This window comes from Sebastes umbrosus, chromosome 15 (assembly GCF_015220745.1).
Source record: "Sebastes umbrosus isolate fSebUmb1 chromosome 15, fSebUmb1.pri, whole genome shotgun sequence".
Lineage (NCBI taxonomy): Eukaryota > Metazoa > Chordata > Actinopteri > Perciformes > Sebastidae > Sebastes > Sebastes umbrosus.
The window spans coordinates 32,052,836-32,164,462 of record NC_051283.1 but is presented as its reverse complement, the minus strand read 5'-3'; the positions used below and the strand labels follow the sequence as shown (position 1 = coordinate 32,164,462).

At 45.6% G+C, this 111,627-nt stretch overlaps 1 protein-coding gene across 5 annotated transcripts; it reads left to right on the top strand.

The window, feature by feature from the left end:
* Positions 1-9,987: 9,987 nt before the first annotated feature.
* Positions 9,988-92,808, top strand: phf14 (PHD finger protein 14). 5 transcript variants are annotated; one of them, XM_037794308.1, is made up of 18 exons: positions 9,988-10,320; positions 12,906-13,016; positions 13,990-14,798; positions 15,927-16,059; positions 25,384-25,543; positions 26,382-26,493; positions 28,754-28,891; positions 30,057-30,203; positions 30,439-30,709; positions 35,769-35,875; positions 38,049-38,144; positions 42,959-43,065; positions 43,352-43,483; positions 46,720-46,882; positions 56,079-56,141; positions 57,087-57,208; positions 75,387-75,504; positions 83,133-83,189. In XM_037794308.1, coding segments are annotated over exons 1-18 (2,814 nt in total). In that variant the 5' UTR covers positions 9,988-10,319; the 3' UTR covers positions 83,157-83,189. The 5 variants fall into 5 exon arrangements, with proteins under 5 accessions (XP_037650236.1, XP_037650238.1, XP_037650235.1 ...); XM_037794307.1 differs by lacking the exon at positions 83,133-83,189 and adding an exon at positions 91,847-92,808 and having other exon boundaries at positions 9,990-10,320; positions 46,720-46,870; XM_037794306.1 differs by lacking the exon at positions 83,133-83,189 and adding an exon at positions 91,847-92,808 and having other exon boundaries at positions 9,990-10,320.
* The last annotated feature ends 18,819 nt before the right edge of the window (positions 92,809-111,627 follow it).

Below are 111,627 nucleotides of genomic sequence, written 5' to 3'. Positions count from 1 at the left end.
ATCACCTCCACCTCCATCTCCATCACCTCCACCTCCACCTCCCCAACCACCTCCACCTCCATCACCTCCACCTCCCCAACCACCTCCCCAACCAGCTCCACCTCCACCTCCATCTCCATCACCTCCACCTCCCCAACCACCTCCACCTCACTCCCAACCACCTCCACCTCCACCTCCCCAACCACCTCCACCTCCCTAACCACCTCCACCTCCCCAACCACCTCCACCTCCACCTCCATCTCCACCTCCACCTCCCCAACCACCTCCACCTCCCCAACCACCTCCATCTCCACCTCCACCTCCAGCGCCTCAGAGCAGAATAAATTGCACCCATGCAGTTAATAAGAATAAAACCTATATTCTCACACAGCCATTAGAAACAGCACATAGAGCCGTAGCTGCTGGGGGGGGGAGTGTGTGTGTGTGTGTGTGTGTGTGTGTGTTTGCTGTTTGACAGGAAGTGGTTTGCATGGTGGATCAGTCGGGGGGGCTCGACCTGCTCCTCGTGATGAACGGTCCAGGTGTCTCCTCGCCGTCCTCCACAAAGCCAAACAAACATTTATTTCCTGTGCCGTTCCAGCGCCGGTGTCACGGGTGCATATTGAATTCCTGACAACAGCGTGACGACGTCTATGGAAGGTAATTACATATTGAATGTTCGTTTTCTTCATTCAGCGTCCTGCAGGGGGAAAATCCATCTGTTACGCCCAGAGATTGTATGGAGAAATCATGTTTCCTCAAGCCCTCAAACACACGCCATTTACATCGATATCAAAACAGGTAGAGCGGCGCGGCGTATCTCCACCGTGCGTGGTAAATTAACTCAACGCTGCACGTCATCCATTTCCTGTGAAATAAGGAGGATGTTCTATTATACGGCGCTGAGAAAGGAAACACTGACTTCTTCCTACAAATATGATTTAATAGAAATGTGTTGTGAACTGCCTAGCAACACTGAGCTCCTCTGTTACGGGCGTCCCACACCGCCGTGCAGAGAGGCACAATGAAAGCATACCGTAGGGACCCCTACAGGTGAACACGGTCTCTCTGCCACACCGGAACACTGAAGCACTTTTACTCTGGAACGTTTATTAAAGGAAGAGTTCAAATGGTTGAAAACATTACACTCATTTACTTTCTGTCCAGGAGTGAGATGTTCCAGCCCGGTATCTCACCAAAGAACCATAACGGTACAGGACGTGTCGCTTGATGGTCTGCCACTAGACCAGAGGTCAGAGGTCAGAGGTCAGCAACCTGCGTCTCTTCAGCTCCTCTCCAGTGGCTCCCTGTGGAGTTAGAAACATGGAAATGAATAACTGTTCTTTGTTTACATTTTCATTTTTATTTATTTTCATGTTTATTTATCATTGTTGTAGGTCTATGGTATGACGGTACGACGGTAAATAGTAGAATAGTAAAGTAGTAAATTTACGTGTTTTCTTTTTTTCTCGTAAAGTTGTGACTTTATTGTGTAAATCTCAGATGTGTTTTCCCTCAATGTGGTCCTAATACTCCGTAGTACATTGTCTCTTTGGCCCTCACTGCATTAGACTGATATACTATATACTTAGACTATAAACTGTGTTACCTTCATCACAATGATCACATGTTTTGCGGCTCCAGACAGATGTTTTCTTTGATAGTAAAGGTTGCTGACCTCTGCACTAGACACAACACATCGCCTCCTGATTGGACGAACTCTTTCCCTCCGTTGGCTGCTGCTCTCAGCTTTCAAACCAGAAACAACATGGAGGCTCGTTTGGAAACTTTCTTCTCTTAAATCATGATAATAGTTCACTGAGATGTTTCTGAAAACATCTGAGGAGAGAAATAATCCTGCAGCTGAATCTGTCTTTATTTTAGATCAACGTTTATTTTAAAAGATTCTCGGGAGTTTGGTGAGGCGGCGAGTCGCGTCGGACGCACGTGATTTACATAAAGTAGCCTAGACCTCATCTTTATGCAAATGAGGAACGGCCGTCGTGACGCTCCGTTTCTCAAATCGCACCGCCACGCTACCAGAATACATTGCTGCACGGCTGCTCACATAGACAATGAATGGGAAGCGTGGAAAAGAACGGATCCTGTGGACACGAACCATGAGAATGACACAGCATTTTATAGGTCATGTTGCGTGCTTTAACAACGCCGTTGTTGCTTTTGGGATGTGATTTCACGCCGTGCAGTTTGCACTGACTGTAGATGTATCTGTGTGAATATGCTACGCTCAGACATTCAATGTTAGGTTGTCTACGTAGGTGTTTTAGTTTACGTACTTATTTAAAGTCCGACCACGATGGGTTTCTTAAACCTGACTGCGGCTGTTACCGTAGTTTTGTTGCCTAGCAACAGGACGCTGATTTAACGACCACAGGTGTCGCTGTAAACAAGCAATTTCTGATTCTTACATAGAGTCCCTTTAATGTAATTTGCTTGCACTCAAACATGCAACATGCATATCCCTCCTGTGGAACTCTAAACATGGAAGTAGTCCTAATTAACATTCCTGATGAGGTAGTGAGTGATGATGATGATGACTTTACGTGGCGTATGAGCTCCATCAGCTGAGTTCAACCCTCCCAAAGTCATGATTATTCAGTTGCACTGCTTGTTTGTTTGTAGGAGGAGGTTGGGAAACGGCGCTGTAACGATAAGGAAGAAGAAGTACAGCTCACAGTGCACCGTCAGGAGCACAGAGACGTCCATAAAGTGGAAGAAGCACCGCACTGTCGGAATATGACAGCCGATCCATCAGAGAAATGGAGGCTGTGTCTAAAACGCCAAGGAGAGACTGCCTGGAAGTTTTATAAATAGTTGCAGCCTTTTAAAGGAAATTGGAAGTTGTCAGACACATGCCATCTGCATTTTTTTGAGAATCTGTGGAATAGAGGAAGTCTTTAAACGTGACTGAAGCATCATAACATATGAAGTGGCAGAGCTGAGAGCCTATCTGGGAGCGATTGGATCTCCTGCTGCACTGAGAGCAGTCTATTCATGGCTCAGTAACACAATGTCAAGGTGCCAGGGCTAATGAATAGAGTTTCCATGACATCTATTAACCTTGCTTATACTTATGCTGCGTGTGTGTGTGTGTGTGTGTGTGTGTGTGTGTTTGTGTGACTGAGTGTGTGTGTGTTAATGTGTTTTGTGACCATCTATCTTCATGAGGACAGCTGACGAAAATCCTCTAAAAGCTCTGATTCTGCAAAAGGGAGCCAGGAAATGGTCACTTGGTAATGTATATATATTTATTCAGGATATATATCTATATATATATAAAATCTGCATACGCACCCATGCAGTTGGAACGCATTACATACTCAAATGGTGCCTTCAAATGCGGTCGTGTTTACCGTGTTTACAAGTTGGGTCCATATGAACGCCCCCCCCACCCCTCATGTCGTATTCGACCTCGGAAGTGGAACGTTTCTGAAATCTCCGAGTTCACGACTTGAGACGTGTTTTTTTATGTTGACAGAATTGAAGAAGTTGTGGACGTTATTTTTCAGTGCATGATAAGTTAAAGGTAGGATGGACGATGTTGGAAAGCTAGCATAATTTGAAAGTAGCATCACCGAGCACCGCTGTATCGTAACTACTTCACCGCCACAGAGCGGAGAGACGACCTCAACTCAACGCTACCTGATGACCAGTAACCGCAGCAGTGCTGCTGCAGGGCTGAGTTCAGGCCGGTGCACGCCAAGGGTAGAGTACGAGCAGGGAGGCGTCTGATTGGTTCTTTCCGAGCGGACCGCGAGGCAGTGATTGGTAGATGTTTTTACAGGATTACAGCAGCTACAGATGACGGCTCTTTAACGCTCCTCTTTCAGAGGTCAAGGTCAAGAAAAGCGTTATTATCCCCTAGGGGCAATCTGTTGTCCAGTCAGCAGCACCACACAGACATCACACAAATATAGTAACACAATAAACAACCTATTAAAACAATAAATACAAAAAGACTTACCACATACAACATTACAGGGCATGCTTTAGGAAACCAACGGCAGTCGGAACAAAAGAGTTCCTGAGCCTACTGGTCCTACATCTAGGCCAGCTGGACCTGCAGCCTGATCAGTGATGGGTCTTTTACTGCATTATGTTACCCACTTGTTAGCTTGCCAGCTTGTTAGCATCTGTGGCTTCTAGACGCCAACAGTAACGTTATTATTGCCGTTGCTTAGCAGCGGTGTTCTCACCACTTAACAACTTGAACGCCATGCATATCGTGTACTGTACACGACTTCCCATGTTGTAAACACGAGCTCACCACTTTCATTTGAAGGCACCAAAATGTCCGTCTTACTTCTGATGAGCAGTCTGTTAGGATGTGACGTGTTTAAAGATGAACACAACCTCCTCTTATCCATGGAACTCACCAGTCCTCTCATCCTGACGGAGCTAATCTGAGTCTAACTTTAAGAACAGTTTACCGTCAATCACTTGAAATAATGCCGATTGTCCGATCCATTGAAACCCGAATGGAACCGTCGGAGTCCCTGATGGAGGAGTCCCTGGTGGAGGAGTCCCTGATGGAGGAGTCCCTGACGGAGGAGTCCCTGATGGAGGAGTCCCTGATGGAGGAGTCCCTGACGGAGGAGTCCCTGATGGAGGAGTCCCTGATGGAGGAGTCCCTGACGGAGGAGTCCCTGATGGAGGAGTCCCTGATGGAGGAGTCCCTGACGGAGGAGTTCCTCATGGAGGAGTCCCTGATGGAGGAGGAGTCCCTAATGGAGGAGTCCCTAATGGAGGAGTCCCTGATGGAGGAGTCCCTGGTGGAGGAGTCCCTGATGGAGGAGGAGTCCCTAATGGAGGAGTCCCTGATGGAGGAGTCCCTGATGGAGGAGTCCCTGATGGAGGAGGAGTCCCTGATGGAGGAGTCCCTGGTGGAGGAGTCCCTGATGGAGGAGGAGTCCCTGATGGAGGAGTCCCTGATGGAGGAGTCCCTGATGGAGGAGTCCCTGGTTGAGGAGTCCCTGGTGGAGGAGTCCCTGGTTGAGGAGTCCCTGGTTGAGGAGTCCCTGGTGGAGGAGTCCCTGATGGAGGAGTCCCTAATGGAGGAGTCCCTGATGGAGGAGTCCCTGATGGAGGAGTCCCTGGTTGAGGAGTCCCTGACGGAGGAGTCCCTGATGGAGTCCCTGTTTGACCACCACTGTATGAAACAGATCCTAATAAACCTTTTCTTGTATCTTCATCAGATGCATTATCAGCTGTATTTTAGTGCGAGCTGAAAGAAGACTGTTGTTTAAACAGAATGAGTCCAGCATGCTTCAGCAGTGATTGGTTACCAGTCAATGTTTTACTGCGTAGACCTCTGCAGGCAGCGCCAGCGGGGCGGTAATACGATTCACTTCCTCCAGACCCAGAACGGAATGTAAAGGCAGTCTCATGAAAGATAAATGAAGAATCTGGTGTCACATGATTTACACCATATGAATGGATAAAATATTCCAATTTAAATGCAGAATCTCTAGGTGGAGGGAGGCTGTGCACGTAGATCAACACCCACGTTCTGGTACATTTTACCTCCAGATTCATAAATAACATCCAATGCAATTACTCCTCTTCAAATGAGCTTTTAAACCTTCCTTGTCAGGGTGCGTCCTTATAGTAATGTTTTTATTTCCTAAACCCTGTGTTATTCTTGCTCTGGATGTAATTGCTTCTGTCCTCCGGCTCATCAAGCTGACTGATATCTGTGGTAGGACACTTTCTCAAGCCTGAGCCTGCACAGCCTCTCTCCTACCGCTCCTCTTAAATCAGACTTCATCTGGTTTTATCATCCGCCGCATCTCATCCTACCCCTCGGAGGAACGGGTGGAGGCTCATCTTCAATGTATACAGTATGTTTGGTCACCTCATCTGTCCCTTTGAAATGACTCAAACCTTCTCTGTTCCTCAGTGAACAGTTGAATCCATGTGGGATCATTCAGGATGGGATTCACAACACATGATCATTACTGTCTGTCTGCACATCTTCACCTCCGGACAACAACTCCACCAGTCTGTTAGTACCTTCTTTCAAGGCCTAGGAAGGAGGTTTTGTTTTCACTGGCGTTGGTCTGTCTGTCTGTCTGTCTGTCTGTCTGTCTGTCTGTCTGTCTGTCTGTCTGTCTGTCTGTCTGTCTGTCTGTGTGTCTGTCTGTCTGTCTGTCTGTCTGTCTGTTAGCAGGATTACTCCAAAAGTTCTTGATGGATTTCAGTGAAATGTTTTGGAGGTGTGTGGCACAATGAACAATCCATTAGATTTTGCTAGCGATCCGGATCATGATCCTGATTCAGGAATATTGTTAGGGATTCAGCGTTGGTAATGAAGTGATGTTTGTCACCGGTTGTCCACGTTTAAGGTAAAATGATCTTTATTAGGACGCCTGGGTTAGCTCAGTTGGTAGAGCGGGCGTCCATGTATCAAGGCTTGGTCCTGACCGTGGCGGCCCGGGTTCGAATCCGGCCTGTGGCCCTTTCTGCATCCACTCTCTCTCTCCCCCCTTTCAAGACTCTATCCACTGTCCTCAATAAAAATGGAAAAATGCCCCCAAAAAAATAACTTTAAAAAAAAAAAATGATCTTTATTATATGTTGATAGAGTGTTCCAGCAGCAGGAGGACCTGCGGTAACTCTCTTTCACTCTTTGACAGGTGAAGCAGTCTGTCACTAAAAAGACCTATTTAAAACGCACGGGGGGGAGCAGCACCTTTTGTAGTCCGTCTTCAGAACATTGTAGTTTCACCACGGCAGACTGACGTCACTAACATCCGCCGCCGTCGCATCATAATGACGGAGTCTAGTGGAAGAGCAGTCAGGTTCTCTGAACACCACAGTTGTCTTTTCCTGAGTCCTTCTGAAGTCTCCTTCTCATCTCTCCTTGACCTCATGACGTTTTCCATCCAGGTCAAGGAGAAGTGGTTAGGAAAAAACGTTAGGAGAAGTGGTTAGGAGAAGTGGTTAGGAGAAGATGATAGGACGTCATTTTTTGACTTTTCACACCCTCATGGGGACAAGCTCATCTGATTGGCTACAGATAACCCTGTTGTAGATCGGTGCAGGTCAGGAGAGTCTCATAAACCCACACAGATCAGTGCTTCAACAGTTTATATATTTAATGTAACAACATCCAAACATGTTTTTGATGGAATACTTCTAAATACACATATTTGTGGATTTCTATTACATTTATTTAAAACAGGAAATATTTGTGTGAGCATCAGAAATATATTTGTGTACATTATTTTTTTATGTGGATTCTTTTTTACATTTATATACATCAATAACTGTTTTTATGTTCAGTGAAAAATAATTCAGAGACACAGAATACATGTGTGAATCCTTCTGTGTGCATTCATTAATACTGAGACTGATCTGACTCCATGTTCTGATTGCACGTTAACGCCGTGTGCGTTGTCACGGCAGTCCTATTCCTTTCTCAGGCGAACGGGTCCACCCACTGGCGAGCAGGGTGAGATGGTTACATGATGGTGCAGATGATGTATGTGAATATAGGATCCTCCTGCGTCCTGACCCGGGAAACACAGTTGGTGGTTTAGCTAAATTTCAAGTTCAAATTGAGCTCCGTTTCCATGGTTACTAACGCTGCATGCAAAACCAACAAAGAGCAGCATTTTCAGCCTTATACATGTAAAACATAAAAATGAAACACGTCGTCACCGATCAACTGTGAAGATAAAGTCCTACAGGATTAACAAGTGCTGTACAGATACTGTACTCACTTTCTTCATTCTTTTATTAAGACTTATCAGTTAATTGGGAGGGTGCTGTTATTGACACTTATTTATAGAATAAAACTGAACTGCTCTGTTTGTCTAAACGAAGGCCTGGTGGAGGTCAGAAACACATTGTGTGGAGTTAAATGTGTCATCAGACCTGATGTGTAATAGTGTAGCGTTAACTCTACGGCTCTATATCCATCTGTAAACCTCTCATGAAGTGTATAAACTGGGATCTACTTGTTAAAACTTCTGTTAAATTTGCACTTGGCCTCACCAACATTATCACACTGACCGATGTAATTTCAGACCTTCATATTCCCTCCAACACTATCTGCATCAGCGGCTCTACGTTGATCAAATCAGTGCAGGAGAGAGAGAAGGATGAAAATGCTGATAGCGATGATGACAATGATGGCTACCGTGATATCCCAGAAGTGTTTTGATGCAAGCTGATAAAAAACTACCTCTTTGCAGCACAATGCAGTGGCCATCTGTCATCAAGCAAGGACAGTTGTAATCATCCCTTTTGCTTGCCTGCACCATCAGTCTTCCCTTTACCATGTATCAGGATCAATCTCAGCTCATTTATTTTAATCGTCTCTTATTTGCTAAACTGGCAAAGTCAGTGGAGGACAATAGAAACCCAGCTCATTTTGAAAATGAGCCAAAGTAAGTTTTTTTTATGCAGCTGCAGCTTTTTAAAGGAACTTTCCTATTTCTCCGTGCGTCCAAAAGAAAGTCTAAATACAATGGTTGAATAATTTCATGATTTCTCAAAAGAAAAAAGACGAACATTTGCAGCAAAATTACAAACAAAATTAATTGGAGTCATTTTCAGCACTCAAAATAATCTAATCTGAGACAAGTTCAGCAGTTTTAGTACCAAGCGGTTCCAAATATTTACCAGAATGAAAAAGGTCAGCTATATTCTCATAATACAGTCGCATCGTCTAAATGCTTGTTTGGACACAGTCAGAACATCAACCTGATGTTGGTCCACACTCTCGTCTCTCTGCTGTTTGTCCTGATTTTGGTCTTTAATCTTTCCCTCCATCATGTTGTATGACAGGAAACATCTGGTCTGACTCTAACTGAACAAGGATGTTATGTATTTCATATCAGGCTGGGATTTTAATGTGCTGACAGAAAATGTCATGTATGTAGGTTTTAGAATATAATAATAATAATAATAATAATAATAATAATAATAATAATGCATCTATTATACAGCCCTTTCCAAAACAAATGTTACAAAGTGATTCACAAGACAGTACAAGCAAAAGGGAAAATAATGAAATAACTAATAAAACAGAACATCACAAAACATATCAATAAACAGTTTAATAGTAAAATTGTGGTAAAACATGGTGATGAATACACATATATACATATATATTTACCATATACCACGTATTTCCTTTATTATTATTACTGTATATTATTTTTAAATACACTATTATTTTTATTTTACTTTATTTTATTTTTGCTACTGACTGTTTTCTTAATGGAGCTTCCCAGCAAAAAGTATTTCACACGATTGTACCTGTATAACCAGTGTAAAAATAAACATCTTAATCTTGACTATATACACACATACTGTATAAATGTATATAAATAAATACATGCATACATATATAAATATATGTATGCATGTATATATTTATATACATTATAAATATATATATTTACAACAACTCAAAACAAGAGTCAACACCAACAGGAGAATACACTGTTTACCATCGGCAGAGCATTTGGGGAAATTTTTCTTGGGCGCTACCCACATAATCAGCTGTGCTGCTCATCCCACAAATGCATGATCCTTACAAGTTGGACATCATTGTAAAGGTGAATAAACAGGCTTTCCAACGATGTAAAATACAATGACCATTAGCATTGATACAACAGAGAAATAATCCATCAAACACAAGTTTCTGAACTTTTTTCCCCAGTTTATATCATGCACTATCTGCAACCATCTTGGACTCTAACCACTGGCGCACTTTACACTCACTTTACACTATACATCCTATATACCACTTTATAGACTGCACACATGCACACATGCACATATTACATTTATTTATTGTACATACTACATTTATTTATTGACGGACTGTACACACGTTGTTCACCCATTCACTCTGTATCTTTTATATCTCTATTATTGTTTTTATAATTTTTGCATACCTTTACCTTTCCTGTGTTTCACTCTGTTGCTGATGTTGCTGCTTTGACACCTGAATCTCCCTCCGGGGATTAATAAAGGTTCATCTTATCTTATCTTATCTTATCTTATATAATATATATATATATATATATATTTAGATATATATTTAGCTTACCAATGCAGCAGTGAATTCCGAAGATAAAGTAAAGTCAATCATCATTTCTTTCTGTGTCCTGTAACTGTCCTGTATCATTGCTCCTCATCTGTCCCCATGGCAACATCATGTGTCCCCATGGCAACATCATCCTCCAGCCGTCTCTACGTCACAGCCGCCGTTCTCATTGTCTCCATTAGCATTAGCAGCATGCTAACAGAGAGCTGCTAACAGGAGAGAGCTGCTTTGGTCCTCTAAACCCGATCATCCACAGAGTGAGTCTCCTCTCCTCCTCTCTCCCTCTCCTCCTCTCCTCCTCTCCTCCTCTCTCCTCTCTCCTCTCCTCCTCTAGTTCAGCTGGGTGTACCAGCAATCACGTTATCTGCTGTCTGGAACTGCGAACTACCAGCTAGCCGGCTCAGCTGTGTGGCTAACACTTAGCACGGGCTAACGATGCTAACGATGCTAACGATGCTAACGATGTGTTTAGTGCAGCAGGTCTGTTGTTTTTGTCATCAGTCTGACCGGGAGGGACTGCTGATGCTAATGCTAAAGCTAAAGCTAATGCTAAAGCTAATGCTAATGCTAATGCTAATGCTGATGCTAAAGCTAATGCTAAAGCTAATGCTAAAGCTAATGCTAAAGCTAATGCTAAAGCTAATGCTAGCCACATGTAGCTAGTGGTCCAGTAGAGGAGGATGTGTCTCTACCTGCAGTACAGGTTACAGGTGTGATCAGGGTGCTTAACGGAGTCGCTCTGGTTCACCTGGCAGACAGGTGAGAGACAAGCTGCCAGGTGAACCAGAGAGACTGAGCAGCTCCATGCTAACGTTAGCAGCTAGCTGCTCTTTGTTTGCTAACAGGTTGCTAACGGCTAACGCAGCGTGCACGCGAGGAGCGTTCATGTCATATTCATCTGGATTCCAGCATCAGAACCAGAACCAGAACCAGAACCAGCTGATATTAAACCTGCAGATCATCCTGCTGCCTGCAGGGCCAGAGCTCTGAGGGGGGGGGGATCCAGATCCAGATCCAGAACCAGAACCATGATGATGTAACCAGGTCTGATCTGGGTTCTACTCAGAACAACAGCTGTCTCAGTGAAGCTGCTTCTCTAACGGGCTGAAGAGCTGAACCTGGTTTACCAGACAATCTGATACTGTAGGAAGAGTTTTCATCTGCAACACACAATTCAGAGGAGTTCTGCTCCAGATGCTCACTACTGGTTTACTTTACAGTCCAGATGCTCACTACTGGTTTACTTTACAGTCCAGATGCTCACTACTGGTTTACTTTACAGTCCAGATGCTCACTACTGGTTTACTTTACAATCCAGATGCTCACTACTGGTTTACTTTACAGTCCAGATGCTCACTACTGGTTTACTTTACAGTCCAGATGCTCACTACTGGTTTACTTTACAGTCCAGATGCTCACTACTGGTTTACTTTACAGTCCAGATGCTCACTACTGGTTTACTTTACAGTCCAGATGTTCACTACTGGTTTACTTTACAGTCCAGATGTTCACTACTGGTTTACTTTACAGTCCAGATGTTCACTACTGGTTTACTTTACAGTCCAGATGCTCACTACTGGTTTACTTTACAGTCCAGATGTTCACTACTGGTTTACTTTACAGTCCAGATGTTCTGGTAGCAGACTAACTCAGTTAGAACTAGACTGATGCCAACATCCAAATAATGGCATACACCGATCAGCCATAACATTCAGACCACACTGATATATAACATATATAATATATATACATATATACATATATACATGTATATATATTATATATACATGTATATATGTATATCAGTGTGGTCTGACGTGGTCAGCGTGACGTAGTCAGTGTGACGTACGTAGTCAGCGTGACGTGGTCAGCGTCACCCGTTGGTTTGTGGACTACGGTTTTGAAGCCTTGAGTTCAGCATTTTGGCCGTCACCATCTCGGTTATTTGCAACTAGAAGTGACAGGAGACGGTGGAGTTAAGCACAACCGAACTCTGAATAAGATATTTTTTGTTGCCAAAAAGGTCGCCTAAAAAGTGAGAAGTGATTTTCTCGTCGACTTCTATACAAGCAGAGCAGTCGCCCCCTGCTGGCTGGTAGAAAGAATGCAGGTTTAAGGCTCTTCAGCGTTGGCTTCACTTCTCAGACCCTGGAGTTGTCCGCTGTGCTTCACCTGGCAGGCTAAATGTCTGACCTGTCGGGGAGCTACAGCCAATCAGAGCGCGAGACGGGTTGAGGGGTCACCTGTTGGTCATTAAAAAACTTCTTCAGAAACACGGCTCCGTGCTGAAACGCGTTAGCGATGTGAGCCAGTACAAGTGAAATGATCGTATTTTGTCCTTGTGCTACGCTATCACATTTCTCTAGTCAACTGAATATCTTTGAGATGTGGACAGAACAAGACATTTGAAGACGTTATCTTTGGAAACACTGATTGACATTTTTCACCATTTCTGACATTTTATAGACCAAACAGCTGATCGATTAATCAAGAGAATTATCCACAGATCAATGGACAATGGAAGTAATGGTTAATTGCAGCCCTGATGCTCTTAGTCTAAATGTGGACAGCGTTGACAGCGTATTTTAAATGATCCTCATCCATCCGATCCCCATCTAATGTGTGGGAGTAATCATCTTTAGGCAACACTTATAACACTAATAATAAGTTCTTATAATAACAGGTTTGACATGGTAGAGTGTAACCACATGTCTCTGATTACCTGCGTTGTATGGCTGTTTTTAGTAGTTTAGTTTACTGCTTTTCGCTGCACTCCTAAAGCTGTACGGACATCACAGCATACTCAATCACTGTTTTCTCCTGTTTGCTTCTCCTCTTTTAGTGGACCGCAGTTTGAAGCGTCGGCAGGTGAAGCCCCTCGCTGCTTCTCTCTTAGATGCCTTGGATTATGACAGCTCAGATGACAGTGACTTTGAAGTGGGAGATGCCTCAGGTAAGCACATTCTTTATAATGTATAGCAGAAGCTTAATGTTACTTCTCCTGTAACCGTTGTTCTCTGGTAACAGTCTGAGGATAACACTGAGGAGGTGTTCCCCATAGAGAGACTGAAACAAGAGACCCATACAGTATATAGCACCAATCAAGTTCTGGTACCAACATCAGTTTTACCAACAGTTCACACCCACTGGGGAGCAGTAGTATAGGGGAGCAGTAGTATAGGGGAGCAGTAGTATAGGGAGCAGTAGTATAGGGGAGCAGTAGTATAGGGAGCAGTAGTATAGGGAGCAGTAGTATGGGGAGCAGTAGTATAGGGGAGCAGTAGTATAGCAGTAGTATAGGGAGCAGTAGTATGGGGAGCAGTAGTATAGGGAGCAGTAGTATAGGGAGCAGTAGTATAGGGGAGCAGTAGTATAGGGAGCAGTAGTATAGGGGAGCAGTAGTATAGGGAGCAGTAGTATAGGGAGCAGTAGTATAGGGAGCAGTAGTATAGCAGTAGTATAGGGAGCAGTAGTATAGGGGAGCAGTAGTATAGGGGAGCAGTAGTATAGGGAGCAGTAGTATAGGGAGCAGTAGTATGGGGAGCAGTAGTATAGGGGAGCAGTAGTATAGGGAGCAGTAGTATAGGGAGCAGTAGTATAGGGGAGCAGTAGTATAGGGGAGCAGTAGTATAGGGAGCAGTAGTATAGGGGAGCAGTAGTATAGGGAGCAGTAGTATAGGGAGCAGTAGTATAGGGGAGCAGTAGTATAGGGAGCAGTAGTATGGGGAGCAGTAGTATAGGGAGCAGTAGTATAGGGGAGCAGTAGTATAGGGAGCAGTAGTATAGGGGAGCACCATCACTACAGAAACATGAATTGTGGTTATTACAATTTTCAGCTAATTAGTGAATAGTTTCTGGAGTAGCAACCGGGCCTTTCAGAATGATCCCATTGTTCACTCTTTGGATTCTGTTCTGTGTTCTGGTAGGATCAGACGGCACAGGCAACGGCAGCGATGAGGAAGGGTCTAAAGCGAGCGCCGCGGGGTCAGAGAGCGACTCGGAGAACGCCGGTTCTGCAGACGACGCTATAGACGAAGAGGAGGCCAAAGACCTGGCTGCTGACGAGAACTTAACGGAAGATGAAGAGAAGTCCAAACAGCAGCCTTCCTCAGACAGCTCCACCAAAGACACCCCCGCCGTCACCCCGCCCAAAGGCCGACGCAAGAGCAAGAAGACGTCGGAGCTGGATCCTGAGCCTGCTGCAGGCGCCGGCACTGAATCTACCTCAACGTCAGGGCCTGGGTCCGGGTCTGGGTCCGGGTCTGGATCCGGGTCCGGGTCCGGCAGCGTCAACACAGAAGAGTCTCAGGCCGAGCCCAAGAAATGGAACTTCCGCAGGAACCGGCCCCTCCTGGACTTCACCACCATGGAGGAGCTGAACGAGATGGACGACTACGACAGTGAGGACGACAACGACTGGAGACCCACAGCGGGGAAGAAGAAAGGTAAAGCAGCTGCTCAGAAAGGAGGGACCGAGGAAGAGGACGGTGGCAGCGCTAGTGACGATGATGATGACGATGATGATGATAACGATGATGATGACGACGACGACGACGACGATGATGATGACGATGACAAGGAGGATGGTGATGACAACAACAACACCAACAACAACAACAACAGTAGCAGTGACAGTGACAAAGAGGTGAAGAAGCCCAAGAAGAAGACGAAGAGCACCAATGCTTTTGATGAAGAGCTGACCAACGACAGCATGTCCCAGGGGAAGGGCAACGAGGTGAGCGCCAGGCCTGACTTCAGGTCTCATACGTCAAGTCCAACTGAAATGAGATGATATGTTAGTGTGTTTGTTGCTGCAGCGTACAGATCTGCTGCGTGTCTTTTTACTATCTGCAACCAAAAGAGAGACGACGCCCCATCTGTGCATTAACCTTCGGCTCTCTGTCCACGTAAACACGTTTGTTGCATGTAGTAATCAAATCGCTTTCTTTTAAACTGATTTGTATGAAGCATTAATGTCACAGGTAGGGGTGGGGAAAAAAGATCCATTCACCTTTGTATCACAACTTTCCTTTTTTACAATTTCTAAACAGATGTTTTAACGCCAGAATCGATAGATTTGCTTCACCTGAGTCTGTGTGGAGGTAGAAGGAAGTTACCGCTTTTATTGTGGTAGTGTGAGTAACGGGACGTCATATCCGTTCCGTATCCGTCAACCAAAACAAACCAGCCGGCCGCCTCCAACCGAAACGAGAAAGCAGAAAACGTTGTAGGGTTGGCGTGGATACGACCTGCACCCTCACATTTAAACATGTTTTAGGGTGATGACGTCATAAAACATGACGACAGACATTCAAAGCTTCATTTTAAAACCCTCAATAGAAGCTTAGTATGTAATGCTAACATTGTGTACAGCCCTAATTTAGTGTAAAAGTGTAAATTGTAGTTGTCAGTGCTCTTAGGCTTGTTTACTTCTTCTCTGATATGATTGAAGTTTTAATTGTGTTCTTTATACTGCTGTTTTATTTGGACTAACTTCTTGTGGACTCTACTTTGTGCTGATAGAACTGCTTCACTACTGAGCTACTGAGCATTGAAGCATCGCAGTCTTCCACCTTCTACTGGTCATGTAAACCACTGCAGATGTTTGAGGTGTTTGGTCTGCACATGGACTACTTTCTTTGTCTGCTACTCCGTAATACCAAACAACAATACGAGGCACAAAGTCACCATATAATCCAATAAGAGGTTTAGATGCTATCTATCTGCCTTTGTTCTAATGGACAGTGTCGTGAGCTTTGTGCACGGGATTTACTGACTGTCCGTTACTGGATCTGTGGTCCGATCAGAGGGAGGGACGTAGATAAGTGGCTTTACTGTGTCTCTGTTTCCCCCGATCCCCCAGGATGCCTTGCTGGACCGGCCCCAAACCTGGAGCACTCAGCACATCCTCATCTGCTGCGTCTGTCTGGGAGACAACAGCGAGGACGCAGATGAGATCATCCAGTGTGACAACTGTGGGGTGACCGTACACGAAGGTAAGCTGCAGAGTTAGTCCTACAATCAGTCAGGCAACAGTCACGACTACTCAAATGACGGCTTAGAAACAACGATCAATGTGACACCACTGATTTTCAGTCACTCAGTTGCCTTTCTGGGCTTCCGTATAGTCAAAGCTAATGGATGCATATCTATCGAGTCATCATTATTGTTTTCCCATTCACGTTGACGCAGTTGTAGTGGGTTCAGTTTTAAAGCTAGAGTAAAGATCCTGGTATCATAGTAAACTAGTGAACCTGATGAATCCATCGGTACCAACCATGTCAGACCAGCTGGTCATGAAGGAGTTAAATAACGCTCCAAACCTACACTAAATGTTGGAGAGGAAAAACTGTCATGTCCATTTTCAAAGGGGTCCCTTGACCTCTGACCTCCAGATATGTGAAGTTGTGAGGGTTTTTGTCAGAAAAAATGTCAGAAAATTGTCTAAAAATTGTCTGAAAAAAAATCTGAAATATGGAAAAAAAAAAATATATATATATATATATATATATATATATATATATATATATATATATATATGTTCTGAAAAATGTAGAAAAAAATGGGTCCCAAAACAAATCGGAAAAGTGTCCGAAAAAAAATTAGAAAATGTAAAAAACAAATATATTGTCCGAAAAATGTAAAAAGAAAACAATTGTCCCAAAAAAAATCAGAAAAATGTAAAAAAAAAATTAAATAAAATATATTCTCCGAAAAATGTTAAAAAAAAAAAAAAGTCAGAGAGTTGTCTAACAAATTTCTGAAAAAAAGTCCCCAAAATGTCAAAAAACGGTAAATTGTCGAGGAGAAACCGGGGGGCAAGTCATAGTCAAGTCGACACACTGACAGCTGTTGTTGCCTGTTGGGCTGCAGTTTGCCATGTTATGATTGGAGCATATTGTTTTATGCTAAATGTAGTACCTGTGAGGGTTTCTGGATCAATATCTGTCATTGTTTGGTGTTGTTCATTGATTTATAATAATAAATATATACATACATATATACATACATTTACATAAAGCGGCATATTTATACACTCTCATGTTGATAAGAGGATTAAATACTGGACTGATCTCCTTTAAGGTTCATTTGGAACAGATAAAACATGGTAACAAGGGCGGGGTGGAAAAGGTTAAATGAGGTAAACTAAGGTAATTTATTTATAAAGCACATTTCACATTTCTTTTTTCCCAGTTTATATGCCTGTAATCTTACCACACATAACATAACATGTCACACACACACTCACAACGTGCACGGACACAGTCCACAGTCTCTGTGATTGGCTGAGCTCTATCAGGGTTTAGCCTTGAAGCAGCGAACACCTTTGAGGTGCCTATCTCAAACACTCTCTTATGACGTGCACACACACACACACACACACACACACACACACACACACACACACACACACACACACACACACACACACACACACACACACACACACACACACTGTGGGGTGGCAACTGTCCTAATCACCAACTCTCCATAGGCAGTCAGGAGATATTAGAAGCAGGTCTTAACTTTATCATGTTGGTTTGGTTGGTGTATATTTTCCTCCTCTGAGACGTGTTTAATCTCCCTGAGAAGACACAGGAGGGAGACTAAGTGGAGGCTTGAGAGAGAGAGAGGAGGCGGTGGCAGCACTTGAGGCCAGTTCATATCTTCCTCTCCGAGGATGTGACCGGTCCGGGGCAGTAAAATATGGAACTTAATTCAAGCAGTAGCAATAGATTTAGAGTTCCTGTGTACTCTGTGCTCCAAATGGATCGATTTATTGTGCTGTTGGAGGTTTAATTAATTCAGAAGCTGTTTCTATGATCTTATCCCTGAGATTTACAGCACAGAACTTTATCTCCCAGGATTTGTGTTCACATTCCTGAAACTTCAGTTCTACTTTCTGCATGGACACGAGCTGACGTGGAGTCAGGACGAGGAAACGTTTGGATCTTTTATACTCCGTAACAAACATCTCAAAGTTCTCCATGTTCTCCACCGATCCACGTCTGCGTAGTTGTATGGTTTGGAGTGCACGGACAGATGAAAACCTGCTGCACGGAACCCCCACGAAGGGCCGTGTCCGATGGTATGACGTTACTTTGGCTGCACGGACAATCGCGACCCTCTCGCAATGCGGCAAGCATAAATGAAGCTGTAATTTAGACATGTCTAGGGGTGTAACAATTCATCTATTACATCCATGTGTCCATTTATATTCCTGCGATCCAACAACATCGATAGGTACTTGGCTAGTTGTCCTTCACGGGAGACGTATATCAATATATAATGGATTGTATGGATACTGAGGATTTGTAACTTGTATTTAAGAACATCAAACTTTATATCAAAGTGTTTTTTAGCACTTTTATTAGTAAAGAAATGTTAAACGTTACTCCGGTTCACTCTCCAGACATGCACCAGCTTGCACAGCTCTGCCTTCTGCAGCACGAGCACGCATCCATGGCGTGCACGCAGAAAAACAGAGCACTGGACTCCTCGCTCTCTCACGGGAGAGGTAGCGGCATAGAGGGAGGCGGGCACTGGTCTGCATGCTGCCGCATGCCTGTAACACCGTGTAACGCTGTGTAACACAGTATAACACAGTATAACACAGTATAACACAGTATAACACATTATAACACATTATAACACATTATAACACATACACGTTATTGGTCAAGATTGGGTCTGGAGTACCTGAAGGGTAAATGAAGGGTAAATGTTGGGCCCTATTTTATTTTTCTCTATGCATGCTCCCACTGGGTAATAGTACTGTATTCACTGTGATGGCGTAGTCTGCAGATGAAGTGATGAATTCATATCTAATATTATCAACAGAACCATCATTGATAGAATAACCCTGCCCTTCATTAAAGACAGCTTTATTCTCTCATTGAGTACTAGTGAGCTGGATCAGTGACGGTCCTGATGCTGGAGATAATATCATGCACCGCTGCTCTAAAGGTGTTCTCGTAACATGTTAGCACTTTTTAGAGATCACAAAGTAGCTTGTTGAAGGTTAAGACAAGGTCAAACATGGAAGGACTTTGAGGCAGAGATGAGAGATGAGCTGTCAGTATATCTGCAGCTCGTACGAGTCAGACTTCACCACTTCTCTTTGTTCTGGCGCCGCGCCGCCGTCCGGACGCCTTCACTCCCTCTCAGACGAGAAGAGAGGCCGACATGAAAGGTAGGCACACCGGACCTGGGTGAGAGATCAAAAGCTGGAATGAGCAGAAGTCCACAAAGCGAGCATCTCCACAGAGCACATAGAGGAGTCCTGTTCTCACCAGCCTGCCTTTTGATTATCACTCTCTCTCTCTCTCTCTCCAGTCAGACAGACAGACATCATTACCATACCACAAGTTCTCCCTCTGCTCTCATCCTCCTTTCACTGTAAATACCAAAGAAGGCCTTTTGTCACATAGTCCTGTGTTTTCTTTTATTCAGTAGTCTGTACATCCAGGTCCCTTATCCTGTCATTACAGGGCAACACATTCCTCTCATCAATGATGGATGATATTCATAATACCTCCACATCCAGCTGTCACCCAGTGATGTTGAATTCTATACTCACATGTGAGTTCAATGGACTGTAAATAGAAGTATTGCCCAACATGTGCTCAACTCATTTATGCTGGCACCTTTAATACTAAGAAAAGGAAGATGATAGTTCATCTGTCAAAGCTCTCTGACTTCCCCAACCGGTCTGTGACTCTCAGCCGCTAAACATCTTTTTGTAACTCTTAAAACACTTTTACAAATCTGTAGTTTAATTTAGCACAGAGGATTAACATACCGTAGATGAGGCTTTGGATTCACACTATACTTGTTGGATCCATTCATTGTTGGTACGGCTCTGCAGATGGAAACATGTAGAATATCATGAGCCTCACGGAGACGCTAGAGATGAGACTATCCTGGGATGTATGTTTGCTGAACATGTGGCTGTGTGAGGGATTCAATACTCTTCCTTCCACTCTATCGGTTACTAAATGCCTTAAAAGAAAGCACATCTTAACTGAAGAGGATTTAATGTGTTTTGACTGTTTGAAAAAACAAACATGTTAGCATTTATATTAAACTGATTTATTACAAATATAATTTTTAATATATGCTATAATTATATTTTACTTTTACAAGGGTTGGTGAAAATTCATTTTGACAAATCAAAATAATGAGCCCATACTGAAATATCCCAGTAGCTGATGTCTACATAGTGTTGATGACATTTTGGTCTGAGCGCCCGACGAGTTGCATCGGAAAGCAATATAGTTTTCATTATTAATCAATTCATATTGATCATATTTAATGTTAATTATAATATAATGAATTGGGGGGGGGGGGGGTGCACAAAACACACCTATAATTAATTAAGAGACTAAATACAACCCCTTGCACATTACTTTGCGCCTAGATTATGCACCGTTTAACTATCAGAAGTGGAGTTGGACACGTCCTAAATGCACCGTAGAACATGAGCTATAGATGGTTTAAAGGTCCCAGATTGTACAAAGTGAGATTTTCATGTCTTTTATATTATAAAGCAGGTTTAAGTGCTTTATATAAATACTGTTAAACTATCAAAACACTCAACATACAGAAACACACACACAGCCCGTATTCAGAAACTGCGTTTGAAACAAGCCGTCAGGATTTCTGTCCATTTGTGATGTCACAAATATACAATATTTAGATCATTACACGGTTTTAAACGTAAACATTCTAAATGTGTCCCAGTTTATTTCCTGTTGCAGTGGATGTGAATAACATCAGCTGACAGGAAGTAAACATGGACCCAAACTGTTGCCTAGCAACGCAATTCTGTTGAAATTCCATTGAAATGCACTAAAACGGAGCGCTTCAGACACAGAGGGTGAATACAGGTATATTCAGACAGACAGACAGGTGAATACAGGTATATTCAGACAGACAGAGGGTGAATACAGGTATATTCAGACAGACAGACAGGTGAATACAGGTATATTCAGACAGACAGAGGGTGAATACAGGTATATTCAGACAGACAGACAGGTGAATACAGGTATATTCAGACAGACAGAGGGTGAATACAGGTATATTCAGACACAGAGGGTGAATACAGGTATATTCAGACGCAGAGGGTGAATACAGGTATATTCAGACAGACAGGTGAATACAGGTATATTCAGACACAGAGGGTGAATACAGGTATATTCAGACAGACAGGTGAATACAGGTATATTCAGACAGACAGGTGAATACAGGTATATTCAGACAGACAGGATGAGGAAAATAAAGTTATTTTGAACATTACAGCATGTAAACATGTTCTAGTAGAAACACTAAATACAAGTATGAACCTGAAGATGAGCCGATATGGGACCTTTAGATAGAGTCCTATGTCTTCATACACACATGGTTTAATATCATCACTGCTTGGACGCAGCCTCGCCTCGTTGGTTAGCTTCTGTTGAAGGCAAACCAACAGTTGATTTTATTAAATCTCATCCAGTTAACAGTGCTGCTCCTGGTTCAGTCAACTCCACCTCGCTCCTTTTTTTTTTCCTGCCAAGCTCGTCATTTCTGACAAGGATAATCTTTCCTTCGGGGATTATGAAGATATCCTGTAGTCATCACTTTTTGTCAGCTTAGCTCATATTAGCCAGCAACCCGTGGCTTAACGGTCTGAGCTTTGTATCTCAGTTCAAAAGGAACACCGAAGATTTGTGCCACGGTTCAGCCGTAAGTCGGTTAAACCAGCATGGTGGTCGTTCATAACCCCCAGTTCCACGGTTCAAAGCCCGATCAGTGATGATGAAGCGCCCAACTGTTGCCGGAGGTATCCCAGTAATACCTTTCTTTAAGAAAATAAACGTTGAGTGGAGCTATATTGGAGCTAACAGGACTTAGCCTCCTGCCCCCTGCCACAGACTGTGGAGGTAGAAATAGGCAGTAGTTCTATAGTATTTAGGGTACATCCTGGATAGTTAGATTCTAAGTAGTTCTTCCGTTCTGAAGGTCAGGACTAACTCCAGCTGTGACTTAATTGATTGGTGTATGGTGCCTTTGAGTTGATCTCAAGAAGAAACCAGTGGCCTGTAGAAAGTGAAGATATGCCCCCCCCCCCCAGCCTCTGAAGAGCAGAGTTCAACATTAGTGATTCACCGTGACACACAGCAAATGGTCTCGCAATCAGAAGAGGACATGCAGCCACCAAACAAAGTGTAGGGCTGAATAAACAAGCCCATCTGCCCCGGTGTTTGCTCTCGATGGCCGCCCGACTCCCCGGCGTGGCACACACAGTGACGGGCATGCAGAGCATTGAGCTTTTGATTTGTGAGTCTTTCCCATTGCTCAAAAAAGCCCGAAGGCTGGTTGACTGAATTAGGAGTTAGAGTGTTATCTCCCCAGCGGAGGCAGAGTACTGATTGCTGCCCTCATTGGTAGTGAAGAGCACGTCTGCCTGGTGTAATAGCTGCCATAGAAACCACATCAGCCAAGTAATTGTTTAGGCAACCTCAGAAAATTAAGAGGACAACATTAAAATTCTTTCGCTCGGCTTCTTGCTTCTCTGGGGCTACATTTTTGATCAAATGTTCAATTTGCGGTGCTCCAGTGTCAGCGGAGATTGACAGCCGTGGACCAGAGCAGGCCTGCTCTTCCTTTTTCACTGTTTGTATTCTACTTGGTTCCCACAGTGTTAGAATAGCAAACCACAGGATTACATATACATATATACAGATATACATATATATAGATATACAGATATACAGATATACATATATATATATATATATATATACAGATATACAGATATATATATATATATATATATACAGATATACATATATACAGATATACATATATATATATATATATATATACAGATATACATATATACAGATATTCATATATACATATATTCATATATACAGATACAATACAGGGAACAATATTGACACTTTTGCACAGTGTCCACTAATTTGAGTCCATTGAAGACAGGACATACAGTATAGCAATGCTAGTATGCAGGGTCTGAAATTAGCACCCGCCAAATGCTGGTAAATTGTTGTCAGTGGCGGTGAAATCATCAGGACATCCGCCACTTTGACAGACAGAGAAAACACTAGTGATGGAACAGAGAACTGTAGTTGTCCTCTTTCTTGTCATCTCGTGCCTCCGTGACTATCGATTCCTCTTATTGATGCTTTCCCACAGTTACGCTGCACACCGATGCAGACACGCGCTGCATCATGTTTCAGTTAGTTTGGGACCGGAGACACGATGAAGAGATAATAAAGCTCTCAGCAGCATGGAGCTACTAAACCTGAGGGGGTGCATCCTGTTTCTACCTGATAAAGAGACACTGAGAACAACAAACCTGTGTTGAAACAGCAGGAGGAGAGTTAGTAACATTAGCTGTTAGCAGCCGTTAGCAGCTCAGTCCTGACTGGATGAATACCGCAGATACCAACGTTAACAGGGGTGCCATTGAGTTGTTGTTATGAAGCGTTCAAAGTCGGCTCAGGAAAAATGACTATTGGGTGTAGGTAAATTACAACGTTATCATGATGTGTTCAAATGTAATCTGGTAAAATGTAGTTTTTGGTGAGAAACTTGAATAAATCCAGATGTTAGAAGGAGATGTTTTCACATCAATATAGAATAGGTATTAGAGAGAGAATTATGACCTGTTGAACTTCATAACACTAGCTCTAAGCAGCTTATAATAATACGTTATTATATAAAATAGATATTAGAGAAAGAATTATGACCTGTTGAACTTCATAACAATTTACCAAGATTTTTTTTAATCAAAGCAAATATTTAAATAATCATAATCATTTGAATCGTGTGTTTTTATGTGAATACTATAGATGACAATAACAAAGTACAGTACTGTGTACACTACCTTCCCTTCACGGTGTAATTCAAACACTGTAATTTACCGTGTATATAATGTTTTTAATGTTAAATATATCGAACATTTTCAGACCCTGCTAGTATGTCTTCAGATGCTGATTGGTTTTAGTTCAGCCCCTATATTTATATTATATAGAACAGCTCTCAGAGCAGCACATGACAACAGCATCTCTTATTTGTATTTTTGGTTTTAAACACAGAGGTGGAAGTCTATCCACAAAGGAACTAGACTATTTGTACCTTCTCGTTTCTTCGTGTTACTTCTGTTGGCAGTGAAGGACGAAACAAACAAAGCTGTGGCAGAGCAAAAGGCAGGTCCACGCAGTTATCTCCTCCCATTCAGGGCTGATGATTAATGGATGATGTCATCCAGTTGACGAATGACATCACTCAAGACTGCAGAATTCCAGAAAGAGGAAAAACCTGCAGTTGATTTAGTCGTAGTTTCTGTCTGGGGCAAATAATAATAATAAAATCACATGGGTTTTATCATTTCATTATTATTTCTTGCTGAAGCACTTTTATGTATATTATATGAATTCCAGTTTATTACAACCTAGTTCTTATTTTTTGTAGATTTCACATTATTTCTGGTCTCTTTAAGTCCCACAACTTTACAACAGTGGAATACTAAATCATTTAATTTCTGTAAGTTACATTTAAATAGCAGCCTAATTGGAATGATTACAGTATTATTTTTGTTTTAAACATTTTCGAAGAACTAAACATTACAGAATAAATAAGTATTTTTTGAGAGTGCCAAAATTAGATTATGAGGATTCAATGGTTCTTATCTGGAGGCACTGAACGGAACTGAACGGTATGACCAGTCAGCTCATTGGCCTTTATCTGCTCTGCTTCTTAGAGAGTAGATTCAAGATTCAAGATGTTTATTGTCTCACCGGTTTTACAGGTACAAATACTTTTTGCTGGGAAGCTCCATTAAGAAAACTGTAAGTTAAGTAGCAAAAAATAAAATAATAATAATAAATTACAAAATGATAACAAAATAAATTTACAGTAATAGAATTACTTTTTTTATGGATTTCATTCCATATTCTCAAATTTCATTCCATATTATATTCCATTCCATTCCATATTTATCTATATATATAGATATATAGATATATCTATATATCTATATATATATTTATCTATATATATATCTATATATATATATTTATATATATAGATATATATATGGGAGCAGTAGAGGTTGCATACTATAAAAATATTGCAGAGGCATTTTTTTAATTTATTTTTTATTGCACATATTGCATATTGTATTGTGACAAAGTATAGTATAGTGACGAACCCGGATGTTCACGCCACTGCCTACACTTACGAGAGGCATTGATCGGGACAATAAGGATGACTTAATTGATACCAGCGATCCTTTTCTGTGTTTCCAGGATGTTACGGCGTGGACGGCGAGAGCGACTCCATCATGAGCTCGGCGTCGGAGAACTCGACAGAGCCGTGGTTCTGTGACGCCTGTAAAAACGGAGTGACTCCCAGCTGTGAGCTGTGCCCCAACCAGGACGGCATCTTCAAGGAGACGGACGCCGGGAGGTGGGACACAGTCACACGTTGACCCCGCTGGACAGTTGCCATTTATGAGAGGCAGCGAGTGGAACATGTTCAGAAACACATAAAGCCCGATGACCTTAGCGGGACGAAATGCTGAAGGCAGTATACGTACAATCTAAACCGTACATACATTATACTCAGTAGTGGAGAGTAAAGGAAGTTGGATTAAGGAGGAGAGAGAGAGAGAGAGAGAGAACTGGCAGAGGAATAAGAGAAGAGGATGGAGGGAAGAGAAGAGATAGAGGAAGAAAAGGAGTGAGAGAAAAGAGTGTGTTATGTGAAGCGTGGAGACTTCAGCCACGTTATCGCTGATAGTGCTCCTCAGCCAGGCTGCACCCGAATTTACTACTTCACTAGAGCATGAAAAACACAGCAAATTAAACTGTGAAGCGGTTGCTTGCTAGAGATGGATATCTTTATATTGGACTTTGGATTCTCTTCCCTAAAGTCCGCATTTGAAATTGTGTCACACCAAAACCCATAGCTTTAGTCTGGGGCTACATAAATCTATGAATCCATTTCTTTTTGAAGTGTCGGAGCAACTCACTGCAGCCAATTTCATGATATGAAGTTTCTTATTGTCTGCAGTAATTCACTATACTAAATGCAAAAAATAACCACAGCCATAGATTCTAATCAGTTTGATGGCATTGCTTGAAATCAGTGACCGGAAATCAATATATTTTAAATGTCACCTTTTTCAAAACTACTTTACATTTTGGAACATTTTCAGGGCATGGTTCTCATACTAATGTGGTTTGTAGTTTATTCTGTTCCTCTTCTACAAACCAGTTGATTTTCTTCCTCTCTCTGTTGTCAGATGGGTGCACGTGGTCTGTGCACTTTACGTTCCCGGCGTAGCATTCGGAGACATCGATAAACTACGACCAGTGACGCTCACAGAGATGAATTATTCAAAATATGGGGCCAAGGCAAGTACACTTATTATAATTATAATGTTATAATTTCATGTTGATTTTAGGTTTGACTGACATGTTTAACATCAGCCTCTTTTTGATCAGCGTATCCTTAATGCATATCAACATATATTGACTGTTTCACCATTTTTTGACAAGTTTCTTGTTATTTTGAGATATAAAGTCATTATTTTGAGATACTAAGTCATTATTTTGAGATATTAAGTCATTATTTTGAGATACTAAGTCATTATTTTGAGATATTAAGTCATTATTTTGAGACACTAAGTCATTATTTTGAGATATTAAGTCATTATTTTGAGATACTAAGTCATTATTTTGAGATATTAAGTCATTATTTTGAGATATTAAGTCTTTATTTTAAGATACTATGTCATTATTTTAAGATATTAAGTCATTATTTTGAGATATTAAGTCTTTATTTTAAGATACTAAGTCATTATTCTGAGACACTAAGTCATTATTTTGAGACACTAAGTCATTATTTTGAGACACTAAGTCATTATTTTGAGATATTAAGTCATTATTTTGAGATACTAAGTCATTATTTTGAGACACTAAGACACTATTTTGAGATACCAAGTCATTATTTTGAGACACTAAGTCATTATTTTGAGATATTAAGTCATTATTTTGAGATATTAAGTCTTTATTTTAAGATATTAAGTCATTATTTTGAGATACTAAGTCATTATTTTGAGATATTAAGTCATTATTTTGAGATACTAAGTCATTATTCTGAGATACTAAGTCATTATTTTGAGACACTAAGTCATTATTTTGAGATACCAAGTCATTATTTTGAGATACTAAGTCATTATTTTGAGATATTAAGTCATTATTTTAAGATACTAAGTCATTATTTTTAGATACTAAGTCATTATTTTGAGATATTAAGTCATTATTTTGAGATATTAAGTCATTATTTTGAGATACTAAGTCTTTATTTTAAGATACTAAGTCATTATTTTGAGATATTAAGTCATTATTTTGAGATACTAAGTCATTATTTTGAGATATTAAGTCATTATTTTAAGATACTAAGTCATTATTTTGAGATACTAAGTCATTATTTTAAGATATTAAGTCTTTATTTTGAGATATTAAGTCATTATTTTAAGATACTAAGTCATTATTTTGAGATACTAAGTCATTATTTTAAGATATTAAGTCTTTATTTTAAGATACTAAGTCATTATTTTAAGATACTAAGTCATTATTTTGAGATACTAAGTCATTATTTTGAGATATTAAGTCTTTATTTTAAGATACTAAGTCATTATTTTAAGATACTAAGTCATTATTTTGAGATACTAAGTCATTATTTTGAGATACTAAGTCATTATTTTGAGATACTAAGTCATTATTTTGAGATATTAAGTCATTATTTTGAGATACTAAGTCATTATTTTTAGATATTAAGTCATTATTTTGAGATATTAAGTCATTATTTTGAGATATTAAGTCATTATTTTAAGATACTATGTCATTATTTTTAGATACTAAGTCATTTTTAGATACTAAGTCATATTATAATCACTTCTAGGAATCACAGGCAGAAATGGGTTTCTGTTCTCAGGTGAAGTGAAAGTGCTAAGAAATGAAATCATTAAATGCAGTTGAACTGTTGTTTGAAGAATGAGATTGAGTTGAAGTGAGAGGTGAAGAGTAGAAGATGAAAGCAGTTGAAATGTCAGTTCAAGTGTAAGCGATGAAAACAGTTGTCATTTTGCCCTTGAAATGTGGGTTGAAGTGGAAGCGCTGGAGATAGTTGTGTTTGTATTTCAAGTGTCACAAATACTTGGTATGTCAGTAAGTGTAATAGCAGTAGTAGTAGTATTCTGTTATATTCTGTTATACTCTGTTATATTCTGTTATATTCTGTTATACTCTGTTATACTCTGTTATACTCTGTTATACTCTGTTATATTCTGTTATACTCTGTTATATTCTGTTATACTCTGTTATATTCTGTTATACTGTGTTATACTCTGTTATACTCTGTTATATTCTGTTATACTCTGTTATATTCTGTTATACTCTGTTATATTCTGTTATACTCTGTTATACTCTGTTATATTCTGTTATACTCTGTTATACTCTGTTATATTCTGTTATACTCTGTTATATTCTGTTATACTCTGTTATACTCTGTTATATTCTGTTATACTCTGTTATATTCTGTTATACTCTGTTATACTCTGTTATATTCTGTAATATTCTGTTATATTCTGTTATATTCTGTTATATTCAGGAGTGCAGTTTCTGTGAGGACGCCCGCTTCGCCAGGACCGGTGTGTGCATCAGCTGTGATGCAGGAATGTGTCGCTCCTATTTCCATGTCACCTGTGCACAGAGGGAGGGGCTGCTGTCTGAGGCTGCAGCAGAGGAGGTGAGTACTTCACTTCTCTAAGGTGTTCCATGCTGCCAGGCAGCAGTTCAAATGACAAACCGAAGTCAAGCAATATTCAAAGGGTTTAGGTTTTATGACGTTAACGCTAGGAAGAAGCAGCCTCGGGAGCCTCGTCCTCCAGTTTATCAAGGACGGTCAAGGTGAAGTACTTCAATAACCACTCTGACTGGGATGTAAGGCTTCAACATCCCATCCTGAACTCATATCACTGGGAAAATAATCCTACTGTCCAGAAGAAGCGCCGTAACGACCACGACATGTCACTTCACCTGCACAAAACACACCCAGCCAGGAGACCTAACCTTATGCTTCGTCCACACTGGGAACGTCAGGAGTGCGTGGCGCCTGCGTGACTGAGGTGTCGGATGTTCACACCAGCTGCGTTTCTGCTGCTGTCAGCCCTTTCTTTCTACATAGAGTTCTCCTTTCATAATGACCGTTTCATTTCATTATAAATGTCATTTATATTTATTTTAGACAGAGAAAGGTTAAGAATCGTGTGGTAATTTGTAAATAATATTAATAATCCACCATTAAAACCCCGTACTATATTCATTCATGGAGCTCTGCAAGTCACTGCATGTTCTACAACACTGTCCAGCACATATTTCGGAATAAAAGCTTTGTGTTAACAAATGAAGGAAGGAAGCCGAGACGCGCGTCAGTGTGACTGCTCTAACCAGTTAACACAGACGGCGAAATTAAAAACAACAGGTAACGCAGCCGCCACGCGCTGCTGACGTTCCCAGTGTGGACGAGGCTTTAGCTCCGGTCCTCTTCCTGTCAACTTCAGACTCCACGTCCTGACAGACTGGACTATGGGCATCCTTAACAAATACAATAATTCACAAAACTACAACTGTTCAAACGTTCCCACTACAGCCTACTACTGCACATAGCGCTGCTGGGTAGAGACAGCGGATCCCTGAGCCTACGCAATATGACGCGCTTGACGTAGGCCGTTAAAAGAAAGCATTTTTAGAAGTATTGCTCAAAATGACGACTTCCCCCTCTGAATTTCTGCCCTCATGTCTTGTAAAAGATAAAGAATCCATTACCTTTTTGCAGGAAAAGTTATAGTCGTATACATTAAGTGAAACCTGCCAGATGCTCTTTAATGATGCATGTGTTTCTGTCTCTTCAGGATATCGCTGATCCATTTTTTGCGTATTGCAAACAGCACGCCGACCGCTTTGACAGGAAGTGGAAAAGGAAGAACTATCTGGCGTTGCAGTCATACTGTAAGGTCTCTCTGCAGGAGAGAGAGAAACAGCTCACTCCTGAAGCTCAGGTAACGTTCACTCATATCAGCTGTCCAGATGTGCTCATATGACTTCCTGTAACAAGGAGAAGATGATGATGATAATGTTTACTTTCTTCAGTGGAGTGATGAAGACGAGGTCTGGGATTACGGTTTAGGTTGAGGGCAGGAATAAGATGAGTTGTAGTTGTTATTCGTCATAAATAATGACATGTTTTCATGATTCTGTGGGCACTATGTGAACATGTGTGTGTCCCACCGGCAGGCCCGGATCACGACCCGCCTGCAGCAGTACCGGGCCAAAGCAGAGCTGTCCAGGAACACTCGGCCTCAGGCGTGGGTGCCCCGGGAGAAGCTGCCGCGACCTCTGACCTCTAGTGCCTCAGCAATCAGGAAGCTGATGAGGAAGGCGGAGCTGATGGGCATCAGCACTGACATCTTCCCCGTGGACACGTCTGATGCCAACGCAAGCTTGGACGGACGCAGGAAGCACAAGCAACCCGCCCTCACAGCGGACTTCGTCAACTACTACCTGGGTGAGGAAACGCATATTATATATTATATGTTCAGCTCCAGTTACTGCAGTCGTTGCGCTGTTTTTCCTTGTGTGAATGCAGTGTAGTTATTGTGTGAATGCTGTGTAGTTGTTGTGTGAATGCTGTGTAGTTATAGTGTGAACGCTGTGTAGTTGTGTGAACGCTGTGTAGTTATTGTGTAAATGCTGTGTAGTTATAGTGTGAATGTTGTGTAGTTAATGTGTGAATGCTGTGTAGTTATAATGTGAATGTTGTGTAGTTAATGTGTGAATGCTGTGTAGTTATTGTGTGAATGCTGTGTAGTTATAGTGTGAATGCTGTGTAGTTAATGTGTGAATGCTGTGTAGTTATAGTGTGAATGCTGTGTAGTTGTTGTGTGAATGCTGTGTAGTTATAGTGTGAATGCTGTGTAGTTGTTGTGTGAATGCTGTATAGTTATTGTGTGAATGCTGTGTAGTTATAGTTATTGTGTGAATGCTGTGTAGTTATAGTGTGAATGCTGTGTAGTTATAGTGTGAATGCTGTGTAGTTATAGTGTGAATGCTGTGTAGTTATAGTGTGAATGCTGTGTAGTTGTTGTGTGAATGCTGTGTAGTTATTGTGTGAATGCTGTGTAGTTATAGTGTGAATGCTGTGTAGTTGTTGTGTGAATGCTGTGTAGTTATTGTGTGAATGCTGTGTAGTTATAGTGTGAATGCTGTGTAGTTATAGTGTGAATGCTGTGTAGTTGTTGTGTGAATGCTGTATAGTTATTGTGTGAATGCTGTGTAGTTATAGTTATTGTGTGAATGCTGTGTAGTTATGGTGTGAATGCTGTATAGTTATTGTGTGAATGCTGTGTAGTTATAGTGTGAATGCTGTATAGTTATTGTGTGAATGCTGTGTAGTTATAGTGTGAATGCTGTGTAGTTATAGTGTGAATGCTGTGTATTTATTGTGTGAATGCTGTGTAGTTATAGTGTGAATGCTCTGTAGTTGTTGTGTGAATGCTGTGTAGTTGTTGTGTGAATGCTGTGTAGTTATAGTGTGAATGCTGTGTAGTTATTGTGTGAATGCTGTGTAGTTACAGTGTGAATGCTATGTAGTTATTGTGTGAATGCTGTGTAGTTATTGTGTGAATGCTGTGTAGTTATTGTGTGAATGCTGTGTAGTTATAGTGTGAATGCTGTGTAGTTATAGTGTGAATGCTGTGTAGTTGTTGTGTGAATGCTGTGTAGTTATTGTGTGAATGCTGTGTAGTTATAGTGTGAATGCTGTGTAGTTATTGTGTGAATGCTGTGTAGTTATAGTGTGAATGCTGTGTAGTTATAGTGTGAATGCTGTGTAGTTGTTGTGTGAATGCTGTATAGTTATTGTGTGAATGCTGTGTAGTTATAGTTATTGTGTGAATGCTGTGTAGTTATAGTGTGAATGATGTATAGTTATTGTGTGAATGCTGTGTAGTTATAGTGTGAATGCCGTGTAGTTATAGTGTGAATGCTGTGTAGTTATTGTGTGAATGCTGTGTAGTTATAGTGTGAATGCTCTGTAGTTGTTGTGTGAATGCTGTGTAGTTGTTGTGTGAATGCTGTGTAGTTATAGTGTGAATGCTGTGTAGTTATTGTGTGAATGCTGTGTAGTTACAGTGTGAATGCTATGTAGTTATTGTGTGAATGCTGTGTAGTTATAGTGTGAATTCTGTGTAGTTATTGTGTGAATGCTGTGTAGTTATTGTGTGAATGCTGTGTAGTTATAGTGTGAATGCTGTGTAGTTATAGTGTGAATGCTGTGTAGTTGTTGTGTGAATGCTGTGTAGTTGTTGTGTGAATGCTGTGTAGTTATGGTGTGAATGCTGTATAGTTATTGTGTGAATGCTGTGTAGTTATGGTGTGAATGCTGTATAGTTATTGTGTGAATGCTGTGTAGTTATAGTGTGAATGCTGTATAGTTATTGTGTGAATGCTGTGTAGTTATTGTGTGAATGCTGTGTAGTTACAGTGTGAATGCTATGTAGTTATTGTGTGAATGCTGTGTAGTTATTGTGTGAATGCTGTGTAGTTATAGTGTGAATACTGTGTAGTTGTTGTGTGAATGCTGTGTAGTTATTGTGTGAATGCTGTGTAGTTATAGTGTGAATGCTGTGTAGTTATTGTGTGAATGCTGTGTAGTTATAGTGTGAATGCTGTGTAGTTATAGTGTGAATGCTGTGTAGTTGTTGTGTGAATGCTGTGTAGTTATTGTGTGAATGCTGTGTAGTTATAGTTATTGTGTGAATGCTGTGTAGTTATGGTGTGAATGCTGTGTAGTTATAGTGTGAATGCTGTATAGTTATTGTGTGAATGCTGTGTGGTTATAGTGTGAATGCTGTGTAGTTATAGTGTGAATGCTGTGTAGTTATTGTGTGAATGCTGTGTAGTTATAGTGTGAATGCTCTGTAGTTGTTGTTTGAATGCTCTGTAGTTGTTGTGTGAATGCTGTGTAGTTATAGTGTGAATGCTGTGTAGTTATTGTGTGAATGCTGTGTAGTTATAGTGTGAATGCTGTGTAGTTATTGTGTGAATGCTGTGTAGTTATAGTGTGAATGCTGTATAGTTATTGTGTGAATGCTGTGTAGTTATAGTGTGAATGCTGTGTAGTTATAGTGTGAATGCTGTGTATTTATTGTGTGAATGCTGTGTAGTTATAGTGTGAATGCTCTGTAGTTGTTGTGTGAATGCTGTGTAGTTGTTGTGTGAATGCTGTGTAGTTATAGTGTGAATGCTGTGTAGTTATTGTGTGAATGCTGTGTAGTTACAGTGTGAATGCTATGTAGTTATTGTGTGAATGCTGTGTAGTTATTGTGTGAATGCTGTGTAGTTATTGTGTGAATGCTGTGTAGTTATAGTGTGAATGCTGTGTAGTTATAGTGTGAATGCTGTGTAGTTGTTGTGTGAATGCTGTGTAGTTATTGTGTGAATGCTGTGTAGTTATAGTGTGAATGCTGTGTAGTTATTGTGTGAATGCTGTGTAGTTATAGTGTGAATGCTGTGTAGTTATAGTGTGAATGCTGTGTAGTTGTTGTGTGAATGCTGTATAGTTATTGTGTGAATGCTGTGTAGTTATAGTTATTGTGTGAATGCTGTGTAGTTATAGTGTGAATGATGTATAGTTATTGTGTGAATGCTGTGTAGTTATAGTGTGAATGCCGTGTAGTTATAGTGTGAATGCTGTGTAGTTATTGTGTGAATGCTGTGTAGTTATAGTGTGAATGCTCTGTAGTTGTTGTGTGAATGCTGTGTAGTTGTTGTGTGAATGCTGTGTAGTTATAGTGTGAATGCTGTGTAGTTATTGTGTGAATGCTGTGTAGTTACAGTGTGAATGCTATGTAGTTATTGTGTGAATGCTGTGTAGTTATAGTGTGAATGCTGTGTAGTTATTGTGTGAATGCTGTGTAGTTATTGTGTGAATGCTGTGTAGTTATAGTGTGAATGCTGTGTAGTTATAGTGTGAATGCTGTGTAGTTGTTGTGTGAATGCTGTGTAGTTGTTGTGTGAATGCTGTGTAGTTATGGTGTGAATGCTGTATAGTTATTGTGTGAATGCTGTGTAGTTATGGTGTGAATGCTGTATAGTTATTGTGTGAATGCTGTGTAGTTATAGTGTGAATGCTGTATAGTTATTGTGTGAATGCTGTGTAGTTATTGTGTGAATGCTGTGTAGTTACAGTGTGAATGCTATGTAGTTATTGTGTGAATGCTGTGTAGTTATTGTGTGAATGCTGTGTAGTTATAGTGTGAATACTGTGTAGTTGTTGTGTGAATGCTGTGTAGTTATTGTGTGAATGCTGTGTAGTTATAGTGTGAATGCTGTGTAGTTATTGTGTGAATGCTGTGTAGTTATAGTGTGAATGCTGTGTAGTTATAGTGTGAATGCTGTGTAGTTGTTGTGTGAATGCTGTGTAGTTATTGTGTGAATGCTGTGTAGTTATAGTTATTGTGTGAATGCTGTGTAGTTATGGTGTGAATGCTGTGTAGTTATAGTGTGAATGCTGTATAGTTATTGTGTGAATGCTGTGTGGTTATAGTGTGAATGCTGTGTAGTTATAGTGTGAATGCTGTGTAGTTATTCTGTGAATGCTGTGTAGTTATAGTGTGAATGCTCTGTAGTTGTTGTGTGAATGCTCTGTAGTTGTTGTGTGAATGCTGTGTAGTTATAGTGTGAATGCTGTGTAGTTATTGTGTGAATGCTGTGTAGTTACAGTGTGAATGCTATGTAGTTATTGTGTGAATGCTGTGTAGTTATAGTGTGAATTCTGTGTAGTTATTGTGTGAATGCTGTGTAGTTATTGTGTGAATGCTGTGTAGTTATTGTGTGAATGCTGTGTAGTTGTTGTGTGAATGCTGTGTAGTTGTGTGAATGCTGTGTAGTTGTTGTGTGAATGCTGTGTAGTTATAGTGTGAATGCTGTGTAGTTATTGTGTGAATGCTGTGTAGTTATAGTGTGAATGCTGTGTAGTTATTGTGTGAATGCTGTGTAGTTGTTGTGTGAATGCTGTGTAGTTGTTGTGTGAATGCTGTGTAGTTGTTGTGTGAATGCTGTGTAGTTATAGTGTGAATGCTGTGTAGTTGTTGTGTGAATGCTGTGTAGTTGTTGTGTGAATGCTGTGTAGTTGTTGTGTGAATGCTGTGTAGTTGTTGTGTGAATGCTGTGTAGTTGTTGTGTGAATGCTGTGTAGTTGTTGTGTGAATGCTGTGTAGTTGTTGTGTGAATGCTGTGTAGTTATAGTGTGAATGCTGTGTAGTTGTTGTGTGAATGCTGTGTAGTTGTTGTGTGAATGCTGTGTAGTTGTTGTGTGAATGCTGTGTAGTTATAGTGTGAATGCTGTGTAGTTATTGTGTGAATGCTGTGTAAAGGCATTTTCTCCCCTAATAAGTGCTTGTGATGCCAGATGTGTGAGACGCCGTGCCGGTAACCTTGAGAGCATGCTCTTTATTAGCCTGCAGCAGAGGGCCTATCTGCCATCAGTACACTCTCTCATGTGCTTTTTTTCCTGTATATAGATTGTGATCGTGCTTATTGATTTTTGTCCCATTGATATTCAGAGCGGAACATGCGAATGATCCAGATCCAGGACAACATCTCCGAACAGAAGAACTTAAAAGACAAGCTGGAGAGCGAGCAAGAAAAACTGCATGTGGAGTACAACAAGGTGAGCGGTCCGACCCAAACCCCCCACAGGAGACGGGTCAGTGAGTGGAGCGCTCTAACTCATTAAAGTTATATATTACCTTCTCATAATGAGTGAGATCATTAGGCAGCAATTCATTCAATAATCAGGATAAAGAAAATGTGTCTCTTAGAGTAGATTCAAGATTCAAGACTCAAGATGTTTATTGTTATACAGGTACAATTGTGTGAAATACTTTTTGCTGGGAAGCTCCATTAAGAAAACAATAAGTTAAGTAGCAACAAAATAAATAAATGATGATAATAATAATAATAATAATAATAATAATAAATGACACAATGATAATAAAATAAATTTACAGCGATAGAATAAAAAAGAAAAATGTATTTACAAATAATATACAGTACAATAATAAAGGAAATACTTGGTATATGGTAAATATAGAAGCATATATATATATATATATATGTATATATATATATTTTAATTAAATGTTTTTATATTGCACATTTTGCATTGATTGAAATATTGCACTTGTTTATAGTACAAGTATAATTATACATAGTTATGAGAACTCTGGTAAATTATGTTTTAGGTGCATTTACTTCAGTTATTTATTTAATTTGAAGTGGTTTTAATATTATTCATCCAACATATTTAAAGTAAGAAAAATCTGATTTAAAAAAATTCAAAAATCAGGGTGTAAATGTAATTCTAGGAAGACAAAAAGACGTTTCTCAGCAATGCAATGCTAAAATGCACGTTGCCTGTTCCACTTTTGTCACACAAAAAAAACAATCCTTTATTATATATGATATATATTATATAAAGTGCCGTTTCCACTCCTCAAAGGAACAAAGGATTTCATTGGTCAAACATACAGTATATTTCCAGAGGCAGAAATCCACTGAAATAAAGGTCCGCTCTTTTCCCCACATGAATGTTCCTCATGGGGTGCAAACATTCATAAGAACCCACAAAATGAGTTTTTATAAATTCCTGTGCCAGTTTTTTTGGGCTGAAAATCCGTCTTCGGTGTGAGACAGCTTTCCGAGTCTATCCAGCGTCCGTGCTCGCAGCTCTCTGAGGCACAGCAGGGCTTTGAGCTCAATGCTAACATGTTGATGTTCAGCAGGTCTGTCACATCAGACATGGACTAACGGTGCTGCAGGATAACACCAGACTCCTGTGTGAGCCTTCCTCTCATCTCTCCTCAAACATGTGACCTGTGAAGAGGCTGCCGCTCCATCTGTCCACACCAGGAAGACAATATAGCAGCAGAGTAAAAGTCACCAGAGTTAATGTTGCGTTCAGTCGTCTGCCGTGCGTGTTAAGCGTTATTAATGGAGTGTGTGTTGTTAATTGCACTGCTTGAGTTGCTCCAACATGACTTTGGCCTTGGAGGAAATGCCAGTGGAGGAACGTCATTACATCTGTAGTAGTAGTAGAGCCCAGTACGAGGTTTACTCTGTGACTCCTGCAGATCATATGAAGGGTTAAACATTAAACAGTCACACTGACGGCAACGTTGGTTCAAAGGTTCACCTGCAACTTCAATGAGACAACTGAGCATCTTTCTATTAATATGGCTGGGTTATAGTGAGTTATGTCGTCACTCAAACTGTGACCCTTCCCACTATGGAGGACAGAACCTGCCAAAATAAAAACATAAATCAATAAATATGTCATTAAATGTTGCAAAAATTATATTCAAAATAAATGTAGTCATTAATTAATTGATAAAATGTGACATAAATTGATATTTCTGTTTTAATTTGCATCATTATTTATTTATTTTTGTATTAATCCCCTTATTTATTTATTTAATTATTCTTCTGTTTAATTTTCCCTTTTATTTATTTATTTATATATTTATTTGTGTTAATTTTTCAATTAATTAATTTATTCTTTGCAGTATTTATTTATTTATATATTGCATTTATTTTATATTTATTTTGAAATGTGTGTATTTATTTATGTATTTATGCATTTAGTTATTTATTTCTGCACAATTTTCCCTTTGCATTTCACCCCTTATTTATTTCTTTTTAAATTTCTTTTTGCATTTCTGCCTCATTATGCAAATGAGGGGGCTGTCACTCGACGTGTGTCATCATGGGGTCAGAGGTCATAGAAGAACTATATAAACTGCTGGTGTCCTTGTCCTCATGTTGTCTCCTGTCCCCTCCTGCAGCTCTGTGAGTCCCTGGAGGAGCTGCTCAACGTGAACGGAGAGCTGCGGAGTGAAGGCCAGGCCATGTGGACTCTGCTGGGGGGCATCCTGGGCCAGGTACCATCACCACCATCACTGCCTCTTCACCCCCCCCCCCCCACCTGTCCCTGCCTCTTCACACCCCCCCCCCCCCACCTGTCCCTGCCTCGTCACACCCCCCCCCCCCCCCCCCCCCCCCCCCCCCACCTGTCCCTGCCTCGTCACACACCATCCCCCCCCCCTCACCTGTCCCTGCCTCGTCACACACCATCCCCCCCCCCTCACCTGTCCCTGCCTCGTCACACACCATCCCCCCCCCCTCACCTGTCCCTGCCTCTTCACACACAGATTAATAGTTGAGAAAGTTTAGGGAACACTCCTTTATACTCGTTTATAGATTTCCTTTTTTTAGCGTGGCGGTGACTCGTGATGGAGCGAGATCCAGATTGCGAGTAGCAACCGGTGCGGCGGCCGGCGGTGGGGGGGGTACTGCCGTCTGTATTACCTGCTTTTTATAAAAAGCCTTTCACTTTGCACTAACTGATTGACCTGTCATTTGCCATGAAGTCAGACCTGAGTGTGGGGAAGTAAAAGCCTTCTCCCTGCTTCTCGTTCCTATGGCAACCGAGATGTGCCGCTATGGCTGATGGGTTATTTAATGGATGTCAACTGCAATCTACAAAAATAGACTGAGAGCTTTTGTTTTTTTGTTGGAACGGACTAAAAGTTGAATTTACACACAAAGTCATTGTGAGGATTTATGTGGAATGCTTTCCTGCAGCCTTTAGGTGTATATAATAATAATAATAATAATAATAATAATTAAAGCTGTAAGCAGCGTTGAAAGGGCCCTCGCCCCTTTGTGCATGTCGGGGGTACCCGCTGCCGTGCATTTCCATGAAAGTGGGACACTGCAGGCTGCAGAGGGTGTTTTCTGCGTGGAGCGCGTGGCGCTGGAAATGACCTGCTGACAACATGTGGGGTTTCCTTTAAAGGCTCTTCTATGAGGGTGGGTGGCAGTATGCAACCATTTCCTGTTGCCAGTAGGTGGCGTTATCACCATAACTGAATAATGGCACGTATATGTGTTCAGGCCAAGACTCTTACAAAACATATCAAATTTGGGGCTGATTGGACAATGTATAGTCAAGTTACAACAGCCTCCTGTGTCATGGTGTAACATCGTAATCATAAATGTAAAAAGGCTCGTAAGTTGACCTTCATTTCAACAACTCTGTCCAAGGTCAAGAATAGACGTTGGTGCTCAAGCAGTGGAACGATGATGACTGACTATAATGCAGAATATCACCCATAGCCACGGTAAAATACCAGTATATTCTATTAGTAGGGATGTTCATTATTAACCGTTTAACCGTTAACCGACAATGATGCTTTTTAACCGATTAACGCCATCGGTTAAAACTGTTAAAAGAAATATTAATAATTAATTCGTAGTTGCTAAGTTAACGCTCCCGGACGGTGAACTGGAGACAGTGAACGCAGCATCGTAGCTGCTAAGTTAACGCTCCCGGACGGTGAACTGGAGACAGTGAACGCAGCATCGTGGCTGCTAAGTTAACGCTCCCGGACGGTGAACTGGAGACAGTGAACGCAGCATCGTAGCTGCTAAGTTAACGCTCCCGGACGGTGAACTGGAGACAGTGAACGCAGCATCGTAGCTGCTAAGTTAACGCTCCCGGACGGTGAACTGGAGACAGTGAACGCAGCATCGTAGCTGCTAAGTTAACGCTCCCGGACGGTGAACTGGAGACAGTGAACGCAGCATCGTAGCTGCTAAGTTAACGCTCCCGGACGGTGAACTGGAGACAGTGAACGCAGCATCGTAGCTGCTAAGTTAACGCTCCCGGACGGTGAACTGGAGACAGTGAACGCAGCATCGTAGTTGCTAAGTTAACGCTCCCGGACGGTGAACTGGAGACAGTGAACGCAGCATCGTAGCTGCTAAGTTAACGCTCCCGGACGGTGAACTGGAGACAGTGAACGCAGCATCGTAGCTGCTAAGTTAACGCTCCCGGACGGTGAACTGGAGACAGTGGAGACAGCATCGTAGCTGCTAAGTTAACGCTCCCGGACGGTGAACTAGGGACTCCGCTGCATGCGAGGCACTAATCCTGTCGGTTAACGGTTAATAATCGGTTCACGAGGGTCGGTTTATATATTATATAAATGAGCATCCCTATGTATTAGATTGTAATATATTGTACATGTCCAGGTGTGTGTATAATCTTCTAGTCTAGTGTCTTGACGTCAGAGGTCAGAGGAAGCTGCTACCTCTGACACTGGGTGGTACCTGGGACAGGGCAGTCCCTCTGGAGGTTTGATGTATAGAAGTAGCAGCTAAATCCATAAAAAGGCTCATTAAAAGTATTCTGGTTGAGAGTGTGAGCCGTGCAGATAAATGGTCAAATGATGTTAATGCGGTGACGAGGCGGCAGAACGGACAGGAACTAGAAGGAGACTGGCAGTGAATCTGCAACGACCGCCATAAATCACCTAATTATGAACGTGCACGATTTAAGTAGCAACATCAGTCACGGCGCCGCATGCCTTTCTGTCATCTATCTGCCACATTCTCATCTCCTATTTGTCATCCTGCCGGAGCATTTGCAGAAATTATTGATGTGTCCAACTGGGACGCTCATCCCTCTTCCAGAACACAGTCTGAGCTTTTTGTTCCCGGTGCTCCTGGAAGTTTAGCGGTCCTGGCAACTTCACAGGGAAACACTCAGGAGACGTTTTCCACCGCCACGAGGCACAAACAGCTCCTCGGCGCCAGATAGTATAACAGGGATGAGTGTTAGTGTGGTCCAGTTTAGTGCCGACCAACAGAAACATACTAGACCTGCAGGCGGAGATCCAGGGTCCAGTTAATATTCAGGTTTATTGATTTGTTATATACACTGTAGAAAGAAACTCCTGAACTGCCCACAGCATGATGTACAAGAAGAGTTATTATCTCTAAACTAGAATCATATTTTATATTGTGATTATGAAACACCAAAGTCACGAGCATATATGTTGCCTGAAATGAAAGGAATTTAATAAAAGTGAAAGGACTAGATAACAGCCTCTGAATGAAGTTGAAGCTGAGTGTTAGTGATAACACATTATTATCTTTGGATTGAATGGATTACTAAATAATGAATCAGCAGAGTAGTTCAGACAGGTATCTCTCTCCTTCAACACCCTGCCTGTGCAGGTCAAGGAGTTGAGATTGAGGTTGTTTGACGTTCTGTGGACCAGAAGACAGTTGGACATTTGTCAAGCTGCTACACAGAAGTTCTACCGGTTGTCAGTAGCACCATGAAGGCACCAGTACCACGGTGCATTCACTGAACATTGTGAATGAATGAATTCATCGTTTCAGCCCCAAACTCCTCAATCTGGACCCTTTGAGGTCAGATTTTGAGTCCAAATGACAACACCCTCGAGACTGAGCCAGTCTGAGGTAACAGATAACAGACTCAGGTACTACGGCCCTGAGTGAGTGAGAGCGGCTGCCGTCATTAGGAAGTTTATTGCAGAGCTTCTTTTGTGCCACAACTTAATATTCATTATTTGACTGTAGTGAATATGAGGAAAGTGCCCAGTGTGCGTCTGCACTGTAATGTGTTCAGTGTTCCCTGAGGACGGACGCAGCGTGTTCCCTGAGGACGGACGCAGCCGTGAGGCAGGAAGCCAGACAGATTAAAGCGTGTCTGTGTAGCTGTTTCCTCTCACTATTTATAATCTCTACCTTCTAAACTTCTTCATCTGTCTGATAAAGCATGTTAACAACGTAGGAACCGCTCCGTATCAGCAGCAGAGACACTTCCTCGTGGTCAGATGCAGGCAGACTGCCGTCCAGGTTGAGCAGATAGCCCCGGTGCTCGGTCGACCCGTCCCCCCCCCATCTATCAGGCCTCCCCGCGGGGACGCTCCCTCGGCGCCGCAGGCAGAGCGAGCGCGCCCAGATTAGAGCTTCCTCGGGGAAAACCTTGTCTGTTTAGTGACAGACTCGGTCCCTACGAGATAAGTTTTCTAATTAACCTGCGTGGCAGCAAAGCACCTGAGATATAGAGGAGAATAAACTGGCTGTCTGCTGCTGCTTTTCACCTGCCACATACCAGAGGTTCCTTCACTTCTCCTCTCGGCTCCGCTGGAAGCAACTTTTACAGCTCTCAACTCCCAGCCAAGGTGTTCATGTTGTCGGTAGCCCTAACTCTGGTCTACTAGTTCACTTTCCTCTGGGTGGAGTGGGTGTGCTCACATCTGCTCAGATATAGAATATTCAACGAGGCTGCTCATTAGATGACTGACAGTTTGCTCTTTTACTGGAACAACAACACAAACTCTTCCTAAACCAACAGGTCTGGACCAACAGACCACTGGCTTGACTGTCATTGGAGTGTACGCTCAAAAAGATGGCAGCTGTCCCCAAAATATGACTCCTATACTACCCACCACAAGTATTTATTCACCGGCACACACTGCTACACCTACGTTCACAGATAGATCGCCACCAACAACCTCACACTCACCGCCAACACACACACACACGGTCTGTTGGAAGCTCACTAAAGTTACGCAGACTACGTGTGGCGGCGGTGGCGAGCACGAAGCCTCCGGCAATGCTAGAGCTGCTAACGTAGCACAAACACACACAGTTTGTTGGCTACAATGCAGACCGTGCAGGCTGACAAGGATACTGATTATTTTCTGATTTCAAAAGATTCATCCGTAGCGATCATTAAGATTATTAGTGTTCCTGTTTCTACCGTTCCTCTTTAAGATCCAGCAGCTATAGCTCCTTCCTACAGCGGGTTCTGTTCTGGGAAGACATTCTGCTGCTCGTTTAACATGAAAACATTTGTGCACCTTTTTTTTGGTAGAAACTGAACACTCCAGCTGTTCTGAAAGCCCCCAAAGAGAGGAAGCCCAGCAAGAAGGAGGGAGGACCCCCGGGGAAGTCATCGAGCCTGCCGGCGATCCTCTACAGGTGAACACACCGCGTCCTCAGAGACGCTGAGCAGCGGATAGGAAGGAGGAAAGATGAAGGTTAAATGATGAAGGAAACATAGTTGATTTAAATATCATCAAACGCCAGAGGCAGAAACGTCTTACTGCAGACGTCCATCATAGTGTTAGACCAGAGTGTGTGAGATTACATCTACAGTATATAATCCCTATTTATAGATATATACATACAGTTTCTAAGACACCACTTTGTATAACTAAAAACTAGCCTTTCCTCACATCCAGTACCGTTTCCTATTTTGCTGCAGTTGTGGCATCTGTAAGAAGAACCAGGACCAACATCTGCTGGTGCTGTGTGACACCTGTAAGCTCTACTACCACCTGGGCTGCCTGGAGCCGCCACTGACACGCATGCCCAAGAAGACCAAGAACAGCTACTGGTAAGAGACCTGGAGACACGGGGGGGGTCGGGACAGACACTGTATGAGGAGGGACTCATCCTGAAGGTACGGGACCTGAAGGCTGTCTGAAAACCACTGAGAGGAAAGGAATGGAAGGAGCTGAGAAGCTGTTAGTGCGTTGTTTGGACTCATACTGTAAACTGCTGGAGAGCCACTGGTGAAGGGTTCAGATGCAGCTTCAGTAAAAACACACTCAACACATTCAACTAAAAGAAGAAGGAAACAAAGTGATAAATCTATATAAACATACATCTATAAATGTGCATCTGGGAATACTGCAGATCTGTTCTCTCACTGACTTCAACCACTCAGATATTTACCATAAGATACAGAACACAAACAGCCGTACTCATCGTCGGTAGTCTGCAGCTCAAAGACAACACAGAGAATCAAGACTCTAACAACGGCATGTTTAAATCAAAATCAAATGGTGACACCCCTCTACCCTCATACACATCAAATATGATGTCTCATATATGATATAAGAACGGCTGATTTAAATGTACAGGTATATTCTCATTTGAATAGAGAGGCGAGCTGAGCTGGACCCGTGAGTTCAATTCCTCAGTAATAATAATAAAATATAATAACCATTGTTTTCTTTTTGGTCCGTTTCAACTGTAGTCTGAGTCGTTCACAGCTTCATTCATGATGTTCACATTCAAGTTATTATTAATATTATTGATTTATTGCGTGCAATAGCCACCCCCCTCCTCTCTCTCTGTCTCTCTCTCTCTGTCTCTCTCTCTCTCTCTCTCTCTCTCTCTCCCTCCCTCTCTCTCTCTCTCTCTCTCTGTCTCTCTCTCTGTCTCTCTGTCTCTCTCTCTCTCTCCGTCCCTCTCTCTCTCTCTCTCTCTCTCTCTGTCTCTCTCTCTCTCTCTCTCTCCGTCCCTCTCTCTCTCTCTCTCTCTCTCTCTGTCTCTCTGTCAAACACACACGGACACAGCGAACGGTGCGGCGCTCAGTCAGAATTCAAAATGTATGAAAAAAGATTGATATAATAATTTAACATGTTTTTAACAAAATATTCTGCTACAATCTAAAAATCACAAGTTGCCTTAATGCGTTAAAGAAATTAGTGTTAACGCGTTATTATCGTGTTAACTTTGATACACCTAATTTATATAAATACAATATTTATGTAAAGGCCTGTTTGTTCACCTCCCTGTGTTCTTAACAGTCCTGTCTAGTCTGGACCTTTAGTTCTTGACCTTGTCTCTACTGGAGCTGTTCTTTCTATCTGTATGTGACCCCGTCAAATAGTCAAATAGTCAATAGATACTTGAATAAAAAGCACTACTTGTGTTAATCCTGACATGATAAATCATCTTCATGATGTGGATATGAACAGGAAGTCTCCGTCATCAGGACTCTGAGTATGTTTATTCATATTGGAGCTGCCGTGTGAGGCCGGTCGGTCGGAGGCAGCGGGATTATCAGATGACGGATGCTGAGATGGAGGAAATGTCACACTCTCTTCTCTCAACTGCTGCAGTTCCTTATCTGGAGGAGAGATTTAGTGCATCTGTTCTTTCTCATGTGATACGTCTCAGATATGAAGAAGGAGAAGAGAGAATCTCTCTCTCTCTCTGTCTGGTAAATGAAAGGAATGAAGAGATGCAGCTGGTGTTAAAATAGAGGACGTGTTTGTGTTTGTGTTTGTGTTTGTCTAACACAATCTGTCTGTTCGTTTAGCGTTGGTTTGAAGCTCGGAGCTCTTTTTGCTTTATTGTGTGAGAATTAGAAACCATCTGAATGATGAAAGTGTGCGGATGCAGTCATAACTAATTACATGTTGGTGCACGTACAGAAAGCCACAGAGACTCCAGGCTACGCTGCTCCAGGCTGCTCATCCTCAGCTCTAACGCCGACTGGATGCAGGAAATATCAGTATTATCTACCTCCATTTCTCTTAAACAAACACTGTGAATATAATATTCATAACTCTGTTTTCATTAGTGTTTAATCACCTGAAACTAAGAATGGTTGTTGGCTGTAGCGCAGAGGGCCAGCAGCTCTACAGACGTAAGAGTCTGTCACTGACTGATGAAGATACAGGATTGGTCGGCTGTCTGTTGGAGTCTCCTCATCGGTCGTTGCTCTTTCAGAATGAAAAGGTGGAGAACAGTTCAGTGTTTAGGTTTTCTGGGGAGCGTGTCAGCGGTTCAGTGTCTCATTACATAGTTCTGTTGTTGTGCATGTGCTATTGTTTATGTTCATTTAAGTTACGTTATGTTGTGCTTCATATTGTGTTATCGTGCATTCACACCAAGAGCCAAGCACATTTTCACCTCGCTTCCCTCCAGAAATAACCGCTGTTGCTGCTTTGTACATGTTGGTGAAGTCCCAGATATGTCAGAAAACCAAACGCCGTCGTGTCTGGGTTCATAACGTCACCCGGCGGCGAGCTGTATTCACATACAGCGTCATCACACTGACTGTATCTATCAGCCACACGTCTCTACTGCGGTATGAACCCAAAATAAACACACTGTGCTGTGATTTAATATCAATAAACGGATCAAAATTGATGCCGAAATAACGACATTATGATGTCGATTTGTAAAAAGACAGAATTCATGCTTTGTCGGGCCTGTTACCATGACGACAAGCAGACAACTTTTAAAATGCTTGTTTTCTGAATGGAGTCTGGATGGATCAAAGCCAGGCTATGCTAACATCGTAGCTGCTCCATCAACACTTCATCTAGGAATAAATACGGCAACAACAACGTCAGTGATGACATGAACTTTAGTGAAGTATGTTTATATTGTTACACATCACTTATATGATGAATGCTTTAGATACACATGCTTTAATAACAAACTGAGATGCTGTTAACCTGCAGACTGTATGTCATGCTGATACCTTTCACCTTGTATAAATGTATAATATACTGACCAGTAAATGTTACCATTTACTATTACTGAATGTCATTGGCTTCATTAGAAGTTGTCTTTCAATTAAACATTAAGATATAAAACTGTTCACATAACATGATAGACATGACCTCTGACCTCTGACCTCTGACCTCTGACTGTTGGTGGAACAATTTAGCCACAAATTCACAACCTGACCAGATCCGGTCCAGACTGATTCTGGGTTTGGACCGAGTCTTGTTTCATTAAGTATTCATCAGTCACAAAACATTTGTGAAAGCAGCACTACAGTTCAGTGAGTTGAGTCCTCTTCCTCTTCCTCCTCCTCCTCCTCAGGCAATGCTCCGAGTGCGACCAGGCCAGCAGCGACGAGGCCGACATCGCCATGGAGACGCTACCGGACGGCACCAAGAGGTCCAGGAGGCAGATCAAAGGACCGATCAAATTCATCCCTCAGGAGATGTCACCAGAGCCCAAGAAACACCAAGTGAGAGGCACGGTGTGTATGTGATGTGCACGCTGGACATGTATCATGTGATCAGAACAGAACCTCTCTGCCGGGGCTGTTCTTCCTCCCGCTGTCATTAGAGTGCGACCCGTGTCAGTGTCCGCTAACTGATCGATCTGCATTGATTACAGATAATGAAGTTGAGTTCTCATCAGCCTCGTGCTCTCCTCAAGGTTATCAGAAAGTGACACAAGGTCACGGTGTGTTCTCAAGAGCAGAGAATAAACATCTGGAACCAGAAGTACAAACACCAACATGTGGATGTGTTCCTGGTGGAGCTGAGGCAGGAAGCAGCCACTCAGACTGAGACACAATGTTGTTATCACTTCATCTGATTCCAGGAGCAGGAAGGAGAGAGAGGCTGGTGGGGAATGTTTAAAACCACCACGAGAAGAAAGCACCACTTTAACTGGGCCTCCCTGCCCTGCAGAGCAACTGTCTCTAGACAGGTATATAACAGAGAGGCTCAGTCAGGTAACACAGGATCAGGCCTCCACTGATGTCTGCATCCGCTGTACAACGGGATGTGGAGTCACTTACACTAGTTTATGAAAAACAAATGCAGTTAAATGTCAGTCCACACTTCTTAAGGAGTTAAATGACAGGTTCACTTTGTTTCAAGTCTGTCTTAAAACTATAGTCAGGTGTCCACGTGTACATCGGGACATTTATACAACATTTATAACATATATAACATGTCTTTAGAAAAGACAACAGCGCCCAACGACTTCTCTCTCTGGCCATAACAGAGCAACGGTGTGTGGACAGTGTGTGGACAGTGTGTGGACAGTGTGTGCAGACGATGTCAGCCTGTAGTGTAACATTCAGTGTCGGTGTGTGGACGGTGTGTGTGGACGGTGTGTGTGGACGGTGTGTCTGGACGGTGTGTGGACAGTGTGTGTGGACGGTGTGTGGACGGTGTGTGTGGACGGTGTGTGGACGGTGTGGACGGTGTGGACGGTGTGTCTGGACGGTGTGTGGACGGGGTGTGTGGACGGTGTGTGTGGATGGTGTGTGGACGGTGTGTGGACGGTGTGTGTGGACAGGGTGTGTGGACGGTGTGTGGACGGTGTGTGGACGGTGTGTGTGGACGGGGTGTGTGGACGGTGTGTGGACGGTGTGTGGACGGGGTGTGTGGACGGTGTGTGGACGGTGTCAGCCTGTAGTGTAACATTCAGTGTCGGCTGTGAGAGGGAACATTCAGCCTCCCTCCGTCCCTCACTGGATCCTACTTATCTCTAGCGACCACGCTCTGATCCTGAGATACCGAGCAGCCTCCCCGCTCCCTGAAGAATCACAGCAGATTGATATCTGACAGCTGGCTGCCGAGGAGGGCAGGCCGGGGTTGTCTTTCACTTCCCTTTTTGTTTTTCCACTGTCAATATGTGACCCGGTGCCGCTCCTCCTGGGACCGGAGGGAACTTTTCCTCTTGGTACTGTGGAGTCAGTTCTACTGAAGCTCTCTGTTACAAATAGAGAAAAGAACAAAGAAAAGGAGGAGTGTCTGAGCCACTCCTCCTCTCTCTCTGTACGCTATCTGTCTTAGAGGGGGGGTAGCGGCGATGGCGATGGCGGCGGCGTGTTGGAGCACAGTGGCAGTCTGGGTTAATGTGTTTTTCTGTTCAGGTTTGGAAACCCTGGGCCCAGACATGTGCCGAGGACCCTGCTGGAGCTCTCAGGGATTAAGCAGCTTTCTGATTTCTCTCGCAGCCACAGCCACTCGGGCGAGGCACTTCAGTGCAGCATTTATCTTCAAATGCAAGGCGTGCAATGGCAGACGCTAAAAGGGCCCTGCTTTGCATTTTTAATGCTTTTACCAGGGCGCCCGAGCTCTGGCACTTCTCTAAAGCCATGTTTCAATTTATCAGGACCGGCTAATCAACCTCCCGCTGGCCTCCCAGGCTCTGTGTGTGTGTGTGTGTGTGTTGTGTTGTGTGTGTGTTGTGTGTGTCTGTGTCTGTGTCTGTGTGTGCGTGTGCGTGTGCACATTTACATTTGTCCAACAGGGCTAGCATGGCCCGGTGCCACCTTGATGAAGCTGAGAGTCTGTGGCTGTTATTCATGGCTGTAGTGGATCCTGCCTGCTGGAGGAGAACCTCTAAAGTCAACCTGAGAGCTGGATGTGATTTAACATGTGTGAAGCGTCACGGCTGTAAAGTTAATGCTGTGTAGACGCTGACCCAGTAAAGATAGAGACCATCTCAAACACTCTTTATGCTCATTAACACACGTTTGTTCTCCAGTGTGTGGTACAGTAGGATGGGCTCTGTCTCCCTCCATCATGGATCAGTTAGAATATCTACTGTCTGCAGGTTTGAGTCCTCCGTCGCTGACGCTCCCCGTGATGTCATCAATCGTGCACTAATGGAGTGAAGTGAAGGTGTTTTTGTGAGACAGTTAAAGCAGTAGTAGATCATTCTGAACATGACATGCTGTTTGTAATGGTGTTGCTAAGGTGTGAATAACGTACACACACCTGAAGGTTGTGCTTGTGTGCTGACAGGCTCTTACCATCGAGGTTACATCCACATAAACGGTTAAATAGTAAATGTTACCATTTACTATTACTGAATGTCATTTGCTTTATTAGAAGTTGTCTTTCAACTAGGGATGCTCATTTTGAAAAATGTTCTGAACCGATAACCGACCCTCGTTAATCGATTATTAACCGTTAACACACAAGATTAGTGCCTCGCATGCAGCGGTGAACCAGCTGCAGGAGCACAACAGACAACTGAGTCTCCAGTTCACCATCAGGAAGCGTTAACTTAGCAGCCACGATGCTGCGTTCACTGACTCCAGTTCACCATCAGGAAGCATTAACTTAGCAGCCACGATGCTGCGTTCACTGACTCCAGTTCACCATCAGGAAGCATTAACTTAGCAGCCACGATGCTGCGTTCACTGACTCCAGTTCACCGTCAGGGAGCGTTAACTTAGCAGCTACGATGCTGCGTTCACTGTCTCCAGTTCACCATCAGGAAGCATTAATTTAGCAGCCACGATGCTGCGTTCACTGACTCCAGTTCACCATCAGGAAGCATTAACTTAGCAGCTAAGATGCTGCGTTCACTGTCTCCAGTTCACCGTCCGGGAGCATTAACTTAGCAGCTACGATGCTGCGTTCACTGTCTCCAGTTCACCGTCAGGAAGCATCAACTTAGCAGCTACGATGCTGCGTTCACTGTCTCCAGAGGTTAACTGAAGGATTCAGGAATGGAGAGACTAACTGGAGGATTCAGGGATGGAGAGACTAACTGGAGGATTCAGGGATGGAGAGACTAACTGGAGGATTCAGGGATGGAGAGACTAGCTGAAGGATTCAGGGATGGAGAGACTAACTGGAGGTGTAAACTATAAAGTGCTCCTCCTAATGGGACATGATTTACTGCTGCCTGCTGCTACTGTAACATTAAAACCTCAGATGTGAACATATGCCATTAATCAGCTGGAGATGATGAGAATGAAGTTAATATATGTAGTTACTACCACTTCCTCTGCTCTGTTAATTCCTCTAATCCGGTGTGAAATGATTCATGCTTGTTAAAGATGCACTGATGTACTTAATTAAAAGATTGATTTTAGCCGGGGACTTTATAAACTGCTGCAGTTTTAATTTGCTTTAATTTACCTGAGCAGAGGCTGAGCAGAGGCTGAGCAGAAGCTGAGCAGAGGCTGAGCAGAGGCTTAGCAGAGCCTGAGCAGAGGCTGAGCAGAGGCTGAGCAGAGGCTGAGCAGAGCCTGAGCAGAGGCTGAGCAGAAGCTGAGCAGAGGCTGAGCAGAGCCTGAGCAGAGGCTGAGCAGAAGCTGAGCAGAGGCTGAGCAGAGGCTGAGCAGAGCCTGAGCAGAGGCTGAGCAGAAGCTGAGCAGAGGCTGAGCAGAGCCTAAGCAGAGGCTGAGCAGAGCCTGAGCAGAGGCTAAGCAGAGGCTGAGCAGAGGCTGAGCAGAGCCTGAGCAGAGGCTGAGCAGAAGCTGAGCAGAGGCTGAGCAGAGGCTGAGCAGAGGCTGAGCAGAGCCTGAGCAGAGGCTGAGCAGAAGCTGAGCAGAGGCTGAGCAGAGCCTAAGCAGAGGCTGAGCAGAGCCTGAGCAGAGGCTAAGCAGAGGCTGAGCAGAGGCTGAGCAGAGGCTAAGCGGAGCCTGAGCAGAGGCTGAGCAGAGCCTGAGCAGAGGCTGAGCAGAGCCTGAGATTAGGCTGAGCAGAGCCTGAGATTAGCCTGAGCAGAGGCTGAGATTAGCCTGAGCAGAGCCTGAGCAGAGGTTGAGCAGAGCCTGAGATTAGTCTGAGCAGAGGCTGAGCAGAGGCTTAGCAGAGCCTGAGCAGAGGCTGAGCAGAGGCTGAGCAGAGGCTGAGCAGAGGCTGAGCAGAGCCTGAGCAGAGGCTGAGCAGAAGCTGAGCAGAAGCTGAGCAGAGCCTGAGCAGAGCCTGAGCAGAAGCTGAGCAGAGGCTGAGCAGAAGCTGAGCAGAGGCTGAGCAGAGCCTGAGCAGAGGCTGAGCAGAGGCTAAGCAGAGGCTGAGCAGAAGCTGAGCAGAGGCTGAGCAGAGGCTTAGCAGAGCCTGAGCAGAGGCTGAGCAGAGGCTGAGCAGAGGCTGAGCAGAGCCTGAGCAGAGGCTGAGCAGAAGCTGAGCAGAGGCTGAGCAGAGCCTGAGCAGAGGCTGAGCAGAAGCTGAGCAGAGGCTGAGCAGAGGCTGAGCAGAGCCTGAGCAGAGGCTGAGCAGAAGCTGAGCAGAGGCTGAGCAGAGCCTGAGCAGAGGCTGAGCAGAGCCTGAGCAGAGGCTAAGCAGAGGCTGAGCAGAGGCTGAGCAGAGCCTGAGCAGAAGCTGAGCAGAGGCTGAGCAGAGGCTGAGCAGAGGCTGAGCAGAGGCTGAGCAGAGCCTGAGCAGAGGCTGAGCAGAAGCTGAGCAGAGGCTGAGCAGAGCCTAAGCAGAGGCTGAGCAGAGCCTGAGCAGAGGCTAAGCAGAGGCTGAGCAGAGGCTGAGCAGAGGCTAAGCGGAGCCTGAGCAGAGGCTGAGCAGAGCCTGAGCAGAGGCTGAGCAGAGCCTGAGATTAGGCTGAGCAGAGCCTGAGATTAGCCTGAGCAGAGGCTGAGATTAGCCTGAGCAGAGCCTGAGCAGAGGTTGAGCAGAGCCTGAGATTAGTCTGAGCAGAGGCTGAGCAGAGCCTGAGCAGAGGCTGAGCAGAGGCTGAGCAGAGGCTGAGCAGAGGCTGAGCAGAGCCTGAGCAGAGGCTGAGCAGAAGCTGAGCAGAAGCTGAGCAGAGCCTGAGCAGAGCCTGAGCAGAAGCTGAGCAGAGGCTGAGCAGAAGCTGAGCAGAGGCTGAGCAGAGCCTGAGCAGAGGCTGAGCAGAGGCTTAGCAGAGCCTGAGCAGAGGCTGAGCAGAGGCTGAGCAGAGGCTGAGCAGAGCCTGAGCAGAGGCTGAGCAGAAGCTGAGCAGAGGCTGAGCAGAGCCTGAGCAGAGGCTGAGCAGAAGCTGAGCAGAGGCTGAGCAGAGGCTGAGCAGAGGCTGAGCAGAAGCTGAGCAGAGGCTGAGCAGAGCCTAAGCAGAGGCTGAGCAGAGCCTGAGCAGAGGCTAAGCAGAGGCTGAGCAGAGGCTGAGCAGAGCCTGAGCAGAGGCTGAGCAGAAGCTGAGCAGAGGCTGAGCAGAGGCTGAGCAGAGCCTGAGCAGAGGCTGAGCAGAAGCTGAGCAGAGGCTGAGCAGAGCCTAAGCAGAGGCTGAGCAGAGCCTGAGCAGAGGCTAAGCAGAGGCTGAGCAGAGCCTGAGCAGAGGCTGAGCAGAAGCTGAGCAGAGGCTGAGCAGAGCCTAAGCAGAGGCTGAGCAGAGCCTGAGCAGAGGCTAAGCAGAGGCTGAGCAGAGGCTAAGCGGAGCCTGAGCAGAGGCTGAGCAGAGCCTGAGCAGAGGCTGAGCAGAGCCTGAGATTAGGCTGAGCAGAGCCTGAGATTAGCCTGAGCAGAGGCTGAGATTAGCCTGAGCAGAGCCTGAGCAGAGGTTGAGCAGAGCCTGAGATTAGTCTGAGCAGAGGCAGAGCCTGAGCAGAGGCTGAGCAGAGGCTGAGCAGAGGCTGAGCAGAGGCTGAGCAGAGCCTGAGCAGAGGCTGAGCAGAAGCTGAGCAGAGCCTGAGATTAGGCTGAGCAGAGCCTGAGATTAGCCTGAGCAGAGGCTGAGATTAGCCTGAGCAGAGCCTGAGCAGAGGTTGAGCAGAGCCTGAGATTAGTCTGAGCAGAGGCTGAGCAGAGCCTGAGTAGAGCCTGAGATTAGCCTGAGCAGAGGCTAAGCAGAGCCTGAGTAGAGCCTGAGATTAGCCTGAGCAGAGCCTGAGTAGAGCCTGAGCAGAGGCTGAGCAGAGGCTGAGATTAGCCTGAGCAGAGGCTCAGATTAGCCTGAGAAGAGGCTGAGCAGAGGCTGAGATTAGCCTGAGCAGAGCCTGAGCAGAGGCTGAGCAGAGGCTGAGTAGAGCCTGAGCAGAGGCTGAGCAGAGGCTGAGCTTAGCCTGAGCAGAGCCTGAGCAGAGGCTTAGCAGAGGCTGAGCAGAGGCTGAGTAGAGCCTGAGCAGAGGCTGAGTAGAGCCTGAGCAGAGGCTGAGCAGAGCCTGAGTAGAGCCTGAGCAGAGGCTGAGCAGAGGCTGAGCAGAGCCTGAGCAGAGGCTGAGCAGAGGCTGAGTAGAGGCTGAGTAGAGCCTGAGTAGAGCCTGAGCAGAGCCTGAGCAGAGGCTGAGCAGAGGCTGAGTAGAGCCTGAGCAGAGGCTAAGCATAGCCTGAGTAGAGCCTGAGCAGAGCCTGAGCATAGCCTGAGCAGAGGCTGAGCAGAGGCTGAGTAGAGCCTGAGCAGAGCCTGAGCAGAGGCTGAGCAGAGGCTGAGTAGAGCCTGAGCAGAGCCTGAGCATAGCCTGAGTAGAGCCTGAGCAGAGCCTGAGCATAGCCTGAGCAGAGACTGAGCAGAGGCTGAGTAGAGCCTGAGCAGAGCCTGAGCAGAGGCTGAGCAGAGCCTGAGCAGAGCCTGAGCATAGCCTGAGCATAGCCTGAGCAGAGGCTGAGCAGAGCCTGAGCAGAGGCTGAGCAGAGGCTGAGCGGAGCCTGAGCAGAGGCTGAGCAGAGCCTGAGATTAGCCGAGCCGTGTGGCTGAGCGTGTTTCAGCTGAACCGGCTGCCGGACCGCAGCCTGCCCTCTCTCTCTCCCCGGCCTCGTGCTGTACGTTACTCTACAGACGCCACTTTAACGCAGAATAAGTGACCACCGTCAGGCCTTTTGTTTGGGGGAGCAGTCGCAGGAGAACTAGTGAAGGTCTGTCGGAGCCAACTGGCAGCGTTCTTTGCAGTTAGCATTCTTAATGATAAGTGCTCCATCTGGCGACGTGGTGGCGAGCCAAAGAGGACAGATGGGATTGTTTTCACAATCTGTTTAAATATGTTGTCGATTTTTCTTCCCCTTTTAACCCCCCCCCCCCAGCAGCTCCAACGCTCTCCCTGCTAGCAACAAGAAGGGGATGTTTGATTTTCATTTCCTTTCATGCTCCGTTCAGTCTGCTGCTGAGAGGAGGAAGCACACTTCAGACCGGCGGAGGAGACGGGGTGTTGCTAGACGTCGGTCCGGCGTTGTTTAGCCTCCACAGAGACCATGTGATCGCTGTCCCGGCGTGTTCAGAGACCATGTGATCGCTGTCCCGGCGTGTTCAGAGACCATGTGATCGCTGTCCCAGTCAGTTCAGAGACCATGTGATCACTGTCCCAGTCAGTTCAGAGACCATGTGATCGCTGTCCCAGTCAGTTCAGAGACCATGTGATCGCTGTCCCAGTCAGTTCAGAGACCATGTGATCGCTGTCCCGGCGTGTTCAGAGACCATGTGATCGCTGTCCCAGTCAGTTCAGAGACCATGTGATCGCTGTCCCAGTCAGTTCAGAGACCATGTGATCGCTGTCCCAGTCAGTTCAGAGACCATGTGATCGCTGTCCCGGCGTGTTCAGAGACCATGTGATCGCTGTCCCAGTCAGTTCAGAGACCATGTGATCGCTGTCCCAGTCAGTTCAGAGACCATGTGATCGCTGTCCCAGTCAGTTCAGAGACCATGTGATCGCTGTCCCGGCGTGTTCAGAGACCATGTGATCGCTGTCCCAGTCAGTTCAGAGACCATGTGATCGCTGTCCCGGCGTGTTCAGCAGTCATGTTTCAGTGGAGGAGCTGAGGAGGGGGTTAGCTGGTCAGTTAGGTCAGGGGTTCTCATCCTTCTGTATCCTGAGGCCCACTTCTGATTGTTAAAAACATTTCCGAGGACCACCTTTCCAAATAAATTACAAACTGGGCTTCAACAAAATTTTTTCGTCTCAAAAAACACTGAACTTTGTGTCACTGCATCCGAGACATGTATGTCTGTAAAGGGGAGACTCGTGGGTACCCATTGAACGTATTTTCATTCACATATCTTGAGGTCAGGGGTCAAGAGACCCGTCTGAAAATGGCTGTGCCAGTTTTTCTTCGCCAAAATGTTGTGTATATTTGGAGCGTTATTTAGTCTCCTTCCCGACAAGATGGCAAGACATGGTTGGGACCAATGGATTCTTTAGGTTTCTGAGTTTCCTATGTTACCGGTAGCTTTAAAACTGAGCCTGCTACAACCTCTGAAAGATAGAATAGCGGCCGTCAGATTATGAAGAGGTTAATCTAACCATTTGGCAGGTCCTCCACGGCCCACTAGGCGGTGCTCTGAGGCCCACCGCTTTTGCAGCTTGTGGATTTGTAATTTACTGAGAATAATCAGAAGCTTAATATGTGTCCTAGTTTATTTCCTGTTGCAGTGTAGCAGACAGGAAGTAAATATGGGTCCAAGCTGTTGCCTAGCAACTCCATTGAAACGGTCTACACAAAGATCTAGGTTTGGTTTTTAAACTTAAAGGTTCTCTATACGATATCCAGAGAATTATTACATCATCAACTGTTGAAAGATATAGAGGAGTAATATCTACCTGAGCAGAGATTGAAGTCTCTCCCTCTCTGTTGTAATCAGAGCTTCTCTGTGCTTTGTTGACATCGCCGGGCCGACCGCGTGTGCCTTTTAGTGCACGTGAGCGTGCCCCACTGGCTAGCTACAGCTGATAATCATCATCACGGAAGCCATAGAAATGCTCCCGATCCTGCGTACTGCACCTTTAAGACCTGCTGTGTGTTTGTGTTTTTGAGTCCCGTGTTTGTGTCTTGCAGAGAACCAGAGGACAGAAGAGGAAGAGAGTTCCCATCGGTGAAGACAGAGAAGATAAAACTGAGGTTTGTTGTTCTAATAACTTCTTGAGGTTCTTTATGAACCGGTTCAGCTCGGCTCGTTCACGGATATTAACTTAGCTAGCTTAGACTGGACTCAGACTGGACTTAGACTGGACTTAGTCTTGCTTAGACTAGCTTAGACTGGACTTAGACTAGACTTAGACTGGACTTAGACTGGATTTAGACTGGACTCAGACTGGACTTAGACTGGATTTAGACTAGACTTAGACTGGACTTAGTCTAGCTTAGACTGGACTTAGTCTAGCTTAGACTGGACTTAGACTGGACTTAGTCTGGCTTAGTCTGGCTTAGACTAGACTTAGACTGGACTTAGACTGGATTTAGACTGGACTCAGACTGGGCTTAGACTGGGCTTAGATTGGGCTTAGTCTGTTGTAAATTGACTATAGATTGTCCAATCTGCCCCAAACTCGACATGTTTAATAAGAGTCTTTAGCTCCATGCAGAACATTCTCTCTAACTGTTGAGTGCAGTGTCTGACTTTCATGGAAATGCACGGCAGCGGTACCTCTGACGTGCACTAAGGGCCGAGGGCCCGTTCAACACTGCTACAGCTGTAATTCTTTCTTTTATATATAAACAAAAACGTCCACCTTCAGAACAATCAGCTGCTCTAATCACATCCAACCTGTTTCACACCAGCTGGGAAGGAGCCACGTCGGTCTGATCCTAACAGGATCCTAACAGAGCTGTGGGGGGGGGACATCCTGCTCTGGTGTGTCCCCGTCTCTCTCTCTGGTGTGTCCCCGTCTCTCTCTCTGGTGTGTCCCCGTCTCTCTCTCCGGTGTGTCCCCGTCTCTCTCTCCGGTGTCCCCCCGTCTCTCTCCGGTGTGTCCCCGTCTCTCTCTCTCTCATCCCCCTTCTTCCATCCCGTCCCCCAGCAGTGTCCCGTCCAGCTCTGGATTCTAATCATCCGTGTTTCCATAGGAACCGCTGCCACGGGAACGCCGACAACGCCAGTCTGCAATGCAGAAGAAACCCAAAGCTGACGACACGAGGACGGAGTGCACGACCTGCAGAGGACCGGGGGACAACGAGAACCTTGTGAGGTGAGGCAGTGTGTGTGTGTGTGTGTGTGTGTGTGTGTGTGTGTGTGTGTGTGTGTGTGTGTGGTGTCTCGTGAGGTGTGTGTGTGTGTGTGTGTGTGTGTGTGGTGTCTCGTGAGGTGAGGGTGTGTGTGGTGTCTCGTGAGGTGAGGGAGTGTGTGTGGTGTCTCGTGAGGTGTGTGTGTGTGTGTGGTGTCTCGTGAGGTGTGTGTGTGTGTGTGTGGTGTCTCGTGAGGTGAGGGTGTGTGTGGTGTCTCGTGAGGTGAGGGAGTGTGTGTGGTGTCTCGTGAGGTGTGTGTGTGTGTGGTGTCTCGTGAGGTGTGTGTGTGTGTGTGTGTGTGGTGTCTCGTGAGGTGAGGGAGTGTGTGTGGTGTCTCGTGAGGTGTGTGTGTGTGTGTGTGTGGTGTCTCGTGAGGTGTCTCGTGAGGTGAGGGAGTGTGTGTGGTGTCTCGTGAGGTGTCTCGTGAGGTGAGGGAGTGTGTGTGGTGTCTCGTGAGGTGAGGGAGTGTGTGTGGTGTCTCGTGAGGTGTCTCGTGAGGTGAGGGTGTGTGTGTGGTGTCTCGTGAGGTGAGGGAGTGTGTGTGGTGTCTCGTGAGGTGTCTCGTGAGGTGAGGGTGTGTGTGTGGTGTCTCGTGAGGTGAGGGAGTGTGTGGTCTCGTGAGGCGGTCGTATCCTCCTGATGATTAAAGTTCAGTCTTCATTAGGCTCTGCAGCGTGGGGGGGGGGCTCCTCTATCGGCCCCCTGTATTGACCTGCCACAGACATTTGCACAGTTCATTAAGGACTAATGAATAGCACAATTTAGCCGGCTCCTTTCTGGGGGTTTCAGGTGATTTCAGGTGGTTTCAGGTGTCCGCCCGATAATAAGCACGGTTCTTTTCTTCTTTGACGTTGGAATTCTGGTAGAAAATAAGAAAGCAGATCGCAGCAGGCGGCTCGTCAGGACGCATCAGGACACGTCACCTGATGAAGCTCTTAGGAAACGTCCCTTCATGCATTTCACACTGTCTCTGTTAGGACTTGTGTTCAGTTGAAACAGAACTCCAACACTTCTTCTCTCCATTCTACCTTAAGAACAGCTCACCTATATGTTCTCTAACAGCGTCAGGAGGCTCGTATTAAAGACCAGCTTCTTCTTCTTCTTCTTCTTTTAAAACATGTTGGATCATTTTGATTCCTTATCTGCTCCGACTCAACCCTTCCTCCGTCTTCCTCCGTCGTCTACATTAATACAGACTAATGTACATTTTGCAGCAGTAGTTCCATTCCACCAGCAGCAGAGTGCTGCCGTCCTCACCACAGATACTCCGTCACTCACTACTTCAGTCCATCTGCTTCTACTGCGTTCTGTCTGATGAAACTCAGCAGCTCCCACACAGATGTTTCACATTCCAGCAGTTTAAAGGACATAAAGGAGTTTAAACAGTCCATCAGCAGAACGTTCTAATCATTATATGGTATACTAATAGTAATGTAGTAGCAATAGTAATCATTGAAGTCATTTTGTGAAGATCTGATTCTGGGCCCTTGGAAAATATTCTCTATTTTCTGACATTTATTATTATTATTATTATTATTATTATTATTAATAATAATAATAATAATAATAATAATACACTATTTGTATAGCACCTTTCATTCAAGAAAAGCAGCACAGAGTATTTTACAATAAAAGAAAGTAGACTAAACATAAAAACAGCAAACAACGTAATTGATGGAAAATAAAAAATCTACTTGATAAAATAAGAAAAGAAATGATGAACCAAACAACGGACCAGTTGATGGAAAGGTTTTTTTGATCCCTCAACAGTGATGTAAAGTAGGAAAGCAGAAGCACTTTGAATTCTGATCTAAATGTTTTCCTGTTAAAAGGAGGTCAGAGAAGCAGAGTGGTGAGTATGACGTGATGATGTGAGGTAGGTCATTTCACCCCCCCCACCGTACCCCCAATATTTATACCCGCTATTTGTCCGTGCATGCTCATTATCTGAGACTCTTTGAGGCTGTTATTCAAGAATGAATCTTCTTTTGCACCCATTCACAGCACAGTGTGTGTAGAGCAGAAGCATGGAGAAACAGCCGATGTAGAATAGAATCTAGTGTCTGTAGTGACGTCCTGTTACTACGGTACGTCCTGTTACTACGGTACGTCCTGTTACTACGGTACGTCCTGTTACTACAGAACGTCCTGTTACTACGGTACGTCCTGTTACTACGGTACGTCCTGTTACTACGGTACGTCCTGTTACTACGGTACGTCCTGTTACTACGGTACGTCCTGTTACTACAGAACGTCCTGTTACTACGGTACGTCCTGTTACTACAGAACGTCCTGTTACTACGGTACGTCCTGTTACTACAGAACGTCCTGTTACTACGGTACGTCCTGTTACTACAGAACGTCCTGTTACTACGGTACGTCCTGTTACTACGGTATGTTCTGTTACTACGGTACGTCCTGTTACTACAGAACGTCCTGTTACTACGGTACGTCCTGTTACTACAGAACGTCCTGTTACTACAGAACGTCCTGTTACTACGGTACGTCCTGTTACTACGGTACGTCCTGTTACTACAGAACGTCCTGTTACTACGGTACGTCCTGTTACTACAGAACGTCCAGTTACTACGGTACGTCCTGTTACTACGGTACGTCCTGTTACTACGGTACGTCCTGTTACTACAGAACGTCCAGTTACTACGGTACGTCCTGTTACTACGGTACGTCCAGTTACTACGGTACGTCCTGTTACTACGGTACGTCCTGTTACTACGGTACGTCCTGTTACTACAGAACGTCCTGTTACTACGGTACGTCCTGTTACTACAGAACGTCCTGTTACTACAGAACGTCCTGTTACTACAGTACGTCCTGTTACTACGGTACGTCCTGTTACTACAGAACGTCCTGTTACTACGGTACGTCCTGTTACTACGGTACGTCCTGTTACTACAGAACGTCCTGTTACTACGGTACGTCCTGTTACTACGGTACGTCCTGTTACTACAGAACGTCCACGGAGTAGAGAGAGCATCGTCATGGAGACGGACGACAGACAGAGCTGTTAGTGTTTCATCTGTCATCCTCGTGAGGCAGCGTTTGAGGTGTGAGGGTTGCTGGGTTGCTGGTCGGGGGTGTGAGGGTTGCTGGGTTGCTGGTCGGGGGTGTGAGGGTTGCTGGGTTACTGGTCGGGGGGGTGTGAGGTGTGCTGCCCTGACTCTTTCTATCTTTGCATTGCACAGGTTGTGAGAGCCGGGGCAGCCTCCTCACCTCCCATAGAAACTGGGGACAGATGACCGTTGGCTTAGAGACAGAGAGAGAGGCAAATTGAAGTGTTTGAAGAATGGCGCTCGAGACCGTCACGCCGCCGCCGCCCGGCCGCCACCTCTGATCCAAACTGGACCAACAACATGTCCAACGAGCGGAACTCTCTGAACCCAAAACATGGAGTCCATATGTTTTGTTGGACTCTTTAACGTCTTTCACACACTACGAGTAACTTGGTTGATTCTGTTTTTGTGACCGATCGTGGCTCAAGTTGCTTCTATGCAGCTGTTTGCTGCATCTGCAAGTAAGAACAACATCTGTATTTATATTATTCATGTATTAAACTGGCAAATAACCACAACACCTCTCTGGTGTTATTAGAGAGCATTAAACACTAAGAGTTTACCATCCAGCCAGGAGGAGACTGATTCAGATTGAATGTGTAAGACGTTGAGTCATCGGTGTCTTTAAAGAGACCGGGACATGTGACGTGTTTCCTTTTCCCCACTGAAGATGTTTTCTAAAGAGCTCATTTCATCAGAAGATCTTAAAGTCTGGGTAAAGTAGATATTATACATGTTAGAGAAGAAGTGCTGCACTAGACAGTACTGAATTGTACAGTTTGACCGTTTGTCATGATTTATATGTTCAGGATTTTTTGGGCAACCTGAAATCACACAACCCGTCCTCTAACCCTCCATCAGCACCGAGCATCAGTGGTTCTCCCAGTCAGTCACCAGTTACAACTAGGGATGTTCATAGTTAACCGTTTAACCGTTAACCCACATTCGGCATTTTAACCGATTAACGCTATCGGTTAAAACGGTTAAAAGAAATGTTAATAATTAACTCAAAAGCTGAGCGGCTCAGAGGAGCGGCTCGTCTCTTTAAGGAGAAAAGCTGGTCCACCTTAACAGTCCACCTTAAGAGGCAGAGCCGGAGTTGCAGGATACAGGAAGTCGGCTCCGGTCTCTCCGGCTCTCTTGAGCGGAGCGGAGGAGTTGTAGTTTCATAGCATTTATTCACCGACAAATAAACTATACTCACTGCTACACCTACGATCACAGCTAGAACGCCACCAACAACCTCACACTCACCACCAACACACACACATGGTCTGTTGGAAACTCACTAAAGTTACGCAGACTACGTGTGCGGCGGCGAGCACGAAGCCTCCGGCAACGCTAGAGCTGCTAACGTAGCACAAACACACACACTGTTTGTTGGACACTCGCTAAAGTTCCGCCGGGCAGACACACAGCTGACAACCTGCTAAACTAAACTAAATGTGTGGTGGAGACTTTTACTGGGAAAGTGGCTGCATGTCCGCGACACTACACGCAGCATCGTAGCTGCTAAGTTAACGCTCCCAGACGGTGAACTGGAGACAGTGAACGCAGCATCGTGGTTGCTAAGTTAACGCTCCCGGACGGTGAACTGGAGACAGTGAACGCAGCATCGTAGCTGCTAGGACGGTGAACTGGATACTCAGTTGTCTGTTGTGCTCATACACCGCTGCATACGAGGCAAAAATCTTGTGGGTTAACGATTAATAATCGGTCAACAAGGGTCGGTTATCAGTTAAGAACATTTTTCAAAATTAGCGTCCCTAGTTCCATCCCTTCCTCACCACAGCCAGGCGGTGAACTGGCCGTCTGTGGGCCCTCAAACAATCCATGAAGTGATCAGTGCATGTTGCAGGACTGGACTCACGTTGGTTAACTTGTGCTGACGTCGTAGACTCGGCCGTCGTAGACTCGGCCGTCGACGACTCCGTCCTGTTAAACGCTGGATAAATAGGTTTTGAGTGAAAAGACTTGTTTCACTGTCAGAATTTGATCAGTCCGGTCCGATAACATAACGTCTAGAAGAGATTGAATTATTTTATCCCCTTTCAAGTTAGCATGTAGGGCTAACAGGAAGTTAGCATAGGGCTAACAGGAAGTTAGCATAGGGCAGGGGTCAGCAACCTTTACTATCAAAAGAGACATTTTTTGGACAAAAAAAATTAAAGCACTCCGTCCTGAGCCACAAAACATCTCTGAACCTCATAATGAAGGAAACCTAGTTTATAGTCTAAGTATATAGTATATCAGTCTAAAGCAGTGAGGGCCAAAGAGTACCTCCGTAGTACATTGTGTACATTGTGTATTAGGACCACATTGAGGGAAAACACATCTGAGATTTAAATTCATAACTTTACGAGAAAAAAAGAAAATAAGACGTAAAATAACTCCCGTACCGTACCGTACCATAACGTACCGTACAGTAACGTACCGTACCGTACCGTACAGTAACGTACCGTAACGTAACGTACCGTACAGTAACGTACCGTACAGTAACATACCGTACCGTACAGTAACATACCGTACCGTACAGTAACATACCGTACCGTACAGTAACATACCGTACAGTAACGTACCGTACCGTACAGTAACGTACCGTACAGTAACGTACCGTACAGTAACGTACCGTACCGTACTGTACAGTAACGTACCATACCGTACCGTACAGTAACATACCGTACCGTACCGTACCGTCGTACCATAGACCTACAACCATGATGAATAAAACAGGTTAGAGGGGCTGAAGAGACGCAGGTTGCTGACCCCCGCTTTAGGTGCATCCAACATGTATGTGATATATATTTTAGATCTCTTCCCCGTTCGACGTCTCATCAGTACCAATCAGTGTTATTGATCGAGGTCACCCTGAGCCCTTCAGTGTGAGTTTGGTTAATGACTGACTTGAGTGTTGTGTTGTGTTTTCTCAGACGTAGAAGAGAAGTCCGTGTTGTGTATAGAAGAGTCATCTGTCTCTGATGTGTAGCAGTCAGTCAGTGATCGCTGCTATAAAGCTTCTGTAGTAGAAACAAACTAGTGTAGTTAGTGGTGATATAGCACTTAAATATTAGTCTTTAGTGTCTTTCTGGCATTTCTAGAAGTCTTCCTCCGTCTCCGTTATATCTCCAAGTGCCAGTTAAACTGACACGTCCTCAGAAAGAAGCCCAGCTTTGTCTCGGTGTCCCCGGTGGCCCGTAGTCAGCGCTGTCAAAACAACAGCTGCTCGCTGCTCTGTCAGGCCTTCATGACAAGTGTCACATGGTGCCCTGGTGTTCCCCTCTGTAGCCCGTACAGGGCCCTATATGCATGCTGTTAGAGCAGTCAGACCCCTGCAGTGGGGCCACTGGGTTGGTCTTTAGAGACCCGGTCTCAGTGCAGACTGACATGCTGACTCCAGACCAGTCCTTCATCATCATTCACACTCAGTCTGTCTCAAAGACTGCGTGTCACTTCTATAATGCATGGCTCTATGTATTTATCCAGATCTGTACAGTAATTTAAAAGCTGAACATGCGTGATGTGGTCTTATAGAAGCTGAATGCCAGGTAGTAGAAGCTGAATGCCAGGTAGCTCCATGGTGTGACGACGTGTACAGTATTTATTGAAGAGGCCAAACATACATTTTTGTGCCTACATACTTGATTATTATTCTATATCATCATACGCTCGTGTTGTGAACAGAGTTGAACTCTGATTTGTGATATTTTCTTTTGATTGCCAAACCTTTGTTTACAGCCTCGTGATGCTTTTAGGGGAATATTTCTGATTACCTGTGTTCTGTATTACTGTGATACTGTATGAAGTAAGAATGTGAACGTTGCTGCTGTTGTGTATGTGACGTGTCGGCCTCTGGCCTGCAGCTCCTGACAATTAAGCGGAGCTTTAATAAACTCTTGACTTTTTCACCTTATTGCTGCAGTGATAAATGAGTGTCAGCCGGCTAATTAATTGTTCTAAAGTCGCGGCAGCGGCAGTCCGTTTGTGCGTGTAATGCCCTCTGTCATCTGTGATTTATCACCTGGGAAGTGGCCTTCTTGTTGGGTGGGTGGGTGGGGGGGGATAGAACAGTGCAGGCTAGAACTGAGATTTTCTCACTGCAGTCAGTTCAATTCATCGGCTTTATTGGTCTGAAAAGAGAGAGCCTGAGACCATAGAGCTGTCAACACATAGACCAGCTATGAGACTACAACACAAGGCTCTTTGTCTGCAGATGGGGGACCTTAACAAAATCTAACCGAGGCAAGAATCAGACAACAGATCTGCTCTAACAGAGATCTTCATCATCAAATCAGCATCAGCACGCAGAACATAGAACATTCTGCTGCCAGCCCTTTCTTTCTACATAGAGTTCTCCTTTCATAATGGCCGTTTCATTTCATTATAAATGTCATTTATATTTATTGTAGACAGAGAAAGGTTCAGAAACGTGTGGTAATTAGTAAATAATAGTAATAATCCACCATTAAAACTCCGTACTATATTCATTCATGGAGCTCTGCAAGTCACTGCATGTTTTACAACACTGACCTGCACATATTTCAGAATAAAAGCCTCGTGTTAACAAATGAAGGAATTCTGTCCACAGAAAAAAACAAACGCTTGAGGGCTTTTATTTTGAAATGAAAGCAGGAAGTGATGATTTAAAAACAAGTCTTTACTTTTTTTCATCTCCGTGTCATTTTCTACCGATAGAGATGTAAACTGTAGTAATGTAGCTTGTATGATGTTAATATACAGTCAATAGATCACCTTCACTGTCGGTTGTTGCTGTGAACCGCGCGGCTCGCGGTAAAAATAAGCGATACGCAGCCGAGGGCGGGCAGTGTAGCTGCTCTAACCCGGTAACACGGACACCAAAATAAGAACAACAGGTAACTGCTGTGCTGACGTTCTCAGTGTGGACGATGCTGGAGAGGGGGTGCCCCCACGCATTAGGGGGCGCTATGGAGCCCGCTGGCGACGCCCGAGCCCAATCACTACATTGCTTTGCAATTTTCTCCGGTTCTGATGGTTTTCGTGAGTTTTCATGCATCCCGAGCGTCTCAAAAATACGATCTCGCAGCGGAAAAATAACCTTAGCAAAAACAATTTCCGTGCTCTGATTATCGTATTATTGACCCAAAAGAATAAATAATATCTAATATTGTTTCCTTAGTTCCGCTCAGCCTTTGTTCTCTAAGCGTTTGTGGGAGACGACAGAAAGAGACATGTTGGTTTGTAACGTGGCGTCTCTCCGTGAGATGGAACCACCTCACCGTGGTGAACTGTGCCCGCTCCGATCCCTCATCCTCGACCCGGGGGGTCTCCGGGGACCGAACGGCAGCCGGCAGAACCAGAGACGGGCTCCTGGTTCCTGGGCGGGATGAGACCGGGGGGGGGAGGAGAAGAGAGAAGAGCTAGCAGGGAGGGGGGGGGTTCTGGAAAGCAGTAACCTTTCCGATGATGAGTGCGTTTCCCATTACTGCTCTGACACCGGATCCGGGGAGATGATTTAATGGCGGCATTTTGTTTTTGCTGACTTCACCCTTTCCCCCCCCCATTAAAACAGAAAACACAGAGCTGGGAGCGCGGCTGTGTGGGAAGAGTGGCCAAGCAGCTCAAATCTATTACTCCCCAGCTTCTTCCCCCGTCTCTTTATCCCACTGATTCCTCCACCGTGTGGAGTCCTGCTCCGATGCTTCCTGAGTTACACTCTCTCCTCCCTCTCCCACGCCTTAACTGCTTCCTGTCTCTTCCTCTTCTAACTGCTCCGCGTCGCCTCCTACCCGTTTTACAATCATTACACACCCAACATGAGCCACACAGCCTTATATCTTAATTGATTACCTCGTCATAGACTTGTTTTAATGGAGTTGCAGCAGGCTATAAGCTGTTTGTATCTCTAGTGGAGTTTCTGTAGCGAGGTGCCGATAGAGCGGACCGCGGTTCTGGCCGGGTCAGACGCTACGAGGCTCCAGTTTAATCCCTCGGAGGTAAGATGGAGATGGACGCTTCTCCAGGGTGCTACCCGGTTCACTGGGGCCCCCTGCTGGTCAGACCCGTCCAGAGCATCAGGGGACTTCTGTAGAGGAGCTGATAAGGCCCGGTGCTCTGACTCGGCTTCCTCTGTACAGGTGAGACTTCAGCGCTCCACTCACGTCTTCCCCTTCTTGTAAAACAATGGCTCCTTTCTAATGCTGCAGTGACCAAACAGTAAATCAAATAAAGGTCCAAAGATCCAGTCCTTTCTATGGGGAGACACCGGCACACTCTGTCATGGATGAGAGTCAATGGCTGACTGCTTTGTGTCATATTGATCTCCGTCACATGGCCCTCCCACCCCCGAGGTAATTGCATTGCTCACTTGTGATAAATTCATTGCCTTGTTTCAGCCACTTGGGCTCTGACACCGGGGGGGGGGGGGACACCAGAGAGAGAAAAGAAGTTTCTGAGGCCTCAAACTCCCCGTCGATACACAGAGCCGTGACTGAGGGTACCGAGCAGGACCATCCATACCTCTACCGGTTCTGTGTCTCTTCCTTAACGTTATTTAGCTTCGCTGGTGTTCTTCGTTTCTGTAGTCAGGTTTGGTTTTGATGAGCAGACGAGAACATGGGAGCTGATGCCTTTCTAGATCTCTACATCTCAGAGGGTTCAGCCACAGAGAAGATAATCAGGACAGTTATTCTTCGTCGACTAACACTCGTACCATTTTGTCGAGTAATCGCTTAGTTCAGTGGTTCTCAAACTCTGGTCCACGTACCAGCGGTGGTCCGCGTGCTCTCTCTCGTGGTACACGGAGGAATCTCTGACTATCGATTCCTCTTATTGATGCTTTCCCACAGTTACGCTGCACAATGACGCAGACGCACGCTGCATCATGTTTCAGTTAGTTTGGGACCGGAGACACGGTGAAGAGATAATAAAGCTCTCAGCAGCATGGAGCTACTAAACCTGAGGGGATGCATCCTGTTTCTACCTGATAAAGAGACACTGAGAACAACAAACCTGTGTTGAAATCAGCAGGAGGAGAGTTAGTAACGTTAGCTGTTAGCAGCCGTTAGCAGCTCAGTCCAGACTGGATGAATACCGGATATACCAACGTTAACGGGGGTGCCATTGAGTTATTGTTATGAAGTGTTCAAAGTCGGCTCAGGAAAAATGACAAAAGAAAGAGAGAATTATGACCTGTTTAACTTCATAACAACTTACCAAGATTTATTTTAATCAAAGCAAATATTTAAATAATCATAATCATTTGAATTGTGTGTTTTTATGCAAATAACCACTATAGATGACAATAACAAAGTACAGTACTGTGTACACTACCCTCCCTCCACGGTGTCATTCAAACATTTTAATTTACCCTGTATATAATGTTTTTTATGTTAAATATATCGAACATTGAATGACTTCAGATCTAAAATGTTATTCCTTCATTTAGCGCAGAGATTTCAAAAGTGGAAGATAACAGTTCTGAGTGGCAGACTAAAGAAAAAACTCTACTGTCACAGAGACGGGAAGTGAAGAAAGTTAATTTCCGACCCTGGACAGGTGTTCCCTCAGGGACAGCGGTGGGTCCGGGTTAAGGTTAGTGAAGCCAGGCTTACTTCGTGCTGGTTAAACAGTCTGCTCTGCACTTCTACACATCCTTTTCTTTTCTATCCAACCGACTCCGTCTAATATCGTGTCACCAACGTCTTCATCAGTGAGACGTCATTTGGTCGTGGTGATACGTCACACGGAGGCTCGCGGCGGATCCTCCAGCGATAGCGCTTCCTCTTCCTCTTCATGACACCTAGACGACGATGTGACAGCGGGTTTGAAGAGCTGGATGAGATCAAATGAAGCCAGCATAGATTTGTGGGCCTTGAGCTCCGCTGGGGGAGGACGGGGTCCCGGGGGGGGGGAGGGGATCTGAGAACTTCACACAGAGATTAAATACCAGATGAAAGTGGACATGAATCGGCCACCGAGAGCAACATGTGTTGCAGACAAAAGCAATCAATCATGTCCCCTCCACCACCTCACCTCCAATAAGATTACATCAATCAATAAGCTCTCTTATGAGTGATTGGATTTGGTCTGCTTCCAAAGTGCAAGGGGGGGATGGGGGGGGGCTGCTCAATTTTCCCAATGATTAAAGCAGGGCCAAATTGCTTTGATAACATCAAGGACCTTGCTGTGGCTGGATGTGTAAGGGCAGCGCTGGGAGCAGATAGGCTGCTGGAGGTAGCAGGCCACTCAGACAGTGAAGAGTCTGAGAACAACTCCGGCTACGTTACGGAGATCAGCCAGGCAACTGGATGTTTCCATGATGCAGTTGCTATCGTTGCGTTCCTTTTACCTCGGAAGTTGGAAATCAGAGCTGGGAACGGTGTCGCTCCCGGGTCAACCGCGTTCCAGTACAACAACATTTAGCATTGGCGGTTCTATACGGAGTCAGATCAGTCTCAATGTTAATGAATCACAACTGTATTTAATGATTTATATAGAAATGAAACTCTCACAAAAATATTATTCAATGCACACAAAAATAGTTTTTGTTGAATATAAATCTCTATATACTTAATATTAATGAGCTGAACATGATAAACGTCTATGTAAGTATAAGATTGTTATTATTTCAATGTGGTGAAAACCGGGACGATGTGAGTGTTTGACAGATATTTGTTGTGACTCGTCAGCTTGAAACCGGGACGTCTGGTCACCGTCTGCTCGTGGTCTTTTAGCTACGCTAAGCTAAACATGTCCAGTCTCTATTTGGGTTCAAAACATATACTGATAGAAATCCAACAACTATTGGTTCCCACGGGAACCAATAGTTGGGGTCCCACCTCAGCCGGGGTTCTGCTGTCACCCTCTGACTCGTCCGTATGTTGGACTCCTTGGTCCGTGTTTCAAGACGGGTCGGATGGGTTGCCGACATCGCCGCAGACCCCTGGCGCCTTTTACATGGGCCGCGGCACGACGCGGTCGGGGCGCACTGAGGACAGTCTGCCCCGGTTGACAGTCGCACCGGGAGCAGGGAGCCCCGTCACGGTGCGGCGAGGTCCGGGCGGGGAGCACTGTAAAGCTGCGGCCGCGAGCCACCTTCGCCCCCGAGCCTTTCCAAGCCGATCTAGAGCCGGTGGCGGCGCACCGCCTCGTATGCGGGACTCCCCAGCCTGCCGTGTGTCGCTCACACCCTCCAGCTGGCTGTTAACAAGGCTCTTTAGGCACAGAGAAGTACTCGTATCGGTACTCGGTATCGGAGAGTACCCAGATGGAAGTACTTGTACCCGTACTCGGTCTATCGGTGCATCCCTAGTCAGTACTGTCCAGATGTTCTGCTACTGGTCAACAGCTCTTTGTACTGCGCCAAAGTTCACCAAGATGTAACTACATGAAGCTCCTGGTGCATTTCCACTGACTGCAGGAGCGTCTGATCACATTGACTAGAATACATATGTAGTCTGTTGTTACCAGGCGCCTCACGGCGGTGCTCGTCTCTAACTGTGAATGTGTGGAGCTCTCCCCACGTGAAGCTCAATTCAGCAGATTTCAGCCCACCTTTCACGGATAAATAAAGATTAAAAAGCTACATTATCACACACACATCCAGAAGAGCCTGCGTGTGCATCAGCGAGCAGCGCTTTAATTCAAAGATCTCCCCCACGATACACAACAAACATTAAACAAGGGTTCATTAAGGTAAAGTAATTAGAGGAGTGTATGTGCAGTCGTCACAGCCAAATACAAAGAGCCCTCCTGTGAGTTTGGAAGGTCTTCAAGAGTCTCCAGCAGTGAGACGGAGAGAGAAAGAGTTTGCTCCTTCCTTCTTCACCTTAGTCGGAGATTCATGTGAAATCAATTGGCGGTTTGTGTGCAACAAAAGGAGCGTGCTCATTAGTGGAGCGCACACACTTTGGTCATTTGTCTTCTATTCACTAGGTGGCCGGAGGGCACTTAAAATTCCCATCGTTTCCTCGGCAGATATGCCTGCTCAGCCCATCCAGGATCCTCCACACAGTGTGTGTGTGTGTGTGTGTGTGTGTGTGTGTGTGTGTGTGTGTGTGTGTGTGTGTGTGTGTGTGTTTCAGTGGGAGTGTGTGAGAGCGATCCACCTGCCTCTGCATATCTGTGCTAATGTGCAGCAGCTGGTAGCGTATCGCCCTACAACTCATCACATGCCAATTATCTATGCCAATTAAATCTCTACTCTGATTTTACTAAATCTACCAGGTAAACATGTTTAACATGTAAACACTACAGGTAGACCTGTACTATCAGACCTACTGCTGAACATGTTAACACTACAGGTAGACCTGTACTATCAGACCTACTAATGACCAGCTGCCTAATATTCAGTAGGTCCTCCTGACCCGTGGAGGCATGGACTCCTCTAGACCTCTGAAGGTCTGACCCGTGGAGGCATGTACTCCTCTAGACCTCTGAAGGTCTGACCCGTGGAGGCATGTACTCCTCTAGACCTCTGAAGGTCTGACCCGTGGAGGCATGTACTCCTCTAGACCTCTGAAGGTCTGACCCGTGGAGGCATGTACTCCTCTAGACCTCTGAAGGTCTGACCCGTGGAGGCATGTACTCCTCTAGACCTCTGAAGGTCTGACCCGTGGAGGCATGGACTCCTCTAGACCTCTGAAGGTCTGACCCGTGGAGGCATGGACTCCACTAGACCTCTGAAGGTCTGCTGTGGTATCTGGCACCAAGCCGTCAGCAGCAGATCCTTTAAGTCCTGTATAAGTTGTGAGGTGGGGTCTCCGTGGATCAGACTTGTTTGTCCAGTACATCCCACAGAGGCTCCATTGGATTGAGATCTGGAGAATCTGGAGGTCGAGTCAACACCTCCAACTCGTCACCATCCACATGATGTAAAAGAAAACGTGATCCATCAGACCGGGCCACCTTCTTCCATCGCTCCTTGGCCAGTTCTGATGCTCACGTGCCCATTGTAGAAGCTGTTGGTCGGTGGACACGGGTCAGCGTGGTCACCCTGACCGGTCCCCAAACGCAACAAACTGCTCCTCACTGTGTGTTCTGACACCTTTCTATCAGAACCAGCATTAACCCTTTCAGCAGTTTGAGCTCCAGTAGCTCTTCTATTGGATCAGACAACACGGGCCAGCCTTCGCTCCCCATGTGCATCAATGAGCCTCGGGTCTGACCCTGTCGCCGGTTCACCGGTTCTCCTTCCTTGGACCCCTTTTGGTAGGTCCTGACCACTGCAGACTGGGAACATCCCACAAGAGCTGCAGTTCTGGAGATGCTCTGACCCGGTCGTCTAGCCAGCACTATCTGGCCCTCGTCAAAGTCACTCACATCCTTACGCTGGCCCTCCTTACGCTGGCCCATTTCTTCTGCTTCCAACACAAAGTTCAAAGTTCTCATTGGTCTCCAATCACAGAACTTTATTGATGGATCCGTTGACATCCTTCAGACTATTTTAGTTCCTGAATCCAGATGTGTTCTGGTCAGACGAGGCAGTTCTCAGTATCTTCAGAACATAACTGTATGCATATCAAACCTCTTTTGACTGTTGTAGGTGTTATGAAATGAAATCTTATTACTTTATAAAATAAATGGAAGATCATTATAAAGTTTGCTCCCAGATGAAGATGTGAGATGAAGATGTGAGATGAAGTGAACAGCAGAACTCAGTGACCCTCCTTCATGTTCAGACTAGACTAGATGTTCTCAGCCCGTCCTGTAGAACGTCAGCCTCAGTGAAAGCCCGAGGCTCGGGTCCAATACACCAGACTGAAGATGCCTGTAGAGCCATCAGATCTGTTCCCATCAAACTGCCTAATTCCTTTCAGCACACACATCCAACTCTAAGCTGGCTTCATCGTTGAGGACTAGTAATTGATATCCAAACATCGGCTGCCATAAATCACACTCAGACGGCTTCTTGGAACAGAGTGTATAATGTGATTTCATGATATTCATTCTGAAACTGCAGCATGAAGAGACAGAACATCCCAACAAAATGAAACAGAATCAGTGTGGAGGAGCGGCGATCTCCCGCTGATTCAATAAATCCTCTTCATGTTATCGACGGAGGTGAGGAGAGACGGATCAGCAGCTTCCTGGAGGCAGCCGGTAGCACGGCGTAGCTTCAGGAGGCTCACTGAGCCCTCCACAACCGCATCTATATAGTGTTATAATAATGTAGAACTAATAATGTATTAATAATATCAACCTGAGAGAAACCAACAAGATAAGAAGATAGATTTGCTTTTTTTATTTACTTATAGCCTGATAACATCGGACGCTCTCCGTCCACACGCCGTTACATATGCACTTGTATAATATATACACAAACTACGTACCATCATCTGCGTGGTCGACGTCAGACTGGAGACGGAACCTCTTAAAAGATGGTGAGTAGTACTTGCTCTCTTCCCACCTTTTATGTTTTCTTTAACAGAAAGCAGGTTTTATACTGCGACACAATCCAGCCAACAGTAGCCTCAGTAAACTACCAGCTGATCTCCAGCTGATCTCCATCTGATCTCCAGCTGGTCTCCAGCTGATCTCCAGCCTGTTGCCTCCTTATTCAGGTGTTTGTAGTGAAATAAGGTGTCGTATCCATAACTCCTCATTCCAACTTCACCAATCAGCCATTCATCGTCCGTGCAGCGCTTTCAAAGTGAGCGACGGGAATGAATAGAAACAGCGTCTGCCTCATGTTGTCTGATCCAATAGAAGAGCTGCTGGAGCTCAAACTGCTGAAAGGGTTAATGCTGGTTCTGATAGAGAGGAGTCAGAACACACAGTGAGGAGCAGTTTGTTGCGTTTGGGGACCGGTCAGGGTGCCCCATGCTGACCCGTGTCCACCGCCATAAAGCGCCTACAATGGGCACGTGAGCATCAGAATTGGACCACGGAGCGATGGAAGAAGGTGGCCCGGTCTGATGCATCACGTTTTTCTTTTACATCATTTGAATGGAAACGAGTTGGAGGTGTTGACTCGACCTCCAGATTCTCCAGATCTCAATCCAATGGAGCATCTGTGGGATGTACTGGACAAACAAGTCTGATCCACGGAGACCCCACCTCACAACTTCCAGGACTTAAAGGATCTGCTGCTGACGGCTTGGTGCCAGATACCACAGCAGACCTTCAGAGGTCTAGTGGAGTCCACGCCTCCACAGCAGACCTTCAGAGGTCTAGAGGAGTCCACGCCTCCACGGGTCAGACCTTCAGAGGTCTAGATGAGTCCATGCCTCCACGGGTCAGACCTTCAGAGGTCTAGAGGAGTCCACGCCTCCACGGGTCAGACCTTCAGAGGTCTAGATGAGTCCATGCCTCCACGGGTCAGACCTTCAGAGGTCTAGAGGAGTCCATACCTCCACGGGTCAGACCTTCAGAGGTCTAGTGGAGTCCATACCTCCACGGGTCAGACCTTCAGAGGTCTAGTGGAGTCCATACCTCCACGGGTCAGACCTTCAGAGGTCTAGAGGAGTCCATACCTCCACGGGTCAGACCTTCAGAGGTCTAGAGGAGTCCGGGGAGTTTTTCCTGGCCACAGTGCGTTGCAGTGCTCTTGTTGGATCTCTTGGTGGATCTCTTGGTGGATCTCTTGGTGGATCTCTTGGTGGATCTTGTTGGGTCTCTAAACTACAGAGTACGGTCTTGACCTGCTCTGTATATAAAGCGTCTCCAGATAACTTCTGTTATGATTTGACGCTATATAAAAATAAATTGAATAGAATTGACCGGAGGAGCCGGGGATCGAACCGCCGACCTTCTGATTGGTGGGAGACCCGCTCTACCACAGCAGAGCTACTAAAACACCCAACGGCTAGAAGCAGTCGATACCGCATGGATACACAGTAAAGTACATTAAGAGCGTGGGTGTCTCTGAGCCGGGAGAGGTTGACCTGTGACTGCAGCACAAAGAGAGACGACCACTCTGTTAATCATTTATGAGGCTGACTGCCCTTCAACAGGCCTGGTAAACACACACACACACACACACACACACACACACACACACACACACACACACACTCCACAATTAGAGCCAATTATGTCCTAATCAATGAAGGAGATTCACATTCTCCAATGAAAATCTGATAAGAGTTTAACAGCCGGGGAGGTCAACCTGAACCCGCTCTATTCGTCTCCATTACCGGGCCGAGAGGGACAGCGTGAGGGCTTTAAAGACAACAAGACAATAATGTGTCTGCAGCGCTCACACACACTTTTTAAGAACTCAGTAATCTGCAGGGGAGAGTCGCTCGATGTCTAACCTGTGAAACTACAAATGAGGAACGGAGAACACCAGAGGGTACGTCTGAATATCCTCTAAAGCTCCGTTTGGACCGGATTAATCCAGTCTTATCCGTTGTTGTATTGCTTCCCTAATAGGCCTCTATGTTGGTGTTAACGGATCTTTTATCACATTAACAGAAACACTGTAGACTTCCTCCGTTTCAACACAAACGTCACATTTCACACTGAGCTGAAAGACAAGCAGCTCTCTCCTCGTCTTCTTATTCAGCTGCTTCTTAGCAACCGTCTTTTTTAAGACTTCAGAATTCACCAGTGGGATGTTTACTGACGGATTTTATATCGTAGATCAAAAGGTTTAAATCTCTTCAGCTTGTGTTGACCACAGACCTGATTACAGACATCTAACCCACTGACCTCCAGACAAGGGAACCGGCAACCTGCAGCTCTCTGAGATTAAAAACATGAATTCAATTCAAGACTTTTAACGTGAGGGATGTTCTCCTCTTCTCTTCTTCAGTGTGTCCTCTCGTCTGACTCTTGTTATTTCACCTGAGGACACGGAGTCGGTCCAGCTTCAGGAGACCCGCCAGGCATTTATCTGACACTAAGCAGGCCTGTATTTATCTGGCTGCTGATCTGAACCGTTGGACAGTCGACGGCTGTCTCAGGTCAAGGGATGGCAGCGATTAGAGGGACTTTGGGACGCATTATAAAAGTGTCATGACTGACAACTAGCTGCCTCGTCATCATCCATCACAGCTCCTGAGCCGGCCTCATCATCGGAGGAGGACGGGGGGAGGGTGTTATTTATGCGAGGCGTACCTGACGCGTGCCCTTCCTGTCGTTGCCTCAGGTGTGACGAATGCCGGCTCTGCTATCACTTTGGGTGTCTGGACCCCCCGCTGAAGAAATCCCCCAAGCAGACGGGATACGGCTGGATCTGCCAGGAGTGTGACACGTCTTCCTCCAAGGTGAGTGGGGAGATGCCTGGATGAGTGCATGGATGGATGGATGGATGGATGGGGGGGGATATAGTGCTGAGATATGAACTGCTGCTTGTTTTTACCTGTGGATTTATTTGGTCTAAAGTGTAATGACCAAACAGAGGAATGTTATCTCTATCTGTAGGTGTAGCAGTGTGTGTTCAGTTTATCTGTCTGTGAATAAATGCTATGAAACTACAACTCCTCCGCTCCGCTCAAGAGAGCCAAAGAGACCGGAGCCGACTTCCTGTATCCTGCAACTCCGGCTCTGCCTCTTAAGGTGGACTGTTAAGGTGGACCAGCTTTTCTCCTTAAAGAGACGAGCCGCTCCTCTGAGCCGCTCAGCTTTAGAGTTCATTATTAACATTTCTTTTAACCGTTTTAACCGATAGTGTTAATCGGTTAAAATGCTTAATGTGGGTTAACGGTTAAACGGTTAATTATGGACATCCATAGTGTGGATCTGGCGTTGGTTGCTTCGTAACGTTAGCTGATAAAGTAATTTGCAAAGCTAGTTAGTATCATGGAGCCAATGGTTCAAATCAAATACAGGAATATTACAGATAGTAACATTATTCTGGATATGATAAAGGATTGTAGTGTCATGTGACTGACCGATGCCCACGATGCTTGCTCACGCCCATAGCTCACCTGTAGTTCACTTAACGGCCACCGGGGTCATTAATAAGACGGGACCTTTAAAGGCACCCTGTGGAGCACTGAAGCGATTTGATGCTGTTACTGTTAACTAACACAGTTACACACAGGGATGTGATCCGTGTTCCTACAGATGGGTTCATCCTCTCCACTCGCTGACAGTTGGTGGCAGTGAAAAGAAAACCAATGTGACAGAAAAGGGCAGAGAAAGAAGTCAAGATATTCCACTAAATCACTTAGTAAATGTTTTATGAGAAGTGAAATCAATGGAAGACATTTGTTGAACCTCGAGGAACGATATCTGTTCACCTTTAAGTTGTGATAATGACAGCTGGTCGTTGTAAGAATACACAGACGCTGAGTTTGATCACTACAGTTCAATCCTGTCTGACTTCTTGTTGAGCATTTGAACCCTGAAGGCTTCATCTACCTGGTAACTACAGGATAGATAGATAATCAAGAAGTAAAACAGCGTTCAGTAGCTCTCCATCTCAAAGATAGATCCCTAAAGGATTTCATCTTCATGAAAACGCAGCACAACTATTTTATTTCTTTTTTTCATTTAGTTGTTTGCTTGTTTTTATGATGTGATGCTGAATTATAAAAGCTGTATTACAGGAAGGTTAAAGCTCTCTTCAGATGTTAACCCGTCCCCATGGAAATGCACTATTAGGATGCTTTTACATCAATATACAATGTAGTGCCTCAAACAGCAGTGTTTTTATTTGGCATTCAGTATTATATAAATATATATATATATATATATATCTATATAGCTATAGATATATAGCTATATAGATATATATACACACACGTGATGGTCTGATCTGATCTGTGATAACTGAGTCGTAGTTTTCATACAAATGAAGAAGACGTGAATCAAAGCTGAATCTGAGCATCAGTCCAGGCAGCATGTTCCAGTATCAGATGTGAACATCTGGATTTGGGGTTGGTTCTGGTCCGCTGGGAGTCCACTCCAACCTCTAATGAAGCTCAGCACGGTTCTGTTGAGAAGAAACCAGCCCATCTGGATCAACTTCTGTCCTCAGTCTTAGTTTCTGACTGCTGTTGACTGGAGTTCAGTAGATAACACAGAATCCTCTTCATTCAGCTGGTAAACCATATTTACTTCTATTTACTTTCTATTCTATCATCTGATTCTGGTTCCAGTTGAGAGGGTTCCTTACCAACAGATCAAGTTATTCTGTCCTCCAGACAAACACAACCAGAGGTGAATATTGCTGCTATGATAAGACATTATCCATGAGATGGGACGAGTGACCTCCTGCATCACAGTGTTCACGGAGGCGTCCCTGACGGGGGGGAGGACTTGCCTCGGAGGAGCTGTTGGTGGAGCATGGCCTCAGGTGGAGGACCGACACATCAACCTCCTGGAACTGCATGCAGTGTACCTGTCCCGGTCCTCCAACACCTCAGACCCCAGTGCTGTAGGGATGACTCACTGACTGAGTGGCTTTAGTGCCACAGCGATCTCTACTGTAGCTCCATGTCACATCATAATGATCCTTCTGAGTTCCATACACAGATGATGCCTCCCTAAACTAAAGACTAACGGGACTGTATCTGAAGGCCTAGATCTAAACTAGATCTAGTTCCAACAAGACCTCAAACCAACAGAAAGCCTTCGTCGTTGTCTTCCAAGACAATGTGAGAGCTTCGTGATGTGAACCAGACAACATGGTTCATCAGCTGCCTTCCAGGACCATCTCTGTTACAGACTGAGAGTCTTCTGATGTGACACCTTTATGGTTCAGGTTCTGTTCAGTTGAGACAACTGAAACTACTTGATTAAGTGTATTGAGATATCGTGGTCATGGTTCGTGTGTGTGTGTGTGTATATGTTCCTGCTGTAGACCTTTAGCAGTAAAGACAAACAGTGAGTATGAAGCCAGTCCTCTGAGGCAGCTCTCATCATCTCCCTCGTTCTGCCACCTCTCAGACTTTGGTTCCTCGTCCCCTCGGGACTCTCTCGTTCCCTCTGGACTATCTCGTCCCTATGAAGTTGCTCCCGTCCTCCCCCTCCTCCTTCCTCCTACTTGTTAACATCAAATGGGAGACCCTCCCGCCGTCGGCGCTCTGTGCCCCGGAGCAGCTCGACATTTGGCTGGTGACGGGAGAACAGCGGTTCGCTGTGTTGACATGACAAATTAGTGTGAAGGTTTCTCTCTCCGTTCCTTCAGCCAGCGGAGATCACTCCTACTGCTACTTCAGAAAGTAGCTCATAAAGATATCTGTGAGTTTACAGTAGTGAAGTGTTGGATGTGAGTTTGTCCGGGTGACAGAAGCCAACACGTGTTCTCCGTGTCGGGTGTTGCAGGGCCACATTTTGAGAGGCAGTTAAGAATGTGACATTTTTGAGAAAGCTGGTGTAAAGACCTTTTAAGGCACGCGGTGCTCAGAGTGGCTCAGTAATAGCAAGTGTGGGGAGATAATTGACTCCACTAAGGGCATCTAAAATGCACTTTGAGATGAGAGCTGTATTTAAGGAAAGTTTTATTATCTGCTTTTAAATGCCAAGTCATGCACCGTTTTTGCCTGTGGGGGGAGAATGTTTTTTTTTAAATGCCAGCATTAAGTGCACAGTATTACCTGATCATTCAGCTGCTGGCGGAGATAGCAGACGGTCAACCCCTCCGCCTGACAGCCCACTGCAGAGAGCGCTGGAACGGTGCAGGGAGTGATTTGTCAGAGCTCCCCGCAGCCACCGCTCTTATCTGAGAGGAAGATATACGACATCTGAAGGGAAGAGGTAGGAAGCAGGAAGAGGCACAAAGTCTCCTACAGGAAGGGATGCTGACCGCAGTTCAGATTCAATGTCTGGTTTGAAGGCCGGCCGGTTTGTGTGTGTTGCACTAAAGATCCTAGGAGAGGTTTGTTAGTATAGAAGTAGAACATGAACATCAAACGTTAAGTTCTCAGTCATACCGAGTGGTGTCCGTCCACATCTCAACGCAACATGATTAAGACCTGTTAGCAGTCAGACTGCAGTCATGAAGAGACGCAATGACTCATACAGACGGAGATCACTGCTCCCTGGTTGTAGTTCAGTCATGGTCGCTCATTTTAGATCAATTTACTGCTTGTTTTGGTTAATCCAGACAAATCAAAGTACTTCATCACATTGTTACGAAAAGTAAATTCAAGATTAAGTTAACGCTCCCGGACGGTGAACTGAAGACAGTGAACGCAGCATCACAGCTGCTAAGTTAACGCTCCCGGACGGTGAACTGGAGACAGTGAACGCAGCATCGTAGCTGCTAAGTTAACGCTCCCGGACGGTGAACTGGAGACAGTGAACGCAGCATCGTAGCTGCTAAGTTAACGCTCCAGGACGGTGAACTGGAGACAGTGAACGCAGCATCGTAGCTGCTAAGTTAACGCTCCCGGACTGTGAACTGAAGACAGTGAACGCAGCATCGTAGCTGCTAAGTTAACGCTCCGGGACTGTGAACTGAAGACAGTGAACGCAGCATCGTAGCTGCTAAGTTAACGCTCCCGGACGGTGAACTGGAGACAGTGAACGCAGCATCGTAGCTGCTAAGTTAACGCTCCAGGACGGTGAACTGGAGACAGTGAACGCAGCATCGTAGCTGCTAAGTTAACGCTCCCGGACTGTGAACTGAAGACAGTGAACGCAGCATCGTAGCTGCTAAGTTAACGCTCCGGGACTGTGAACTGAAGACAGTGAACGCAGCATCGTAGCTGCTAAGTTAACGCTCCCGGACGGTGAACTGAAACACTGCAGCTGGCGCGAGGCACAACACAAATCTTGTGTGTTAACGGTTAATAATCGGTTAACGAGGGTCGGTTATCGGTTAAGAAAATGTTTCAAAATGAGCATCCCTAGTTCAAGTCATTTGTAGTTTTGGCTGTGACCAAACCAAATACAAATAAAGACGACACTAATGTTCCTCCTATATTTCCAAAGTGTTTGTCTCTTGTTGTCTCTTGTTGTCTGTGGTTGTGTCTGTGAGGTCCTGATTAATAACAGGATGTCTTTTTGATGATGGTGATGATGGTTTGTCTCTTGTTGTCTCTTGTTGTCTGTGGTTGTGTCTGTGAGGTCCTGATTAATAACAGGATGTCTTGTTGATGATGGTGATGATGGTTTGTCTCTTGTTGTCTGTTGATGATGATGATTTGTCTCGGGTTGTCTGTTGGTGATGATGGTTTGTCTCTTGTTGTCTGTTGATGATGATGATTTGTCTCTGGTTGTCTGTGGTTGTTGTCTGTGAGCTCCTGATTAATACCAGGATGTCCTGTTGATGGTGATATCTGCTGGTATTGTTGAGATGTTCTCAGAGCGGTAGTAATCCCAGCGGAGCTGGCGGTTCGGTGTTGCAGGAGTTGAGCGTCGGTGGCGTTGCTAACATGTTTCCGTTGTGCAGCCGGGGCAGTAAAGAGCTTTATTAGACAGGCTTGACTTCATTATAGAAGCTGTGTTTCTCTCGGCCTGCTCGGCTCAGATAAACCTCGCTCTGACCGAGGCCACGTCCCCCCCGCTGTCGCCCCGGGCCCCTCGCCCAATTGATTCCAGTAGTAAATTGACAGTGTTTCCGTAATATACAGATGGCTTTTAATTCGAGCCCGTTACCGCGCCGAAGGGGGGGTGCTTGTTTAAGGCTTTATTTACACCCTCGTAGCGCCGCCTGGCATGCTGGGCTCCTCCGCGGTGAATCAGACCAGAAGATTTGGATAAAAGGTTTGAAATGCCAAAAGCTCTTAAAGTTGCCCAGGCAGTGTTTAAAGTAGTGAGCTGTGAACTCGTGTGGGTTGCTCTACTTTAGCTGCACTCAGACTCGTTGTCATCAAAAGGATTGCAAACTGTTGAAATTACCGTCCGTAAAAGTTTCATTTGCTCTCCTTCCTCCGCAGCCACGGCTCCACGGCTCCACTCCCACTCAGGAAACAGTCTGTATTTGAAGTTCTGTTAAGACCTCGCCGTATATTCAGCTCTGTTTATGTATACATGACAGTTCTGCGTTCACTATGTTCACTTCTCTGTGTTTACGAGTTAAATGGAAGTGTTTGTTCGTAGCAGCTAATGTTCATTTGGATGTCATTCCCAATTCAGAGGAAGATTACCTTTCCTCGCTGCGCCATCAATCAGAAGCTCCGTCGCTTGACCTGTGAAAGACTGTAATTAAGTTAGCCTAATTAACTTAATGAAGCGTCACGCTCGGCTGCTTTACGTTATCCAGTAAATTGAAAGAAAACTCGGCATCATTACTCATCAGATGTTTTGGTATTTAGAGTGGGGGGGTCTATCTGAGTGGAAGAATCTCACCTTTAGCCTGTTTCCATTCTCTCAACGAGGCCGTCTGATTGGTTTAATCCGTATCCTCGCTGTATTTATGGAATGAAGATGAAGTGTGAATGTTTTGCAGTCTCTGATCTGAGCTGAATGTTAATGACGTTAAGGAGCGCGTGATCAATAAGTCCGGTGGAGGCTTTTACTGAAGCGTATGAAGTGCTTAAAGCACGAGAAGCTCATCAACGACGGCTGTCTCCTCGACGCGGCCCGAGTTTAACCACAGTTTAATGTGATTTAAAGGCGAGCGGGGGCCGGCTAAACTAGCCTGCGGGGAGCACGGGACACGGTCAAGGGTGGCCAGGCGGGCGCCGAAGACGAAGAGAAAATCAATGGCGAGGAGTCACCTCAATCACTTTAACTAGGCGCTGCAGACGCCCGCGTCCCTCTCAGGGGCCAATTTGTGGAGTAAACAGGAGTGTGTGATTGCAGCCCGGGTCCCCGGTGGCCCCCCCAGCAGTCATTTCTCTGGACCGGGCTCATTCTAATAACCCTCTTAGCGGAGAGCGGACATGAGGCCGTCGTCGGACCCCCCCTCAGTAGTTTATGGTCATAAACAGTGAAGCAGTCACTTTCTCTTTTTATGGCCCTTTGTTAAGATAACATCCCCACCAGTCCCCGGCTCCTGCTGCGAGGCACAAAGCACCACACATCCTCACCTATATTCACTATAAACTTTACTTTCACTTCTCTTTGTGTGATCCACAGCTGAACATCAGGATCACTTCTGGCCTTAAGGTGTGTTGAGGGCTGACAGGAAATGTCCAGTGAGACTAGAAAGATCCGGTTATATGTTGATGCTTTCTCTGTTACCGAGGCCAAGGAAGGAGGTCATGTTTTCACCGCCGTTGGTTTGTCCGTTAGCAGGATTACTCCAAAAGTCCGCGATGGATTTGAATGAAATGTTTTGGAGGTGGGCTGGGGGGGGGCTATGGCACAATGAACAATCCATTAGATTTTGGTGACAGTCCGGCTCATGATCCGCCTCCTTCCTCCTTCTGAGAGCAGAGATACGTGTGTGGATGTGTGTGGAGCTGCTGTCCGTCCGCGGTGAGAAGGAACAAAGCGGTAGCTGACGGAGAGCTAGCTGGCGGTAGAAACACACCGTGTTGATAACAAGCCGACCACCTCACGGTACCGCCAGCTGGGAGCTGGGATCTGGTTTTAAAGTCACGCACCTCGGCGGAGATCTGCGCTCTCTGAGTGACATTCTAGTTTAAAGTGTATTAATTCCAGAAGAGATCAATGAAGAAATGAAACACTGTTGAGTGTTCTGTAAGTTGTATATTGCTCTCTGCTATCTATAAAGACAGAAGAGAGACTGTTGGAGAAAAGTGTATCTGTGTATTTTACCAAAAGAGAGAACGGCAGGTTGATGCTGCAGAGAGCTCCGGAAAACACCTCATCATCAGCGTAGCATCAACACGTGCACATTAAGAATTAAGAATAACGTCACATTTAGCATTGTGCTACAAGGTAGAGTACATGATACAAAGCACATTCATTCACAACTGCTCCAGATGTTTAATGAGATAAAGCCTATAGTTGTATTGATTATGAGCATATTTCATAACGATGTATCCAGAATATGAGCTGTTTGGTGTTGAGCTCCTCTCGTACTGTACAGACACATTTAACAGGAAGCTGGTGAGCAGAGCGCCGTCTCATCGCTGCGTCTCATCGCTGCGTCTCATCGCTGCGTCTCATCACACCGCCGTTCTGTAGACTGCAGCCTTCTTCTGCTACCAGCGTCCAGCGTTCCTCCTCTCACTGCTACTGATCCACGTCTTCTGTCTCTGTTCTGGACCCACCGGGATCATTCACCATCACTAAGCCCCATAACTCACTTTACATTGGCTACGGATGTGGATGCAGATTGTTTACATAATTATAACATTAATAATATTAAAAATACAATAAAAAAAATCACAAATGAATCTAAAACATGTAACATTGTTTATGGTTAAAGAAACGTTTTGGAACATAAGTTCATTTGCTTATTAGTGAGTATAAGAAGAGGTCATCAGTTAGCCTAGCTTAGCATAAAGACTGGAAACGGGGGGAAGCAGCTAGCCTGGCTCTAAAGAGCAAGAACTCCAACGTTAATATCTCATTTGATTAATCTGTACCAGGGCTGTTGGTTAAAATGCTTAACGTGGGTTAACGGTTAAACGGTTAATTATGGACATCACTAGTATAAACCTTGTCATTTCCATGTGTGTACTTGTCCAGTAGAGGTTTTAGGGGAACCTGCATCCTCCTGTATATTCAGGTTAGGTTTCATTATGCCGTGTTGTAACATGCGTTCATCTCTTAGTCAGAAGTCTCTGACATGTTGTGTAATGTCGTGTGGTCGCGGCCTCGTTCAGAAATAAACAACCACTTGTCCCTCCGTGTCCGAGCACTCACACCTTTATGATGCTCTGCTTTATTGTAAAAGCTCTCCTCTCTCCGACTGTAGATCCTCCTCCAGGAGGCGTCTGTAGTTCTTTGACGAGGCGATAAAAAGAAAAACCTGCTTGTGAATTTTGCCTGTGATTAAATTAGGCGTCGCCTGGTAACTCTACACTCGGTATCAGTCACGCCTCACTAAAACCAAAATACGTTTCTTGGAGAGAGAGAGAGAGAGAGAGAAATGGGACATTAAAGAATGCCCTTTGTAATAAATGAAATGGGAATTACAAATATGCGCAGTCATGAAATTTAATTGTGCTCTGTGGCGGCTGGTCGGTGGGGGGGGGGGGCTGAGGAGCAGAAGTGCTGAGGGCAGAGGTGGTTAAATGTAGCGCGTAACGCAGCGCCTGAACGGGCTAATGAAGCCGCTGTTTATGACCCGCTGGTACTGTGTCATCTCCTGAATGGCAACAAGATGCCAGAGCACACACACACACACACACACACACACACACACACACACACACACACACACACACACACACAGAGGCGCACACACACACACACACACACACACACACACACACACACACACACACAGAGGCGCGCACACACACACACCCCCCCACACACACACACCCACACACAAACACACACACAGAGGCGCACACACACACACACACACACACACACACACACACCCCACACACACACACACTTCTATCTGGTCTCGTCTGTAGTTAAAGGGACTGTTTGTTAGAATCAGAAATGTCTTGTTAACAGCTTCACCTGTGGCCGTTAAGTCAACTAAAGTCAGCGTCCTGTTGCTGGAGCGCGCATGTGACACCGACCCGGGTGATTTATAGTGTAAGTTACAAACAGTACCTTAAATGTGTTAATATGTTGATGGTGTTTTAGAGGAGAAGAGGCCAAATATCTACAGAACTTCAATCTACATCAGTACAGACGGTTACGCCCGGAACACAGCGGGAACGTCAGCAGCGCGTGGCGGCTGCGTTACCTGTTGTTTTTCAGGTTAGAGCAACCACACTGCTCGCTGCATCTCTGCTGCGTCTCTTCTAGAGATTTGAGGTCTCGCCTATTTTTGATGCGTGCCGTGCGGTTCACAGAAACAACAGACAGTGAAGGTGATCTATTGATTACAGTTTTGATGTCTCTATCTGTAGAATATGTTACGGAGATAAAAAAAAAAGACTTGTTTTTAAATCAACACTTCCTACTTTCATTTCAAAATAAAAGCCCTCAAGTGTTTTTTTTTCTGTGGACAGAATTTCTTCATTTGTTAACACGAGGCTTTTATTCTGAAATATGTGCCGGACAGTGTTGTAGAACATGCAGTGACTTGCAGAGCTCCATGAAGGAATATAGTACGAGGTTTTAATGGTGGATTATTACTATTATTTATTAATTACCTCACGTTTCTTAACCTTTCTCTGTCTACAATAATTATAAATGATATTTATAATGAAATGAAACGGACATTATGAAAGGAGAACTCTGTGTAGAAAGAAAGAGCTGACAGCAGCAGAAACGCAGGTGGTGTGAACACCCGACGCGTGAATCACACAGCCGCCACGCCACGCAGCCGCCACGCCCTGCTGACGTTCCCAGTGTGGACGAAGCGTAACTGTGAGGGTAGCTGAGAGGACACTATGAAGCAGAGTCTCGTCTGCATACATACACACATCGTGCAGTGTAACACACACATCGTGCAGTGTAACACACTCATCGTGCAGTGTAACACACACATCGTGCAGTGTAACACACATCGTGCAGTGTAACACACACATCGTGCAGTGTAACACACATCGTGCAGTGTAACACACATCGTGCAGTGTAACACACACATCGTGCAGTGTAACACACATCGTGCAGTGTAACACACACATCGTGCAGTGTAACACACACATCGTGCAGTGTAACACACATCGTGCAGTGTAACACACACATCGTGCAGTGTAACACACATCGTGCAGTGTAACACACATCGTGCAGTGTAACACACACATCGTGCAGTGTAACACACACATCGTGCAGTGTAACACACATCGTGCAGTGTAACACACATCGTGCAGTGTAACACACATCGTGCAGTGTAACACACACATCGTGCAGTGTAACACACATCGTGCAGTGTAACACACACATCGTGCAGTGTAACACACATCGTGCAGTGTAACACACATCGTGCAGTGTAACACACATCGTGCAGTGTAACACACACATCGTGCAGTGTAACACACATCGTGCAGTGTAACACACATCGTGCAGTGTAACACACACATCGTGCAGTTTATAAATAAATAAATAAAAACAGTGAAAGCAGAAAACCTGATCAGAGAATCCGTCTCACTAATGAACCTCTGATTCTTCGTGCGTGCGTGCGTGCGTGCGTGCGTGCGTGCGTGCGTGCGTGCGTGCGTGCGTGCGTGCAGTTAATGGTACGAGCAGCAGGGCTGTGAGGCTGAGCAGTGTTACAGCTGGACTGTTCTCTGTCCCCCCCCACGGTTACGTCTGAGCTGTCCTCGTCTCTCTACATCACATGACGGCGTTCTGCTGCTGCCCTTTAAAAGCAGACCTCAACTCACATGAAGAATCTGGCATTTCATTATCATATATGTATGTTAGAGCCAGAGGGCTGCCAACCAACTCTCCTCTCCTCTCCTCTCCTCTCCTCTCCTCTTCTCTCCTCTCTCCTCCTCTCCTCTCCTCTCCTCTCCTGTCCTCTCTTCTCCTCTCCTCTCCTCTCTCCTCTCCTCGCCCCTCTCCTCGCCTCTCTTCTCGGCTCGGCTCCGCTCCCCTCCTCTCCTCCTCTCCACTCCTCTCCTCTCTCCTCCTCTCCTCTCCTGTCCTCTCCTCCCCTCCCCTCCCCTCCCCTCCTCTCCTCTCCTCTCTCCTCCTCTCCTCTCCTGTCCTCCTCTCCTCTCCTCTCCTCTCCTCTCCTCTCCTCTCCTCTCCTCCTCTCCTCTCCTGTCCTCTCCTCCTCTCCTCTCGTCTCCTCCCCTCCCCTCCTCTCCTCTCCTCTCCTCTCTCCTCCTCTCCTGTCCTCTCCTCTGGAGACAGGAGGACAGTCCCCTCTGTCCTCTGTCCTCTGTCTCTGGATCAGTGGCTGCACATTTAAATACACCAACATGTTCTGAACTCAGATGATATTCCGTTTAGAGTAATAGTTATGACTCATTGTTGTCGTCTAAAAACAGGATCTAAGATCTGTCCTCCTCCTTTGATTACATATTCATCACATATTCACAGTTTGTTTCAAAGACGCCTACAAATCACAAGGAAGGAGACCGTCCGTCTTCTTCCACACTCGTTATTGACATGATCTTATATATAATAATTAACGTTATCAGTCCAACAGCATCTGAATCAGTAGTGGAGCTTCCAGCTGTCTCAGTCCTCCATACATCTGGCTAGCTCGCCAGCACTGTCCAGCATCTGTCCTCAGTACGTCCATGTGTGTTGATGTGGGACGTCCCTGTGATCGATGCCCGTGCGTTGGATCCCGCAGCATCAGCATGCTGGCTGGGAGTTCTTGATGTCTTTGGCAGTGACCGAGAAGTCTCATTCTCCAGGCTGCCACTTTGTCCCTTTAGCCTTGGTAGTCCCTCGTATAGACGCTTGCTGGTAGCGTGCTCCTTCTGGTTGATGTTTAGTACCACACGCAGCATTCTGGTGTAGCATCCATCCAGAGACTTCTGTAGGGCTTCAGGGTCCACAGACTCCACAGTCAGTAGAAGGACTTGATGTGTCGGAGGAGGTTGGAGTTCCATACGGCCATATGGCCATGCCATTCAGGGCCCGTTCCTCACCTTCAGATCCTGCTCTGATGAGTTCACCCATGAGCCTGAGGAGTTTAAGTCATTGTCTTCCTTCCATCAGGTGAAAATAAATTGAAAAAAAACAATGTATTATCATCACCATGAACCCAGCACTGACCCTTTCAGAATAAAAGCCCAATAACAGTTTAACGGTACGCAGAAATGATATTGACTATTGTTGTTAGATTTTAATCTCAATATTTCTGCGTGCTGAGTGGACACCAGCACAACTCCACATTAATTCCCTATTTACACGTCCAGATGTGTCACTGTGTCATCTGGATGTTGTAAATAGGGAATTATTTGCCGACACGTTTCCCACATTAAGAGGCAATATGTCGCAATCTATTGGTCTTCCAGGGAACGCAGCTCAACCAGGTCCAGATCAGAGTTATTTCAGTCCACATTAATAATACTATGACACATGTAATGACACGGTGTGTGCTCTCCAACAGGAGTTACACCCCCCCAACAGCTCTGGAGATGCTCCCCAGGTGACGAGCGTTTCATGATATGACTAACAGCTCGTCTTCTCCGTCTCTCCGACACTTTAAAGTGCACCTTGCTCCGGCAATTTGTGTGTAGACTCACTCCATGAGCCGACTACGAGGGCAGATAAATGATGGGGGGGGCCTGACGGAGGCAATCTGAAGCTGTAGCACCACTCGCAGCACGGAGAGGCGAAGGAACATGAAAACAGATGAAGATAGGGCCGGGGGGGGGGGGGGGGGGGGGGGGGGGGGGCTCTGCAGGATAATACCAGCCAGCCACGGTGAAGCTCGGTGAAGCTCTGTGAGTGCCGACACCTGTCTGTGATGGGTGTCTGAGGGGCTGCAGGATAAAGAGCACAGACATCCTGTGAAGGCCTTGAGAGGCCAGGAGGGACCGCCGGTGTCACCCGGCTCCCCAGGGACACACACTAAATCAGAGGACGGGGTGGGGGGGGGAACATCGCTGGCTTTATGAGATAGTTAGCATGCCGTGGCCCCTCCTCTGCTCTTGTTTCCCATTTAAGAGCTGACTGGCCCTCCGATAACGGATGGCGCCACAGGTAATTGGAAAATTGGCAGGCTTGTCAGGGAGATTTGGTGGATGGGACGAGTGTATACGATGGCGGAGTTCATGAGGTGTCACCCCACAGCCAGATTTATATCAGCCCTCTGGACCGGCGCCGCAACGTATCAGGAAAGACTTAAGCAAAAAGTAGCACATTCTTCTCTCCAGGAGGGAAAGAGACCGCATATCAGGACGGCTCGGAGGCAGCGACAAGGGTCCTGTTAGTAAAGAGATGATATACGGGGTCTTAGCATTAACCCTTCACCTTCATCTACTGGTTCTACACGGATAGTTTCCTACACTCTGATTACTTTACACAGTAAGATCCAGCAGATACACCAGTTCAGCTCATCTTCATCTTCATCTTCATGTGACACTTTACATTTCAATCTGAATTATCAGACGCTGCTTCACATGATGTCTGTTTTACTACTAAAGGCTTGCTGAGAATCTTCCCTTAAAGAGCCTGTTAGTAAGAATCCTAAATGTCTTGTTAACAGCTTCACCTGTGTCCGTTAAGTCAACTAAAGTCAGCGTCCTGTTGCTGGCGCTTGTGCTCGCTCTACATAGACATGAAGGAGCATCGCTCAACACAGTGAGGAGACACACGTCAGCTAAAAGCACCATATCACTCTATATTTCAGCTGCTTGGCAGTAATGTTAGCTGACCAGACCAAGGTCTCTCCATGAATCAATGCTGATCCTAGTGTTGGCTTTTCCCGCCTCAGCCTCCCGACCGCGGCCGGAGGGAACGGGGGAGACGCCGGAGTTTTGGTGGGAGACGATAACGTTTCTCTCTGCGGAGCCCCGTCACTTCACAAGACACGGAAACCTCTGTTGGTCTGGAGGAGCTGCAGCAGTTATTTCTGCACAAACGTCCACTGAACATTCACTAGATATTCTCAGAGCTAAACTAACTCTTCTGCAGTGTGGAGTGAGCAGCATGCACGTGAGAGGTGGAGAGAGAGAGAGAGAGAGAGAGAAGGAGCGTGGTGTGTGAGTGAAGGCAGGCAGAGGAGTAGAGGAGCAGAGGAGCAGAGACTCCGGTCCTGGAGACCAAAGCTACGGTCTCCCCCGCGTCCTCCGACCGCGGCCAACACTGTTTAACAGCTTCACTAGATACAACCAAGAGGTTTTGGTGCTTCACTGGAGTTTGTGTTGGAGTCTGAGTCTGAACAGCGGAGACACACGAGAGACCAGCAAGGATCTATACCTGAACAAGTTACTAACAGGAACTTTAAGACTTTATAAAACATATCTTATACTGAAGGTTAGTGATTGTTAACTATTGGAGCTATTGTTGTTATAAAGCTACAAAGATAATTTAATAAAAACCTAAAGAATCTTTAGACCAAATGATTTGTAAAGTCTAACGAGTAAATGAGTCAGTTTACAATCTAATGTTAAAGATGTGTTCTGTAGTTTAATCAGCGAGCACACGGTTGGGGTGGTTTGGTTTGTTTTAAAGTACTTTTGAATTACCAACATGTTCTGGACCAGATTGTGTCAGGGTGAGTCTATAAAGGAAACGTTGACAGTATTATAATCTGTATTAATAATGAACATGTATGTGAGGACACAAAGCCTCCGTATGGGGGTGAAAGCGTCTGTGATTGACGGAGCATTATCAGCTAGCAGCTAGCCGGAGGAATGTGGATTCGTGAGGCGTCGTGGGTCTGCAGGTCCTCACCTGGTGATCACACATTCTGCTGTGTAGATGTGTTTATTAACCTCTGGAGGGGGGGGGATAATTGTATCTGTCAGAGTCGTTTAATCACCGCTGCAGCTCTCACCGCCGTCACTTTCACTTTGTCTGTTTTACTAAATCAGCCGGCTGAACGCTCGCCCCCCCGACTCTCTGCTCTCTGGGTGTCACCTTCTCTCTGCTGCCTGTGAGACTCACGTACCGGACGTCTGGGAACCGGTCCATCATTTCATAAAACAGTCCATGTTAATGTGTTGGAATAATGTTATTACTGTTTGTGGCATCATCTATATCAGCAGGTCGGCTGTGTGTCTGCAGAGGGTCGACACCTTCAGTCGTCTCTCTGGGTTTCTGTTGGCTTCAGTGGTTCTGTGTGTGCTCATCTTTATCCAGCCTCTACTTCTCTTCTGTGTCCTCTCAGTGACTCACAACTTACATCTCATTTGGGTCCGGTACCTTCTCTGTTGGTCCATCACAGGCGTCTCCAACCTTTTCTCCTCTGAGAGCTAATTTGATAAAATGAAAGTGTCCGAGCGCTCCTCACAGCGCCACCAAGTGGTCCGTCACCAACAGCAGACATCATTTCTGTCTTACTTTCATGGTCCTTTAATAAAGTTTCAGCCACCAGCTGTCATCGCTTCTATTACAATCCCTCCATAGAAGTGAAGGGCTTTGTGCTTCGTTAGGATGTGTCCACTACACGAAGCCTCTGCTGCAGCGTTGGCCTTCTTCTGTCGTCTTTTAAGCGTTGCTTTCAGCTCCTTTACCTTCTCCGTTGGTAGACCGCTACCAGACGGAAAGTCCCGTGGAAAGTTGCCGTGGACTTTGGTGAAGCGGCGCTCGACGTTTCGTTTTCTACCGACTGACACGCTCACACCGCATGTGAGACACACACATCTGTCATCACACACATCTGTCATCACACACATCTGTCCTCACCCATTCCTCATTACAATAGTATATTTCTTGCTTTTTATTGGCCTGGCTATTTCCTGCGGTCGTTGTCAGATCTGGTGTTCGCTCGCTGGTCTGCTGACGTCTCCTGATGTTACTGCGTCGCTGATGTCACGAAATCTGAAAGCAGCTCAACTTGTTTAATTGTCGGCTGATCGGAAAATAATCATTTATTGTCAGAAGGGGGGGGGATGTCTGTGAATTTGCCTCACGGCTGCAGCTAGCACTGTGAGCTAGTCTCACTACGAGGCAGCACTAATCTCACTAATGGTTTAAACTTGTGCGTGAGCTCAGTTCCACGGCTGCAGCAGCTTTAATGAAAAGACGACCATTGATTGCAGGTTTGTGACCTCTGACCTCTGACCTGTGTGATGTGTCCTGTGTTTCCAGGAGGAAGAGGAGGAGCAGCTGGAGGAAGAGGACTCCGTTAAAGAGGAAACGGCAGAGCAGGAGATCCCAAACTGAACCTGAGCGAGAGGACACAAAGACACGTCCTCCAGTCTCAGTCGTCTCTGTTGTGACTACAGCACACGTAACTTTCTATACTAGCCTCCCAAAGTCTCCAGACAGCCAGCAGCCGGTCAGACAGTGACTCCACATAGAGCAGCAGCCGGTCAGACAGTGACTCCACATAGAGCAGCAGCCGGTCAGACAGTGACTCCACATAGAGCAGCGGCCGGTCAGACAGTGACTCCACATAGAGCAGCAGCCGGTCAGACAGTGACTCCACACAGAGCAGCAAGCAGAGAACACTATTTAAATGTTCATATCTCTAGATTCAAGGGTAGAGTTTGTACTTTTTATGAACGAGGCTGGACGGACGGACGGACGGACATCTCTCAGATCTCAGACATCTTCATGAAGCCACACGCACACACACACGCACACACACACACACCACTACGCTGCTTCTGTCTGCTGTTAACGCCCAGCCACCAGCCACCTGATGTATTTATGATACTTTACATTCAATCTATTTTCATACACTAATGATCACCAGACAGACAGAGAGTCCTGTTTACAAGACGACCCCAGCAGAGTCCACAGAACACTTCCTCTTCCTCCCGCCGGTGTGACGTCAGCAGCTTCCCACCGTCTCCGAAACACATTTCACTCGTTTGACTGGAGGATTTTATTTTTATATGTCATGCATATCTTCTTCTTCCTTCCCCTCATTTTAAATCTCTACTTCTGTTCTCTCTGGTTTACACTATCAGTATGTGAAGTATTGATTCTTTGTGTTTGAAAAGAAACCTTTTTTAAATCTTTGATTTACCGTTTCTTTAAGTGCAACACACAGTACCGATCTATTTTGTCATTGGATTTGTAATAAAATCTTCCATATTTAGGAACCGTGTCTACTCAGAGATTGTATTTACATCCTTCTTCTTTTCCTCTCTGACCTGCTGGTAGTCTGAGGTCCAGACCGGCTCTCTGAGCTCCCTGAATCACCTCTCACTGCTCAGCAAACGGAAAATCAATGTGCTCATAGCCGAACGCTTCGTCCACACTGGGAACGTCAGCTGCGCCTGGCGGCTGCGTCGCCAGCGCGGCGGCTGCGTGATTCACGCGTCGGGTGTTCACACCAGCTGCGTTTCTGCTGCAGCCCTTTCTTTCTACATAGAGTTCTCCTTTCATAATGGTCATTTCACTTCATTATAAACGTCATTTATATTTATTTTGGACAGAAAGGTTCAGAAACGTGTGGTAATTAATAAATAATAGTAATAATCCACAATTAAATCTCCGTACTGTATTCATTCATGGAGCTCTGCAAGTCACTGCATGTTCTACAACACTGTCCGGCACATATTTCAGAATAAAAGCCTCGTGTTAACAAATGAAGGAATTCTGTCAACGGAAAAAAACACTTGAGGGCTTTTATTTTGAAATGAAAGCAGGAAGTGTTGATTTAATGATGTAATGTTGCTGATATTATGTTAATATACAGTCAACAGATCACCTTCACTGTCTGTTGTTGCTGTGATACGCGCGGCTCGCGGTAAAAATAGACGAGACCTCGAATCTCTAGAAGAGACGCAGCCGAGCCGAGATGAGACGTGGCTCACGCGGTCAGTGTGGCTGCTCTAACTGGTTAACATGGACGTCAAAATAAAAAACAACAGGTAACGCAGCCGCCACGCTGCTGACGTTCTCGGTGTGGCCGAGGCTTAATTCTCTCAAACCAACTACCACATGTAATCTGATACTAAATACGGCAGATTAAGAGTAACGTAAGATTGATCTGAAGTGCTGATTCCATTTAGCCTCCATGACTGTTATCAGAGAGCTGGCAGATCATTAGATGTGACCAGAGACTGCTGTCAGGCCAGAGAAGAGTCACTCTCACAGTTAATGTGGAATTAACCCTTAAAGTGCCAATAAATCTGAACTGCGAACGTCTTTTTGCTTCTCTATCACTGATACTCGATGCACGTTACATGTTTGAAATCTATTGATTGAGGTGGTTCTCGGCCTGTTTAGTAGTGAACCAACGATAGCAGTTAAAGTCTCAGTTCTATTGATGTAGAACATCCAGAATAACAGCACAGAAAGGTTCCCGGTGGGGGTCGGCCTCCACCAGGGCTGCACTTCGTCACCAATCCTGTTGGTGATATTCATGGCCAGGATATGGAGGCGTAGTCGAGGAGAGGAGGAGGAGGGTTTGCAGTTCGGTGTGCTGAGGATCTAATCGCTGCTTTTTGCAGATGATGTGGTCCTGTTGGCATCATCGGTCTGTGACCTCCAGCACTCACTGGATCGGTTCGCAGCCGAGTGTGAAGCGGCCGGGATGAGGATCAGTACCTCTAAATCTGAGGCCGTGGTTCTCAGCAGGAAACCGGTGGATTGCCTACTCCAGGTAGGGAATGAGTCCTTAACCCAAGTGAAGGAGTTCAAGTACCTCGGGGTCTTGAGGGGACGATGGAACGTGAGATTGGAGACGGAGAATCGGAGCAGCGGGGGGGGGCGGTATTGCATTCACTTTACCGCACCGTTGTGATGAAAAGAGAGCTGAGCCAGAAGTCAAAGCTCTCAATCTACCGGTCAGTCTTCGTTCCTCCTCTCAGCTATGGTCATGAGGGCTGGGTCAGGACCCAAAGAACTCCTGTTTTAGGAGGATTTCATCCGAGTCCAGTCCACAGAGACACTTTTTAAAAGTGTACCTCTAAGTTTCTATCCATAGAAGTGCATTTACTGTTATATTATATTATACTATTACATAATTCCATCAGTAGAGCTCACAGTGTGACGCCTGAAGAAGAAGAAGTAGAAAAGGGTTTTGCTTAAACTGATAGATTATTCGTCAGTGGAGAATGAAGGCGGAGACGTCGGTATGGTGTCCCAGGTGGTTCCGTCTCCGCTGGTCTACCTCTGTAGCTTTATGTATTTAACCCGGCTGCAGACAGCAGACATCCAGAGAGACGTATTGTCCTTTCAGAGTGTTTGTTGATGTGAACAGCTCTCTAATAAATGATCTATCGTCAGGCGGTGCTGGATAATGACTCGTGACATTATTCAGTCTCACAGTGCTTCACAGGGCCGAAGGGTTTCCCTCTTAATGCTGAGGATTAAACACTTCCATCCTTCCGTTCACACAGATCACACAGTGGTACTGTACAGGTCCACGCTGAGCAGGGAGAGGGGGTGGAGGGTCCTGCATATCTAAACAGCGTCCTCCCTCCAGAGACGTTCTCACATCTTCATATTCCATCAGCAGTCAGACGCGGGACGTCAGCGCTCCTCGCGTTCTGACATTAAGGCATCGAGGGGTGTAATTCCAATTTGTTTCAAAGGAACTATTAATTTGCCCATTCCGAGGCCAGGCGGGAGGGAAGCCCTGTAAGACTCCTGAACCGTGAAAGACATTATCGGGAGGTCTCACATTTTTGGAGAAGAGACGTGTAGGATTGATGACGGGAGGTGTCGGCGCCTGCAGACGTTTGAGCCGGGCTCCCCGCAGTCAGCCTCCCAGCATGCCGTCTGAGAGCGATGTCATTAGGCGTATGATAACAGCGATGGGCACATTAATGACAGAGTGGCCCGCTCTGCCACCCAGTGCCCCGCCAATCTCCCATTTACACCCACAGCATACTAAACAGCTCCTGATGATCACAATAATACAGAGAGAGAGCAGAGCTGCTTCACGGCAACACAGACAACCTTCACTCTGTTGGGTCTTCACATCCGTGTTACATCCTCACAACCAGCCAGCTGGAGGGTGTGAGCGACACACGGCAGGCTGGGGAGGCAGGCATACGAGGCGGCGCGCCGCCACCGGCTCAGGGTCGGCTTGGAAAGGCTCGGGGCAAAGGTGCTTCCCGGGGCCGTGGACAAAGTGTCACCGGGGCGGACTGTCCTCTGCGGCGATGTCTGCAACCCATCTGACCCGTCTTGAAACACGGACCAAGGAGTCAGATGCACGCGCGAGTCAGAGGGTGCAAACAAAACCCCGAGCAGAATGAAAGTGAGGGCCGGCGCTCAGGCGCACCACCGGCCCGTCTCGCCCGCACCGTCGGGGAGGTGGAGCGTGAGCGCGTGCGATAGGACCCCAAAGATGGTGACGAGAGGTTAACGTCACGCTGCCGTAAAGTGGTATCGGAGCCGTTGTATCGGAGCCGTTTTGCGAGTACGAGTACATGAGCACAGTATCGGACCCGATACCCAATACTGGTATCGGTGCATCCCCACAACCATCACACGACCATCACACAACCATCACACAACACACACGTCATGATGCTGATTGTATAAGAGAAGCCTTTAATGTAATATCTTTCATTAGAAGGTAACTTTTCTCTTTCAACGTGTAGAAACAGACGAGCTGGCTCCAGTCGGTCCCACCTGACTGCAAACCCCCCGTTTCATTAGACATGAAGCAGATTGGTGCGTTTAATGTCGGACTAGAGGAGATGAAAACAGCCATACGTCAGAAAGCAGCGCTGAGGGTTTGAGGCTGATGTGGACCCCCCGTCTCCTCAGGAGCCAATCAGGAGGGCTATTTTTAGAGGTTGTGAGCGAGGCGCGGTTCGGGCAGCAGATGGTATTTGAGAGGGAGCGGGGTGCAATTTACAGTAAACAGATTTTTTATCCTTGGCAGGTCATGGAGAGAGCTACAACAGTATGGCGATTTAATAAGAGTACTCCAACAAACTGTGGCAGGACGAGACCTAAAGTGAGATGGAGTAACCTCGGCCTGACTCTAAAACAAGCCACCAAGACACCGACCTGTTGGCTCTGCATTATGGATCTCTGGATGCACGAGGTGGGAAAACGTTTTCAAAGAGCAGATACAAGAAATACAATCTTCAAATAGACAGGAAATATAAAGTCCAGACATTTAGTCATTTGAATAAAAGAAATCCACATGCCTATGAGTTTAAATCAGGCCTTTATCTGGAGACAAGTGAAGCATTAAAGGGCTTTTAGATGATCTAATGTTCCCTCTGGAGGCCAGGCTGGCTCTGAACACGCTGCAGGTAATGACCGACGTATAAACAGCCTGAGTCACTGTACGTCTATAAAACAATGAAACACAGTATTGATGCAGTCGTATTTCATTATAGCATCAGAGGTGTCTGCAGCAAGTCAAGTCTAAAGTAATGTCGCTGTGGTCCGATGCCAAGTTTGGAAATAACCGAAAGGGTTAGTTTGGATGTAAGTGGGTTTGTACTCCGGCGTTCTGAGAGGTCAAATGACCAGACCAGTCAGGTGAAGACGGCGATATAACGGCGTCTCTAACGGCGAGGTGAAGCTGCTGGACGAGAGCAGCAGAAAATATACATACTGTAGACATCTAAAAGAAGGCCACCTAACAAATCAATATCAGTTTAAGAGTACACTATAATTAGAATAGTTTGACCCCCAGACTGTTCTATTGCTCCCTCCAACGCCACCAGACTCCGTTAATAAAACCAGTAACCATCCCTCTCAGAATACAGGAGAGCAGCTGGTCTACCGCTGCATCCATCCGTTAGTTCGTTCAGAACAATCCTCTGAAATATAGTCAGCATTTTTTCCAAAGATACTGTATATCAGTATTGTGGGGGTATCCTTCCTCTGCAGAGGGTAGTTTAGTTTATTTATTGACTACACCGAGGCTGTTTGATGTTTTAATAATCTATTGATTCATTGTGTTGAGTTGAATGTGCTTCTTATATTCTGTACTGTAATTACCTCGTGTCTTTTCTACTTGTTCTATTGTTAAAACTGACTCGGAGTAAACTGCTCAGAATGCAAATGGAAAGTAAAACTCTGGAATCTTGAAACACACCCCCCGTGACACGGCAGCAGATGGTTCGGCCCGACCGGCCGGCTCCAGGTTTAACATCCTCAGCCTTTAGCTCCGCCTCTTTCTCTCCAACCAGGAAGTCAGCTCATCAACAGCCCAGGTAACTGAAACCAAAGAAACAGGATTCATAGAACTGATAATAGAATGTGTAACGTACAGTTAGTTAATGTGTGCAACTAAACGATGTGAGGTTAAACACAAGTACACTACTGAAAACAGCTCTGTGATGTTACCTGTTCAGGTGTAGATGAACACATGATTCTATCCTTTATTGTTTTGATGTCCACCTTGTAAAGCACCTGATGAAACCCTCTTGGTTGTATCTAGCTCGTCTGTTAAACAGTGTTGGCCGCGGTCGGAGGACGCGGGGGAGACCGTAGCTTTGGTCTCCAGGACCGGAGTCTCTGCTCCTCTGCTCCTCTGCTCCTCTGCCTGCCTTCACTCACACACCACGCTCCTTCTCTCTCTCTCTCTCCACCTCTCACGTGCATGCTGCTCACTCCACACTGCAGAAGAGTTAGTTTAGCTCTGAGAATATCTAGTGAATGTTCAGTGGACGTTTGTGCAGAAATAACTGCTGCAGCTCCTCCAGACCAACAGAGGTTTCCGTGTCTTGTGAGTGATGCTCCTTCATGTCTATGTAGAGCGAGCACGAGCGCCAGCAACAGGACGTTGACTTTAGTTGACTTAACGGAGACAGGTGAAGCTGTTAACAACACATTTAGGATTCTCACATAGAGTCCCTTTAACAGACTTTGTTACCTTCATTATGAGGCTCAAATACGGTTTGTGGCTGCAGACTGATTTGTTTATTATTTTTTTGGCTAAAAATGTCTCTTTTGATAATAAAGTTTGCCGAACCGCCTCACCTCTAGTAGAAACACAAAATACAAGTATGAACCTGGAAATGAGTTTGACATGTCCCTTTAACCCTCATCTGGACAGTCCCTCCAAACCAATATTACATATAGATATACAGTATATATATAATGTTGTTGGCTGTTATATATATATATATATATATATGATATGAATCGGGGTTGAACCCGAATATATATATATATATATATATATATATATATATATATATATCTAGCGGTTCAACCCCTGTGTAGTGGAGCAGCGATGTGTTTGTGTGTTTGGACAGCAGACGAGAGGGAAAGGTGACATCAGTGCGTCTGTGTGTGTCTGTGTGCGTGTGTGTGTGTGTGTCCTTGGAGGATGGAGAAGAATGGAGGAGCTGGTCTGCAGCGCTCAGCAGCAGCGTCCTCTGAGGACGATGTTTTATGAGATGGAGGGAAACTGTGTGGCCGACCCCCCCCCAACCGTGAGCCTTGGCCCTACACCACACACATCACTCACTCAGTGTGTGTGTGTGTGTGTGTGTGTGTGTACAGTTTACTGCAGATCGCTGCTCTGCAGCTCTTCAGACGGTGGATTTACAGCCCTGATTAAACATTATTTCACTGAAAATAAGAAACACATAAAACAGAAGTAGAAAAAGAGGAAACCTCCGTTTGCAGCAGCAGATAACGTGAGCAGCATATATATATATATATATATATATATATATATATATATAACCCTCCATCATCTTCTCTCCTCTATAGGCTCTGTTACTGGCGGAGGTGTTTTGGAGGTATACTGTATATGAGCTGATGAGAGGGAGACGGTTCCAGGTTGAGGCTCACTGGTGTCTGATGTCTGTATGAATTACACCTTCCATAAAGCTGTAATAGGAAGGACAATCAGCAGCTTGTATCTGTGCAGCCTTGCAGGCTATTTACCTTTTTATGTGGGTGTAAATTTGACGTGTACCAAGGACGAGCCTCTTTCCAGATGTCTTTCCTTTTTCTATTGACTCACAGGGGTTAGGGTTATATATATATATAGAGACATACATATATATCTCTATAAATAGAGATATATATGTATGTCTCTATATATATATATATATATATATATGTGTATATTACAATATATATTGTGTTTGTTACAACCCGGCTCTTAGGTTGCAACAAAAATGGGAGTGGAGACGAGGTAAATGCAAAAAGTAACAGAGTTTATTTACAAAACACCAATTAATGAATAAATGTAAAGATCAGTATCAGTAATCAGTGGTGTAGGAGTGCATGGATGCGTGTGTGTGGGTGCATGGAGAAAAAGAGAAAGAATAGCCGCGCCGCGATATCCACAGGAATGGAGTGATGTGCGTGCATGGAGAGAGAGCGCGTTCTGAATGGCGAAGAGGGTTTTATAGTCAGCGCTACACCGGGCCCAGGTGTAGCTCATCAACCCATCATGTCCTCATGTCCCCGCCTCAACCAGAGCCTGCAAGAAACAAAAGAGACCAGCGAGCCAACACACACCGAGTGGTGGGGAGGGGTCGTCACACACCCCCCCATCAAAAAAGGAGTTCCAATAAGAACACCGCAACCGCTATTCACTAAATCAACAACAAAACAATTTACTTTACCTACGATTGATGTTCTTCATTTGTAATATAATTTCTAAACTTTAGTTGTAACACTTGTTACACTTACAACTATATCAAAATCCATACTGACCATTTGTAGTTAATTCCCCAGCAGCCAACCAACCCCCATCCCGCCCACTCAGCAACTCCGGCGCCTGAAGAAGCATTTAAGGTGACAGAACAGGGACATAGCAGACCAGAGGGGTTAACAATTCAGTCAGAGAAATATTTAAGAGCTAGGAGCTCTAGATAAGGCATCGGCCACAACATTATCAGAGCCTTTGATGTGGCGAATGTCCAAACAATAAGCTTGCAAATACAACATCCATCGCATCAACCTGCGATTTGGGCAATGTACTGAGTGCAAAAAAGTTATGGGATTATGATCTGTGTACGCAACCAGAGGAACACTAGAGCCTACATAAACATCAAAATGCTGTAAGGCCCAGATGAGTGCCAGGGTCTCTTTCTCAATCACCAAGTAGTTCAACTGAAATGAGTTAAACTTTTTTGAGTAGAAACTCACGGGACGATCCACACCACTACCATCCGTCTGGAACAGCACCGCCCCTGCCCCCACATCACTTGCATCCACCTGCAGTTTGAAAGGTTGATCCATGCAAGGAGCTGCGAGAACAGGAGGTGAACACAAAACAGACTTAACATTTTCAAAAGCCTGCTTACACAAGGCTGACCATACAAATCGAGCTTTTCCTTTCAGCAAATCCGTCAGAGGGGCTACCACAGTCGAAAAGGTTTTACAGAAGCTGCGATAGTACCCGACTAGGCCAAGGAAACGCTGAAGTTCTTTTTTCGTGGTGGGAACTGGATATTTCTCAATGGCCCTCACTTTGGCCTGGACTGCACACACCGTCCCCTGTCCTACAACTTTACCAAGGTAAATGACAGTGGCCTTGGCAAACTCACATTTTGCCAGGTTTACTGTTAGACGCGCATCACTCAGACGGTCAAACAATTTTTTGATACGAGCCAAATGTTCTTCCCATGTATTGCTGTAAATTACAACGTCATCCAAATACACAGCACAACCTTCCAGCCCTGACACCACCATGTTCATGAGGCGCTGGAATGTTGAGGGTGCATTCCGCAGTCCAAAACTCATGACATTATAAGTGAACAAACCGTTGGGTGTGATAAAGGCAGAGATTTCTTTTGCCCTCTGAGACAGTGGAACCTGCCAGTAACCTTTCAGTAGATCAAATTTACTTACAAATTTCGCAGAACCAACCTGATCAATACAATCTTCGATCCGAGGCAGTGGATAAGCATCAGGTTTGGTAACTGTATTTACTTTTCGATAATCTGTACAAAACCTAGGACTTTTGTCAGACTTTTCAACAAGCAAACAAGGTGACGCCCAGCTCGAAGACGAGGGTTCTGCGATGCCATTTTCGAGCATGTATTTAATTTCTGTCCATTACCTTGCGCTTCTCTTCAGACACACGGTAAAAACGCTGACGGATGGGCTGCGCGTCGCCTACATCTATGTCATGCTCGACCAGATGAGTTTGGCTTGGTGTATCACCAAACAAGCATGGATAGCTGTGAATAAGAGCAGACAACTCAGCACTTCTTTCCGCAGACAAATGAACAAACAAAGAATCAAGATTACGCAACGTTTCAGCGTTCTTCAGTCGCCCACGCAACAAGCTTTCATCTGGTGCGGTAACCCCATCATCCTCCCCTGCAGGGAACTGACTCCCAACAGCCGCCGCTGCTGAGAGAGGTCTAGACTCGCGAGCATAGTACGGTTTCAACATGTTGACATGGCAGAGTTGAGTTGCTTTCCTACGCTTCGGCGTGGAAAGGATATAATTTTGGTCAGACACCTGCCCCAGTACAGTAAAAGGGCCAGTAAATTTAGCTTGAAATGGCGACTTAACTATTGGAAACAAAGCAAGGACCTGATCTCCAGGACTAAACCCGCGCTGCTCGGTTTTCCGATCATACAAACGTTTAATTTTTTCCTGGGCAGACGACAACTTTTCTTTAGCCATCTCCCCAGCGGAGTACAAACGATGCCGGAACCCGTTTACATACTCCATCAGATTACTAGGCGGTTCTGATGGCGTGACAGTGTCATGCAGCAGCGTGAGCGGCCCACGCACTGTATGGCCAAAAACAAGTTCGTTAGGGCTAAAACCAGTGCTTTCCTGCACAACTTCTCTAGCAGCTAACAGAAGCCATGGCAGCCCTTCCTCCCAGTCCTGATTCAGCTCAACACAATAACTACGCAAAAGAGACTTCAGAGTCTGGTGGAACCTCTCAAGAGCTCCCTGACTCTGTGCGTGATATGCGGAAGACTGGTTATGTTGGACCTTCAACTGTTTCCACACTTGTGCAAAACGGTTGGATGAGAAATTTGAACCCTGATCACTCTGTATCACTTTCGGGATTCCGAAGATGGAGATGAATTGTGTCAGTGCTTTCACTACCGACTTCGTGGTGATAGAACGCAGTGGATATGCGGCTGGATACCTCGTGCTCTGACACATCACAGTAAGCAAGTAGTTACAGCCTGCTTTGGAACGAGGTAAAGGACCGACACAATCAATGATCAAATATTCAAATGGCTGTGCAGTTGCTGGGATGGGGCACAGTGGAGCAGGTTTAATGCTCTGATTGGGTTTACCTGTCATTTGGCACGTGTGACATGATTTAATATAACGAGACACATCTCTCTTTAAACAAGGCCAAAAAAAATACCGTAAAATGTAATTATACGTCTTACGGACGCCCAGATGTCCTGACTGGTTATGTGATGTTTGAAGGACCTCGTCACGAAACTTTACAGGAACCACAATCTGAAACACTGGCTTACCGACAAAGTCTTCCCCATGCGACAGCCATTTTCTCACCAAAAGCTCTCCTTGCAACAGATAACCACTGGCGGCGCTTTTTCCATCCTCAGTGGAGAGAACAGCCTCAAACAGCTGACTCAGGGAGGGATCAGCTCTCTGCTCCGCCACTAGGTCACTGCGAGATACAGACAACAATGAGTCAGGAACAACAACAAGATCCCCCTCACTCAACTCCTCTTCACCCTGCTCAGGTTCCCCCTGTGCACGGCTCATAGCCCGTGTCACAGCGCAAGCGATAAACACTTCTGGGAAACACAGAGCGTTCTCATCTGGGTTACCAGTCACAGTGGGTGAAGATGACACTATAGGAGGTGGTGGACGCTCGGCCCACACCCGGCTGCCAGCCAGGCCGTTACCAAGAATGATGTCCACACTTTCGATCGGCAGTGCAGGACGGACTCCCATGGCGACCTTACCCTGCACCAAACCACAGTTAATTTCAACAGAATGCAGAGGAACAGGCACAACGTTCAAACCCATACCCCGCATCAGGACAAAGTCCCCAGTGTCAGAATCATCACAAAACGACAACACAGAGCTCAAAATGTACGAGTCATATGCTGCGGTATCTCTCAAGATTTTTACCGGCACACTGTTACCTCCCACCAGTGACACACAGCCGTCAGACACAAAGGCAGAGAAATCAGGTTCCTCCAACCTGCATGGCTCCCCAATGTTAACCTGTCGAAAGGGAGAGACAACAGGGACAGGTTCCACAGATACAGCACAAGCACCAGAGTTCATCCGACCCCCCGCTATACCCTCTTCCAGCATTAGCTCTGGGACAGTCAGCTTTCCAGTGCCCTCTACCCCTGCAAAAGTTACATACTCTTGAAGAGTCAAAATGCGTCTGACCTCGTGTACAGTGTTCCAACCTACCAAGGCGTGGATGAGGTTTCTCCTCTCGTCTACCCGAGGCACGATACATACCACCTCCGTCTGGGACCCTGAAGTTGCGGTCACCTCTGTGCGTCAGTACGTAGTCATCAGCCAGGGTGGCGGCCTCAGCAGCAGTCTTCACCTTATGCTCACCGATGTAAACAGCGATGTGGCTGGGGATGGAATTTTTAAATTGTTCTAAAAGAACCAGATCACATAAAGCATTATAAGTGTCTACCTTTACGGCATTGCACCAACGACTGAAAAAAGTGACCAAATCTCTGGCAAACTCCACATGACTCTGTTTACCCGACTTCTCCCAGGTCCTGAACTTCTGGCGATACGCCTCTGGGACTAACTCGTAGGCCTTTAGTACAGCAGATTTAACAGTTAAATAGATTTTACTTTCTGCCACTGTCAGAGCAGAGTAGGCCTCCTGAGCCTTACCTATTAAAACACACTGTAATAATAATGTACGATCAGCATCAGACCACTCTCTGCTCTCAGCTACACGCTCAAACAGTGAGAAAAAAGTGTCTGGGTCTCGCTCACTAAACTGAGGAACTAACCGCAGATTACTGGCAACATCAAATGACGAAGTCGATCTACCAGAGAAGTCAGAGGCACGGCTAGGACCTCCAGCAGGTAAACTCAACCTGTGCTCTATCTCCAGCCTTTTAAGTTCCGCCTCTCTCCTCAGTTTCTCCACTGCCAGCTTCTCCATCTCTGTCTGCAGTAGCAACAGCTCTCTCCTCTGCTCAAAAGTCAGACCTGTATCTCTGCAGCCAGACAAATCAACACTGTCCACCTCAGGACCAACAGTATACATTTTACCTCTGAAAATACCCCTATCACTGAGATTTGCTTTAACAATACCTTTAATGTTTTCCTTCATCCTCTTACCACCAACATCTAAATTAAAATGTTCGGCAATACGGATTAACTGTTCACGTGAGCAGTTCTCCAGCAGCTCCTCCGATGGCACTCTCAGAAACTTCTCTACACTCGCCATAACTCACTTACCTACACGCACAATCCTCTACTGACGCGACAAAAACACACCTGGCACGCTGAGCTCACACAGCCCGCACAGCCGTGACGTCACCGTGCACCGTCCCTCTAACTGCCTGACAGAGAACTAGGTAAACTCCCCCCTAGTCTTCAGGTGCTAGTTGCGGTGGGTATTTATGCACTATCTACCGCAAAGCCCGGCGAAGCAACCGGCAACCGGCGACTCCCCCCGCAGCCTCGGCCATGCTCCCGAGCTGACAGCAGCTCTAACCGCGTTCACACCACACTAACACCCCCCTACGAACTCCAAAAGGAGTCCGCACTGAAGCCTAACAGGGACAGAAACACCGGTAACTTACAGTGGCTGGACCTGACTGCTGAACTCACTGCCAAACATCACCAGCACATCAAACCTGGCGACACTAAGAAACAACCAGCGGCTTCACTGAAATGAACACAAACAGCACTTACCCTCGTCAACGCTACTCCCAAACATTTAGCTGAGCGCTCATTGACAGAAAACGCTCCTGAAATTGGCAACAGCTGTGTGTCGACGTCACACTACAACCGGTCCTTCTCACTAACTCCGCCCAACAGACCTCTTACTACCTGAGAAACTAGGTCCACCAAAATAGACGAGCCCCCATTTGTTACAACCCGGCTCTTAGGTTGCAACAAAAATGGGAGTGGAGACGAGGTAAATGCAAAAAGTAACAGAGTTTATTTACAAAACAACAATTAATGAATAAATGTAAAGATCAGTATCAGTAATCAGTGGTATAGGAGTGCATGGATGCGTGTGTGTGGGTGCATGGAGAAAAAGAGAAAGAATAGCCGCGCCGCGATATCCACAGGAATGGAGTGATGTGCGTGCATGGAGAGAGAGCGCGTTCTGAATGGCGAAGAGGGTTTTATAGTCAGCGCTACACCGGGCCCAGATGTAGCTCATCAACCCATCATGTCCTCATGTCCCCGCCTCAACCAGAGCCTGCAAGAAACAAAAGAGACCAGCGAGCCAACACACACCGAGTGGTGGGGAGGGGTCGTCACAATATACATATATATACACATATATATGTATATATATAGTTCAAATTCACTTCAGAGACAAAATGTAAATAAACTGAATGATATTGAACATCATATCTGAGGCAGAATCTGCCGTTATGACCCAGACGGTCGGACCTAAACATAAAGATATATGTTATTGCACCATCAGATTCACCTGATTCAGAGGACATCAGTTATTAAACACGCAGAGGAAAGAGGGTTTTTAGTTTTCTTTTACATAATTAAAGGAATGTGCTTCTCTTTGAGCCGTTACATGTAACCAGCAGCTGTACGGTGTGTACAGTAAGGAGGGAATCTACTGTGTAAATGTACGTTAAGTATAACGCCGTCTGCCTCAGAGGTCTGATTGCTGCTTGTTGGATCTGTCAGAAAGGCTGCAGGTACATGAACACACGATTACGGGTTGTTGGTCTGATGAGAGGAAGAACTGAGGTGGGTGAACATCCAACACGTGGTGGACACACGCACGCACGCACGCACGCACGCACGCACGCACGCACGCACGCACGCGGACAAAAAAACTTTTTAAACTGAGATTGAATTTGTGAAATATATTTTGGTGCACTTCTGGTGCTATAAACTTCTTTCCATGTTTTTATGGGTCCTTCCTCCCAGAGAGGATCTGATGATCAATCACTGACTGCAGCAGAGAGCCGGCACATCTTCAATGAAGCACACGGAATATATACATTTACATATTATATATATATATATATATATATAATATGTAAATGTACTGATCACTAATCACTAATCAATACCAATGCCTCTCTGATTAGCTGGACACTCGTTGCTGATTGTGTCTTTTAGTAGTCCCTGTTTGGTCTGTTTTAACACTCACTTTCTATCAGTTTGAGGTTGCAGCTGCTCTGTGGTGGTTTCAGCAGCGTCCGTACAGTAGAGACTCAGTGATCGTTGATGTGTGTGTGGAGGCAGAGAGGCTGCTGTCAGAAGCTCTGCAGAGACAGTATATACATCACACACCACTGAGCTGTGTGTGGTTACACAACCCATGCTCTCTAGTGCACACAGACAGCAGCCGCAGCTATAAAGCAGCACAGTTTGTCATTAAAGTAAAGCTGGAAAAGGTCATCCAAACATCTTCAGCACATGGAGGAGATGTTATCTCAGGAATTATCCCCAGCAATTAAAACGGAGACACAGAATAAGAACACTCAAATCTTCTGCTAAATGTCACCATGAAAGCAAATCTTACTTTGCTGCTTCACGTACTGTAACTCTCCACCTCCATCCATCTCCGGCTCCGTCCACGCTCCCCGAGCACAGAACCACCATCTCCGCGCTCCCCGAGCACAGAACCACCGGCTCCGCGCTCCCCGAGCACAGAACCACCGTCTCCACGCTCCCCAAGCACAGAACCACCATCTCCACGCTCCCCGAGCACAGAACCACCGTCTCCGCGCTCCCCGAGCACAGAACCACCGTCTCCACGCTCCCCGAGCACAGAACCACCGGCTCCGCGCTCCCCGAGCACAGAACCACCGTCTCCACGCTCCCCGAGCACAGAACCACCGGCTCCGCGCTCCCCGAGCACAGAACCACCGTCTCCACGCTCCCCGAGCACAGAACCACCGTCTCCACGCTCCCCGAGCACAGAACCACCGTCTCCACGCTCCCCGAGCACAGAACCACCGTCTCCACGCTCCCCGAGCACAGAACCACCGTCTCCACGCTCCCCGAGCACAGAACCACCGTCTCCACGCTCCCCGAGCACAGAACCACCATCTCCACGCTCCCCGAGCACAGAACCACCATCTCCACGCTCCCCGAGCACAGAACCACCGTCTCCACGCTCCCCGAGCACAGAACCACCGTCTCCACGCTCCCCGAGCACAGAACCACCGTCTCCACGCTCCCCGAGCACAGAAACGGTCGTGATTGACATTAACTTCACTGACCAACGACTAACGTGACTCACGGACCGACGATACCGACGAGTCACGTGACTAAAGACTGATGTGACAAAGTAAGTCAGCGTTACTTTTAGTTTCACACGGGACACGAACAGCGATCTCCTGGTTGAAAGTCTTGTGTTTATTTGACCCGTCCAGCGGACTCTCACGCTTTTAAAACTACATCACCGCTCCGACCGTCTATTAATGCCGTGGGTGGGTTTACATTAGTGTTAGTTGAAAGCCCGGTTCATCACATCCTGTTGCTAAAGGGCACCTTCGTGCGTCGGTTTCCGTTGCCGACGGGCGCTGACCAAACGGCAGTAACGGGTTGCCAAATACACCGCCGCCGCCGAATGGCATGCGTCAAAACAGCCGCCGCTATCATTTTCTACGTCCCCCCCCCTTACACCAGTGGCAGCTGGACACGACACTTCACTCCACCGTCCTGTTTCCAGCCCCGGCGTGCTACATCCCAGCTCCCATAGCAGCTCCACCTCTGATCTCCTCACTCGCCTGTCGCTGTCGCCGTTTCTCCTGTGTGTCGCCGGATGGCTGAGGAGAGACTACATGTTGAGGTTGAGAACTATTCCGAGCTAGACGACCCAGATGTCACCTGGTGAGCCAAAGCTCTGGAGATCGGCTCTTCAGATGAGAAATCAAGTTCAGTGGGATCCACACGTGATTTAAAGCTAATGCAGAGGTGGAGGTAGTCACATACTCAGCTTCTCTTCAGTAAAAGTACTAAAATCAGAGTAAAACGACTCCAGAACGCTTCCTGTTGGAGCTCGGGCTGTTTTCAGCTTAACACACAAAAACATGGGAACATAGGTTCAGGTTGAAAAAGTCTTTTCCATCATCACCGCTCTCTCCCTCCCTTTAATACAGCGTCAACTCCAAATGATAAAAAGCATCTTTGGATAAGGTTAAAAAGATTTCATATATATATGTCTATATATATATTTGAATATTCTGGAATATATAATATTATTATATTATCATATAAGTCCTCCTGAATTGGAACACAGTTGTCCTTTAACTGTGTTAGAAAGGACATAAACTAGAAAACCCCCTCTGAAGTGCAGAACGTCTCCATGGCTGCAGAGAAAACAGAGAAAGGAGAATCTATAATAATCTTCCAGAGGCAGAAAGCTGGATCTGCAGCTCTGCACATATTGAAAGGTCAGCGGTGGTTTTACAGGCGGAGGTAACGGCGTTCCTACGTTTCCATGAATCGGCCGATCTGTCACTGAAGGCTTGTTTACGAGCGGTCTGCTCCTCTCCGACCACAGCGCTCATTTCAGACGCTGTAAAAAAAACACAACTGCTCCGATTCATCAGTGAATTAGTGGAACGCTGACGGGTCCCACCGCACCGCCGTTTGATCGCTGATGCAGGTGCAGACACGAGCAGTTATTGTATTAACTGATTAGCAGAGAACTGTCCTGTTAGGCTGATAGAGGTCTTACTGCAGGCTGCACTCACACCAGGTCAGGCCTTGCAGTGAAAACAGCACTTTAGGCTGCAGCGGCGGCGGGGATCACAGCTACACCCCCCCGCCCCCCAATGTCATGTCATTTAATTACCTTATTTCTCGTATTTTGCACTAGATACAGCCAAGAGGTTTTGGTGCTTCCCTGTAGTTTGTGTTGGAGTCTGAGTCTGAACAGCGGAGACACATGCGAGCGACCAGGAGACACCGACCAGCAATGATTTATACCTGGAAGGAGTTACAAACAGAACCTTTAAGTTTGACACGAGTCCCCCTTTAGCTCCGTCAGATACAAAGTGGCCGTACCGTATTTCCCAGAAGAAAACGGGTTGTGTGTTTTTATGAGCATGTGCTCAGACAGTGGGAGGTGGAGCGTGAGGACCCAAAAGATGGTGACGAGAGGTTAACGTTGCGCTGCCGTAAAGTGGTAACAGAGCCGTTTTGCGAGTACGAGTACGTGAGCACAGTATCAGACCCGATACCGGATACTGGTATCGGTATCAGGTATCAGTATCGGTGCAGCCCTAGTTAGAATGTAACCACTGTGAAAGCATCAGAAAATAACATCTTCACTGCTTTGCTCTCACTAACGCCGCTCCCTCTCTTCATTCACTCTGTAGCGTGGGCGTGGCTGAAGCCGAGGAGCATTGTCCAGCTCTTCAGCCTGGTTCTGGTTCACTCTCATTGTACCCGACCTGCTCAGCACCATACAGCAGACAGACCAACACCTTTTCATCCCAATCACTCTTCAGTCGCAGTAAACAATTAATAAGAAAAGACTTGTTTAGGTTTAGGAAAAAAAGTGAAAATGAGGCTTATTGTTGTGAACACGAGACACGAACGAACAGCTGACTGTAACGTGAAAGTGAAACTTAACGAAACGGGACACGAACAGACCAAAAACGGCGCAACAGAGAGGGAATATTGGACGTACATCCATCATCACTTATCGCAGGTTGAAGGCTCGCAGTGGGGAAGTAGAGAGGAGTCGTGTGTTCACAATAACACGTTGATCAGGATGAGCAGCAGTGTGAATGCATGTTCTCATTCATGCTTTCATGCTTTATGAATCAATAAATGTGTTATTGGAGCCCCTTCAGAGCCTTCAACACGACGGCTTTAATCATATTTAAGGAAGACGAAGTTATGCTGATTTTTGTTGCCGTGTTGTCTTCACAGCAGAACTCACCGGGCCGACGTTGAGGGAAAACAGCCATTTGAGCGGAGCGGTGGCGAGGACAGATACCGATGCTCAGCCGGCTGCCTGTGTATAATATTGTGAAAGGTCGTTCTTCTTCGCCCGGCGTTTTTAGTACAGTTCTATCTCTCACCTCCAGCTCTGCCGAGGGCCGATAGCGCCGAGGTGCGCTGTAATTTTCCTGCGTTTTCTCATCTTTATCTTCTCGGCTGGTTTGGCTCTGTATGAGCGGAGCGTGTCCTACACACACCCCGGAGTGTAATCTCACATTGTGTAGCGGCTTCATTTAAATGAGGCCCTTCTCCGGGTCGTCACCCCACTCTCTCGCTCAAACACACCCCTCCGAGGAGCGGCTCTGACAGGGCTGCAACCTACACTGGCCTTTAACACGCAGCACACACAGCCGGCGGAGGGAAGGTATCATCTGCTTCTATTTCATATTCTCTATTTGTGTGTGAGCTGTTGAAACTGAAGCGATTGTGACACTTCAAGATGCTCAGAGAAGCAAAGAAGCACAGAAACAGTGGAGCCGTTTCCTGACGGACGGCTTGGATTGATAGATGAAATGGAGGTAGTTGCATTGGTTGAATTAGTTCAATTCAAATTATGATATAAAAAAGCACTACCTGTGGGCTGGTGCAGATTCAGCACCTCCCAGTAGGATGTTTAGTGTCTCTACATCTACCTTTAACATTTTCATACCTCATTTTACTGCAGCGTTCGTTAAAGACCCGCCTGTTCAGCTCGACCGCTCATACAGACATCTTCACACTCGCCGCTGAGCTTCCTCGTCCTGATCAACAGGCTCCGTCTGCCATGACGTAGCTGCATCACGGTACGTGTCCACAGCCTCCGTCCTTTTCCACGCTCCCAATACATTGTCTATGTGAGCAGCCGTGCAATGCATTCTGGTAGCATGGCGGCGCGATTCAAGAGACGGAGCGTCACGACGGACTTTCA

Bases quoted from the DNA above. Each gene is read 5' to 3' on its own strand.
- phf14 (XM_037794306.1), top strand. The intron at 26,494-28,753 runs GCAAGTACACTT...TGTTATATTCAG, and splicing joins ATTCAAAATATGGGGCCAAG to GAGTGCAGTTTCTGTGAGGA. The intron at 28,892-30,056 runs GTGAGTACTTCA...CTGTCTCTTCAG, and splicing joins CTGAGGCTGCAGCAGAGGAG to GATATCGCTGATCCATTTTT.